A 114,854-nucleotide genomic window follows, 5' to 3' on the forward strand; every position below is an offset into this window, starting at 1 on the left:
GACCTCCAAGGAGCTCTGTTTTCTGTCTTCACTGTATGTGACCTTCTTGTTCTATTTTTGCTTGGCATCTGGGACACCCCCACAGCCGAAGTCCTTGGACCTTGTCTCTGTCTACACATACTCCCAGCTTTTTGGACAATAGAGTTCCAGAAAGGACCAGAAGCTGTACAGTGTGGTTCAGAATCCAGGTTCTACCTGAACCCCAGTTTCAGGTATTAGGGTGACCACGGACAAGTTCCTTAACCTGACTCAGCTTCCTCATCTGTAACACAGAGGCCATACAGCACCTGGCTTACAGGCTGTTGCAAGAAGTCTGTGATCCACCTGGCACATCAGAGCATTAGTGATAGTTGTTACCACTCATGCCAGGTTGCCATGGGCAGCGGTGGCCAGAGGCATCTGAGCTGGCCCAGGAAGAATGACAGGGTTTGGTGGTGATGTGCAGGGGAGGGACAGAGGAGGGGCCAAGCTTTTCTCCCTTCCTGCTAAAACCTGCCACAGGTGAAAAGAACAGGTGTATTGTAAGGTACTTTGCTGTGCTTTATGGTAGATGCCTGCACATAGGGTCAGGTGGTTTGACAATCAGCCTGCAGACCACTTGCCCTTTAAACCATATGTATGTATGGGCCTGGGCAGCGTGGGGGGAGGTCTCTGTAAAGACTGAGAGCAGCTAACTGCCCTGGTGGATGATCTGTGTTAGAAATGCAGACTATCATCTGTGGAACTGACACACAGCTGGCCCATCTGCAGCTCAGTTCTGGCTGCAGACCCTGGGCAGACACTGCTCTGGAAAGCTGGTGTGGGGAGGAGGCCAGCTTGACCTGGGGAAAAGAGCTGTGACTGCAGTGTGGCCTCAGAACATGGGCCCTCCTTCCTCTACATTGTCAAATAGGAGCCCACCCAGCTCCCTTCTTCCCCATTGCTGCCCTTCCTCCAGTCCCATCTCCAAATTCCAGGTAGGAAGAGTGAATGAGAGTTATCAACAGGCTTTACGGATAAATGAATACCAAAAAATGTGGTCTATGCATCCAATAGGTATTACTCAGCCATAAAAAGGAACAGAGTACTGGGGCCCCTGGGTGGCTCAATCATTTAAGCCTCTGACTCTTGGTTTCAGTTCACGTCGTGCTCTCAAGGTTGTGGCACCAAGCCCCGTGTTGGGCTCTGCACTGGGAGTGGAGCCTGCTTAAGATTCTCTCTCTCCCTCTCCCTCTGCCCTTCCTCCCACCTCTCTCTCCCTCTCTCTCTTTTTCTTTTTTAAAGATTCTATTTTATTTGATAGAGAACACAAGAAGGGAGGAGGGGCAGAGGGTGAGGGAGAAGCAGACCCCCCCCCCCCCACTGAGCAGGGAGCCTGATGTGGGGCTCGATCCCAGGACCCTGGGATCATGACCTGAGCTGAAGGCAGACACTTACCTGACTGAGCCACCCAGGCACCCCACCCTCTCCCTCTCTTAAAAAAAAAATTTTTTTAAAGGAACTAAGTACCAATACATGCCACCACATGGATGAACCTTGATAACCTGATGCTCAGTGAGAGAAGGCAGTCACAGAAGGACACAGAGTGTAGGATTCCATTAAGTGAAATATCCAGAATAGGCAAATCCATAGAGACAGGCAGTAAATGAGTGGTTGCTAGGGGCTGGGAGCAGGAGGGAATGGGGAGTGCCTGCTAATGGGTATGGGGTTTCTTTCTGGGAAGATGAAATTTTCTAAAATTGACTGTGATGATAGTTGCACAAATTGTGTGAATATACTAGAAACCATTGAACTGTACACTGATTTTTTTTTACTGAAATGTAGTTAACACACAACGTTACATTAATTTCATGAATACAACTGTAGTAAGCAGAGAACTCTATATGTTACATTGTGCTCACCACTGAATTGAACACTTTAAATGGGTGAGTTGTATGGTATGTGAATTCTATCTCAATAAAGTTAACAAACAAAAGGAATGAGGTACAGATACATATAATAACATGGATGAATCTTGACAACATCACACTGAGTGAAAGAAGCCAGAAACAAAAGACCATAGTACAGAATAGGCAAATTCATAGAGACAGAAAAGGGATGAGGTTGCCAGGGAATAAGGGGGAGTCAGGGGGAAATGGGAAGGGGGGATTTCTTCTTGGGGTGATGAAAATATTCTAAAATTGATTGTGGTAATGATAGCACAACTCTGCGAATATACTAAAAACCACCCAATCATACACTTTTTCTTATTTTTTTTAAAGATTATTTATTTATTTATTTGTCAGAGAGAGAACACAAGCAGGGGGAGCATCAGGCAGAGGGAGAAGCAGGTTCCCTGCTGAGCAGGGGGCCCCATGCAGGGCTCGATCCCAGGACCCCGGGATCATGACCTGAGCGGAAGGCAGACGCTTAACCGACTGAGCCACCCAAGTGCCCCAATAAATAAATATTTTTTAAAAATCTAAAAAAAAAAAAAGAGCACCCATTTATCATTACTCAGTTCAGGAGGTCAGAAGGCCAGGTAAGGCATGACTGCGTTCTCAGCTTAGGGTGTCACCAGCTGAAATCCAGGTGTGGGCTGGTACTATGATCTCATCTGGGGCTCTGATCCTCTTCCAAGCTCACTGGTTGTGGGCAGAATTCAGTTCCTCTCAGCTATAGGATTGAGGTCCCTGTTGTGTTGCTGGCTGTTGGCCAGGGACAGGGCTCAGCTCCTAGAAGCCATTCTCAGGTCCTTGCCCTGTGGCCCCCTCATCTGAGCAACAGAGGATGGCCCTCACACCGACCCCTTTCTCGCTTTGAGTCTCTAACTTCCTCTTCTACCAGAGCCAGAGAAAACTCCCTGCTTTTAAAAGGTTCGTTGATTAATCTGTCTACCTCAGGGTCAACTGAGCCATCTCACGTAGGCTAATCACAGGAATTACACCATATGCACAGGTCCCACCCACGCTCAACAGGAGGGGAGGATTAGAGAACAAAAGTCACTGGGGGTCTAATGAGAATCCAGCTGCCACAGATGGGGGAACATGCAGGAGGTGCCAAGAAAGTTAAGGGATTTTCCTAAGGACATACAGAGAACTGGATAGGGAGCCTAAACAGGAATCTAGGGCCCCAACCCTAATTTAAGGCTTCTTCCTCCACACAAATATGCCAGGACCTGGGGGATGTACCAGATGGTCTTTTGAGCCCCAGCATGCTCTGGTGTGTATGAGGACGCCCGCCTGCTGGTTGCAGGGCGGAGAGGGAGTACCAGCTGTTGGAACTGGGATGAGGCCCCCTAGACGCAAAATGCTCCTGCCAGGGAGAGGATCCTGACTGCTCCCAGGAAGGCAGAATAAGAGTCAGACGGCCCTCCTGGGGTTTGGAGCAAAGGCCAATATCCCCAGTGCCCAGGTCCCCTTTACTAGTCTAGACACAGAGATCTCTGGACCAACGAGGCTAGGGTCCCCCAACCACTAGGGGGCGCCTGGCACACACAATGCTTTGTGTGCAAGGCTGGCGTGAACACATTTGGGGAACCCAAGGTAGGTACGGGGCCGGGGGGGGGGGGGGGGCGGTCTGACCAGCTGCCTCCTCAAACCCCCAAGGCTCTGCAGATCTGGGGGGTGTCTGGCTTGTTTAGGTGCCCTAAGGCCCTGGACTCCTGATGCCTGCTTCCTTCTTCCAGCTTAATCTGATTCACTTTGCTCATAAGCAAGCCCTTGAAAGGGGGGGCGGGGGGGGCGCGGAAGTCCACCTCTGGTATGCACCCCTGTCGCCATCTCCGGGCCCTGTTCCCGGTGTCTCCAGGCCTGACACTTCAGCCCCCTGGGGCGGGCTCCTGCCCTCACCCCGGCTCACCCTCCACCATTGTGCCCTGTCCTGGACCTGGTCAGCACCCAGCTCCTTCCATCACACTCCATGGGAAACCTTCACGTCCTTCTGCTAGGGGCTTTTCCCCCAGGGAAATGTGGGACCTGACACCCAGCCCAGGCCCTTCCCACCAGGGAGTTCCGGGGGAAGTGGGGACAGATTCTCGGGGCATCTGGTCAACATTAAAATGAGAGCAAGTCAGGGGGTACCTGGGTGGCTCAGTCAGTTGTGTCTGACTCTTGGTTTCAGCTCAGGTCCTGATCTCGGGTTGTGGGATCAAGCTTGGGTTGCGGGATCGAGCTTCGCATTGAGCCTACGTCAAGCCCTGTTGGGCTGGGCTCTGCACTTGGTGGGGAGTCTGCTTGGGATTCTCTCTGTCCCTCTCCCTCTGCCACCACCCGCCCTCCCCCCGACCTGTACTCTCTCTCTCTCTCAAATAAGTAAATCCAAAAAAAAAGAGAGAGAGCAAGTCAGCCCAGAAACCAAGGGGGTGTGGACAGAGAGGGCAAAGTTTGAGGAGAGGCACACAAAAATCCAGGAGGGAGTATTTGGGGTTCAGGGGGAAGGTACAAAACATAGGGCCACTGGAAGAGGACAACTAGGGATACTGTTGAGCTCGGGGAGGGTGTCCAGTGTTTGTCTGCGACGTGGGCTCTCCTCTGAAGGAGTGGCCAGAGATGGGGGAGGGAAGGCAGGACCTCAAGTCCCATTTGAGGATAGAAAAGGCTGGGCCAGGAGTGGCCAAGTCGGGGAAGGGACAGAGGCCTGCTCTGATGGAGGAGGCTGCGGGAGTGGATCTGCCTAGGGAGGGGTGGGCTCGGAGCCCCAGAGTACCCAGATGTCTGTGTGCCTCCGTGGCCTGCGCCCCCACAGGCGAGCTGCTGCTCTGGCGGCTTTACCGCCGTTCTGTTTGGTCCTCATTATGGCACCTCAAGTCCTGGGATGCCCTAGGGACTTGCCCAAGATCATGCCCGCCAGTCAGCGCCTGGCTCCCTTCAGGCCCCTCCCAGCCGCCTGTGCTCCTGCCCCCGGAGTGGCTCCCATGCTGGCCTCAGGACTCCAGAGCTCACCTGCTACCAGATGAGGCCAGGTGCAAGAGAGGAGCCGGCCTGGGTCGGGGCGCGGAGAGGAAAAAAAACATGGTCTGCGTGAAATGACAAGGTCAAGTACGCAGTGAGATAGAACCCACACATTCTGTGGTCACTGCCCAGACAGCCAAAGGAAGAAACAACTCCTGGGGGTCAGGAAAGGCTGTGGATTCGAGTTTGAGCAGACAGGGAGGAAGAAGAGAGAAGCACCCCAGAGGGGATCCAGGCTGGAGCAAAGGGGCTGGTTTCAGGTGGGCTTTCTCCTCCCTCAGCAGCTCCGGACCTTGAGCCCCTGCTGTTCATTTCCGGCCACGCTGCTGCCAGCACCAGCACACGAGGGGTTAACTTCTGTCTGGTGCAGTGGCCTCAGCAGCAGCACGGGGTGGTGCCAGTAACTCAGAAGCTGCAACGTGAGAAGCAGGAGGAGAGGGGCAGGGCTGGGAAAGGCTGAGTCTCCGCAGCAGTGAGAAGAGGGTTTCCCTGGCAGGACCCTGAGGCTCCACTCCTGCAGCCAGACCACATCCCCTCAGGATGGTGGCCCTTCCCGCCTCGTGCCGGGGGCTGCGGCACCACGCAGGGTGGTCCACAGTCACGGCCAGTATCCAGGCCCGTGGGCCAGGGGGCAGCAGGTCTGTGCTGCAGATCTGGGGAAGGGGCCGAGGGCCGTACCCAGGCAACCAGCAGAGAATGCACTGGGCCCCGCCCAGCTTTGCCAGAGCGCCAGGTGGGGAGCTGGGCAGAGGGCAGACCCAGGAGAATGGGAAGGTTCCTTGGGGTCCCGACCTCAGAGGCCTGGCCTTGACATCCCCCTCCTTGAACAGAACTGAGTCACAGAAGCCTCCCACGGCTCCAGGGCAAGGAGACACACAAAGCTCCCTGCCCTATCCCTGGGCTGGCTGCCTGCCTGCCCCTGCAGTGAGGTCCAACCAGAGGCGGGTCACTTCCCAAGTGTGTGTGAGGTGCTGGGTACTGAGTACTTCATCTCCCTTCTCTTGGTCAGTCCTCATCCCCCGTATCACCGGATTCACGGGAAGTAGTGTTATGACCACCACTGCCATTGAGCAGAGGCTCAGAGAAGTTAAGAAACTTGCTTGAAGCCACACAGCCAGAGCCCCAGAGCAGACTTGACCCTGGGCTTGTCTGACAGGCACACTCAGCCACATGCCATGTGGGAAGGTGGAAAAAGCGAAGTTCACCAGCAGGTGAACGTGGGTCTACGTGTTGAATCCAAGAAGGGCAGCCCCGGGACTCCCAGAAAAGCAAGGTAATATAGGCTGACATCAGCACCCAGAGGAGGCAGGGGAAATGCCTGGTCCCAGATGTGTGGATGAATCTGTGGCAGGAGGGACATCCCATAAGCCCCAGGTGCGTCCCCAGAGCAGGTGTACAGCTGCTGGACACATTACAGAGCACCTCTGGGGCTTGAGGTTTGCATGGCCCTTGTCTGGAGAGTCAGCAGCATTTACTGTGGGGCAGTACTCAGCAAGGTTCTGCTAAACCGGAATGGAAACACCTCAGTTGGCATCATGGGAGCCTGCTTGGTGACCAGGAGCCGGAGAATCCCAGGGCTTCCAGCAGCATGACCTTGACTCCTCTCTCTGAGCCTCGGTTTCCTGATCAGCCCAAGTTGGAGCATACCAGCACCAACATTCAGGGTTTCTGTGAGGATCACATGAGGTGTTTGTCAAAAAGCACTTAGATTGAAAACCTTTTTTTCTTTTAAGATTTTATTTATTTATTTAGAGAGAGCAAGCATGAGCTAGGGGAGGGGCACAGGGAGAGAGAATCCCAAGCAGACACCGCACTGAGCATGGAGCCCGATGCACAGCTCAATCTCACAACCCTGAGATCACAACCTGAACTGAAACCAAAAGGCAGACACTTAATCGACTGAGCCACCCAGGCACCCCTGAAAACCTTCTTCTTTACAAAAACTTGCACATGCACGTTCATAGCAGCATTATTCACAAAAGGTAGAAACAACCCAAATGTCCATGGATGGATGAACAGATAAATTCTGATCTAGCCAAAGAAACAATGGAATATTATTCAGCCAGAGAAAGGAATGAAGCATTGATACCTGCCATAGCACAGAGGAACCTCGAAGACACGATGCTCAGTGAGAGAAGCCAGACACAGAAGGCCACGATGTGTGTGATTCCATTGATATGAAACATCCAGAACAGGCAAATCCATAGAGACAGAAAGCAGGTTGATGGTTGCCAGGGGCTGGGGGAGGGAGGAATGGGTAGGGACTGCTATGGACTCAGGGTTTCTTTTTGGCTTTTTGTTTTTGTTTTTAATCAATTCCATTTTTTTAGAGCAGTTGTTAAGTTCATAGCCATATTGAGCAGAAGGTACAGAGCCACACACCGGCCGCCCCCACACACGCACAGCCTCCCCGACTCTCAGCACCCTCCACGTGAGCCGTGCATTTGTTGCAACTGGTGAACCTGCAGGGGGTTCCTTCTGGAATTAGAAGGTGGCGATGGATGCACCACTCTGTGAAAGTACTAAAACCCATTGGGTTGTACGCTTTAAAAGGGTGAATTTTATGGCATGTGAATTATATCTCAATTTTTATTTATTTTATTTATTTAAGTAGGCTCCACACCCAGCGTGGAGGCCAATGCAGGGCCTAAACTCACAACCCTGAGATTGAGACCCGAGCTGAGATCAAGAGTGGGACACTTAACCCACTGAGCCACCCAGGTACCCCTATATCTCAATTTTTAAAAAGCACTTGGAAAGAGCTCAGAAAATGCAGCTCTCATTACTGTGTCCTTCAACTTCAGAGAGTCTGTCACCCGATGAAAGAGATGAACATATTTTTAAATGCTCGACATCCAGAAGAGAACCGGGCAGAGTGGTCCTGGAAGCCTGGGACAAGTGACAGAGTCTGGCTAATGGCACATAGGATACACATGAGTGACCTACAGCAGGAACCCCCGACTACCATGTCAGCTCTGCACAGAACTACTGAACACAAGGCCGTGGGGAGAATAATCCAGGGGCAGGAGACTGGAAGGAAAGGCTTCTCTAAGGTGCAGCGAATGGGCCAGAGTTGGAGGACTTGAGCGGTTTAGTGGGGACGAGGGCACACGTGGACCTATGGAGGCTCAGACGTGTGCCACTGAGCAGGGCTGGTAGGGGTGGAGGGTGCTGAGCCCAAGGGGTGGCACTGCCATCCTAGCACTCTGCGTGCCCCAAGCAGGTTATGGGAGGTGCTTTGCTTCGGTTCACAAATCGGTACAAAAAGCTTGCAGTAGGCCTGCCCTGTGCCCTCTCAGAGGCTCCAGAATTCCAGGTTCCAGGTGAGAGAGAATATATGAGATCAGCAAGTCTGGTCCAGGGCAGGGCTTCCCCATACCCACTGTCGAATGACCAGACACACTGATAATGTGGCACTGGAGGGAAAGAGGCAGCTACTCCTCAGAGCCTGGGCCCTTCCTCCAGCCCCAGGTGGAGCTGAGGGCCCACGGAGGGACTCCAGAGGCAGGCCTGAGCCTGCAGACCCACCGGTGAGGCCCAGGAGCTTCTCCTTCCACCCATCTCCTGTCTCTCCTGCCTTCCCCCTCTGTCCTGTGTAGTCCGCAACCCTGTCCAAGAGAAGCCAAATAGTACAAATATCTTGGAGAAGGGAATGGGGCCAGGCCTGCTGTGAGCACACACACGATGCACACACGCACACGTGCACATGCACGATGTGCACACACATGCACACGCACACACATGCACGCACGCACAAATGCACGGCCCTTTCAGACCACACAGATCAGAGAGAATCACCTAGAACCTACATATAGGGAAGAGAAAGAGAACTAGTTAGCATCTTGTCTCCTCTGGGCCAGGAAAGTGCCAAGGGATTTGCAGGCACTGTCTCCTTCAATCCTTAAAAGAATCCTCTGAGATTTCAAAGATGAAGAAAATGAGCTTCTGAGAGCTTAAGGAACTTAGCCAGTGGGACACCCAGTAGGTAAAAGCCATAAAGCTGAGCATAGTGCCCCAGAAGCCGGTCCTGTGGAGGCAGCTGAGCAGAGTGGGGGTGTGTGCCGTTTCTGCCCACGACCAGGCATTGGCTCCTTTGGGGGACTCCTCACTCCCACTTTCTCCATGTGGTTCTAGGGGTGTTAGCCCTGTACTGGGGCAAGCTCCTGAGCCAGGCTTGTCCAATCAGCATCTGAGATGAGCTGGGATCTGAGAAGCCAAGGGGCTTGCTGGAGCCCCAGGGGGAGGCAAGCTGGGAGTTCTCAGGCTTCTGGAAGCACTGATGGGGAAAGTAGAGCAACACAGCAGACACTGGGCCAGGAGAGGGAAGCCAGTGTCCCGGTGCCATTGCTGAGCACGGAACCAGCTAGGCCCTTGGCCCATGAGTTACAGAAACTGTTGAGTAAGTGGTCTTTGAACCCAGGTCTGACTGCAAAGCTCTGCTTCCCTGCCCCTGGCTGTTCCCATAGAGGATCTGCTCCTTTCAGGGCTGCGTCTCACCTCTCCCAGAATCCTGGGGTGGGGCAGTGTTGGACCTCCTGCTCTGGGCCTCCTGCTAAAGCAGCTCCATCGCTCAGTCTGACCTTCAAAGTTGGCATCTGCTTGCAGGAATCCGTCTCTCTCCTCCTGGAATTCAGCCTCCAGATGTCAGATCCAAGGCGGCAGCAGTGGCTGCAGAGGGCTCCCCGGAGTGAATCAGCTGCATTCCAAAGGTGCAAACACAGACGCCACAGCCTCAGCAGCCTGGGGCTGCAGACTTCCTCCCCAGGCCCGCCCGGCCCCCACTCCCGCTCCCCTCCCCTTTTTTGCCTCTTCCCAGCCAGACCGGGCGTTGGGCTTCCTTTCCAGAGACATTCTCCTGGAACTACAACAGAAAAAGAAAGCCACTGGGGCTGGGAGACACCCTGATCTGCTGTGCTGACTCTCTCTACCCCACCGCAGCGAGCACGGACCCCAGCCCAGACCTCACCCCTCCACTGTTAGCAGCATATCCCGGTTCATCTGTTCAGCAGGTATCTGAGCACCTACTATGGGACCACAAACAAGATGCGAACGAGCCCCTGCCGTCATGGAACTCAGCCCAGCGAGAGTCGACAAAATTGGGTCTGAGGACAAAAAAACAATCCCGAGGGTGGGAAGAGCCATAAAGGAAAGAAAGGGCTGAGACAGTCGACCAGTGACAGAGCGGGACCAGTGACAGAGCGGGACGGGTATTGGGGTGGGGGCCTCTCTCAGGGAGGACTCCTAAGCTGAGCCTGAAATCTCCTCTACAGAGCACGTCTCCACCATCATTTCCCTAGAGCCGGGGCAGTGCCCAGAGAACCCCAACCACGCAGCAAGTCACCATTTCAAAGCACACAATTCAGCACTTTCCCGTATCTTCACCATGTTGCGTCCAATCAATTTAGAACATTTTCAACACCCCAAAAAGACACCCAGCACCCATTAGCATTTACTGTTCATCACCAGCCCCCTCAGCCCCCCACCCCCAGTCCCTGGCAGCTACTTGGGTGCTTTCTGCCTCTATGGATTTGCCTATTCTGGGTGCTTCGAATCAGTGGCATCATACAGTATGTGGCCTTTCGTGTCTGGCTTCTTGCACTCAGCACGTTTTCAAGGTTCATCTGTGTGGGAACTGGTAACATGGATGGACCACATTTTATTTACCTCCTCATCCGCTGATGGATGTCTGGGTTGCTTCCCCCTTTTGGCTATTGTAATGAGGCTGTGAGCATCCCTGTACAAGTTTTTGCGTGGACCTGTTTTCATTTCTCTTGGGTAGATACTTAGGAGTGGAATTGCTGGGTCAAATGGTATCTCTATGTTGAGGTGCTGCCAGACCATTTCAAAGTGGCTGCACCATCTGACATCGCCACCAGCACTGGGCGAGGGCTCCAATTCCTCCCTGTCCTCCCCAATACTTATTTTCTTTTTTTAAAAGATTTTATTTATTTATTTGGCAGAGAGAGACACAGCGAGAGAGGGAACACAAGCAGGGGGAGTGGGAGAGGGAGAAGCAGGCTTCTCCCGATGCGGGGCTCAATCCCAAGACCCTGGGATCATGACCTGAGCCAAAGGCAGACGCTTAACGACTGAGTCACCCAGGTGCCCCACCGCCCCAATACTTATTATTGTCCTTCTTTTTGTTTGGTTATAGCCATCCTGGTGGGTGGAAAGTGGTATCTCACCGTGGGTTTGACTTGCAGTTCCCGAATCAAGTCTGCCCTGTGGCTCGTGGTGCCCACCCCCAAGGACCCCAGTCCCTTCAAACCCTGTATCAGGTCCTGCTGTGACCCACTTCCTCTTTCACAAGGGTCAAACCTATATCCAGTCCAATTTAGCCAATGTCTACCACTCAGGGCCTTCAGGTACAAGGAAAAGCGGGGAGGTGGGATGGGGGGGTCCTGGTTTGTGCCCCCAGGGTAAACAGGGAAGAAAAGGGGCCTCAGGGAAGTTCCCACAGGAGTTCCTATACATCTCTTTCTAACTGTGCCCCCACTAAAATGTAAGCTCTGTGAAGGCAGAGCTTCACCTGTTCATTCACTGCCAAATCTGTAAGTAGTAGGTATGCCATAAATACGTGCTGAGTGAATGAATGAATGAATGGACAGAAGATGAAGAACGAGAACTGAGGTGAGGGATTAGTGGTTAGAAGATCCAGCTTGAAAATGAAACGGTTCGCACCAGAAACCCACTTCTGCTCTTTTATAGCTGTGTGCCCTCGGGTGAATCACTGGGCTTCCCTGGGCCTTCCTTTCCTTACTACAAAATGGACCTAACAGTGACCATATACCTGACCATATACCTGGTTTTGAGGATTAAATGTGATAATATAGATCAGGCAATATTATGTGCCAAGGACTCTTACAAGAGCCTTATGAGACAGGATGATTATTACCAGCTTTAGGCTCAAGGAATCTGTCGGGTCATAAGGGTGGTTAGGGCAAAACCAGGATCTGAACTAAGAACCCAACTCTGGTCAGGGGCACTGACCCAATGCTGCCCGGCCCCTAATAAGAATACTGGGCCATCCCTGAGCAGGTGACAGATGAACAGGCCCAGAGGGGGCTTGCCCATTCAGTGGAGGCTCCTGGGTACAGTGCTGGGCTCTCAGCAAAGGAGGCAGGCTACTGGGGAGTCCAGAGACCCTTAATGCAGGACAGGCATGAGAGACGCTGCCAAAGCAGACGTTAAACATGCAGGAGAGGGGCGCGTGGCTGGCTCAGTCAACAGAGCACGCAACTCTTGATCTCAGGGTGGTGAATTCAAGGACAACACTGGGCGTGGAGCCTCCTTAAAAAAAAAACATTTTTTTTTTTTAAATAGTTAAACATGCAGGAGAGAGGTACAGAGATCCTGAGGCTGCATGCCCGGGGCTCCAGAGCCAACACCAACTGATAACTCGGGTCAGTGGTCATGAAAACGGGAGGGTACTAACCATTTTATCAAGGAGAGCATAAAGAAGTCAGAAGTTCCCAGGGAAGCTCGGCTCCTGACATGACTCCCTTAAAAATGGCAGGTGCTCTGTTCCTCTGTCAGGGTGTGCAGCTTTGGGAAGGAGCCATGCAGAACCCACACCAGCTGGACCACCTTAGGGTGACAGGTGTGAACGGATTCCCCTCAAGTCAGAGTCTATTTGAAAGAGCTCCAATGGATTAGCCTAGGGGAGACATCAAGTTGGGCCTAGAAAAATCAGCCTGGCACAGCCCGGAGGCTGAGTAGAAATACTGGGGATTCTCCCGAATAGAGATGGGCGTCCCCCTCACTTTTGCTTCTTCATCTGAGGAAACGGATGGTCTAAGGATGGAAACTTAAGGAACACCTGTTTTCTGGGGTCACAGGCAGACAGGAAGATGGTATAGACCGTAGACGGCTTAGGAGGTGAGCAGGACCACCGGCTGTTGGAAAAGCAGGTCTCGGTGCAAAGAGCTGCTTGGGGGGCAGCTCAGGACAGAACAAGGAGCTCAGAAGTAAGTGGGTGATGTAGGGCGGACTGCTCTTCTGGGAAATTTGGCAGGGGAGGGCTGGAGACAGGGCTATCACTGGAGACTCCATCATTTATTTTAAACAGGGGAGAAGCTCAGCTGATGACAGCGCTCCAAAGGAGACTGGAATGCATTTAAATTCAGTCATGGAAAACAATTACACACACCAGGCTCTGGGCTGCTAGAAAGCTCCAGAAGGGGTTTCTCCTGGCTGCCTGGCTGGGAGGTCCAGGACAGTGGTTTTCCAGGTCGAGTTAGAGGACCACATGCATCCAGGTTGAGTTAGAGGACCACCTGTTAAACATGCAGACCCCTGGGCTCTGCCCCAGACTTGCTGGGTCAGCACGTCCAGTGTGAGAGCCCGCTGGGGCTCTAAGACTCAGAATATTGTCAGAGAGGCAAGGAGTCTGCCGGGAGGGAGGGACCAACTCAATATGAAACAATGCACAGAGAGTGACTGTTCACCAGCCCTGGCCAACAGGGTTACTTGAGGGGACCAACTCTCATCTCCTTCTGGCATGCTATCCACATAAGTCCCACGACCTGTCTCCCTCTACCTGGGCACCCCCACACTCACAGTCCACCTGGCCAGTGGCCACAGCTCCAGCTGCCCCCTTAGTTCAAGGCCAGGACGTGCAGATGGGCCCCAGGTACTCAGGTGAACTCATTCACCCTATGGGCCCAGCTCCAAGACCAAAGCCCCAGATCCTGCAGGGTCCTGGGCACACCTACAGCAGTCCTGCCCTGAGGAAGAACTGACTGATTTGGCCTAGACCCAAAGGCCTGGGGACAAGGCCCAAGGACTGTGTAACAGAGAAGAAAGAATAGCAGAAACAGCAGAAAGTGTCTCTGTCCTCTTTGGTCATCATCCCCACAGAATATGTGTGTGTGGGGGGGGGTGTCTCCAAGCCAAATAAAAGTATAACCCCTCTGCTGGGGTGAATCAGCTCCCTGAGGCACAGGGCTTGTGAGCCAGAACCGTTTGCACCTGGATCCCATCTCCTGCAACTTTACAGCTGGGCACTCTCAAGCAAATTACTTAACCTCTCTGAGCCTCTTTCTCATCTATGAAATGCACCTGACAGTAAGTGCCCCTGTAGTCCCGTACCATCAGGACCTCCGACTGACTGCTGACCTGAGGCTCGAACACAGAGGGCTGGGTCCCACTCCTAACCTCAGAGCTCCATTTCCTGCCACAGCCCAAAGGCCAAGACTGGGAGTTGTGTCAGGCAGAAGGGGCAGACTGCATTAAGATTCGCCACGCCTGCCCCCCTGAGAAGCCCACAGGCCTTCTTGGGACCAGAGGCACAGTCTTCACAAACATCTCCCCGGTTCCCACAGCAGAGAAGCAGTCAGCACAGCCAGCAGAACCCCGAGTGGCAACCTGAGCCCCTTTCCAACCCATCTGGGCAGCGGTCAGAGAACCCGCTTGCCGGGGCAGACCTGGGTGGATTTCATGTGTATGTTTTAATTGCTCCAGGCTCACAGGGATGTTGAGTGATTCTGCTAGTCCTGCTGTCGCTGGCGGGTGCACACAGCCTGCCTGCCTGGCACCGCCTTTGTTACTGCTTGGGAGCACTTAGCCATTCTGGGCTCCCCCCTCCCCCCACTCCCAGGAGCAGCAGGCTCTGGGCCTTCCGCCCGCCCTCCCTCCCTCCCTGAAGCCACTTGTACCTGCTCCAGAGCCTGGAGGGGTGACAAGTGCTTCCCAGACAATAAGAGACTCCCGGGAGAACAGACATCCTGAGGCTCCTGCTACACCCTTGTTTTGTGCACTGAATTCAGGCTGGGTTTCAGGGCCCCAATTGCTGGGTATGCATTACGCTGGATTTTGGGCCGATTATTGGCAAAAACGGCCCTGCCTGCCCATCCTTCATTTCAGGTCAGTCACCCCCCCCCCCACACACACACTTTCCCTTTAGTACTGTGGGAGGAAACTGAAGCCCAGGGTAGAGGACCCATCTTGGGCAAGGTCACCCCACGCTGGGTCTCCTGGGTGTGTTTCAGGCAATGACATCAATCTCCTTGGGCTCCAATGCTGTGTGGCCTTGGGCAAGTTATTTAACCTTTCAGACAATGGTACTGTCCAGGTCTGGGTAGTCCAGAGGATGGATGGAAATTATATGCATAGAGCACCTAGCACTTTCGTACCTGCTCAACACCTGACCCATTATTATTATTCCATCCTTTTCATTCTCCTCTCTCTCCACTCCAGCCCCCCCCCCACCCCCGCCAACCCTGTTTCAGGGCCCTGGGGCTTGTCAAACCCCTGGCACAGGCTTGTTCCCTGGCTTCTCCTCAGGGACCCTCCCTAGCCGCCTAGTTGACGCTCTTCCCCTGCTTCTGTCCTCATCTTCACACTCTCTGACACCCTGGGCGGTCTACTGATTCACCCCGTGGGCCTCTCTTGCCCTGGAACTTTAAGCCCTCTGAGGGCAGGGCTCTTGCGGCACCGCCCCCCTCCCCCGCCGCGTGCGAGCGCTCGAGGGTATGAAGGAGTCCTATCCAGGAGCCTGGCCTCGGGCCGACCCTGTCCTGGGGGCAGCCAGCCCGACCCGGGGCTGGAGGAGCAGCGCGCGCGGGTGGAAGGGTGCCGGCCGCGACTGGCGGCGGGACGCGGGCTCCAGGGGGCGGCGCCGGGGACAAACGGTGGCCCTACCTGTGCGGGGGCCGCGGGCACCTCCCCCAAGGTGGCTCCGGCGCGCGCCCGCGAGGTTACGCCCGGGCGCGCCGGCCGGAAGGAGACCCCGCGCGGGGCGGGGGAGGCGGGGCGTCAGCCGGCAGACCACGCCCCCAGGACGCGGGGCCGCTGCGGGGGGCGGGGCCACTGGGCCGCGGCCGCCTCGCACTTCCGCTCGCCGGGGCCGGCTCATTCATATTCATAAGGCGGGTGAGGGGCGGGCCCCGGGTCCCGGCGGCGCCCCGCCCCCGGGCCGCGGATCCCTCCCCGGCGGAGGCTCCGGCCCCAGTGGGGCGCCCCCGGCTTCCGCCTCCGGGAGGGAGTTTCCACTTGGTCACAACTCAAAAATGTGTCGCTCCCGCTCCTCCGCCCCCTCGTCTCTGCCCTGGGCGGGGGGTCTCCTCCCTCGGAAGGCAAGGGGGCGGGGCCAGGGGAGGGTGGCTCCTCCTTCCTGGGGCAGGTCCATTGGGATGTGGCTGACCCTTCCCTTTCTCCCTTCCTCCAATTTAGCGCTTATAATAATACTCATTTTAAAACAAAATAATAGTTCTACTTTATTGAGCGCTTATTTTGTGCCAGGCACTGTGCCTTTTATATGAACTACCTCTTTCAATCCTCTCAACAGTCCAGCTGAAGTTAAGTACAACATTTATCACGCCCAGAAGCTCGGAAAAGTTGAGTGACTTACCCACTATCACACTGCTGGCCTTGAGCTTTTTCGGCAAGGTTGGTACCGATGGGTTGGGGGAGGGGGCAGGAGCTGGCCCCCCACCGCCTTTTAGGAAATGGGCTTACCTAAGGCCCTCCTGGCTGGCTGGGGGTGGCTGAGGGGTGTATCTGAATGCCCCCATTCGAGGGAGAAGCTACTACTGGGGGAAACCAAAGCATGAAGGCAGGACAGGCTACACAATTTGTTCGACCCAGTGCAAAATGAAAATGTGAGGCCCTGTGTTCCAAAATGACTAAGAATTTCAGGAAAGTGATGGCAGAATATTCAGCCAAGCATAGGCCCTACTTAAGTACCAGTCTTGTGCAACTGCATGGGTGAATGCCCATGAAGCCTCCTGATGAAGAGGCTCAGGAGCTCTTCTAAGGCCTGAGAAGCCAGCAGGGACATCCCCACCTCCAATGTCACCTCACCCCCTCCCCCCACACCCCCCACCTCCAGCCCAGGAATCTTAGCTCCATGCTGGCATCCAGGGCTCATCCTCCAGAGCTCCAAAAGCTGAGCATTTCAGGTTCTCTGGAACTGGACTTCTGGGGGTCGGGTGAGTCCTGTGGGGAGAGTGTGTCCCGAACCTGAATGACCCAGCTGGCCCTTGGGTCTGTGCCTCCTGGATATTCTCAGCCCCGGCCACGTGGACAGGTAGGCTGGCTCATACTTGCCAGGCCCAGCACAGGACTCAGTTCTGACTCGAAGCCCTCCTTTCTTGCTGGAGCAGGGTGTGAGGAGCAGCCAGGGCTGCCTCCCAGAATAAACACCCCACCCATAGCCAGCCCCAGCCCTGCAGGCACAGCAAGCCAGCGCCAGTGGGAGAGAGCTCACCAGGCCCCAGCTCAAGGTTAATAAGTCACCCTGATCTCACTCCCTCCATCACTCCATCCTTGTTCCTGGGCCCCCAGTCACAGTGGGTTGCAGCCTTCATTAATAACAATAGCTATTCTTTGTTGCACTCTTTCTCCCCACCAGGCATCGGAAGCCCTCTTATGCCCTCTGCACTGAGGCTCCCACAAACCCATAATAGGCATGAGGATCACCATTTCACAGATAGGGATACTAAGGCATAGAGAGAACCCATGGCTTGGCTAAGGTCAAGAGCTGGAGCTTGGGGTTTGCTGCCATTCATCCATCCTGGTTCCAGTTGTCTCTCCTACATCTACAATGTAGGTCACAAGGCTCACTTCTTTATGCTGTCTTGTATTATTTACTTTCAGCTCCTTGAATAGATTAAGGCTCTGGAAAAACAGGAACTGTGCTTTTACTGCTGAGTTTCTCTGGACCCAGCATTGTGCACTAATTGACGAGTCATTTACTAAGCATCACCAGATACTTTTTTTTTTAAAGATTTATTTATTTATTTGAGAGAGTGAGAATGAGAGAGAGAGAGAGAGTACATGAGAGGGGGGAGGGTCAGAGGGAGAAGCAGGCTCCTCGCCAAGCAGGGAGCCCAAAGCGGGACTCGATCCAGGGACTCCAGGATCATGACCTGAGCCGAAGGCAGTCGCTCAACCAACTGAGCCACCCAGGCGCCCTTTTTTTTTTTTTAAGTAAGCTCCAGGGGCACCTGGGTGGCTCAGTCTTTAAGCATCTGCCTTCAGTTCAGGTCATGATCCCAGGGTCCTGGGATCAAGCCCCGCATTGGGCTCCCTGCTCCGCAGGAAGCGTGCTTCTCCCTCTCCCACTGCTTGTGTTCCCTCTCTCGCTGTGTCTCTCTCTGTCAAAAAAATAAAATGAAATCTAAAAAAAAAAAAAGTTTATTGTTGAAAGTTTAGGAGACCAGATTCAGCCCCCCAAATATATCTATCAGCAATTATCTTAGCTCAGGCTGCTATTACTAAATACCACAGACTGGGTAGCTTAAACAACACACATTAATTCTCACAGTTCTGGAGGCTGAAGTCCAAGTTCAAAGTGCTGGCAGATTCAGTACCTGGTGAGGACTCTCTTCCTTGCTTGCAGATGGCTACCTTCTTGCTGTGTCCTCATATGGCCAGGGGGCAGGGGAAGCTCTGATCTCTCTTCCTCTTCTTATAAGGCCACTGATCCCATCACGGAGACCCCACCCTCATGACCTCATTTAGACCTAATTACCTACCAAAGGCCCAATATACAAATAGTATCACATTGAGGAGGTGGTTAGGGCTTCAACATATGAAGTTGGGGGGGACACAAACATTCGTAACAGAAATATTTATGCAGCAATATTTATGAAGCATTTGCTATGGGACAGGCCCTGGGCAGGACCCTGCAGGGGGTGTGACAAAGCAGATAATGCTCTTGTGTCCTACTCTTTGGGGAACTTGGGAACTTACAGTCTAGTAGGGGAGATAGTCCATAACACAAGGGAGGGGAGCAAGTACCAAAGTTTGGGTGCTCAGAGTAAGGATTCTTAGAGGGAGGAAACCCAGGGTAATGGGAGGAGCACATCCCTCCTTACCCACCTTTCACTAAGAAAGAGGAAGCCAAGCCTGACCTGACTGCTATAGCAGATGCTGCCTCCCAGAAAAGCACAACCCAAAAAAACCCCTTCAGAGCCTGGCGCTCTCGGATATCCTGCACCCGATGCCATAAGTTATCTGATGCTCCAAGGAGATAGTGGGTTATAACACAAGATTTAGAATCAGATCAACTGAGACTGCAATCTGGATTATGCCTCCCACTAGCTTCTAAGACCTTGGCCAAGTTACTTCTCTGTGCCTCAGTTTCCTTCTCTGTAAAATGGGAATAATAATAGGACTCACGCTCAGGGTTATTGTGAATATAATAAAAGTAAAGCATTTGGGGGTGCCTGACTGGTGGTGAGTTCAAGCCCTAGGTTGGGCATGGAGCTTACTTTATTTTTTTAAAAGATTTTATTTATATATTTGACAGAGAGAAACACAGAGAGAGAGGGAACACAAGCAGGGGGAATGGGAGAGGGAGAAGCAGGCTTCCTGACGAGCAGGGATCCCAATGTGGGGCTCAATCCCAGGACCCTGGGATCATGACCTGAGCCGAAGGCGGACGCTTAACGACTGAGCCACCCAGGCGCCCCTGGAGCTTACTCAAAAAAAAAAAAAAAAAAAAGTATCTGGTATAGAGAAAGAACTGCTCTGCCTGAGAATTGGGGGTTTCTGGTTGGGTCAGCTCCACCAAGATTATACAGTCTTCACTCTTACTGGATTTGCAAAAGCCAAATTTAGGGGTTTATCTGCAGCTAAGGGGACTCCATCTGGGTCCTAGAATGTGGACACCAGGTAGTGATGGCTAGTATGTGTTAAGAATGTACCTCATTTGGGGCGCCTGGGTAGCTCAGTCGGTTAAGCGTCTAACTTCAGCTCAGGTCATGATCTCCAGGTCCTGGGATCAAGCACCTCCCCGCCCCCCTGCCTGGAGCCCCACTCCCAGGTAGGGTTCCCTGCTCAGCGGGGAGTCTGCTTATCCCTCTCTCTGCCCCTCCCCCTGCTTGTGCTCCCTGTATCTCGAATAAATAAATAACATCTTAAAAAAAAAAGGAGATATTAGTCATCATCCCAAGGTGGGAATCCCAACTCAGAGTTCTCACTGGGAGCAACCTGCTTGTCCGTGAAAACAAGTGTGTGTAGAAAAACGATGAGAAAGGACCTCCAGGTGTAAAGGTTTCTTATGGTCAAGTGCCCCACATGGCGCGGAGGTCGTTGGATTTCCCTGGTCACTGGATTCAGGTCCGACCAGACTGATTGTGAGACCCATGAGGGCAAGGACAGCTGAGGTTGTTCGCTCTTGTCTCCACTGCTGCACACTGCCTGGCATCCTGCAAGCACGCCGTAAGCATTATTAACAGATAAAAAAGTAGCCCCTTGTGCACCGTTTTTTCAATATACCTCGATTCCCCCAGGGCTGGAGCCGGACCTGGCGAGGTTGAACGACTCTATGCCTCTGGCTACCGGGCCGCGCTGCGGCCTGGATCGCCGAGATCCCAGGCGCCGGGAGGGGGCGCTCTGCGGCCCTCAGCCTCTGCCCCTCCCCACGCACCCAGCGGACCGGGAGAGTCGGCCCTTAACAGCCCCCTCCTGGAAGGTGCTAGGTCCCAAAGCTAGCCTGCCCCCAGGCCCATCTGCCGGCTAATGTTTAACCCGGTCTCACTCCACATTATCCACAGGAGGGAAATCGGGGTGGGGTGGGGGCAGGGGAGGTCACCTCCAAATCGCTACTTTCCAGGCCTACAGGTCTTTCACGTATCACCCAACAATTCATGAGCACCTACTCTGTGTCTATTTATGTAAGTCATGAGTACCTATTATGTGTCCATTCATGCAACCATCATAAGCACCAACTATGTATCCATTTGCCCAAAATACAATAAGCATCTACTGTGTGTTCATGTAACAATTTAAGAGCAGGAACTCTGTGTCCATTTATGCAAAAGTCATGAGCACCAACTATATGTACATCAGCTTAACATGTAATGAGCACCTATCCTGTGTCCATCGTGCAACATGTCTGGAGCACCTACTATGTGCCAAGAGCTGTGCCAGGAGCTGAGGATGCTGTGTGATCGAGACCCACCGGTCTCCGGCTCTGGCGGCGGACAGCGGCATCAAATACACACACGAAGGCGAAATTACACCGGGAGTCAGGTGCCTCATCTACAAGAGGAGGCTTTTCCTCTCCTGGACTCCTCAAAGCTGCGAGGCGGCGGGGCTGGCCAATAGCAGGAGGGCTGTTTTTGAACCAAGATTTGCCACCCGACAGCACAGCAGCGAGATAACCGGGCAGGGGCTCCAGATTGGCCCAAACAAAACACACTCAAGAACTCGAGTCTGGGTTCAACATTAGGAGGGAAAAGACAGCTTAGGCGGGTGCGGGGCTTTAGCACTCGCCGGCATCCACTCCTTCCACCTCCTAACCGCGGGGTTCCGGCGAGGCCAAGGACCCCCGCGGCGCTCAGGTTGGGGACGCAGGTTGTCCCAACTGCTGGGACCAAGACTGGGGCCGAGCGGAAGCCCGGACTGCTCCCGGCCAGACCTCGTCCTAATTCCACTGTGTGGGAAACTGAGGCCGAGGGCAAGGCGGGGACCAGCCCGGCGTGGGACAGGAGGGAGGGTCTGATCCCGGCCTCGAACCCTGGCTTGCGCCTCCCCGAATCCGGAGCCGGGGCCTCTGCCTGGCGGGCGCTGCCCGCGCGTTCCTGGAACTGGGCTGGGCGGAGAAACCAGGGCCTGCGGAGAGGCATTCCTGCCGCCCTCCCCGCCGCCCCGGGCCGTGGGGGGCCTGGCCAAGGTGACCCCGCGGGAGGGAGGCGAGAGGCCCCCGCCCCCTCGGCCGCAGCGACCTCCTCCATCTTCCCGGTCCTCGGGGCTTTTCCTCTGGGCCCGCACGCCCTCCCTCCGGTCACCCGCGCGCCTGCCCCCTCCCCGGGCTTCCCCAAGGGCGGGACATCCCTCCCCCCCCGCCCCCGACATCCCCAGGCCACCTCCGGGCCGTGTCCCAGCGCTGCCCTCGGGCCGGGGGCGGGGCGCGGCGGGGGGGGGTACCCGATGATGGGGCCGAGGAGGACGCGCGCCGCCCGGCCGCGGCCCGGCGCCCCCTCACTCCCGGTGCCCGCTCCCCGCGGCCCTGCCGCCCCACCGCCCTCTCTCCCTCCCCTCCCCCGGCCCAGGGCCGGCTCCCGGCCGCCCCCTCCCCCCGACGCGCACGCCCCGCCTGGCAGCTGGCGCCCCGGGCCTGGGGCCGCCGCGGCGAGAGGGGTTTGCTGGGAGGGCGGGCGCGAGGGAACCAGCGGGGGAGGGAGGAGGGAGCAAGGCCGCCCCCCGCGCCCCTCCTCCTCCCCCTCCTCCGAGGCTTGCCCGGCCCTCCTCCCGCCACCTCCCTCCTCCCTCCTCCCTCCCTCTCTAAGACATCCCCGCACGGCCCGGCCGCCGCGGCCACCTTCCCTGCCGGAGCTGCAGATGTGGCGGAGCGGCCGGGCGCCGGGCGGCCGTGCCAGGGGAGCCCGCGCCGCGTGAGCCTCGCGCCCCGGCCCCCGCCCGCCCCGGCCCCTCCCCGCTCGCTCCCCCGCCGCCCCCCGACCGCCGGAGCCCGCAGCCGGGAGCCCGACCGCCCCCGCCGCCGAGGTAGGAAGCCCCGGGGCGTCGCGCCGTGGGGACGGGCATGGGCGGGCGGCGGGGAGGGGGGGTGCTGGGCTGTCGCGCGGGGGCTGCGGGGGGCTGCGGGACCCGAGGGTCGCCTCCTCCTCCCGCGTCCGCGCCTCGCCCCGGGCCATTGTGAGCCCTCGCCGGGGCCCCTGCGCTCGCTCCCTCGCTCCCTCGCTCGCTTGGCTCGCGCGCTCCCTCCCTCGCCGGCTGCCCGGCCCCGTCCCTCCGTCTCTCCGTCTTTCTCCTCCCTCCTTCCCTCCCTCCGTCCGGAGGCCGGGCCGAGCCACGGCCGGGCCCAGGGCGGGAGCAAACTTCGGCGGGGAAGTTGGGCGGCCGCGGTGGGGGCGCGCTGCGGGGTGAGAGGGGGGCCCCCCGGAGCCTGGGCACCAAGTTGTCTGGGGCAGCGGGGCAGCCGCCCCTTCCCACGGCTGCGCCGGGGCTGTTTCTAGGACGGGGTTTGAAAGGTGTCTCCTCCCTTGTCCCGGAAAGTCTCCCCACTGCTGCCACTGGCTAGCCTGGGCCCTTCCTGGGCCGGGGGAGGGAGGCGTCCCTGGGGGTCAGGACAGGGGGTGCCCGCGCGTCAGGACTGGGAGCCGGAGTCCTGTCTGGCACTTGTTCGCCCTCCTCTGCTGTCTGGGTGGAAGCAGAAGAACCTGGCAAAGTGAAGAGGGCAGGGGTATCCAACGGCCTGAAGGAGGGTCTGGAGGGAGTGGGGGAGGGGGGGAGGCAGGTGCATCCCCACGGAAGGAGAGGCCGAGGAAGGGAGATGCTGGCACCCTGCTTCCCTGCAGGCCCCCTGGAATGGGGCTGGAATCCAGGCTGGCACCTGGAGGCCTTGGCACACTGCCCTGGCCAGTCGGGTACTCAGGCCACAGCAGGGCAGCATGCTGCCTCTCCCTCTGTCAGGGAGGGCCCGCCTGGCCTGGCCACCCTGGGGCAGTGATGGTTGCAGGAATCCTGGCCCTGCCCTGGGGCCTGGGAAGCGGGAAGGGATCCTGGGAGGAGCCCTGGGCCCCCAGCCATCACAGCCCGGGATCTTGGCTCTGAAGGGAACGCTTGACACTGAGGGGGCAGCCAGGCCAGCCGGGGACCTGGCCAAGGCCTGGGCTCTTGTGGCTCTTGGTCTAGGCCAGGGCCAGGGCCTGAGCTGTGGTCTTTAGAGGCAGCCTTCCTGAGGGGCTTACATCCTGGAGGGAAGGTGGTGCTTAGCTGAAGCTAGAGAACAGCGAGAGCCACCCTGCTCCCCCAGGGCCTTCCTTAGCTCCCAAGCTCAGGGAAGGGGAAGCTGGCCCCTTCGGCCTGCCCACCCACCCAATCCTCTCCAAGCCCCACTCCTGGTGCCACAGTACCACAGCTGTTCCAGCCCGGCCCACACACCTCTCCCCGTGACCTCGGAGCCTCCCCCTCTGCTCCTCCTTCTCCCCTCTGGGCCTGGGCTGGGCCTCCCAGCTGGCCCTGGCCCACTCTGGGGGAGGGGCTGCACCTGGGGAGCCCTTCCCAGGACACCCCTTTCCAGGCTCCAGCCCAGCCCATTTTACAACCCACCCCCAGCTCTGCTGGGCCCTGTCTGCAACCATCCAGGCAGGAGGCAGTGCCAGGGGGTTGGGGCACAGTTTATGGGGGTTGAGGACCCCTTGGAAGCCGCCCTGTTTTCCTTAGCTCCTTACCCTCCCCCTCCTTTCCGGAGCTGCCATTAGCGCTGACCCTGTGACCCCCAGAGCCTGCCCGCCCTTCCCTGTCTGTGACCTTTGACCTTTGGTGTTAAATCCCTCCAGCTGGGGCTCTTCGGCCCCTGAGTGACCCTGGCCCAGGTCCCCTGGGGGGGCCTCTCCCTACTCCTGGCTCTCTACACAGGGACACCTGCCAGTCCCTCCCTCACTGATGGGGAGGGGGCGCCCCAGGAAGCCAGACAGTGAGTCACCCCACTTCCAGGCACCACTGCTTTTAGAGTCAGTGGCTTTGGGGGATTCGCGAGAGCCAGGCCACAGCCTTGAGGGTGAGTGGGAAAAGCCCCTGGCCTGGGAATCTGATATCCTGGATTTGAGCTTGGGCCAGGCCACCAACTCCCAGGGGCCCTTGGGCCAACAACACCCCCCCCCCCACTTTCTAGGTCTCAGTTTCCTCATCCGTAAAACCAAGAGGTCAGACAAGGTGAGCTTCCCGAGCTGGAGTCCATGAGAAGACTTGTTGGTTGGGGGGTACTGAGACGTGGGGTCAGGCCAACAAAAGCCAACTCTCAATCATCCGTGGGTGGAGCCAGTATGAATAACTGGATGCCACAGACATCCAAAAACCTCATTTCAAACAATCGTGTGAACCGCGTCCCCCCAAAGCTTTTGTTGTTTCTAAAAAGCCAGCTGCAGATGGGTATGGCCACAGCAATGTCTTCTGCCCAGGCTCCCCTCGCTGGGAGTGCCCGCGGAGGGCCAGCTGCCCTGCAGGAAGACAAAGCTCTGTCAGGACCCCTCCTTGGGGCCTGTGAGGGGCCCCTGTACCCCTCCCGGCCCCACCTTGCAGCCCCGCACTCCCCTCTCCCCTCCTTCCCTGGCCTGGCCTTGGCCCCAGGCGGTGGGAGTGTCCTCTGCCACCTAATCCTCCCGGGGTCTGAACTGCGGTATAGAAGGAAGAATGTGTTTTCCTGACGACATTTTCCCATGTGCGTTTTCATCTACCCTGACTTGCCTGGAATCCGAATTTCCCACTTGGGCGAGGGGGTGGGGACGGGTGCTGGGCAGAGTTTGGGGCAATCCCAGGATGAGGGAGGGTGGCGACAGCTGTGGCTGGGGGACCAGATGTTGGGGCTGGCGTTTGGGGTGGGGCCCTGGTGCTGGGAGGCACACTGGGGTTTGGTGGGGGAGATGGCCGCTCTGGCTGTCCCCTCCGGCACCGGATGTCTCCCCAGGTTGTGTACCAGGGGAGGCTGTGGAGGCCCCTCACCCAAGCGGGGAGTTCAGCTCGCAGTGGAGAGGCCCTGAGCTGGGCAGAAGAGGGGGAAGAGCCTTTTCTGAGGCTGCAGAGAAGCCTCCCTCTATTCCGGGTTCTTACTGTAAATTTATATTTCACACAGATGATGGAGGCCAGAGGGTGACTGGTGGAAGGTGCTGGGTGGTCCCCCCTTCACCCAGAGGTGGGGAGCGCCCCTGGCTGGTGAGGGGGCAGCTTAGGGCCAGCCAGAAAGAGGCGGCTCTCACTTGCCTGAGTTGGTTCCCTTGTAAAAGGGCCGTAGAGGTGGGTGGCCCAGCCATGTGTCGGGGTGTCACCTCTCTGAGATGGGACACCCGGCCTTTCCCCAGCCTGCCACCCAGCCCGGGTGTGGAGGACCACAGCTTTTGCAAAGCCCATGGTACACATCTGCCCCAGTGAATCAGCGACCCCTGGTGAATCCCCATTCAGATTCAGGTGCGGCCAGGGGTGGGGACTCAGCATTTTCCACCTCCACGTGCTTTGCTGAACAGCCAGGGTTGAAGCTTTGATGCTGGACAGGAAAGGATGTGCTGCTGGGGGTTCCTGTGTAGGGGCGCAGCTCCAAGTAGGCAGGCCCTGGTTTCTCTCCGGGGGCCCCAACTCAGCCCTGCAAACCCCTGCTGCACTCCAGCTAATAACAATACCAGCTGAGGTCCCTAGGGAGGCAGGGATGGGCATGCCCACGGGGTCAAGGGATGGAGCAGCATGGGGGGAAGAACTCCCTGAAAAAAATCAGTGCCTTCCAATGGCCCCGGGAAGTTGGCAGGTGTGGACATCTGTCACCTGAAATTGCCCCATCAACCCTGTGAGGAAGATCCATTGATCACTGACAAATGAAGAAACTAAAGCTTAGGATGGAACAGGGCCAGTGGGCATCTGGGCCCAAGCTCCTCGGTCTGCTCTGGCTGGTCTGGGCGATGGTATCTGGTGGTCAGTTTCCCAGCCTGGGATAGGAAGGGATCCTGCTCTTGAGGGGAACCCAAGTGGGCCCCCAAACCCCACCCTTTTCCTGACACGGATCCTGCTGGCCTGAGTTGCAGACTGCTCCATGGAGGTGAGAGGGTCCCTGGCCCTTCTTCCCATTCCAGCTCTGGTGCTGTGGGACCCTCCCCGGGGAGCTCTGGGGGCCTCTACACAGCTGGTCCCCAGGGAGCCCCAGAGCCTGACCTGCCATCCTGGCTAGGATGCTTCTCTCCAAGCGCCCTCAGGCTGGGCAGGGTAGAGGCCTTGGCTCTGGGCATCTTGAGGGGCGGGAGCTCTGGCCTTCCTCTCCTCCTTCCCCTCCCAGATGGGATGGAGGTTTCTGGTTAACTGGTGGTCAGACTGGGAGGAGCCTGGGGGGCACGGAGATGTGAAGTGATTCCAGCATTGGGGTGTGTGTGGGGGGGGGCACTTTCCATCTGCTCCAGCTGCCCCCAGCGGGGGATGGGCAGAGGGACTAGAATCTTCCAGTGCTGTGACTGGGGGTCTGGGGAGAGGCTGGGGCTTCCTCAGGCCCTTTGTCTTCAATGCCTGAGAAGCCAGGTAGTACCCGCCACAGGGGGAGCCCCGCGATGCAGCGTGCGACATGTGTGTGCACACGTACTCCTGCCTTGGCAGATGGCTGCCTGGGGAGGGGACTGACCCAGCCCCCGGCCCCCTCCTCCAGTCATGGCCAAGGGCGGGTGGGAGGCTCCAGAGGCCCCAGGAGACTGCTGAGCTGCCTGAGTCAGCCCTGGGAAAACAATCCTGCCCATCTGACAGAGGGTCTTGTCTCCTTTGCACAAATGCACTCACAGGCTAGTGCCCCACTGGGACCCTGGGAGTCAGAGGGCTGTCGGTGGGGGCTTCTTGGCGGGGGTGGGGACTGAAGCTCAGAGATTTGAGGGCTTGGCCTGGGGTCACTTGGGGTCAGGGAGGGACCGAGGGGGACCGGAGCCCAAGGCTGTCTGGCCCTTGCCCCTGAAATGTCAGTTCAACCTGGGATTCCCCTCAGCTCTACTCCTGCCCGCCCCCCTCCCTGCTCCGCCCCCCCATCCACTGCACAGGCATGAGGGCATGACGTGGGGGCAGCTGCGTCCAGAGGAAGCCTCTCTCCCTCCCTTCTCCCCGTCGTCCATCTGGGTCTGGCTGGCAAGTCCCAGCCCGCCTGAGCCATTTCTCGCCTGGGCCACTCCCTCCTGCATCCAGAGCCCCCCAACCCCCATCCCCACACTTTCAGGCTGACTGCCCCTGAGCTGCGATGTCCCCCTCCCCCCTAGGCTGTGGGCCCTCCATTGTCCTGCCTGTTCTACAAAGCTCCCCCCACCCCAGTACTGCTGGCTGTCTGCCTGCCAGCCCCACCCTCTTTCAGGCCAGGCCCGCAGCACCACCTCAGGACACCTAGTGCTCACCCTGCTGGGTCCTAGGGACCCCGGGCCCCAAGGACCTGGAGCAGGCCAGGCCTGGCAGGGCGCTACCCAGTGGGTGTTTCCTTTTGGGTTTGGAGACTGCCCCCAGGTTCTAGACTTGCTTTGCTGCCAGATGGGACAAGCAGGGGACAGGCGGGGGTGGCAGGGAAGAGGGGCTGTGGGCAGGGGGTGGGAAGGGTAGGGGTGTGGGGCTGGAGTGCAGAGTTCATTGCAGAGCCCCTGCTGGGCCTGGTCGCAGGCTGTTCTTGGGTGGGCTCTGTGCCAGTGCTGGGTGGGAGTGGCAGGAGAGAAGCTGGGGGAACTGGGCCCTACCAGTCATCCCAACTGAACCAGGGCAATGCTGGCCACCCCATCCTTGTCCAGGTCTGCTCCCGGGTCCTTTGCCCTGGACAGGGAGGAAGAGGCCTCTGTGTCCAGGCCCAGTCCCTGCCTTTCACCTTGACCTTGGGCAAGCCACTTCCTTCTTTGGGCCTCAGCCCCTCCATCCCTACCCCCCTCACCCTGCTGGTGGGCACCACAGATGGGTCCATTCATTCAACAGACATTCACTGAGTGCCAGGTGTTTGGGAAAAGCAGAGGGCAGGTGTGATGGTGCTGTTCAGGGACTGGTTAGGGTGCTCAAGCTCCAGCTTACTTTAGGCCAGCCCTCTCCTTTCCTGGATGGGGAAACTGAGGCCCAGAGCTTTGCCCACATCAGATTGGGGCAGGCCGGTTTTCTGGCTCTGAGCCCCCAGCTCTTTGCATCGCTGCCCAGTTCACGATGGTGGAAGGAGTTAGCTCAGCGTGGGGGCCGTGGGAAATAGTGCAGTGGTCCGCTGCAGGAGGCCTTCACCGGCTCTAGGACTCCCTTCTTGGAATGAGGCTCTGCATGCCAGGTGCCGGAGTAAGTGCTGGGGCCAAAGGTCAGGGGGCAGTGCATAAGACACTCTGTGTGCAGGGCCAGGCATCCAGGGTATGTTCAAGAGCTGGTGACATGGGGCGCCTGCGTGGCTCAGTCGTTGAGCGTCTGCCTTCGGCTCAGGTCATATCCCAGGGTCCTGGGATCGAGCCCCGTGTCTGGCTCCCTGCTCTGCGGGAAGCCTGCTTCTCCCTCTCCCATTCCCCCTGCTTGTGTTCCCTCTCTCGCTGTGTCTCTCTCTGTCAAATGAATAGATAAAATCTAAAAAAAAAAAAAAAAAGAGCTGGTGACATTATGGCATTAGTGAGGACTTGGACCCTGGGTGATCGTGGCAGGCAGACAGGCTGTCGCAGGGCTAGGAACACTTCCCTCAGCAGCATGGGGACAGAAGCAGGTCCTCTGCTCAGCTGTCAGGCACCTGCTGCAAGAGTCTGAGGCTGGAGAGGGTGAATCAGGGAAGACTTGGTGCAGGAAGGGGTAGGAGGGGAGTGGCAGCTGGAGGAGAATATGGGAATGTGGAAGGTTGTGCAGCAGGGCCGGGCACCCAAGAGGTGAGCATCGAACTCATGGGAGAAAGGGAATCCTGAGAAAGGAGGTGTGCAGGGGAGAGCTTGAGGACAGGAGCCTCTGGGCTGGAAAGGAAGAGGGTCCTTTCTGTGTAGAGCACTCCATGACTCCCCGGTGCCCTCCAGGTCCTGGCCCAGCCTCCCTCTTGGGCCTCCTCCTCTCCTGAGTGACAGGCAGGTTTGCTGAAGGTCAGCCGAGCCACCCCAGGCCTCTACAGCATTGGGCCCAGAAGGAGTGTGGGCTTTGGAACCTGGCAGTGAACCCCAGATGTGCTACTTACAAGCTCTTGTGACCTTGGCAGGTGACTGAACCCTTCTAAGCTTCGATCTCCCTCTCTGGAAAATGGAGAGACTAGCACCTAATTTGCCAGGGGTTGGGGGGTCATGAGGATGAATGGAGATGGTGAGCGGGAGGCAGACTGGCCTGTCTGGCCTGCAGAACAAGTTAGGACCTGATGCCCCAACACTTCACCCCATGTCCCCACTGCTCGGGAGCAGCCCTCTGCCCCCCCCCCCCCCCCCCCCCCCCCCCAGCTGCTCTTGTTCCCCCACTGAGGTCCAGGTGCCTTTCATCCTCATTCATCTGTGGGCCCCCAGGACTGATGGGGTGGAGGGCCTGGTGTTGGAATGCATAACTGAGCGATGGGGTAAACGAGGCAGAGGGAGGGAAGGGCCAAAGTCCAGAGCCCGCCTTGGCCGCCTCTGCTCAGAGTTGGCAGGTGCTGTTCCGTGGGCCTGGTGCTCGTCCTGGGCTGGTGGGAGGGGAGGGCCATGGGCAAGAGCCCCCAGGACTCAGGAGGTGTTCATCGGGTTGTCTTACAGCCTGATTTGGCTGGGCAAGGGCAGCGTTTCCTTCCCTTTGGGGCCTGGGCCTCATCCCTCGTACTCCTCATAACTCCTGGGTCCCAGGCCTGCTGCTGGTCACGTGCTGTGCCCTGTGTGTATGGTGTCTGAGCACAGGTGGGACACAGATTCATTGCCTCTACGTCGCGGTGCCGTGGGGGCCCGCCCATGTCCTGTGGGACACAGGCCGTAGCCTTTGCTCGCCCCAGGGAGTTCTGGCGGAGTGCCCAGCCCTGCCTGTCCGCCCTGAGGGGCAGTGCTGCCTGGCAGGGCCTGGACTGCTCCCGCCGAGGCCTCAGTGGGTGTGTGGCCCTGTCTGGCTCCCCCGAACCCCATGCCAGATCCTCCCAGGGATTTGGGCCGCCTGGGCCTGGCCCTTCCCTTCCCAGTCCGAGGGCGGGTGTGGGGGCTGCTTGGCGGGCTCGCCTCTGGCTGAGGCCCAGGTGCAGGCAGTGCTTAAAGCCCCACGCACCACCTCCCCCCCACCCCCGCCAGCAAGCTGGGCAGACAGGAAAATACCAGACATAGTTGTGCAAAGGTGGCTGCAGGCAGGCAGGCAGTAGGGGGTGGAGGCCGTTGAGATGGGGGCCTAGAAGCCACCAGGCCTAAGGGAGTCCTCTGTGCCAGGCTGGCCCCTGCATCTGGACAGGCACGCGCGTCTGTGTGAGTGTGTGTGTTCGTGTGTGGGCTGGGCCCGTGTGTGAGTCGCTCCTCCCTACCTGGTGTCACTGGGGAAGCCAGGACCGGTGAGGGGTGTGGGCGTGGGGGTGGGGGAGCCAGCTGTGGGCCTTCCAGCTTCAGCACTGCTCAAGTATCTGGGTGACCTTGGCAGGCTAAGTTATTGCATGGGGCACCCCCAGCCCAGGGCCAGGAACAAGAATTCTCGGAGCTACGTCTCCTGCGTGCCAGGCGCTGGGCCAAGCTCTCCCTGTGGGATGTCCCCAATCCCTACCTTGCCCTATGAGCTGGCACCTTACTGTGCTACCTATGTTTCTGACCAAGGCTCCTAGTGGGCAGCAGGGCCCCATCTGAGGCCCCACAGCCAGGGGCGAGAGCACAGGGGCCTCGGACCAACTAGCCTGGCTCTGGGTAGTGCTATCTAAACATGCCCGAGTGGAGGTTCCTGGCACACACCCTTCTTCAGGTGCTGCCCAGCTGAGGGCTTTCCTGAGGACCCCATGGCTGAGGGCAGAGAGCTCAGCCCTGGTTGGGTCACCTGGGGCACTTGCACTCCACCTGGGTGGGGTCTGCTCCGCCCCCCCCCCCCCGGGGGACCTGGGGAGGCTCGGGAGGCTGGCTGAGGGCCCATCTTGAGATGGGGGCAGGGCCTGCCTGCAGAGTGAGAGGTTCCCAGGGAAGAACCCCTTGGTCTTACAGGAAGTACGCTGGCCCTGGCCCCTCTCCTGGGACCTGCTGGGCGAGGCCTCAGGATAAGCCCCTCCTCTGGGTCCCGGGAGGAGCCCTGCTCCTTCCAGAGTTGCTCAGAGACTCCAGGGCCTCCCTCCTTTTCTTTGAGCAGTTGAGCTCTAGAAGGTGGCTAGGCTCAGCTGTGGCCACTGCCCAGGACAGCTGATGCCTGAGGCTCTCTGAGGGGCACCAGCTTGTTTAGTTGCACCTTACAATGAAGGCCAGTTGCGCTCAGGTGAGGGGGAGACAGTGGTGTGTGTGGATGCCGTGGGGAGGGTCAGTCCCCCCACCCAGCTGTCCTCACAGCTCCAGACTAGCCAAAGGCTGGACGTGTCAGTGATGGTGACAGTTAATTCAACAAGTTTGACCAAGTACCTACTATGGGCCCAGCATTGTTTCAGTTGCTGAATATTACATAATAATGGGAGACATTAAGAAATCACTGGATGGGGGCACCTGGGCGGCTCAGTCGTTGGGTGTCTGCCTTCGGCTCAGGTCATGATCCCAGGGCCCTGGGGTCAAGCCCCACGTCTGGCTCCCTGCTCAGCGGGAAGCTTCTCCCTCTCCCACACCCCCTGCTTATGTTCCCTCTCTCGCTGTCTCTCTGTCAAATAAATAAATAAAATCTTTAAAAAAAAATCACTGGATGTGTGCATCACCACCCAAAGCCCAGTGAGGAGTTCTTATTACTATTAGGATCATCCCATTTTAGAGGTGAGGACAATGAGACAGGGAGGTGACCTGCCCTAAGTCACATGGGCAGGAAGTGACAGAGCCAAGCTGGAGACCCAGGTGGTCTGACCGTACTTGGACCCCTGCTCTGCTGCCTGCTCAGGAAGGGGCGCGCTGAGAGGATGGGGTCTGCCCCTGCCCGCACCCCTGCCTCTGGCCGCCAGGAGGGTGGAGCTCTTGGCCAGAGCAGGGAGGGAGCCGGAGCAGTTCCCAGGAATGTGGGGCCGTTTGCTTTGGCAGCATATCTGCCCTCGGCTCTCCAAGCCTCCCTGTGGGCCCCCCCCCCTCAGGCTGGCCCCTCCAGCGCCCACCCACTGCCTGCTGCCCCTCCTAGGCTCTGTACCTAGATCCCACAAACCCCTGGGCAGGGAGGGGGTGCCAAGCTGGAGCCCTTTTGCCTGCCCCTCCCCACATCCTTGGGCAAAGGAGGGGCTGATAGTGAACTTGGCTTCTGGACTCACCTGGGCTTGAAATCCAGTTCTGCCACAGACAAGCTGTGTGACCTTGGACAGGTCACTTAATCTCCCTGAGCTTCAGTTGTGACATCTGTAAAATGGGGGTGGCCAGCACCTGCCTTAACAGGTGGTTGTTGGTCCTGTTGTCATGTAATATTCACCTGAGGCTTCCAGCTGGCTTGCTCCCCACCCCAGCGCTCAGTTTCCCCATCTATGAGAACTGCATGTTGATAGCCATGATCCCAGTCACCAAACACCCCTGCACCCACAGAGCACGGGGGAGGCTGGGGACTTACTTCCTCTTTCCATGCGATACCAAGAAAGCCACTGGGCTTTTGAGAGGTGCATCTTGGACCCTTGTCCCCAGGTTCTAGGCTAGGTGAGCCATGGCTGACCAAAGGGCAGTTTCAGGACCACGGGGGCAATAAGGGGTGTCCCTTACATGGCCCCATGCTGCTGTGGGGTGGGCAGGGAGAGCCCCCATCTTACAGAGAGCCCTGTCCTCTCTGCTTCTGGCCAGGAGCCCCTGAGTGCTTCTCAGGGTGGGTATGCCTAGCTGCCCCCCTCCACCTACGCAGGCTGCCCTCCAAGCTCCGGGCCAGCCAGCTGACCTCCCTCAAGCAGGGAAGGAGCGGCTTTATCCAGAGCGGAGTCCAGCCCACTCCCGTGGGTCTGGTGAGCTCGAGCCTCAGTTTCCCCATGTGTACGACAGGGGCAACGACGGCCTCTACTCCCAGTAGGGGTTTTAGAGGGTTCGGAGAATTCCTGGACAGCCGGTGCCTGGCACAGGGTAGGTGTTGGACGCATGCTGAACCCCACCCCACGCCACAGGGCCCCCGCGGAGTCCGTGCGCGGTCCGGACCTCGGTTTCCCCCGCCCCCCGCGCTCGCCCCGCCCGCCGCGGGTGGGCTCGGCCGCCAGGTAGGCCGGGCCAGGCGGGGGCGCTCGCCGGGCGCTGCAGCTGGGGGCCGTCTGCGCGCGGCGGGGCGGGCGCACAATAGCGGCCATTGTCTGGGCCCGGCCGGCGGGGCGGGCGCGGCGGTCGGGGGCCGGGCCCCGGGGTGGGGGGATGGGGGAGCCAGCGCGGCCCACCCTCGGGGTGACCCCCGCCCCCCGGGGACGCCGGCCGGGGTCCCGCGCCCGCCCCGCCGCCCCGGTGGTCCCCGCGCCGCCCCGCTTCCTCCGGCTCCCTGGGCTCTAATTAGTTCCTTTCGCAGCTGGAGCAGCAGCGCGGCGCCCGGCAGCGCGACCCCCTCGGCGCCGCCTCCCCGCCCGCCTGCGGCGAGGGGGTCGCGCCCGACCGCTGCCCCGCCGCAGGTTCGGTTCCGAAGCTCGCCCGCGCCCTCGGAGCCGTGCGCGTCACCCTTCGGAGCGGCCCTGGCCTCCTGGGAAACGCGACGCCCGAGTGTCCCCCTCCCGCCCGCCCCAGCCCGCCTGGGTGTCGGGAGCGTCGAATCGGGTGACGGCGTGGCTGGCCTCCGCAGGTTCCAGGCCCTGCCGCTTTCCCCTCTGGGCCTCCGAGGCCCAGGCGAGTGCCACCCTGGCTGTCGCCTTCCCCCCTTCCCCCAGCCCCGGAACAAGGGGAACAAAGAGCAGAGCCCCGCTTCAGAAATGGCCTCTGCAAGCTGGGGGGTGGGGAGTAGAAGGAGACACCTTGAGGTTGGCCAATCAGGACAGGAGAGAGGTCATGGGGTCTTTCCCCTGGTGTGGGGCCACCTTTCGGAGGACAATTCTGGGTGGGGCTGGCCTGGGGTTGGGGGATGCTGAGAGCTTTTGGGGTGGCTGCTTCTCCCTTTGGGGGAGGCCTGGGCCTCAGGACTGTGTTCTGGGTTCTTCCATCGGAATGAATCCCTGCCTCCCTGGGCAGAAGCCAGTGACAGGAAGTGTGTGTGGGGGGGTTCTCTGCTGGGGACTGGGCCTGCTGATTAAGGGGGGTGCTGGAGTCCCCACTCCCACCTGGGTACTATGCCTACCCTGTCCCAGGAAACAGGCTCCTCTTGTGGGGCCTTCCTAGTTGCATGTTGAGGCATGTTTCCTGCAGGTCTTCAGCACAAGGTGACCCAGGGTCTAGGGCTCCTCCCTGGACCCCGTCTGGCCAGGGGTGGAGGAGAGTAGGGCAGATGCCAAAGGAAGTTACCTGGACAGGGTTGCCAATCAAAGTGTCAGTTTGAATTCCCAGTTCCCAGACCATCCTGCCCGCATGGTCCCCTTGTCTGGAAGGTCCAGTTGGGAGTGGGGGATGGAGGCTGTGGGGAGGCCTGTGGCCCTAGGCCAGCTGAAGGACCAGGCCACCAGCCCTTCCTGGCTCCTGAATTCTTAATCAGCATAAATATTTACTTCCTTCCTCCCCTTCTAGGCTCCCAGCACAGAGGAGCTTCAGGGAGGTTGGACTGGGCCTGTGTCTAAAAATAAACAGGTGGAGGGACAGGCAGACAGACAGACATTACTGGGAGAGGGGGGTCAGGCAGAGGGCAGCTCCCTGCCCAGCCAGAGGGAGAGTGGAAGGGGCCCAGGTCCATCCATCACTGTCACCCACCCACCTGCCCGCCTTGGGTCTGGAACTCCTGAAGGGCAGGGTGGCAGCCTGATCCCACTTGCATCGCCGGGAGCGCCTGGTCCATGCGTGGCCTGGGGGGCAAATCCAAACAGATCTGACTGCTTCCACCTGATGCAGTTTAACTGGGACAAGTCAGGTCACAGACAGGGTCCCACGACCAAGTGTAGCTGCCCCTCCTTGGGCTCCAATATTTTAGCCATGTGCTGGTAGGGTCTTGGGATGTCCTCGAAGCAGAGGATCCTAACTGAGGTAGGGGACTGCCTCGTTCCCTGTGTGCTTGGAGGGTCTTGGCAGAAGGAGAGCTTGTCAGGGGAGATGGATGGGCCAGGACTTGGGACCAGAGAAAATTGTTTATAATGTTGCTGAGGTGCATGGCCTGGAAAAAAGATGAGTGGGGACATAAGGGCTGTCTTCCTCCTTCCGGCTCCATGAAGCAGCTCTGCATACATGGGAGGCACGTGCGCGTGTACGCGTGTGCGTGCACACACGCACACACAGCTGAGATGTATGATCATTTACCATGTGGTGGTTACAGGGGTGTTCTGTTTTAAATTATGAAAACGTGGATTTGGTGAATGACATGGACTATCTCATGGTGTTGGCTTGTTTATCGGGTAGATTTTCAGGGTGTAATCATCTCAATTAGCAAATGCAAGGATACACTTTGACCACATGTGGAAAGGTTGCCCCTGGAAAAAGTTTGAGTTTGGAATAGTTGACCTTGCTCTTGGGTCATTTGAATGTGAAGAAACTCACACCATTGAGAAGTGTTAAGGAACCATGAAAATACCAGCATGAGAACTTATAATAAAAGAATATCATCACCACTGAAAAAAAAATGATGTATACATATATTTCATTAACCACCCGAGCTGGTCCACTTCCCTCCAACCCTGTCCCTGGCCGGCCTGGCTGGGCCACAGTCCCCAGCTGCCCCCTGGTGGCAGCCCAGACCCTCTGACTCCCTGGGCCTATGGGCACCTCTCTTCTGGGCCTCACCTGGGAGGCAAGGCCCCCTGCCTGCACCCCCATCCCTTGGGCCAGGCTCTGCACAGCTCGCCTGAGGCAAGGTCGCAGCCTCCTTCCCTTGCAGGTGACCACAGCTGCCTGGGAAGCCCGACACAGCGAGCCCTTGGTGATCAGGAGCTGAGAACCACTAATGGCTACCTTGGAAGACACTCGTTGCTCTTTTGGTCTGGTTTTGGGTCCTCAGGCTCAAACCAGGCATGTGATCCCGAGCACGACTTTCCACTTGGTCAGAAATGACCTTTGGGACTTGGCTGACCAGTTCCAGGGAGATCTGGCTTTGAAGCTGGTAGCTCTGCCACTTCTTAGCTCTGTGACCTGAGGCAGTGTCTCTAAAACTCAGTTTCACGGCAAAATGGACTCTCTGAGCTTTGCCTCCAGAAAAGACTTGAGGGCAGTGGATGTAGAAGCTCTTAGTAGGTGTTTGGTGCTCCTCATGTGACCCGGGGCCAGAGCCAGAGGGTCCCCCTTCCCAAGGAGACAGCGCTCATGCTGCCGCACATCCTCTCCTGACGGCTTCCGTGGGTGCAGCCTGAGAAGCCTGAGGTCACAGTGTCACAGCACAGCTCCTGTCCTCCCCCAGGTTCCTGCCTGAATACCAGCTTGGGAGCTCCCCACTGCCTGCAGCCACCTCCGACCAGCCCCCCATCACCATGCACTCCTTGGACGAACCGCTCGACCTGAAGCTGAGCATCACCAAGCTCCGTGCGGCGAGAGAAAAGCGGGAGAGGACGCTGAGTGTGGTCCGGCACCGGGCTCTGCACAGGGACCTCGGCCTGGTGGATGACAGCCCCACCCCGGGCTCTCCGGGCTCCCCGCCCTCAGGTACAGCAGCACCCTGGGCAGGGGGTGGGTGGGGGGGGTCTCAGGCCCTGATGGAGCCGTGGCAATGGGAAGAACGTCCAAGGTGTGTCCCCGAGGATGTAAGCAAGCCCCTTGCAGCTTTCAGCTTAGAGCTAGAGCTCTGTCCATTTATCCTCCCAGCAGTTTGTCTCTGGAGGTGACCTTGTCCCTGGGGGGAGGCAACTGACCTGCCCCGTTCATGAAGCTGGCCCAGCAGAGCCAGGATTCAAACTAGGCCTCAGGGAGGACATGGAGGCGCTGGTAAGGGGGAGCAGGGGATTCACAAGCGGTGACCGAGGCCCTGTGACCCAACTCCTGGGCTTTGAGGCAGCGTGGCTGGTCAGTCAGGTCCGTGCAGACTGGGGACTGAGCCCAGCAAGTGCCTCTCAGCAGGTGCTTGGGGCTCAGGACTTCCACTCTGCCTCCTCTGGACCCTGAAAACCAGACCCACCATGTCTGAGCTAGAAGGCTCTGGAAGCAGCCTGGCCCAAACCCCTCCTGTTACAGAAGGGCGCAGCGAGGCAGGAAGGGCCCAGGACAAGTCAGAAAGTCAGAAAGGTCCCTACCTGCCAGGGTGACAGCAAGCCAGGAGCCTGGCTTCAAGTTCCTGTTCAGTGGGTACTTTCCACTCCCTGTCTTACCCAATGGCTGAGCTCTCATGGTGGCAAAGATTCCATTTGTCACTTGTACAGGCTGCTGCTCAGATGCTTGGGGTTCCAGAGTGGTCTGGGGGTGTGGCTGGTATCTGTTTTCAGGATTCGGAGGACTCCCAGCTCCAGCACCCCTGAATAGTGCTTCTCCCTTAGGCTTCCTGCTGAACCCCAAGTTCCCTGAGAAGGTAGAGGGACGCTTTTCAGCGGCCCCCCTGGTGGACCTCAGCTTGTCACCGCCGTCTGGGCTGGATTCCCCCAATGGCAGCAGCTCGCTGTCCCCTGAGCGCCAGGGCAACGGGGACCTGCCTGCAGTGCCCACTGCCCCGGTAAGGAGGGAGTGCGGGTTCTGGAAAAGAGGTGTATTGGTTTCCTGGAAAAGACCATAAACTGGGTGGCTTAGAACAACAGAAATGTATTATTCTGTCATAGTTCTGGAAGCGAAAGTCTGAAGTCAAGGTATTGACAGGGCTGTGCTCCCTCCGAAGGCTCTGGGCAAGAATCTTTCCTCACTTCTTTCCAGCTTCTGGTGGCTCCCAGCGTCCCCTGTCTCATAGCAGTGTCATTCCAATCTCTACCCCCGGTGCCACCTTGCCTTCCTGCCTCCATATATCTCTGAGTTCAAATCTCCCTTTCTTTTATGAAGACATCCATCACTGGATTTAGTTCTCCCCAACCCCATATGACTTTTTTTTTTTTAAGGGAGAGAGAGAGCAGGGGTGGGGGCAGAGGGAGAGGGAGAGAATCTTAAAAGCCGGCTCTATGCCCAGCGTGGAGCCGAAGCCGGGTTTGATCTCACGACCCTGAGATCATATCCTGAGCTGAAATCAAGAGTCAGACACTTAGCAGACTGAGCCACCCAGGCACTCCCAGTAAGGCTTCTTAACTTGATTGCATGTGCAGAGACCGTATTTCCAACTAGGGTTACACCCAGAGGTACAGGGAGTTGGGACTGGGATAACTCAACCTGCCACAGGAGGAGACAGAGGGGGTGTGGGCCTCCTGGCCCAGCGGGGAGCACTGACCCACTCTGCCCCCGTCCCCCAGGACTTCCAGCCACTGCGCTATCTAGATGGCGTCCCTAGTTCCTTCCAGTTCTTCCTGCCTCTAGGCTCCGGGGGGGCCCTGCACCTGCCTGCTTCCTCCTTCCTCACCGCCCCCAAGGACAAGTGCCTCTCACCAGAGCTCCCCCTGCCCAAACAGCTGGTGTGTCGCTGGGCCAAGGTGAGTGGGGGGCCAGGAACGGGGGGCCAGGGCCGGGGTGGGCGGCCCCACGAAGACTCAGAACCCTCCCCGGCCCCACAGTGTAACCAGCTCTTCGAGCTCCTGCAAGACCTGGTGGATCACGTCAATGACTACCATGTCAAGCCTGAGAAGGACGCAGGGTACTGCTGTCACTGGGAGGGCTGTGCCCGCCATGGCCGAGGCTTCAATGCCAGGTGAGGGAGGGCGGGGGGGGGGCTCGAGGAGGGCGGGGGGGGGCTCGGGTGTCCGGCGAGCTGCGTCGAGCTCCCCTGTGCCCTCCCTGGAGCAGGTACAAGATGCTCATCCACATCCGCACACACACCAACGAGAAGCCGCACCGCTGCCCCACCTGCAGCAAGAGCTTCTCTCGCCTGGAGAATCTGAAGATCCACAACCGCTCGCACACAGGTGAGCAGCTGGGTGGCGGAGAGGTGAGGGACGCGTCCCTTCTCGAGTGCCACTTCTGGGGGGCACCCCTCACTATCCACTCCTGGAGCATGGACACATCTCCCTGCGTGGCATCAGCACCGCTGTCGTGTGATCGACCGACGGATGCCGCCTGTAAGGCGCGTGCTTGTGCCTCGCTGTGCTCAGCACACGGTGGGGCCAGCTCTGGTGACAGAGCCACACACCTAATTTTAAATTTCCTAATTGCAAAAAAAAAAAAAAAAATCCAAATTGCCGCATTAAAGAAAGGACAAAGGAATAGGTGAAATGAATTGTAATACACATTTTCTTGAATCCAATATATTAAAAAGCGATCAGTGAGACGCTGGAATTAATCTTGTGCAAAGTCTGGAATCACAGTCTGGGGAGTATGTTTCCCCTCACTCGCAGCACATGTCAGTGTGGGCCAGCCACACTTCAAAGGTGCACCGAGAGTGGCTACCAGACATTTAGTCAGTCTGGAGGCATTTTGCTGCACCAGGACCAGATACAGCGGAGCGGGCATTCCTGCAGTGCTTACTGTGGGCCCCCTCCCAGCAGGGGCTTCCCGGAAGTATGTAAGCAGATTTGTGGTCCTGCCTGTTGAAGTGGTCGCTGTCATCCCCAATCGAGCACAGGACTGAGGCCAGAGGCACACAGTCAGGCCAGAGCAGAGCAGGGGGTGACCGGGTGGGCTTCTCAGTGGCTGTGCCCCGCTGTCCCCACCTGGGATCAGATCTCGTGCCGGGTGCTGGGAAGACCATCCCCCACATCGGACAGTCCGTGATCGCAGGGGGATCTTGGTCCAGGGTGAGGGGCCTGGGGCGGCCCGGGGTGGGGCTGGGGCTAGGAGCCCGGGCTGCAGAGAGGCCCCTCATGCCCCGCTCCACCCCGCAGGTGAGAAGCCCTATGTCTGCCCCTACGAGGGCTGCAGCAAGCGCTACTCCAACTCAAGCGACCGCTTCAAGCACACACGCACACACTACGTAGACAAGCCCTACTACTGCAAGATGCCCGGCTGCCACAAGCGCTACACAGACCCCAGCTCGCTGCGCAAGCACATCAAGGCCCATGGCCACTTCGTGTCTCACGAGCAGCAAGAGCTCCTGCAACTGCGCCCACCCCCCAAACCACCGCTGCCCACCCCCGACGGCGGCCCCTATGTCAGCGGAGCCCAGATCATCATCCCCAACCCTGCTGCCCTTTTTGGAGGCCCCGGCCTGCCTGGCCTGCCCCTGCCCCTGGCCCCTGGCCCCCTTGACCTCAGTGCCCTGGCCTGCGGCAATGGCGGGGGCGGTGGGGGAGCGGGGGGCATGGGCCCCGGGCTGCCGGGCCCCGTCTTGCCCCTCAATCTGGCCAAGAACCCGCTGCTGCCCTCACCCTTTGGGGCTGGTGGACTGGGCCTGCCTGTGGTCTCCCTCCTCGCTGGCTCCGCTGGCGGCAAGGCCGAGGGGGAGAAGGGGCGTGGGGCAGTGCCAGCCAGGTCTCTGGGCATGGAGGGCCGCAAGACGCCCCTGGAGAGGACTGAGAGCAGCCGCTCCCGGCCAAGCCCTGACGGACTCCCCCTGCTGCCAGGCACCGTGCTGGACCTGTCCACGGGTGTCAACTCAGCAGCCAGCAGCCCAGAGGCACTCGCTCCTGGTTGGGTGGTCATCCCGCCGGGCTCCGTGCTGCTCAAGCCAGCCGTGGTGAACTGAACCCGCCTGCAGGATGGCTACCCGCAGCCCAGCTAGCAGCTCCCGGCCCTGCCCCGACGAACGGAAACTCTTCTGCGAAATAGCAATAATGTCCTCCTGCCCCCGGGGCCCGCCCTGTGTCCCCCAGGCGGACCCAGCCCCAGACAAGCTGGGCAGCAAGGATGGTGCTAGAAGGTCATTGGTGGTGTCCCAGGCTCTGGAGGGGAGCTGGTCCTGCCAGCCAGGGAGAGCCGTGCTCCTGGGTGCTGAGGCCTCACTCACCTCTGGCCCTCCCCCTGCCCTGTCCTCCACCTAGCCCTCAGTAGCCCCCCACCCGCCCTGTGACTCCCTCAACCAGTTGCCAGCCTGGGTAGGGCACCCTCCCTCCCTGCCTTGCCCACCTGCCAGCCATGTCCCCATCCTGCCTAGCCTCTCTGGGCCCCTGCTCTGGGGGCTTCTTGGACCCCTTTCCCTCTGGCCCACCCTCCAGAGGGAGAGCAAGACAGACGCAGGCAAAGCCACAGGAAGAAGCCACCTTATCCCTATGACAAGGCGCCTCCAAACTCAGAGAGGGAGGCCCGCTCTGCCAGCTGCCCCCCCCCCCCCCACTAGCCCGTCCAAAAACAGCCAGCACTACCTGAGGGTTGGCCCCTCTCTGGGCCGGATGCTCTCCCAAGTGAGGGGACTGTGACCGCTCACCTGCCCCTTTGCTGCTGGGCCTTCTCCCTCTATTTTCAGGGAGCCCCGGGAGTGTGGGTAGTGGAGCCCTGAGCGAGGAGGGGAGATGCCAGGACCCTGGGCCCTCGCTTGGCTCAGGGAACAGGTGGGGCAGGACCTGGCCTGGGGTGGTGCCACTCTGCACAAGGGACTACGGTGGCTTGCAGGGTGTCAGGAGGTGGGAGGCTGGCTGGGGACAACCCCAGGCTGGGACACAGCTCCCATTCTGGGGGTGCCAAGTCACAGCCAGCACACAGGGGAGGGAGGGCTCCAGGCCAGGGCTGGGCATGGGAGCTTTGCAGAGGCCATGGACTGAAAGCCCTGGGCTTGGGGGGTGAAGCAAACAAGGATGGCCGTGGGAGGGCCCAAGCCCTCTGCCTGGGAAGGGGAAGCTGGAGGAAGGAGCCTGGGTTTACGACATGGCTGTTTGCTTTGGCTTTCCCCTGTTGAGCCTGTCCTAGAGGTGTCCCCAACCCCTGCCCACCACCTCCCCCGTGGCACAGGCCGGAATAAGCTAAGAATGCCAGTGTCCACGTGCCCCACCACCCACTGCCCAGTTCCACCAGGCTCTGGGGCTGCAGCATTATGCTTCCCCTCACCCTGAGCCCTCGCTGTTCCCTCCCTGGAGGTGGCCTGGTGCCATTTGGGAGGTGCTGGCCCCCGCAGTCAGGACTCCTGGCGCCTTGGCCACACGACCAAGCACTCCATTTCCCCTGCTGTAAGACAGGGAGCTGCAGGCCAGCAGTGGGGTCGTCAGCAGCCCTGCGGCCTTCACCGTTGCCTGGACTGCCCCTCTCTCCTAGAGGGGTCACCCTGCCTGGGCCTGCCCTGACAGAGCCTGGCGGTGCTGGCTCTGCCCCTTGAAGGGGCTGTGAGCAGAGCAGGAGGGAGCTGGTCTCCTTTCTTCGGGCCCCACCCAGGACCCAGGCCTTAAGTCCCCAGTTGGGGGTGAGGGCTCTGAGACTCAAGCCCAGGGAGCAGAGGAACAGGGCACTGGAAGGCGACATTAGCTCAGCATGTGACTCGGTGATAGACCAAGCTCGGAAGGGCTGGTATATGTGTTGTTGTTGTGGGTTTGTTGTTGCACATTCCAGGATATCAGTATTTTAACAGGTTCTAAGTGCCTTTCTATCGTAGCTTATGTTTTTCCTCCTCTTGGCTCCATTGCTGTTAGCATAGAGTTTAAAAAAGAAAAAAAAGAGATAAGCTAATGACTATAACAATATATTCCTCCATGTGAGAGGAAGTTTATAAAGAAACAATAAAAGTCAGTTGCAAAGATGGTTTCTGTCTTGGCTGTGCCGTGAGCGGAGCCACCCTGCTCGAGAACCCCAACCGTCCTGTGCCTGGTATGGGTTGCCCACCCCCAGAATGCGGCACTCAGAGGCCCTGTTCCAGGGCTTCCTTCCAACCCGGGGGCTGCCACAACTGCCAGGTCTGCTGCTAGGAGGGGGTGGGTGCCGAGGGGGCGGAGATGGAAGATTCTGGACAAAGCATCATGGGTTCAGGTCCTCACCCTGCTACTACCTGCTGTGACTTTCGTGAGTGCCTTTGCTCTGGGGGAGACACAACTCCCTGGCCTCAGTCCAACGAGAGTCTGGCGAAGGCTTCTCTTTCCCGGCCGCACTGGAGCATTCCACCCAGATTCCAGAGATGCTAGAGCGAAACCCAGCTCGGGGAAAGGCAGCCTGTGGCAGAGCTGGGGGCGCAGGGCTCTGTATCCGGTGGGAAGGGTAAGGGAGACCTGAGGACGGTGAGGCTGCAGGAGGGGCCTGGTGTGGGGGCCGTGAGGGCAGGAGTGGCTGCAGCCGGTCCGGGGCAGCTCAGCAGGCAGGGATGGACTGGCTGGCTCCTGGCCAACCTCACCCACCCCAGCCCTGCGGGGTGTCAAGGGCGTGTTAACAGGGATGCAGTGCCGCTGCCGCCCCCTCCCTGCTGGCAGAAGAGAGGCCCACCTGCTGGAATCTGGATGTGTGCACTGAGAAATGCGGAGAAGACATTTATTACCAAACTATAAATTAGAGGAGGTGGGCAGGGTGCAGTAGGACGAGCTGAGTGGTCACGTTTTGGGCATCTGTTCCTTCTCTCTGTTCTCCTGGGCCTGGATCCTGAGCTCCTCCTGCAGGCGCTCCCAGGCTCGGACCACCTGGGGAGGGAGTTAGAACCAGGCAGGGCAGTGAGTAGGATGGGCCTCTGCCCTTCCCAGACTCCGAAGAGCAGTGGGCAGGTCTGAGCTAACAGCCTGGGAAACACAAGTGCCCCCTTTACCAGTGCCCAGCATTCCCAGGGGGACAAGGCCCAGGCACACACCACTGTCCACCAGCTAGTGGTCCTGTTCCCTCAAAGCCATGGCTGCGGGGAGGGCCACTGTCCAGGGTGACACAGGGCCCAGGCCAATTCAGCCCAACCAGCCAGGCCCTGTGAAGCTGAAGGAATGGCAGTTTAGGGGGGCCTCCCTGAGGCTGGGGCACCAAGGACGGGCCCGGCACACCTTCCTGCCTGCCAAGTTCTGAACTGCCTAGGAATGAAGGATCCCCAGTGAGAAGAGGCGCCTTGGCTTGCCCCACTCCCAGCATCAAAGAGCACTCACCTTGGACTGCAGGTAGAAGGAGCCACCCACGGATTTATCGTTCACCTTGAATAGGTGTTCGTAGTTCTGCAGGGGAGGGGAGACGGTGAGAGGGTGTGCGGTCTCGGGGTTACAGAGGCAGGGGAAGCTAGGAAATGACAAAGAAGGAAAGCCAACGGGTTCAACCCTGATGCCCCGTGTGTCCCACTATGCAACCCCGGAAGTCACTGTCACTGCTCGAGGACAGAGAAGTGGACAGGTGCCCACGGGGGGAAGGGGCTCTGTCTCTGCCACCGCTGGCCTCAGGCCTAGAAACGAAGGAGTGACAAGCAGCTCCCACAACTTGGGAGTCCAAGCTGGGTGCAGCCACAGCCTCCACACCTGCCTCTTTCCGCCAGGCCACCCTCACTCCTCCTGATCCTGGTGGCCTGACCCCTCAGCCTGCCATTCTGGTCTGCCCAGGCAAGACCGGTCTTAGAGCCAGCCTGGTAGTCTCACCTTCTGGATCTCCTCGGGGCTCAGCTTGGAGACATTGAGAATCTGCTGGGCCTCCTGGAGGCTGAGGCCAGACAGGTTGGAGGCAGCTGCAGACTGGTGTCCAGCACGTCCTCGAGCATCAGCTGCTGCCCGGCTGGCTGTGTGGATACCGGGGTGAGTGCTCAGCCCTCAGCGGCCCAAAGGTTCCCCTGGGCCTTCCACGTGGGCAGCTCAGCCCACCAGGTGGCATGGGAGAAGACACACGCAGGGACCAGGGGCATCCCTTCTCCAGGAGTGGGTTTTTTGGGGGGACTGGATGGGGAACATATGAAGTGAGGACTGACCCCACTGGAGGACAGGGGCAGGTTCTGGTCCCCAAGACCATGAGATATCCCTCTTCTCTCCCCTACCCCCTCATCCCAAGTGACAGCAAGTTGGGGAGCTTGAGGCTACAATAGGAAGTAGGATGAAGCTATAGGTAGGAAGAGGCAGTAACAGCTCAGTTGAGACCTGGCTGCCCACCAGCTACCTAGGCCACAAAGCAGGTGGTTCAGGTGACCTCTTCCCTTTCAATGGCCCTAGAATCAGGAGCCATTAAGCTTTTTCTTTTTTTAAAGATTTTATTCATTTATTTAATTGACACAGAGAGAGAGACAGCGAGAGAGGGAACACAAGCAGGGTGAGGGGCAGAGGGAGAAGCAGGCTTCCTGCAGAGCAGGGAGCCCAATGCGGGGCTCGATCCCAGGACCCTGAGATCATGACCTGAGCCGAAGGCAGACGCTTAACCGACTGAGCCACCCAGGCGCCCCATTAAGCTTTTTCTTAAAGGGTCAAAGAGTAAATATTTTAGGCTTTGCAGAACAATTAAAGTCTGTGTTGTAATTACTTGACTCTGCCTTGTAAGCAACCAGAGGGTATGGCTGTGTTCCACTAAAACTTTATTTACAAAAACAGGTGGCCAGGTGAACCAGCTTGCCAACTCCTGCCTCCATGTTCATGTCAACCGGCTTCCCTTTCATGAGAATGTCCCGAAGTCCAATGATGTCCCCCACCCCCGGGAAATGCCCCAGGCTGCCAGAGGGTCCCTGCATTCACTATGGGCCCAAGGTGAACGGCCATAGATAGGAAAGGAATCCCCAGCCCAGGGGGAGCCAGGGGCTCAGGCTTACCTGCAAACTCCTGCCGCAGGGCCCGGGCAAAGGCCCTGCCCACCACCTGCACCCCCATCACAATGATCTGGGCCAGGTATTTGGCCTGTGGACAAAGCAGGTACCTGGTTAGCAGGCTGCATTCTCCACAGATGGGACCCTGGAAAAGGCTGCCAAGTGGCCAGGTCTCTGAGGTAATGAAGCACAAGCAGCAGGCACAGGCAGCTCCTTCCAAAGTGCCCTGATAAAGAGCCTCTGCTCCAGGTGGCTTCAGAAGCAATACTATGGCCTAGATCCAGGACTAGGGGCTGGTCCCAGACCATTAACTCACCCTGCCATCCCAGGCCTTCTGTGCTTCTGAGACTGGCAGCTCCCACCTTTGTTCAACCAGCAGGGAAACTCAGGGAGCCTGGAGCCACCTCAATTCTCCCAAGATTATTCACCACCATTCCAATCAACACAACAAAAGTGAACAAGACTCTCCACCTTCAGGCAGCAAAAAGCCCAGTAGGGCGTCATTCAGACAAAGATACCAAGGGCCAACTGCTGAGGGAGAGCAGGACTGGCCACCAGTTCCTCCACTGGTTCAAACACATGCAGAGTCAGCTAAGCTCTGCTCAGCACCCAGCCTACAAGGATACACAGAAGCCAGCCATGCCCTCAGAGCTCCTCACACTGACCTGGCCCGGCAGGGAAAGGGTCTACAGTGGCGCAGCACGGTTTTCTATCCTGAGACGACGTAGTTCAATGCACCACGGAGTGACAGAGTCTCATGAAGCATGCCCAGGAGTGAAGAAAGGCAATGGAGGGAAGCCTCAGTATGAGATGGAAACTCTGGGAAAAGATATTTCTACTGGGCTGGATTTTGAGGGCAGGCAGAATCACAATGGGAGTACTGGGGCTTTCTAGGCACAGGGACCACAGCGAGTCCAAGAGGAGAAAGTGTAAAGGTTGTCCTGGGAGCAGCCAAAAGCACAGGGGACTTGTAAAGTCATTAGAGATAAGACTGAGAAGGTGGCTGAGATAGGAAACTGTACAGACCCGACTGGGAACAGAGATTACATACTGACAGCACATATGGAAATGGCCTGGTGCGTGCAATGGTACAAATGAGGGTGTGCAGAGGACCTGGAGAGCACTCACTGCAGGTCGACACTGCTCACAGGCACAACCCAGTGGTTTCCCTTTCTCTTCTTTGCTCGTTTGTTGTTAGATGTTCCATCAGTCAATAAGTATCAACTGAGCCTGGGTGCCAGTCACTGTGCCAATCACATTCTAGTTACTGTGCCATTTAACCCAAAAACTCAAGACACCAAGGCACAGGGAGGTTTAATGATCAGCCTGAGGACAGGGCTAGTACTCAAGGGGAAGGTGGGCAGGAAACCCCAAATCGGTGCTATTAGCCATGGCATCTCCAGGCTGCCCACCCCACACAGGATCCTGCAGGGAGGGCAACTGAGCAACCTGACAAGAATCAAGGACCCAACCCAGAGGCCAAAGAAGGGCTCGTCAGATTCCAGCGGAATCCGGACTCCAGAACTGGCCTGGTTTGGCTTCCAATGAACCTGCCCTTATGGGCAGGGTGGGATGTTTGTTCTGGGACATTAGCAGTAATTAATAAATGGAAGTGGGTTTGGATTTCACAAGTAAGTAGAAATTTCATTAAGTCCTGGATTTCACACCAGAAAGCAAAGCTCAGTGAAGACTAGCCCCAGTGATCAAAGGGATGGGGCGGGGCTGCAGCCAGCTGTGCTGTGGGTGTCAAGACAAATAATGGATGTACTGCAGGTCAGGAAGTTGCCCAACTTCCCCCTCCGTGCCCAAAGCCCCTCCCAAGTGGGACAGGAGGTTTCCAAATGGGGTGCTGGTCTTGTGTGAGGTACGGAGAGGCTTACAGGCCAGTAGGTGATTTCAGAGGGTTCCGCGGGCCTGCACACCCTTCGGGCCTCAGACCATCTGTGCATCTGCTGCCACACACCCGAGGGCGGCCCCACTGCTCTGCCCTTCCTGCCCATGGACTTCTCAGCAGCGCTGGCTGCTGCTCAGTAATGAACATTAAGAATGGAGAGTGTAACTGCGCAGCGCCCCCAGCCACCGCTGCAGGCTTCAAACCACCGTGGCCTGGTGGCCCGTCATTCCCACCGCCAGAGCTCCATGGCTGCCCCACAGGCTGGAGTAGCCTGCGGTTTCAAAGGCCACCCCGGATGGCCAAGGGAGCTGCCTGGCTGGTCCACAAAGGTTCCTGTCGGAGGCCTCTCCAGGGGAGGAAGTATGGCGTGTGGTCATACAGGCGAGCTTTGGGATCACCTGTGTGCGAATCCCAGCTGCGCGCCTGGCTCAAGCTCTCAGGTTCCCTCAGCCTGTTCCCTCACCTGTGAAATGTGGCCAACAATAGGACTGTCAGGGATTCGATGAGATAATGCTTGCAAAATGCTCGACACAAAACCTGATGATACAGTCGGTGCTCAATAAATGTTGCTTTTCATTTATTACACGTCTTTGTTTCACAAAGCTTGACAACGGTCAGACACTATGGAGTAACAGAGCTTTTCCCAAAAAGGCAACTCATCTGACATATCCGCTGATTCCTCAGGGGAGAAGCCTGCAAAAAGCCAGGTGACATGCCAAGGGCAGTGAGAAGCAGTGTGGAAGAGGAGGGAGAGGACTGCTTTGGAGCTATAATCTGGACTCCTGGCTTGTCTTCTTGTTAGCTGGGTGGCTCTGAGCAAATAATTCAACCTCTCTGAACCTCACTTTTCTTATCTGCAAAACAGGGAAAACAGTATCTTCCTCTTGGGGGGCTGCAAAGTCCTCAGGAGGCAATCCACATAAAACCAACCGGGCAGTCAGCAGCAGGTTCAAAGTGGCCCAACAGTTGCCTTTGCTTCTGGACCAGATCCTGCTTGTCTAGAGATCATCCACCTATTCAGTACCCAGTGCCACGTGTGGATCAGCTATGCTCAGAGTTCTGCCAGTGACAAGAAGTGATGAAGACAGCCACTGGCTGAGGCCTCTCCTAGAAAGTCCCAAAACATTCCATAGTCCACTGACTGACACTTGGGCCTGAAGACCCTAGACAAGAACAACGGCATCCAACTCAGGCCAAGCTGCCAGTCAAGGAGCAGAGGTCAGAGCCACAGACCGCCAAGCCTGGGACCCATTGTGGATGACACACAGGCTTTCTCATCTGAGGACCAAAGCTCTGCAGCTGGGGCAGAAGAGCACAGGCAAGCATTAGGGGACACTCAGGAACGTGGCTTATCTCATGTTAAGCGCATCAAGAAAGGAACCTGCTTTCAGACAGACCCATGTGTAATGTTCCCTTCAAAGCCCAGTTCCAGGCTCTTGGGTCGGTGGGCAGAGACTGCCACTGAGACTAACCCCCTTCTCAAGGAGGCGCTGAGATAGGAGGGGGGCTTTGTTCACCCAGAGCCCCTGCAAACAGCCGCTGGCATCACAACGAGGCAGGAGGGCAGTCAGGATCATGGTATGCCTGGGGGCCCCGCCTATGGCTGGCATGGGAGCCCGACTGGTATTTGAATGAATGTGACAACCAGGTCACCATCTGCAAAAACTCTATGCTCCCAGACAGGGTTTCCAAATTCCTGTTGCTACCGCTCCCTCTGCTGGAGGGCTTCGGCCATCCCCCAACACACACAACTCTCCACTGCCTGCAAAATCAGTCCACTTCTCGGCCTGACATTCTCAGCTCTGTCTGGCTACAAACGACTTCTCTGGTTTTCTCTCCCCTCACCTCTCTCCGCCCTGCAGCCCTATCATCTACTTCTAAATCAGCTAACTCTCTTACTTGTTTTACCCCAATGTCTCCCAATTCACACACCATACAGGTCACTCTTCTCAAGTATTCAGTGATTTTAGCGTATTCACAAACTCTGTAAATACACTAAAAAGTACAGAATATTACTAGTTCCAGAACGTTTTCATCACCCCCCCAAAACGATACCCATTAACCTTGAATGTCCTCCCTACTACTCTGATGCTCTGTCAAAACCCAACATCCTTCAAAACGGTACCGCTCCCCACCCCAGTGAAACTTTTCTAGAACACTATCTTTTCCTATTAATATGCTGTCCTATTTTACAGACTTGCCCGATTCTTCCTTTAGGATACAAACTCCTCCAGAGCAGCATTTTACTTGGCTCTTGAGGGTGGCTCAGAGTTACACACAGGAATGCATGAGAGGGACCTGGTTCAAGGGTTCATTGTAGGTCCTCAAAAAAACGGCAGCGACCGGACTCAACTTGTCTCTGAAACCACTGAAGTGACCCTGAAGGAATCAAACTCCCCGAAATTCAGGGTCCTTCTCAGTGAAATGGGGACAAGGACAGTACGAATTTCTTAAGCATTAAGTGAAAAAATCCACTAAGCCCTCAGCTCAGGGCCTGGCACTTGCAAGCTGTTACGTTATCCTTATCACTGGTTAAGAAGTGGCTCCCCAAACCGACTGCCTCAATCACTTGGGGGAACTTCTAGAATCTCCGGGGATAGAGCTCAGGACACTGCATTTTTTAAAGGGTCCCCAAGTGACTTGTTGCAGCCAGTGTGGCCCAGGTCTGTGGACCGGCTCCAGGTGCCAATGGTACCGCAGAAACGCTCAGCTTTCGGTGTCGCGGGGCCTGGTCAAGCCCCAGGTGTGCTACTTCCTTGGCAAAGTCTCGCAGCCCGTTTCGTCAGCTTTCAAAACGGAGAATAACAGGCGACACCATCAACTAGCTGCGGGCCCGCGCAGGGGCTCCCGGGCCGGCCCTCGCCTCCCGCGGGGGCTGTGCGCACATGGCGACCGCCTCTGCCGCGTATTTTCCGGCCGGCTACGCCCGCCCTGCCTTCCGGTCAAGCGGTTCTCCGTGGCCCCGGGGCCGACAGCGCCCGCCGCAGTCCTCCCGGCGCGACGCCCCGGGACCCCGCTTCCCGCCGGGCACGCAGGCGGTGCGCGGCGCCCGCAGCCCGGCCGGAGCTCGCCGCCCCGGCCCCGAAACGGCCTCCCTTCCTCCCAGCAGCGCCCTACCCGGGGCTCACCATGGTGGCCGCTCCGCCCCGGGGTCGCGGGCTCCGGCTTCCTGGCCCCGCCGCTCCAACTAAAGGGCGGCCGGCGGGTCAGAGGTCAAGGAAGAGAGCGCGTGCGTGACGCCGCGCTAGGCATGCGCACTGTTCCCTCCAGGGGGCGGGGTGTCGTGATGTAATCAGTGGGCGGAGTCAGAGGCGGAGTCGGCCTCTGGTCGACAGGACCCAAGGTGTCCCTCACGTTTGTCCTGCTGCGCTAGATGCAACAGAATAAATGCATCTGTCAAATGCGGGGCAATTTCTTCCCTTCATTTTGCCAAAATATTTGGTACTAAAAGATATGTAATAAACCTACAACACCCCACGAACATGAGTAGGATGCCAAAGTCTCAAAAATATGTAAGAAAACAGGAAACCTCAAAACGGGTTTCCTTCTAGGTTCCTTCTGCCTGGGAAGATCTCACTCTCTCCTCCAAGTTCTTGCTCAAGTATCACCTTCTCAATGAGGCCCACCCTGCTCTCCTACCAATGCTGCAACTTGCCCTGTATTCTTTTGTTTTAGTAACAGCTTTATTGAGATAAAGTTCACTATTTTAAAGTGCACAATTCAGTGTTTAGTGTATTTACAGAGTTGTGCAACCATCACCACTAGAACACCAGAACATTTTCATCAACCCCCCCAAAACCTCCCTACCCATTAACAATCACTGCCCCTCCCCCAGCTCCTGGTGACCACTAAGCTTTTGTCTGTTCCTTTTTTTTTTTTTTTTTAGATTTTATTTATTTATTTGACAGAGAGCCAGAGAGCACAAGTGAGGGGAAGGAATGGCAGAGGGAGAGGGAGAAGCAGGCTCCCCAATGAGCAAAAAGCCTGATGCAGGACTTGATCCCAGGACCCTGGGATCATGACCTGAGTCGAAGGCAGCCGCTTAACCGACGGAGCCATCCAGGCGCCCCTGGATTAGTCTGTTCTGAACAGCTCATGAAAGTGGAATTGTACTGTATGTGGCTTTTTTGTATGTCTGGCTCTCAGTCCCTTCTATTTCTTCCCCCCAGAGTTCTTACTTATCACCTTCTGCCATATTATTTTAATTCATTTATTTTATGTTCATTGTTTATAACCTGTTCCTTTCCACTAGAATGTGGATTCCTGGTGGACAGGACTTTTCTTTTTTCTCCACTCTTGGACAGGTGGCTGGCACAGGGAAGATACTCGACATGTGATTGCTGAGTGAATGTTAAGTCAGGCTGCCTTGGACTATGTTTTGGACCACTGCCCTTTCCTCCAACACTCCAAATTCTTTCTTCCCTCAGTGCAGTGGCCGCCCTTCCTTTTGTCTGAAATGTTCTTCTTGCGGCTCTGTGGCCTTCAGGTCTCAGCTCTCATCTTAAAGGTCGCCCCTCAGACTAAACACCCTGCTCTCCCTGCATCTCAGCTGCTCCCTTTTCACATAATTTGTCATCTTTTTTTAATTAAGTAATCTCATCGCTTCTCGGCCTTTTGGCTAAGATCAAGTGTAATTAAGTAATCTCTATGCCCAACATGGGGCATGCTGAACTTACTACCCTGAGATCAAGAGTTGCATGCGCTACCAGCTGAACAAGACAGGTGCCCCTATTTTGTCTTCTTTACAGCTTTCTTCACGGTTTGCTTACTTGCACACGGTCTGGCTCCCCGGCACAGGAAGACTATAACAAGTGCCTCAAGAGGCCTTGTCTCTCCTGTTCATTACTGTGTCTACCATCCAGAGCACTGTCTCTGTGCTGGATGAATGAATGAACTCATAGCAGCTGAAGAGGACTCAGGAGTGAAGTGAGACCTGGGACAAGGGGGAACCAGAGCCAAAATGCCCTCATCCATCCTCCTGTCCCCTTCCCCTTCCAGTCAGCCAAAAGACCATAGCAGCACAAGAGGTGGCCAGCTTAGAAAAGTTTAATTGCTGAAAACATCAGGGTATATGCAGGCCAGTCCCTGAGGGGTTCACACCCCCCTTGATTGGGCCATCAGCTCTGTACCGCCCCCTTCTACTGGTTTCAGACCTGAGGAGGAGGGCAGCTGGTCCCTGGCCCCTGAGGCTGACGCTGCTCCAGATGGCCTGGCAGGGGGCCAGCCCCCAAGGCTCTTGACTGGAAGTGGGCCAGCAGGCAAGATGGGATGGCGTGTAACAACTGAAGGTGCTGGGCGAAGCCAGCCCAGGCTGGGACTAGCCCAGGGGCGTGCTACTGACCCCACTCCCACCCCACCCCACCCCACTGCCACGCCCCTGGTTCCACATGCTAGCAGGCAGCGGAGAAGCAGCCAGTCCCACAGAAAGCAGAGGTGCAGACAATCCACAGGAGTTGCAGCGGGGCCCAGAGGCCACAGAAGTGCCCAAGGCCCAGAGGAAGCCAGGGCTTTTGGGACAAGGTGTGCCAGGACCAGGAGGCATCTTCCAGTTTGAGGGTGAGAAGTGAGGTGTGCAGGGGGCACCACACCAGGTGGTTCTAGGAGGTGGCAGCGGCCGGTGAGGCTAGAGGTAGTGGTGGGCAGGCTAGTCCTGGGGAGATAAACCGAGGGGGATGAGAGGTCTGGGGAAGCAGGGTGACGTGGGCTACAGGGTGAGGGAGGGAGGGAGGGAGGGGATGCCAGGGCCCTCTTATCTACTCACCCACTCGTCCTCGTCCACACCTTCAAAGGAGTCCTGGGGGAGCGGGTCCTCCCGGTTCCCCAGCTTGGCCACCATGGCATTTAGCAGCTAGGAGAGTGGACAGGAGAAGAGGTGGGAAGGCAATAGGATAGGACTTCTAAGCCCAGGACCACAGGACCTCACAGTTTGAACCCCGTCATGCTTGTGAAGAGCCACGTTCATCAGAGCCCTGACAAAGTGGATGGTTTTCACAGGAAGAGCCACTCAGCAGAGATCAGGGCTCCCGAGGCAGATGGACACGCAGCACTGGAGTCACAGGGCAGCTGTCTCCGCACATTGCCTCAGACGCTCAAATGTGCGCCAGGGTCAAAACGCACTTGGGTCCCAAACCCTTGGCTCTGTTTGCATTGGGCCAGGCGGGAGGGAGGCCTCTTTCTGCCCTTCCCTGGCTTCCTGAGTCCTGTGCCCCATTGGTCAGCTTCAGGGCTCTGGAAGGTCTCCCCAACAAGCTGCCCAACCGAGAGAGGGGAGGGGAGACCCTGGCTCCTACCCCAGCCTGGCTTGGACTAGAGAACTGGAGGGCAATCACCATGTGCCGCCAGGACCCTGTGCATGCCACAGTGACCAACCGCCTCCCGGGCCTACCTCCTCCTTCTTTTGCTGGTCTGACTTCTCTTCCAGGTAGAGTGCTGAGGGTGGGACCCGTCGGGCAGGGGCTTCACGGGGGGCCTGGCTTACTGGGGTGGGGGAGCGACAGCATCGGACATCAGCGAATCCCCCCAGTGTGGACTCCTTGCCCAACCCTTTGGCACCATTCCCGAGGGAATCTTGTGGCAGAGACCCCAGAGGGGGTGACAACAGCTACTCCACCCTCTGTTCACAAGGCCTGTCATGGGCACCCGGCAGTGTGCGCGCACACATGCGTGCATGTCAGGGGTGGGAAATGTGGTGGAAACACAGACCCTGGGCCCTGCCCTCAAAAGGCTCAGAATCTGAGCCTGGAAATGCAAATCCTCGGGAGTGCCGGAGGTTTCTGTGTGCCAGCAGGAACGGGGGATCTTGCCCCTTTCTCCAATCCCTACCCACTCCCGGGCTTCCTACTCACCACCCCCCAGTTCCTCATCCTACCTGGGGTCATGCCGGCAGGCTGCAGGCTGATAAGCCGGGGCTGCCCATTAGCACCTCCCAGCCAGGCGCTGGCACTGAGCACCGGCTCCCAGCTCAAGGCTGTGTCTGGGAAAACATCATCCTGGAAGAACTCTTTCTGTAGGGAAGGAGAAAGGAGCTACCCTGAGGCACCTACCAGAGGCCCAGGGCACACCAGCATCCCTTGGGAAGGGGGTAAGGTAAGACCCAGGACCCAGGGCTGGGGTTTCTGCCAGTTTCAGAATCTCAGCAGAGTAAGGGGTACAGGTGCCCCAAAGAGCACTGAAATGGGACCGTTTGGTGACAGGGTCAGCCAGGCCCCAAAGCCCCTGATGGGGGCTGGGAAGGGAGACTAGGTGTTTGGGGTGCTGGGCCCCCAACCTCACCCTGACTCGGGGTAGCCGGAAGGCGACAGGCTCCAGGGAGGTCTGGCGAAGCCGTAGGCATCGGGCAAACTCTACTTCCCGCACGTCACACTCTGTCTTGGGCAAGAGGATGAAGCCCTGGGGAGAACAGGGGATTCTGAGCTGACACCTGGGCCCTCACGGAGCGCCAGAACTACGGCGTGTCCCTGAACCGTGGAGGTCTCTGGAGGAAAGATGCCCTGATCGGTAGCCCTGATTATAGCCTCTTTCTATGGAGATTTCATGCTACCAACATAACTTGTTCAATGCAGAGCTGGGGAGATGCGTGTGGCAGCACCATAGAACATTTCCACTGATGGATCCCATGGATATAAGAGGTAAGCTCGACAGCACAAATAACAGTATTATCAGCTAAAATAATTAAGAAGTGATACCCTGGATGTTTACTGCCCTGGCTCTTAATATAATTTATTTGTAGGCTCATATAACTTAAGACTTTACGGTTTAATTTTTAATAATGGAGTTTAACACGGGCACACCCTGGCCCAGTGACCTGCTGACCCCACAGGCCCCTGCACTTCCCCATCTGGCCAGGAGAGGGCGTGGGAGCCCTGTTCCCACAAATCAAGGAGGACCAGGGAGCAACCCCGGGCTCACCTTGTGGGGATCCGGGGACGTGAAGCTATTGCACTCTAGGAAGAAAGGAGCCTCGGGGAGCAGCTCGTACAGGAACACGCGGGTGTCACCCTGAGACGGGAGTGGTGAGAGTGAGGCGGCCAGCTAAAGCTGCCTTCCTCCCCACCTCCCCACATGCACATCCCAGCCCACCTTGCCCGTGAGTAGCACCAGGCTGGTGTCTGGGTCATAGCTGGGAAGCAGGGTCGAGGGAGCCACGTCCAGCCCCAGCACTGCCAAAGGACCACCGGCCAGGGCCTCGGTGGGGTATAGGAGTAGCTGACGCTCACTTCGGCTGCAAGGGAGATCCAGGGAGAAGCAGGTTCTTAGAACTGCAGGGGCCTGGGTTAGGGCAAGGACTCCAGCAAGCATCCTGGCCTTGTCAGGCTGGGGGCCCTGAGGGCTTCGGAGCTGAAGAGTGCCTCTATCCATTCTGATCCAGCTCTCAGAACTACCGGCCCTGTATCATGCAACATCCTCATCCCCGACTACTACTCAGTCTGCTGCCCCTGACCCTCCTCAGCACAGTCCTAACACCAGCACTGGTCTCGTGGCCAGGACTGTGACCTGTAGTCTGGACTTATCTCCCCACACTCTGCTTCTCATCCTCTGCTCCAGCCAGGCTGGTCAGCTTCCGGGCCTTTCCATCCAGACTTGAATGCCCTCTCCTCTGCGTTTCTAGTTACTAGTTCCTTTGTGACTCAGTTCAGATGACATCTCCCTTAGGAGGCCCTTCCTGATCCTTCCTCCAAAGTGCCAAATACCCAACCCTTGGACCTCTCCAGTAGGCTTGGTTGTTTCATGCTCTTTACCTGGTCCCCAGCAGGCATGGGCTCCAGGCAGCAGGGCGTGGCTCTCATCCCTCTGGTTCCCAGTTGACTCATTCTTCCTCCTCACCTCCCTCCCTCCCATCCATCTACCAACCTACCCACCAACCCACCACCCATGCACCCACCCACCCATGCATGCATGCATGCATCCAGCCATCCATCCAATTAGTGAGTAGCCGGGACAGCTTCTGATGCCTAACAGGTGTATGTGTGTCTGGGGAAGGAGGACACAACTAGCTGCTTAAGTATGGAGATGGGGATGGTGGTCACCGAGTCCTTACCTGTCAAAACCAGACACCAGCAGACAGTGACCATCACAGACCCAGACAACACGGGCTCCACGGGCCCCCTCAGGCCCTGGGCCTTCCTGTTGGGATACAGCACGTGAGGCCCAACAGCCATCCCTCAGGTGGGTCTGGAGGCCGCCCCCAGTGCATCCTGCTCACCTGCAGGGGCTCAGGGCCACCCCGGGGCTCATAGACCCGCAAGTACCCATCCCTGCAGACAGTGGCCAGATGCCGTCCATCAGGACTCCAAGCCAGGCTGAAGATCTGGAGGCGGGTGCAGATAGATATGAGAGGCAGCCTCTGGGCCTGCGGCTGGGTCCCTGCCCCCACACATGTACTACCTGGTCCCGGTGGCCCTGCAGCCTCAGCCGCTCGGCTCTGGCCTGAAGGTCCCAGATCCGAATGGTAAGGTCATAGGAAGAGGAGGCCAGCACGTCGGCTGCCAGTGGGTGGAAGCGCAGAGAGTAGATCTTCTCTGTGTGGCCTTGGGGTGAGGCATGGGGTAGTGCTGAGCCCCTCAGGAGTCACCGCCCGTCTCCCAGCTCCCACCCTGGGCCCAACTGACCTGTGAGCACAGCCTCAGGTGTTGTGAGCACCTCCTGCAGGCCCTCTGGGGGCACCCGCCACAGTCGGATCCTGGCATCCTCCCCACCTGCAGAGTGCAGGCTCATCACTACTGTGCCCGAGACCTCCGGGCTCCCCCTACCTGTATTAAGACCCCTGGGCCCTCCCGTGAACCTAGCGCCCAGCCTCCTTACCAACAGCAAGGCGGTAGGGGTCAAAGGGGTCCCAAGCCAGATCCGTCACAGCTGCCCCATTTTGCAGCGTGGGCAGTGCTGTGTCGGGCAGGCGGCCAGGCTTCTGTAGCTGTGGGAGGCATCATCCGGCAGAGGCCCATCAGTAACAGGCAGGACAGCTCAGTCCCCAGGGTCTGCATGGCAAGCAGCGTGCCTGGGCTCCCACCCTCTGCAGCTGATGCCCCACTGCTGGGAGGCCCAAGCTCTCTGTCTGCCTCAGCCATCTTGTGCTCTAAGCCCCAAGTGCCAACTGTGAAGTCCCAGAAAGGGGGGGGGGGGGGAGGCAGCATGGAGTGGTGGAAAGAGCTCAGGCTTGAGGCCCAGGCAGCCTGGGTTCGAACCCCAGCTCTACCACTTACACGGCTGTGTGACCCGACAGGTCACTAAACCTCTCTGTGCCTCACTGCTCTCTTCCATCTGTAAAACGGGGATAAGAGTGGTGTCCCTGTGGGACAGTGGAGGAGATTAAAGGGGATGCCAGGTGGGTGCCTGGAACATGGTCTGTGCTCAGAGAGTGTGAGCTGGTGTGGGTACCCAATGCCCTTAGCTTCCTGCAGGGCCCTGGGGGCACTGTGGTGGGTAGGGTCCCTCACCTCAAGCACAGCCACCTGCCCACCATTGCTGAGCAAGGGCACGGCCACGCGTAGCTGGTTGGCACAGAATCCGTCACTCTCGCCAGGCGTGGTGAGGTTGAGTCCCTTGAGGTTGGTGATGTGGTTGTCTCGGTGCAGGACGGCGCCCTGAGCATGGCGGAACTTGGAACTGGGGCCTGGCGGGCAGCAGGGACAGAGCCACATGCGGATGCCCTGCCTGCCCGCCCGCCCTAAGTCCAGGCTGCCTGCTCCCCTCACTGCAGGGTGCACGGCCCGTGCCCCGGCCTCTGCCAATACAACTCACCCAGAACTACGCCCACAACTACGCCTGGGAAGGGGACTTGCAAGGCCAGGGCTCCAGGGAACATCCAGGCTGCCCTCTTACTTGAGACTCACCTCATCCCACAAGGACAGGTGACCCCACTGGGAGGGGCAGTGGACAGAGACAGGGTTAGTGTGACGCACTTACCCAGCAGGCTCTGTAGGGACCTCTGGCTGGGGCTGGTGCTGATGCCACTGGTGCTAGAGAGGGAGGGCCCCAGGCTGGAGGGCGTGGAGGGCGAGGTCAGCGAGCTGAGAGGGGAGGAGAAGCCCTCCTGGGGGAGAAGCACCCTGGGTCAGACAGCAGGCCCCTGGGCGTGTTGGCCAAAGAGAGAGGGGGCACTGGGGTCATCACTCTGGGCCCCTCCTCCCGCGCTGTGGGACACCGTGGGGGCAGGAAGCCCCGCTGTGGGGCGTTGGGTGAAAACACGAACACCGAAGCGGACAAGGGCTGGAGGTAGCACAGGGCGAGCTCAGCTTAAGACTGTGGGGACAGAGGGTGGCAGCTACCAGCTCCTAGCTTTGTAGGAGGACAGGCCCAGTTCGGTTAAGATCTGCCAGGATTTTAAGAGAAGCCAGAAATCTGGATTTTTCTGTGAAAGTCTTGCTTTTCGTGTGTTTGCTCAATTTAGAGAACAGTGCGAAGTTATTTATGCTTCACGTGTTTCTCTCTGTTGCGCTTGACAGCTAAAAAAGGCTCAAAGACCAACAGGCGGGCAAACGCACTTGCCCGATTTGACTCAGGGCACCCACTGCGGCAGCATGATGGGGAGGACGGGTGGTCGGCCCGGGCACTTACGCTGGGGTCCGCATCACCCACAGGCGTCTCTGCAGGCGGGGCTGCTGCTGGCGGGGCTGCATCGGGGGAGGGCTCCGCGGGGGGCACCAGGCAGGAAGTGAAGCTGGGGTAGGGCCGGTGAGCTGGGTGGAGGCTAACCTTCTGCACCTGTGGGAAGAGGCTGGTGTTTGAGGCAGGGCAGATAGGTGTTTGAGGCTGCGTTAGCATACAGCTGGACTGCAGGGCGGTGCGGGGGGGGGGGGGGGGCGCGCTGGGGGGGGCCAGCCAGGCCGTGGCCCTACCTGCTGGTTGCTCCCAGCCCACCAGGCATGGGGGTCGGAGACAGGCACGCAGCCTGCCGTGTCTGGGAACAGGTCCTCGTGGAACTCCACAGCCTGGTGGCAGACAGGTACGTGGCCAGGGAGGTCCAGGACCCCCAAGGCCCTCCTAGCCCCTCACCCAGGGCCCCCCTCACCTTGCGAGGCACATGGTAGCTGACAGGCACGATGGCCGCATCGCTCAACTGCAGGACGCGGAGCACCTCGCAGCCCATGACGGCCAGCGCCCGCCGGGGCACGCGAGCCACCCCGCGCAGCACGCTCTCCAGGAGGCACTGGGTCACTGTGGGGGGGACACCACGTGAAGACGGTCAGGGAGGGTGGGAGAGAGGAGGGGGAGGACGGAGGAGAACAGGGCTTACCTGGGCTCAGTGCGAGCTGCTGGGGGGCCACCTCGTAGCAGTACAACTGACTCTCCCCCTGAAACAAGCCCAGCCTGAGCGCCACTCACGGTCACTCCCCCCGCACCCACCCCAGCTCTGTCCCCTGTACTCTGGGCTGTATCCGCGGTGGGCTTCACTGTGCACGATGTAAGAACAGGGCATGATCAGGATTTACAGAGTGCCTGCCATGGGCTAACCCTGCTTGATTGTTGGCCTTGTCCACAAAGCTGACATTCCTGGGAGTTACAGTCATGCCGACCCGAAGGCCACTCAGCCTGGCAGGGGTGCAGCCCGAGTCGCACTGCTTAGGCTTCTTTCTGGGGTGGACGGCACCCTGCTGTCCTCAGTCTCCCAGCTGGCTGGCTAGGTCAAAGGATGGGACAGAGCTGGCACGTGAGGGCACTACCCTGGGGGGACGGGGTGCTGACATGGACAGGCACTCCAGCGTCTTGCTCACCTTTCCTGCCAGGATCAGGAGCCCGGAGTCTGGGTCCAGCAGGGGCAGCAGAGACCTGAGGGAGAGAGGGCTAGCTGGCGGGATGAGGCCAGCCTCTGTGCCTGAGGGCAGCTGGAGAGCTCTCAGCCTCGTGACTCCAGACGGGGGCTCAGGCCAAGCACCACGCTAGCCAGGAGGGATGCAGCCCCTCTACCTGCATCCAGCCTGTCCCCTGGGACCCTCCACCTTCTCTCTCCCTGTGCTACCAACACGCCGACAGCGAGCACATTCCCATGTCCCAGCCTTTCTTGCCCTGGGTCCTCCATCTGCCCACCTGCTTCACTTAGGATTCGTATGGACCCTGGGCATAGGGGAGCAGGCCCCTCTTTCTACACCTCAGTACCAAGCTCCATCCCAGGCTCACCAGCTCCAGAAAGACTCCACATATACTCTGTCCCTGGTCCCACCTTGGCCAGCCTAGGCATCAGGCCAGAGTTACCAGGGAAGATGAGTGAGCGTGCAGGAACCAGGGACTCCCTCCATCCCTGCCCAGTGCAGTTGGCCTGGGTGCTCCAGGTCTGCACTAAGGTTCGGGGACCCCCTCCTCGGTTACCCCAGGCTCCTGGTGACATCTTAGAGACTCAGAACCCCTCTCAGCATGACTTTAAAACTAAGGCAGGGGCTGGGACCAGGGCCTCCTTCACCACAGTGCTTCCCTGCCCTCCCCATTCTCCATCCCCCCCCTGCTCCCAAGGTGGGGCTTTGGGTGGGGGGCAGTGGCTGGGAACATAGAGGGCAGGCTGGAAGCCCCCAGCACCCCTGCTGCTCTATGCCAGGCTCCCCTGGGCTGATGGCCTGTCACTGTCCAGGAGAACTCTGACAGGTGCCTTCATCCGTTTGTTTCTTCTCCTGGTCTTGGTTTCACGTCCCTAGGAACCCAAGGGCCTGGACCCTCACCCCAATGCTGACACTCGCCCTCAAACAGAGTCCCTTCCTCACTGTGGTCCCAGTGGTTGCCCAGCTGCAGCAGCTGCATCTATCCCTCACCCAGGCAACAGAGGGCCCGGCCCTCCCCTTTGCCTGCCTGTCCATTCCCTCCTGGCTAGCTGCCCAAAGCCCGCTTGCTGCCCACCTCCACTCCCTACCCTACTGGGAGCCACAGAGTGGGCTGGGGAGCTGGGTGGGGCCCTGGGTGTCTCCACAGTTTCCTGGAGTACTCTGGGCCGGTCACCTGTGAGTAACAAGGGCTCTAATTACCTTGGGCTGGCAGGGTGAGCTGGGCTCAGAACTGCCCTTCTTGACCTGATCTGACTAGTGCCTTCTGTGGGGGAGCAGACGGGCAGGGGGACAAGGTGGGCGTGGGACCTGGGGCACCCCCCACACTGATGCTGGCTCCACTGGGGCTAGAACCAGGTCCCTTCAGCGGCTCTAACAGGACTTTCATTCACTCACTCATTCACTCCCAACCATTCATTCCTCGGCCGAGCTGATCTATGCCCAGCCCTTGGCTCAGCCTGCAGTTGTGATTGGAGGTGAGTGCAACAGACCCCACCTCTGTCCTCAGGTTGCTCATGGCTTGCCTGAGAGGCAGACACACTCCACCGCCCCAAACATGGGAAGGAAAGATTCCCTGCGGATGCATGGCAGGGGGCAGGGGGACTTGACTCTGGCTGGCCGCAGGGGAGGAGTGTGTTCCCTACGCCCCAAGGGTTGAGGAGGAATCAGCCAGGTGGGGAGCGTACTCTCCAGACAGGAAGAACAGCCTGTGCAAAGGCTCTACGGTGTGGCGGGCAGGTACCTGGTCTGTCTGGGGAACAGGGTGAAGGATGATGTGGCTGGTGGCCTGGGCAGTGAGGGTGAGGGGCTGAGCCTGGGGATGGGGTGGGTAGAGGCCAGACAGAATGGGGCCTGGTACATAAGAAGGGGAATTCTGCCTCCCTCCATTGGACGAGCAACAAGAAGCTTATGACATGTTTTAAGTGAAGGGGGACAGGATAAGACATGTGCTGAGTGGAGATTGCTATGTGGAGATGGACAGGAGAGGGTGGAAATGAGAGGTGATGGGTTCAGGGCAGCGTCTGAGAGCGAGTGGAGTGACTCCTGAGGCCCCACTGTCACCTTGGCAAGAACTGGGGAACAGGTCTGTGGGTGGCATTGATAGCTCATCCGTGCTCTAAACCAACCTCCTCAAGACGCTCCACCCAGCCTCCCTGTACTCTCACCGCATCAGCCCCACCTGACCAGCCCACTGACTCAGGCGCTGGGGGGCACGGGGGCAGGAAGTCACGGAGGGCAGGGCTGGCTCCTCCAACAGGTCAGGCCAGTCTTCCTTGCCTCGGGCAGAGCCATCCACGACACAGGCCAGGAAATGGGGTCAGGGTACCCAGCCCCCAGGGTTGACCAACAGCTGGCACGGGCCTGACCCCGGGCTTGGAAAGAGAGCGAAGCCAGGTGTGGGTCTGGAATGCAGAACACAATTCCAGCCTGGCAGAGGACCAGAGGTGGTAGGGGTGGCAAAGGCACCTCTCCCGCTGCCACGGTATGTGGCGGGGCGGGCATCTGGGCCTGCCACTGGAAGGGACTCTGACCCAGGTCCAGGGGTCTGCTCCAGACCCAAAGTCATAGAAGGTCTAGAGCCCAGGTTGTGCCCCTACCTCCAGGCCCACGTCCCAGAAGATGCAGGATGATGGGATGGTGGTACCAGGTCACGTGAGGGAGGAGTTAGCGCCTGATAATCCCATCAGCTTTCCCAATATTCCTGCATTTAGCATAGGAAGTACTGCTGGTCAGGAAGAGCAGCTTTAGGAGTTCTCTGGTTCTCCTTGCCAGCCCATCTCTCCCCTTCAGACTCACCAACCTAGATATCCTGGCATTGCCACTGGTCCAAAGCAGTCCAGATCCTTTGGATCTGTCCCTGCCACCCAGGCTGGGCAGTTGGGACCCCCCCCCTCGGACCAAGCCTTGCCCCACACCCCCTAGCTGCCTTAGGATCAGGTTCTAAGGAGGGGGTAGTACCTTTATTCCCTATGAGAAGAGAATGGAAAAACTGGGGAGGGGGTCCCCTGGAAGCTACTCTTACACCTCTGGGGGGAGTAGGAGCATAGCATGTGTGAGTCCAGGCTCAGGATTGGGGTGCGGGAGAGACCCTTTAGGCGGGTGGGATATCCCTATCAGCAAGAACTGGACACAGAAGAGAGAAGCTTTGGGGCCTGTCAAGAAGTCCTGTTCCTTGGGGAAAGTCAAGCTAGAGGCCCTTGGAGCACCCCCCCGGGGAGGGCATGTGTGGACTCTCCTGAGAGCTTTAGGGGACACAGGGCCATCTGACCAAAGCCACACAGTACTGACTGCAGACTCAAATGTCTCAGGAATGTGAGTGAGTGAAGCAGCCTGGTGGGAGACACTTGGGAGTGGTGGGGACTGGGGCAGCCAGTGAGCCTGGGCCTCTATCAGAGGGGGCAGCTATTACTCAGCCCTTGCCCGTTGTTCCTATTTAAGGCAAGCTGGGAAGTCCCGTTTTAATGTGAAACCACCGGATTTTTCAATGTTGGCAATGGCTTCAAAGTTTTAAAAAGTACCAGACAGGCCAAATGAAACACAGCCAAGAGCCAGCACCGGCCCAGGAGCAGAGGTTCACAAGCCATGCCCCACATCTACATATACCAAGAAAAGCATGTAGTGCAAGCTGGGCTGGAGGGGATGACAGGTATGCCAAGGCCCTCTGGAAGTTGGGAGCTGAGCTGGTCCCCAAAGGCTCTGAGGCATGACCCTGACCACAAACATGGAGCAGGAGGGCAGGGCATTTTCCTGGAATATTCCAAGGCAGGGGATTTTTCTGGACTAGTCTAGCCCCTGGCACCACCCTCCCCCCTACCAAGGGCCACCATCAGCTACACCCAGGCCCCACCCACTGATGGTGAGGCCCAACCTCCCACCCCATCTCACCCCTCCAGCACTGTGGGGCCTTGGGCAGACTCACTTCCCCTTCCTGTGTCTCAGTCCCTTCTAAAATGTGGAGAAGGTGGCCCAGGGATACTCACCTCCCTGAAAGCCCTCATGGTTAAAAGGACCCCAGAACTCAGATTCGGCATTAGAGATTGTACTTAGGAGGCTCTCAGAGGGCTCTGTGTGGCCTGCCCAAGAGTTTTTGAAACTGGGATTAGCTACCAACAATAACACATTGAGAGATTTCACCTAAAAGCCCCAGATTTCCAGTTTCTCTTGAAAAACCTGAAACTCTGGCAGACTGGGGCAGGTCGTTAAGGCAGAGCCCTTACACCAACCCCCACTTTCCCTACCCACCCACCGCCACCTCCCCGGGTCTCCACAAGCTGTGGGGTCTGCTCCTTGAGTTTAAATAGTGCCCTTATATCGCCTGCCTGATGTGTCATAGGTATCCGGGTTTGGGACTCTTGGTCTCAATATTCTCTTGCTTTTATGAAAAACAGGGACCCGCCCAGAGTCATATGGCAAACTAGCGGCAGAGCAGGCGGGAGCGCGGGACTCCTGCCTCCTCAGTCCGGAGGTGGATGAGTGAGTTTATCGGGCAGCCGGCGAAATGACCCCTTTAGCGAAGAGAGGAGGCGGGTCTCTGTCGGCCCCGCCCCTCCCCGTGGGGGAGCGGCCCCGCCCCCAGCCCTTAAAGCGCGACCCGCCTCCCGCGAGCTGACTCCGCAGCCCAAGCCCGGGGCGGGGAGACACGGACGCTGCTGCCTCGGGACCCCGGAACCCAGGACCCCACCGGGCCGGCCGGCCCGCCCCGCCCGGCTCCTGCCGCCGCCGCCGCCGCCCCCCGGTGAGTGTCTGCCGGGCCGGGGCGCTGCGGGCGGAGACCGGGGGCGCCATGGGGTGGGCTGTGCAACGCGCCGATCACGCGCGCGAACCCCCCCCCCCCCGTCGCGCGCACACGCACTCAGGACGGAAACGCGACCCCCAGCCCCGCACGATCACCCGGGCCGACCTGGTCCCAGGGCAGGCGGGTCCCATGCACCCCCTGCCCGCGCCCGACTCGCCCCCTCCTACGGCAGTCCCGGACAGCCCCACGGCCGCGCGCGCGTCCAAGGCTCACCGGCCAGTAGCCGGCAGGGCTGTGAGCAGACAAAATAAACACCCCCTCCCTCGCTTCCTCCTCCCACGGCTGGGCCCTCCGGCATGACCAGTTTTATGAATCAAACCCCTCTGAGGGGACAGCCAAGCCATAGACTTGGTTACTTTTAGCTCCTGGAGTGGGACAGTCTAGTTCTGGGCCTGGAGCCCTCCGTGCGCCTGTACAGATCTGTGTAGATTGGCCGCCTGGTGGTACTGAGGGCCCTTGTCACTTAGGACAGAGCCAGGGGGCCAACAGGTATGCAGCCTTGGGGAGGCGTGGGGGTGGCTAGGAGGTATCTGATGCCCCATGGGGGGCAGGGGACAGACCTTGGCAGGCTGCGGCCCTTCATTTTCCAGATATTAGGGTGCCCCATCTCTGCCTCTGCCAGGGACAAGGCTTTGCTTGGGCTATGAACCCAGTGGCCTGGAGCCAGCTTAGTCCTTTGTGTCCCTGGGCTGGCAGCTCTGGGGCCTGAGGGCTGCTGAGGTCCCCTGTGGTCACTGGCAGGCCAGGCGATTGGTGCCAACCATTCTGCATTGCCCCCATTCGTTAAAGATTACCACAGCAGGGTCACCGACTGCCTCTCCTGCTGGGGCCCAGGGGTGGAGTCTGCAAGGTGGGAAGGAGGAAAAGGCCCCTAGGGTCCCACTGTCCCCCTGCTTGCCTTCTGCACCAAGGGCAGGTGAGGTTCTGGAAGAGACACCAGGACCCAGAGCCCTCCTCTGCAGGGCAAGAGCTTATGGGGCTGGGACACTGTACTAAATTTCAAAGATTCCTTCCCGCTAGGCTGGACTTTGGGTGTTGGGGGCACAGAAGGGTAGCTGGGCGAGTGCCCTCCAAGTGGGGTCCACTTGAGCTGGTCCAGAGGGCAGTGAAGGCCAGTATGGGCCCAGCTGTTGGCAAGGCCCAACAGGGTAAGGGAGGCGTGTGGGGGGATGGGAGAGCAGTCCCCTGAGTTGGCTGTCTTCTCCCAGGGGAATCAGCCCCCGGAGCTTCTGTAAACAGAGTGTCAGAGGCAGGAAGAGGGCTCTGGTAATGAGCAGCCCAGCTGGATTCCCTCCAGACCATTATCTGGCCTAGGGAGGGAGGATGAGCACACACGTGCCAGACGGGGGGCCCCCGGGCACTGGCTGTCCCCACCTCCCCCAGCTGCAGACTGAAACAGCTACTCTGGGACCTGTGGGTCCAGAGGGCCAGATGTGGCTGGTGGGGGACTGGTGTCCCAGGGCACTTTCTCCAGACTCTGGAAAGGGGGTGGGGGGGCTGAACACGAGAAGCCCCTCAGACATTGACCAGACATGTGCTCTCCCTAGGAAGCCTCCTATGGCAGGCAGGGAAATGCCCTGGGCAGGAGATGGGTCCAGAGTTTCTGGCTCCCATTCCTGACACCCCTACTACTGCCCTGAGGGAGCTGGAGCAAGACCCATGGGGTTTTATAAGTGGACCCCACCCCTGAGCTGGGCAGCTCCTGGGAAAAGGAAAGTGGGGTCTCAGCTGGTTCCAGGAGGCAGCTCCCACCTCAGAAAGCCAGCCAGCCAGCCGGTCCCCCTTGGTGACCAGAGAGAAGACTGGGTGAGCTTGTCCCACAGAAGCATCCCTGACCATCTACAGGCCCTGAGCTCTTGGGAAGGGCAGCAATGCTACCTCATGGGGTTAGTGGCCCCTCCTGTAGCCCCCCTCAGCTCCCCTTAGAGTCCCTCCCTGAGCCAGGGAGCCCAAGGCTCGGCGCTGCCAAGAAAACCAGCTCCCCTCACTGCTGTGGAATTTGCAAGAGTTCTTGGAGAAGGGGGAGGGAGTGAGTGAGTGTGTGTGTGTGTGTGTGTCAGAGCGCGGCCCAGTGGGCGTGTGTCTGGCGTGGGCATGTGTCTGTGCGCGCGTGACTGGAACAGGGTTGTGTTTGGGGGCGGGCAGGGGTGCTGCAAGAGTCTGAGTGCACCGCAGGCGGACAGAGGCTCAGCCTTCTTCCTTTTATCGGTTTCCACATTCCAGAGGCAGCCGGATTGCTTTCCCTCAGCTGGCTGGGCCGCCTGGCTGGCCTGGCCCTCGGGCCTCCCCCACTTTTCCTCATTCCAGCCTCCCTGGGTATGAGGAGGCTGAAGCAGGCTCCCTTGAGCCACCTTGGTTTTGGGGGGTAGAGGCAGGCAAGGGGCCAGTTCTCCAGGTTGGGGACACTCCCCCCAACCAGTCTCCTCCAGGGGAATGCAATAAGGCTCTGACATTCCTCTGCGGCTGCCTGAGAGATTTAATTAAAGAGGGGGGAGAGAGCTGGCTTGCACTGAGAAGGGGCTGGGGCTGGGGCTGAGGCGGTACTGGGGCCCCTACTGGCCCTGGGCCTCGATGGGCAGCAGTAAGAACTGAGAGACCTGGGCGGGGGAGCTGGGTTGTGGCTCCCCTGATCAGTTCGCAGACCCCAGGCAGGGCCAATTCTGCCACAGCGGAACCCAGAACTCCAGGCATGGCAAGAGTGAGAAGGGCAAAGACCCCTTTGGGGTCATTTCCTTCTCAGTCCCTGCCCAGGACCCAGACAACCTAGGCCCAGCTGGCTTGGGCTGGTGGCCTCCCTTGGTGACTAAGGTCTTCCTCTGGCAAATCCAGGGTTAATGGCAGGGTTAGGGCCTTACTTGATAGATGCTTGGCCCTGGGTGGGGACAGGACAGCCAGGAGGCCCTGCGTCTGACTGAGCCCAGCCCCTGTGGCATCACACCCGCGCGTGCCGATGGTGGCATCTGGACTGGCCCATTTCTAGTTGGGCCACAGCCACCAAATAGCTCCCGGGGCAGCAGGTGTCCTCTCCCAACAGAGTGGCACCTCTCCTGACTGAGATGACATATCCCGCCGCCCTGAGGGCCCACTTGAGCAGAATGGCTTTAGTCACTGGTCTCCCAGGCCTGGGCTGACAGGTCTGGTGGCTGCCAAGTCACCCACGGTGTCACAGAAGACACCCATTTGGGGCTAGACAGCTCCTGCCTGGGAGGAGGGGGGCCCAGCTCCTGCTGTTTTGGCGCTGCCAGCCAGCCATACCTGCTGGTGATCTAGCCCCCTCCCTGGACAGGGAGACAAGGCTGGCATCCAGACTGTCCCCCTTTGCAGTCTTCTGCCCCAGGGCTGAGCCCTGTAAGGGAGACTCACTGAAGGAGCTTCTCCAAAATACAGCTCTGCTTGGGCCTTATCCCAGAAATTCTTATTTCATTGGCCAGGAGTGGAGAGGGCATCAGGAACTTCCCAAAGCTTCCCAGGAGATTCTGATGTACAGCTGGGGTTGAGAAACCCCTGGGGTTGTAGGTGGGAGACACAAACGCAGAAAGGGAACTGGATGAGGTCATAAAGCTGTGTCCCGGGCCTCATGTGTAGAATGCGGAGAGCAGGCTGGAGCAGTAAAGAGAGTAAGGCAGACGAGCCGAGACCAAAGTAGGGACTCCAGGCTTCATCACAGGGTCAGACTGCGGTCCCCACCCTCACCTTGTCCCCTTCCCCTGAGGACCTAGAACAGAGACCCCGACCTCTCTGCTCTGCTGTGCCCCAGGGATGGTGAGATGGGTGGACCCAGCCTCGGCTCTGAGCCTCCTCAGACACGTCAGCGAAAACGGAGCCAGCCATCCTGGCCGCCGGCATGGTCCCCGCCTGCCTGGGGGGGTTGGCAGACTCCTGGGCTGGGCCACTGCCAGGCCTGGCCGGCAGTGTTTAGCCGGGGTGGGGGTGGGGGGGCCAGCACTGGGAGCCAGAGGCCCAGAGCCTCAGGGTCAGACCTGCAGCACCTGACCCCTGTACCCACTCCGCAGTGTCTGGCACAGGAAGGGACTGTGCTGGCCTCATCTGTCTGTCTGTCTGTCTGACCCTATGCCCCCACCAGCCAGGCGTGTGGCCTTCCCCAGCAGCAGTGAGATGTGCAGCCTGAGCTCTGATGCGGTCCCCCAAATGCCTGGGTCCCACCCACTCACTAGTACCTGCCTGACCCAGGGCCTGTGTGTGAGTAGGTGCCTCCAGATGTCCCCCACACTCAGAGGTGTGTGGGGGCATCAGGGTCCCCGTCAGAGCTGAATAGGATGTCCTTACTCATAGAGCCCCTCCCTCTGCTCCCTTCCCCCACTCCCAGGTCATATGCTGAGGGGGGCTGGCCAAAGGACAGCTCACTCCCCCACCCCCTTCCAGAACTAAATACACCCCTCATCAGGCTGCTCTCTCCAGCTCCTCTCCCACACTGAAGGGTGGAGGATGGAGGGCAGCCTCCCCATGGAGGCCTCACTCTGGGCGTAGGGGGGCCTCCTGTCTGTGCTGAAAGTGGCATGAAGCCCCTCCCACACCATGGCATCCTCACCCCATATGTGCGGAAGGCAGGGCTCAGGTTTTATGGGTAACACCTTCAGTAGCTAATGTTTACTGACCACTTAGCATGTGCTCCAAGTACAAACTAAACAGCCCTGACGATCAGGCACTATAACTAGGAACGCCCCCTCTCCCCTGCCCTTCATAGACGGGAACCAAGGTGAAGGACCATGGCTAGACTGTCATGCAACCACACAGGCAGTGGGACCTTAAAAAGCCCCATCCCAGCAACTGTCCCCTGGAAGGCAGCACAGCCAGCAGCAAGAGCCTAAGCCTCAGTTTCCTGCCTCTTCCCACCACACCATGGTGGGCCAGGCCAAGGTGAGGAGGCTGCAGAGTCCAGGGGGAAGAGCGCCGACCTGGACCCTTTGCCCTCCTACTTCCACTACCCCCCAAGCCCCAGGGCTGCCTCCAGGAGGTTCTCCACACCCTTTGCAGAGGGAAAGGTCCCACCTCCCTGCCTCGGGTCAGCAGATCAGATATCAAAGCCCAGGCCCCTGGTCCTTCAGGGCTGCTGGAATTGCAATGGCCAGGACAGCCATGATCTCCCCCTGAGACACCCCACTCCCAGTGCGCACGCGCACACACACCTCCCAGAACGAGCCCAGACAAGCGGAATCACTCCCAGAACTTGTTAAAACAACTCCCCCACTTAAAAACAAACAGAACGCCACAACACTACAACCCCGGGTGCTCAGAACAACTCCAGAGAGTGAGGCAGGGCTGGTGAGAAACTGAGGCCCAGAATTGGAAAGGGACTTGGGAAGCTATTTAGGGGCTGAACTTGGGCCTGAACTCAGGCCTCTGTCTCCTGTTGCCCTGCTGCCCACCCCCTCCACAGCCGGCCTTCACCTTCTGGGTCCCTTCTGGGGGCTATGTGATCTGCTCTTGGTGCCAGGAGAGCCCATGGCAGAGCCCCAGTGCCGACCCCCTGCTCGGGCCCAGGTGCTCACCCCAGCATCCTAGCAGGTGGGCAGCAGGTTAGCTGCTGCCTGCTGGGGTCTCCCCAGCCCAGGATGCCAGTTGCCCTTGTTCTGACCCAGCCCCTGCTCCCCACCTACTCAGCCAGATTGCCATCCTGTGGCTGGACAGACCTACGGCTCCCTCATGATGACTTTATGGATTAAAGGGCCAACAGACTCTGGGCAAAGCCCAGAGCCCACCCTGATGCCCCTCCTTGGCGCAGAGTGGGGAACACCCCCCAGCACGCAACCTAGGCCCCCAGGGGCCACGCCCGGGCTGTTCAGTTCTAAATGCTCCCAGTCCTAGGCTGTGTCAACTCTGAAATGCTTGGGGAGACACTGAAGAAAGCAAGGCCTCAGAACTGGGATGCCCCTGGCCCAGGCTGCCTGACTGGAGCATGAGCTCTTAACCATGACCTTATACATAGCCCAGGGGGAGCTGAAGCCGTAGGGGTGGCCACGTGTAGGGTCCCCTCCCACCCTGGAGCCTGGCTGCTCCCTTCCTGACCCTGCCTGCCCCGCTGGGAGAGCTGATTCAGGGGGAGGCGGCTCACCCCACACATGGACGTGGGGGGCGGGGGGTGCTCACAGCCCACATCTGGAGGCCAGGCCACACCCGCTGCCTTCTGAGTCAGTGAGGGTGGAGCGGGTCCACTTCGGGGAGGAGGCTGGGTGTGGTGCACGCAGCCCCCTTGGGATGGTGCCGGCAGGGCCAGAGGGGCACAAGGCCTTCCAGGTCCTGGTCCTAGCATCTTCTGAGGTTTGGTACAAGGCCCTACCCCACCGTTTACTCAGCAAAGGTGAGCTAAGCATGCTCTGGGACACAAGGAAGCGGACAGGAGAGAGAGCAGGGGAAGGGGCACCAGCTGGGGGTCAGGGAAGGCCTCCCTGGTTGGCCTCTGGAAGGTGGTCATCAGTGCAAACAAGCAAGGGGCAGAGGCTGACAGTCCCACTTCCGGGGCAGAGGGGACCCTGCAGGCGGGTAGGACCTGTGCAGGCCCAACCTGGTAACAGGCCTTTACCCAGAACTGGTCTCCAGTGACTTGTCTTGTCTATCCTGGGACCACCTGCCCCTCCTCTTCCTCACATTGCGGGAGCCTGTGTTCCTGGAGGAGGAGCCCAATGGATGGCAGCGGGGCAGAACACGGGCTCGGCTGAGGGGGCCATATTACCTGCCATAGCCTGATGGTTGGCAGGCGTGGGGGAAGGGGAGGCTGAGCCCCAGGACAAAAGGCCCTTGTGTGAGCAGAAGGCGCCTGGAGGGGAGGGGTGCCGGCCTCTTGGGGACTCTCGGGGCCCAGAGAGTGAGGACTGCTGCTAGGGTGGCCCCTGGGCTCCCCCAGGAGCCTGAAAGGGGGCCTCATACTGTGGCCCCATTCAGTCTAGAGCAGTTCCAGCTACAAGCTGGAGCCCAGAGCAGCTGAGGGAGCCACCCCCTCATCAGCAGGGCAGGACCATCCCAAGCTGCAGGCCCAGCTGCACCTGGACATGGTTAAGGACCTAGGCTCCGGCTCAGATTTCCTGGCAGTGGGACGGCAGCAAGTCACTACACCTCCTGGAGCCCCCCGCTTCTGTCATCTGGGAGCAATGAGGATAGTTTCCACCTGCCATGGCTGCTAGGGGCACCACATGAGGGGACTGTAAATGCTTGGTGAGCTAGCATGGGGTGAAGAGCTGCTGCCCCTTATCCTCAGTGCTCAGGCCAGAGTGGACCCCAAGAAATGGCAAATGAACCAGTCTGCAGAATGTTTCTAGGGCCAGCACTGCTTTTGGGACCACCCCGCAGCCAGTGTCCCCCCGTGCCCCCTGGATGAGCCCAGGGAGGCCAGGACCCCCCACCTCTGGATCTGTCATCACACCTCAGAGATGGGGGATCTGAAGCCCAGGGTTCCCTGCCTCCCTGTCTGACCCCCCACACAGGGGAACACCTGCCAACAGCTCAAGCCCCCCTCTGCCCCCTCCCCTAGGAACATTCCCCCTGGCCACATCCTGGAGGGCCCTCAGCTCCCATACTGGGCAGGTCTGACTTCACAAGTGGAAAAACACCGATCCCATAGTTTCCATGTGAAGTCTTCCCGCTGCGGTCTCCTCCTCACTTGGAGGACACAGAGCGTGGCGGCAGGGGCCAGCGGCACGGGGCAGCCAGCTTCTCTGCTTACGCGCTGGCTGCCCGCCCCTTCTCTCCCAGACGCTGTGGGGAGGGGCTGCTGCTCTTGGACCCACGGGCTCCCCCCCTTGTCTGTCCACCTCAGCAGAGATTTGTGGGGGGGAGGGGACTTGAAGGGAGAGCATGGAGCCTGATGCTTTTTGACCATGTGTTCTCTCTGAGCCGCAGAGGTGAGAGGGCTGGGGTTAAGGAGAGGCGAGTTTTTGTGGCCACTGTCTGGGGGCCAGCCTCTCTGCACGCATCAGCCCACCGAGCCCTGGTGACAGCGCAGGAAGTAGCAAGTGATGGCGTAACGAAGTCACGGGAGGGCTCAAAGTCACTCAGTGAGGGAGCTGATGGGGCTGGGACAGGAATGGGGCCGGGGCACTGGGGACCTGACCATAACTGCTGTGCACTGTTGGATTTGGGGGCAGGGAATGCCCTTCCTGGTCCCTCCCTGGCGTGGCTGTCACCCAGGCCCCTGGCTCACGGTCTCCTGTCTCTCTCTCTCTCCCCTGCTCCCAGGAACCAGAAGATGTGCTCCAGAGTCCCCCCCCGCCTGCTGCTGCCGCTGCTGCTGCCGCTGCTGGCCCCGGAGCCCGGGGTGCGGGGCTGCCCATCCGGCTGCCAGTGCCACCAGCCACAGACGGTCTTCTGCACCGCCCGCCAGGGAGCCACCGTGCCCCGCGACGTGCCACCCGACACAGCAGGCCTCTACATCTTCGAGAACGGCATCACCACACTCGACGCAGCCAGCTTTGCCAGCCTGCCGGGGCTGCAGCTCCTGGACCTGTCGCAGAACCAGATCGCCAGCCTGCCCGCTGGGGTCTTCCTGCCACTCGCCAACCTCAGCAACCTGGACCTGACGGCCAACAGGCTTCGCGAGATCACCAACGAGACCTTCCGCGGCCTGCGGCGCCTGGAGCGCCTCTACCTGGGCAAGAACCGCATCCGCTACATCCAGCCCGGAGCCTTTGACACGCTCGATGGCCTCCTAGAGCTCAAGCTGCAGGACAATGAACTGCGGGCACTGCCCCCGCTGCGCCTGCCGCGCCTACTGCTGCTTGACCTCAGCCACAACAGCCTCCCGGCCCTGGAGCCTGGCACCCTGGACACTGCCAACGTGGAGGCACTGCGGCTGGCTGGCCTGGGGCTGCGGCGCCTGGACGAGGGGCTCTTCAGCCGCCTGCGCAACCTCCACGACCTGGATGTGTCTGACAACCAGCTGGAGCGCGTGCCGCCTGCCATCCAGGGCCTGCGGGGCCTGACGCGCCTGCGGCTGGCGGGCAACACCCGCATGGCCCAGCTGCAGCCCGAGGGCCTGGCCGGCCTAGTGGCCCTGCAGGAGCTGGACCTGAGCAACCTGAGCCTGCAGGCACTCCCGCACGAGTTGTCGGGCCTCTTCCCCCGCCTGCGGCTCCTGGCGGCTGCCCGCAACCCCTTCAACTGCGTCTGCCCCCTAAGCTGGTTTGGGCCTTGGGTACGGGAGAGCCATGTGGCGCTGGCCAGCCCGGAAGAGACACGCTGCCACTTCCCGCCCAAGAATGCTGGCCGACTGCTCCTAGACCTCGAATATGCTGACTTTGGCTGCCCTGCCACCACCACCACGGCCACGGTGCCCACCACGAAGCCTGTGGTGTGGGGGCCCACGTTCTCCCCTTCCAGTCCGGCTCCCACCTGGCTCAACCCCACAGAGCCGGCCACCGAGGCCCCCAGCCTGCCCCCTGCGGCCCTGCCCACGGTGGGGCCTCCCCCCCGGCCCCAGGACTGCCCAGCGTCCGTTTGCCTCAATGGGGGCACCTGCCACCTGGGGGTGCAGGGCCACCTGGAGTGCCTGTGCCCTGAGCTCTTCACGGGCCTGTACTGCGAGAGCCGGGTGAGGCAGGGGCCCCCACCCAGCCCCGCCCCGGCCACGCTGCAGCCGCCCCAGCCCCTGCCCCTGGGCATCGAGCCGGCCAGCCCCACCTCCCTGCGCGTGGGGCTACAGCGCTACCTGCAGGGCAGTGCCGTGCAGCTCAGAAGCCTCCGCCTCACTTACCGCAACCTGTCAGGCCCCGACAAGCGGCCCGTGACGCTGCGCCTGCCCGCTTCACTTGCCGAGTACACAGTCACCCAGCTGCGACCCAACGCCACCTACTCCATCTGCGTCAGGCCTCTGGGGGTCGGGCGGCTGCCTGAGGGCGAAGAGGCCTGTGGGGAGGCCCGCACGCCACCAGCCAGCCGCTCCAACCATGCCCCCGTCACCCAGGCCCGAGAGGGCAACCTGCCACTCCTCATTGCGCCGGCCCTGGCGGCCGTGCTCCTGGCGGCCCTGGCTGCTGTGGGGGCGGCCTACTGCGTGCGGCGGGGGCGGGTGGCGGCGGCTGTAGCGCACGGCAAAGGACAGGTGGGGCCCGGGCCTGGGCCCCTGGAGCTGGAGGGGGTGAAGGCCCCCTTGGAGCCAGGCCCCAAGGCGACTGAGGGCGGTGGGGAGGCCCTACCCAGCGGGCCGGAGTGTGAGGTGCCACTCATGGGCTACTCGGGGCCCAGCCCCCAGGGGCCCCTCCCCACCAAGCCCTACATCTAAGCCCGGGAGCGACAAGGCTGCTAGGCCGGGCTCTCAGCCCTGCTGGGATCCGCCAGCGCCCTCCTGCGCCAGACCAAGGAAGTTCTCAGATTCCTACCGGGAGGACACATCAAGGTCGCGGCTGTGTAACCACAGCAAGACCCCGTCCCTCCGTCTCCTCATCCATGAGATCCTGGGACCCAGGTGACCACCTCTAAGGTGCCCCAAGCCTGAGTGCCTATGCGGGTGGCATCTGCCCTGTCCTCTGCAACGTACAATCCCTGGGGAAGGGTGGGGCGGGCCCTGCCGTGTGCTGGTAACACAGGCCCAGGGCTGCCAGGCCCCCCTCCCAAGGAGACTCCGGGGGCCAGTGAAGGAAGCCCCCAGAAAGACAGCAGAGGAAGAGTGGGGCTGGGGATGGGGCATGTGGGTCAGCCTCGGCCCCAAGGAGCAAAGGAACAAAAGAAACTGGAAAGACAGACGCTTTAGGAACACGTTTTGCTTTGGTTTTTTAAAAATATATTTATAAGAGATTCTTTCCCAGTTATTCTGGGAAAATGTTTTCCAAACTCAGAGACAAGACTTTGGTTTTTGTAAGACAAACAATGATATGAAGGCCTTTTGTAAGAAAAATAAAAGATAAAATGAGTGTGTTTCTCTGGCGTGGCCCAGGGTACCTGGGCTGGGTGAAGGAGGGTGGGGGTGCAGGGTGGGTGTAAATGGATAGCTCTCTTTGTTGGGAAGCTGGGGGCCAGGAACCCTCTCCCCAATGGGCACCAGGCCCTGGTCAGCAACCCCCTGGGCTGGGGAGGGCTGCTGCTGAGGACCATGCCAGGAAGGGTGGCCCTTCCAGGTACCCCACCCTAGGCTATGTCTGCCCAGCCTCAACTGGGGTGCCTGGTGCAGCCTCTCAGTTGAGACTGGGGTGCAGGTGGGAGCAGGGATGGGGGCTGGGCAGCTTCTAACCTCGAACAAGAGGGACATGAAGGCAGCCTCACCCCACCCAAGCCCAGTGGTCTGCCAGCTGGAACTGTAGTGCTCCTGTGAGGCTGAGCAAGGCTCATGGCAGATAAAGGCCAAGAGTGTCCCCAGGGATCCCTCCTTGGAAAGGGCCTGACAGGCACTTCACTGCTTCCCTTCCTCTGTGAAAGGGGCCCCTAGAGCTGCGTCCTGCAGGCCCCCACAGATGGTGCTGGGCCAGAGCACACAGCCCTCCCTAAAGTCCTGATACCCTTCTGCGTAGGCTCAGGCTGGGGCACCTTGCTCCCGGCCTTGTGGTCCAACAGCAAAGAGGGGTCTTGGTGGAGGGGAAGCACAGATCCTGAATGACAGGAACCGTCTGGTGAGTGGGGAGGAAGGGCCAAGCCAGGGCTGTTAGGGGCAGGTGGCCCAGGAACACGACCAAAGGTCTGAGCCTGGCTTGCAAAGGCCTGATGGCCTTGTGATGCCCCTTTACTCTGCACTGGGGATGTGCCCAGGCTTTCCAGAAACCCCGGAAGTGGGAGTGTTTTCCAGGAAGGCCACGGGCCGTGTGGGGGCAGGGCCAGGGATGCAGACTGCAGCTCTGGCCTGGACTGGGTGCTGGGAGCTTGGGAACAAGGATGGTAGCACAGCACCTTCTCCCATGACCCTGAGACAGGAGGCAAAGTGGGCCCAGGGGCCACAGAGAGGCTGCGAACCCTGAGCAAGCCTCCCCGAGGCCCCATGCCTGCATCCCCTCTGCGGGTCACGGCCACTGGGCCCTACCAGCCTCACCCTGGATGGAAGGAGGCAGCTCAGCCAGGCCTGGGGAGCAGGCCCTGGGGCTCAGGGCGTTGATGTCAGCGCCAAGTCAGGCCCAGCCACGCGAGGCTCTGGATTCAATTAGCGGCTGCTGTGGGTTCTGGCATGGGAAGGGAGGAGGTGGGCGGTGGGTCATGGCAGGCAGAGGATGGTGGCAGTGAGCCTGGGTGGGGCCCCTTCTTCCTGAAGCAGTGGCGGCCCAGGTGGATTTCCTGTGAGCCTGGGTCCCATTAGGGGAGCGGCTATGGTGAGGCCTGCCCTCCCCCTCGGCAGCCCTGTCAAAGGGGCCATTGTGGGCCTGTGGGCTGCTGCTGAACACAGCGTGGCTGTTGAATAAATGTTTTCACTGCAAAGCCAAACCTGGCCTAGTGGGATGGCAGGGGGTGGGGTGGGGAGGCGGGACCCAAAGACAGAGGCTAAACACTCACTCCAGCGCCTCCCAGAAAAGGTATTTGGGGTGTCCCATCAGATCAGGGCTGGGGGGTGTAGGGAGGCCCAGGGGCAGAGTGGAGACCAAGCCAAGAGGCAACCCTTACACAGGGCAATCCCAGTGGCTCCAGGGCAGGGTCCAGGGATGGACGTGGGGAGATGCCAGTGTGACTACCGGGTCCTTGCTGCTGCAGGCCCTGTGCCACATGGGCTACACATGCTCCCGTTAATGCCCAGCAAATGCCCTGCAGGAGAGAAGCACCACCGGCTGGGGAGGGGAGTCAGCAGCTTGCTCACAGCAGGCAGGGATAGGATCCCAACACAGCCTCCCTGGCCCAGCATGGGGCTGCCAGCCATGCGGGCCTCCAGGAGACGGGTGGGGCCACCGCGAAGGACAGAAGCTCCCTGGTGTGAAGCAGCAGAAACTGAACCCCAGCCTCCACCCTGCCTGGAATGGCTGCTGTGGTGACCTCAACAATCAACTTCTCTGGCCTCAGATGCCTCTTGAGGAACACGAGGAGATAAGTCCCCATCTGCCTGTGGCCGATGGGTACAGCTGACCGTTCACCCACCCAGAAGCATCGCCCCAAGACAGTGTTTCTGAACCTCCCAGTCTAGAACATGAGCTGCTCCTTCAGTGTCAAGCCTGCCCTGCCACTTACCCTCCCACCTCCACCCTGCACGGACCACAGCGCCTGGGACACCCGCTGGGCCTGCTGCCTGAGCCCGGCTTCACGGACAGGTCCCTGATGCCCTGCTCTTCCAACCATGGCATATCTCCTCTGAGTGAGCGGCACTCCATGGACAATGGGGATGAGCAGGGAGGAGGACACAGGTGGGAGCTGTGACAGAAGCCTCTGGGAGGGTGGGGTCCTGGGCACTCCCTAGGAGATGACAGGGAGAGGTGTTTGCCTGATCCCTGGCCCCCTCTAGCTTTGAAAAGAAACACTCACTGTTCTGCTCAAATTAAGATGGAAAATCTGTAAAACAGAGAAGAAATTGAGGGTACAGTGGAAATCCATGGCTGTCCCCGCATCTGACACCCTGCATACTTCCCATCTTCAGTCCAGATCACTCAGCAGGGCTGACACCCCAGGGAGGCTGAGGGGACAGGCGATCCGCCACCACTACACCTTGGTCCACCCGCTTTACCGAGGGCCAGAGAGTCCCCACTCCCCTGCCAAGGGTGTGGCCTGGCAGGGCAGGGACCAGGACTGGGGGATGGTGGGGGTGGGACACTGGTCTGGCCACCCATCTGGGAGTGATTTGAGAAATTCCAGGCCTTGCTGGCCCTGCGAAGCTATTCTTAACTGCTCTAATTACAGGGTCAGCCTTGGCCAGTGGCACCGTGGGGTCTGGGCATCGTTAACTCCTCCAGAGGCCACGCTGGGGATGGGCGGGGGCTGCTCTGCGGGGGAGGGGGACCCATCAGGGGCCAGGGGTGGAGTCTGGAAGGCAGGAAGTGGTGGGTGGAGGAGCACTTGATGGCTAGCTCTGGGTCCCCTTTCCAGGCTGGGCCAGCTCTCTCCTTCTGCTGGGGAGCCCTGTAGGGAAGAGGTTGTCTGGCCTGGGAAGGTGTGGAGGAAAAGATACGAATGCAGCATCAGGCCCAGGAGCTCTTATTCTTCCAATGCAGGGGGTCCCAGTGACTGCTCCCTCCTAATCCCCGGGACCCAGAGTAAGCAGAGGACTTGCACTGTGTGGTTCTAAGGCACTGGATCTCACTCAGCTTTGCCTTCCTCATCTCCAAATTGGGCCTCACCAGCTCCCCAACCTCTCCCTGGGTTGCAAGAAGGGGTGGGAGCGGAGGGTCACTGCCACTGTTATCCCTTCTCTGGGAGATGCCCTGGCAAGAGGTCTTAGGGCAGTCAGGCTTTCCCGCCCCCAAACACGGTCCATGCTACTCCTGGAGCTTGGACAGATCACTGCGCCTTCGGTGACTCAGTTTTCCAGCCGTGAAACGGAAGAGGAAGGGGATGGACGGACAGCCAAGAACCAAGACCCTCTCCTGGCTCTGACCTTCACAGATCCCTGCCTGGGGAGCACGTGGGGATCCCAGCAAGCCCCTCCAAGACTCCCAGCTGAGCAGGGCTGAGGCTTCTGAAAGGGAACCAGGCCCCCACCTCCTCCTACCCCAGCCAGGCTGGTCCCCCACTCTCCTGCACCTGTTTCCTCAGCTGTTACATGGGGAGTCACCGCTGAGAGCCTCCTGCGCCTAAAGCCACAGCGAGCCCAAGCCCCCTGCATAGAGCTGGCTTGGCCAGTCCCCACGGCACCACCACAAACCCTCCTGCATGCACTTCCAGGAGGATGGAAAGATGAGGTGCACTTGTAGTCCCAAGCTGCCTGGGTGCACCCACCCCTACCCCACCCAAAACCACCAGAGATAGGCATGTGGCCAGGGCTGAGGAGGGTTCAGAAAGCCTGTGAGTCCAAGGCCTGCCTCCCTCTGTCACTTGTGCCTCCAAACCTGCCAGCCCGTCTGTCTCCACATCATCCCACCTCACATCACCCCATGTCCGCCCTGCCATCTAGCGAAGCTTCAGTCTTCTTGACCCTCAGTACCACCAAAATGGCCACAGCCAAACCAAGTACATTCCCACGTTTCCCATCCATGTGTCTGCTGGGTCACAGTCAGGGCCCCAAATGCCAACACACGCCAGTGTGAGCCCGTGGGCTAAAAGCCTGCATGACCAAGGGCCCCCTCTGTTGCTAGGGACCATGTGGGATGGGGTCAGTAGGCTCATCCGCTCATGCAGAGCTGCCTCGCCACCCCCTGCTGGTGAAGCTCCAGGGGTCTCTTGCAGGGCCAGGACCGGGTTTCTTCTGCAAGACCTTGCAGACCAGCTCGAGCACCCTGACCACTTCGGTGATCAGCCCCTCACTGACAAAATCTGAGCCAGGTGAGGCTGCTCCACACGGACTGGGCCCCTCCACTCCACAGGTGGCCTTGCCACGGCATGGCAGAGGCCCTCACCCTGAGCGTCCACTACAGACCTGGATTCGAGACACCATCCAGGCCCTTGACCCTCCCCCCAGCCCATCCCAGCATGCCAGCCGCTCCTACCCGGGTGAGGTGTCCAGGCTGAGGGAGGTGAGGGCGCTGGAGAAGTGCCGGGTGTCCCACAGCTTCACTTCCCGCTCACGCATCTGCATGGAAGAGGCAAAGAGGAGCTCAGAGGGGCCCATCCCTCAGCCCCCTGGGCTCCCTGGGAATCTGGCGCCTGAGGACACAGCCTGGCACAAGGGTACTTGCCCCAGAGCAGAGCATGGAGGGTGTGGGGGGGTGAGTCATGCCAGGGAGGGAGAGTCTGGGTTTTCATGTCCTGCCCCTTTAAGAACCCCTAGGTGACAAGGGACAAGGGGCGGTTCTGTCCACGGACTCTCGGGGGGGGGGGGGGGGGCTGCCATGATTCCCAGGGTCAGGCTTAGCTATTGCAAATGGAATCTGCCAGTTTTCAGCAGCTGGAGGTCCCCTGGGGCTCTGAGACCCGGCTGCACACAGGGCCGTATATGGACAGGCCTAGAGCTGGCTGGCCATCCCCCAGCTCCCAGTGGGACTCATCTTTACCCTCTTGGTGTGGGTGCCCTGCCCATCTGGGAGTAGCCCTACCTGGTTGAATCCAGTGGACACAAGGTGCTCCTGGGTGCCCGTCCACACCAGCCGACCATCCTTGCTGTTCTTGTGGGCCTCTGTGCTCTGGAGACAAAAGATGGCGCTGAGCTAGGCCCCTAGGTGGCTCAATTGGTTAAGCGACTGCCTTCGGCTCAGGTCATGATCCTGGAGTCCCAGGATCGAGTCCCGCATTGGGCTCCCTGCTCAGCGGGGAGTCTGCTTCTCCCTCTGACCCTCCCCCTTTCTCGTGCTCTCTCTCTCTCTCAAATAAATAAATCTTAAAAAAAAAAAAAAAGATGGCACTGAGCTGGGGCCTCCTGGGTGGGTCACCTGCCTGGAAGGCCCACAGAGGGCAGGAGGGGCTGGGATGGTAACCCCCAGAGGCTAGCTGGGGACGGGGGAGGCCTCATATCACTATAGGATGGACCCCAGCCTCACCTTGGCTGAGGACAGCTCTGCACCCAGAGGGCTGACCTGGCCACCAAGCTTGAGCTCAGTCTCCCTCCACCAAAGGGGACTGTCAGGGCTGCCCTGCCACAGGGACAGGGCTCAGGGCAGCAGCACATCCTTGTCCTTGCAGGTATCCTAGAGGAGACGCTCAGCAGCCAGTCGTCATCCCCCGGCTCTGCTCTCGGAGACCCTCATTTTTCTCACTTGTGAGTGGGGCTCACATTTGCAGGGCTGTCCAAGGACCAACTGACACCACATGCGAGAGGGACCGGCCTACTGCAGATCAAGGGAGTATGAGCATCACGGTCGCCTCCTGATTGCCAGGGCCTGGGGAGAGGGCCTGGTGCCAAGCTCTAGGGAATGGTCCCCGGAGAGGGCAGATAAGTGCCAAGTGTCCAAGCTCCTCGCTTTCCCGCAGTGCTGGAGCTGTCAGAAGGAAGGCTTCCTGGGCCCAGGGAGGAGAAGGTTCATACCACAGGCGGCCTTGTCCCCAGGGCCCAGGCGGTGGGGGGGAGCAGAGGGGGCCAGAGGAAATGCAAACAGCTCCCTCCCAGTCACCTCGGCCCCTGGAGCCTGAGACCAAAGACCCTGTTACCAAAAATAGCTCACCCCAAACTGTGGCCAGCTTCCTCCAAGCTTCCCACGATCTCCTTGGGAATGAATGAGGGAGGGAGGTAGCCTGGGAGGAGCTGGCCCAGTGTCCCCTCCCCAGCCTGCGGAGGCGGACCCCAGCGTGGGAGACCCTGGAACAGCCCATGTTGTTCAAGGGGCTTTTCTCATTGCTCCCTTCCCCACTCGGCAGCCGGCACAGGAAATCAGGGCTGGAGGCTGAGAACCAGCGCCCCACACTCCTCTCCACATATAAGGGGCTGTGGGACCAGGGCAAGGTCAGCCATGCCCTGACACCCTAGAGTCAGTGGTAAGTGTCACACGGGCCCTCCCTTTCACTGGTGTGTAAATATCCCATGTATGCAGCAAACCAGACGGCTGGCAAAGCATCGTGCATCACTCATTCATTCAACAGACACATGAGGCCTCCCCAGGCCAAGCACCATGCTAGGAGCTATGGGGGAGCCGGATGGTTCTTAGATGGATTGTCCCATCATTGCGTGAAGCGGGGCTGCTCATTCATTTGCTCTTTCATAATATGAATGTTTGAGCAGCATACTCCGCTAGGCACTGGGGACATGTGAAAGTAGAAAGGGTCCCCCACCTCACTGAATATACAAGTTGGGAGACGGAGCTGAACCAAACAGAAATCACTGTGTCCCTATACATTATTATAAGTGCCAGGAAGGAACAAAGTGGAGGTTAAGGGTACCAGCTGTCCAGTCTGGGTGAAAACCTGCCCCGTGACTAACTGCCTCATCCCAGCACGAATAGCTCTATACCTCTGTGCCTATTCCCTCATCTGTAGAAAGAGCACTGTAATGGGACAGACTTTGGAGGGTTGTTGTGGGAAGCGTTAACACTGGTGAATGTTCAGGGCGGCTTGTCTGGCACATATCCAATATGCATTTTCTTAAAAAGCATGATAACAGAGTACAATAAAAGTATAATAGAGAGAAATAGATCTAAGGTAACATTTGAGTGAAGGCGGGAAGGAACAGCAGGCATGAGCCAGGCAGGGGGCCAGCACCTGTGAAGAGTGGGGACCTGGGAGAGCAAAGGGGCCAGCGCAGCTGCAGGGGGCAGGGAGCAAGGGGGAGGAGGCGCCCCCAAGCCCCCAGGGCATGTGAACTGTGATGGAGCATTTTTCATACGGAGGCACAGGTCGGGGACGGAATCTACCTTGGCCCGTCTTCCACCTTTCTATTTCACACATGGAGAAACCAGAGGCTCAGGGAGAAGAAGCCACCTGCCTTAAGTCACCCAGCAAGACAGCTGTCAGCTGTCCGAGCCTCCTGCCCCCTGTGGGCTGGGTGATTGCTTTATGTCTGTGTGAGAGGAACCTGAGGTGAGAACAGATGAGGAGACAGAGCAGCAGCTAGAAGGCAACAGAGCTGGGATCAGGAGGGGCCCCGGGTCCCAGCTGCCCCCCCAGCACACATCCCTGGATGAGCTCGCACTAGGGGACCCAGGCTGCCCACAGGGTGGTGATGGGCAGGGCACTGGTCTCTGAGTACACTGAAGGCACCAAGGAAGCTGAGATGAGGCAGGAGCTTAGCCTGGGCCCAGCATGCCCACTGTGGGCACACCTGCCGCAGTGTGCCCAGGGGCCACAGGAAGCCCCACCATTTGGGGTGGGATGGCCACTGACCCCCTCCCCCCTCCAGTGTCCCCAGATCATTAAAATGATTTTCATTTTCAAAACTGGCAAGTCCTTCTTCCCTGACCTCAGCGGGACTCAGGGAGGAGGAGCCCTCTCTCCAGATCCCCAAATTCTCATTCTCCTGGGCAGAGGGGAGGTTTAGCTGGAACTCAGGCAGTCTGCCGTCCCAAAGTCCCAGCTCTGTCACAGGAGGCTTTAGGGGAAACCGCTGGTGGTAATCCCCAGCCTGCAGGTCAGGCCTCGGGCTTTCCCCCTCACAGGGGTGGCCTTTGTCCCAACAGGCAGCAGGGCATTCTGCTCATGGAGAAGCCCCTCGGTCCCCTTGTGTCTCCCCCACACCTGGCCCCAAGGAGAGAACAGGAGGGGCTGACAGCCCAGCACAGGGGTGCCAGGAGCAGGCACATACCCAGCATTCCAGCCGCAGGACAGCCAAATCCCTGCTCTGTCGCCACAGCAGCGCTTCCTGAATGGGGCATGGCAGCTGGAGGAGTAGCCCTGGGCTGCTGGACTCCCTCCTCAGTCTCTGGTGTAAGACCCCCACCACCCACCTATGGCCCCTCCTCGGCCAGGCTTAGTCCTGGGCTCCAGATGCTGGCCCCCCAAGGCCTGCCTGACATACACCAAAGGCACAGGTCTACCAGCCTACGCCAGAGGTCAGAGGGCTCATCCCAGGCCCCTCCTGCCCCTGACGCCAGTGCTGAAGCCTCACCACTCCCTGGACACCCCTTCAGCTGCAGGCTGCTACATCCCTGCACACCCATGGCTCCAGGGCCTTGGCCGCCCCCACCCAGGCTCCAGCACATCGAAGGGGCTTCAGCATCAAACAGATAGAGCCTGCCCAGGCTGCCCTGCTGTGACCCTGGGACAGAAATGACCAAAGGGCCAACTTTATAGGACAATCATGAGGGTGGAAAAAGATTGTGTGTGCCAAGGGCTCGGGGTATAATAAATAGTCATAAATGCAATCTAGAAACAAAGTCGGGGATCTGGGAACAGGAGGGAGCTGCCCAAGCATCCCCCAACCCAAGCTCAGATCACACAGGGCCCAGAAAACACAGCAGAGGACTCCCCAGGCTCTGGCTATAGTGACAGCCCCTAGCGCACCCTCCCCTGATGCCCCTCAACAATGCCCCCCCCTCTAGTGGGGAAGGAGGATCTCAAAAGAAGGCACTCCCAGAAGGCCTCTCCCCTGAGCTGGCCCCTCAGCTCACACCGACCCTGGCCGCCAGCAGTGGTTTTCCTAATAGAAGCCAGGTGTGGGCCAGATGCCCTGGGCGGAAGTGGGGGGCAGGGCCACGAGAAGGGCAGCATTCCAGGCCCTGCTGCCCCCGCACCAGCGCAGAGCACAGGCACCATCCCAGCAGCTGGGAGGGGGTAGGAGCCACCCACGCTCTTCCCAGGTCTCCTTGGCCCAGAAGCCCCGTTCAGGGGGGCTCCCTCCAGAACCAGATCCTCTCCTCCTTCTTCTAGGAACTTGGGATTGGGAGCCCTTTGGACGGCAGCCACTCTCTCTCCACCTCAGCACCATCATGGTTCCTGCCCGCACCCCTCCCCCCCCCCCGCCCACTGCTTGCTGGAGGAAGAGGCAAGGAAGAAAGGAAGACAATGTTGGGCCAGGGGAGCTGGCCCCATACAATGCCCAGTTGGGGCAAGAATGGGGGTACCATGCAAAGTGCCCTGGGACCCTGTGAAAGCTGGAGATGGAGGGCCTCAGCCTCCCTCCTTCAACCTGGGAACCCCTTTCCAGGCAGAGGCTTGGAGGTCAAGCACAGAAAGCTCCAGAGGGGGGCACCGCTCATACCCACACTGTCCTGAGACAGCCACCACCGCCAGCCACAGGGCCAACCTCCCTGGGAAGCATGGCCACGGTGGGCTGGAATGGTGGGTGGGCTAAAACCACCTCTGCCTGGCTTGGTTCACCTGACAATACAGGACCTCCTTTTGGTCTTCAGCCAGTCAGAAACAGAACTGGCTGGGCTGTCTTGGCAACAAGTCGCTGTGGCCTACATGACGGGGACCCCGTGTGTGCATGTGTGCATGTGCGTGTGCGTGCTACAGGTATGGGGGGGAAGGCCCCCCACTCCTGGCTACTGCTGATCAGGTTTAGGCTGGTGAATTACCCTTGACCCCAGGTAGGGAACAAGTCCTAGAGATGGACACAGGGTATCTATGATGGGCCTGGGTTTCACTGAGGAGCTCTTTCCCTGCGCTGGCAGCAGGATCCTGATCTTTACCTTCCTCAGGAAAGAAGCCTCCTCACCTTCTAGAAAAATTTTTTAAAACTGTAAACCTACTCATCCCACTTTCTGCTTAAAACGGCTCTAACGGCTTCCCCCAACCCAGGTGACAGGCCCCTCACCACGTGCCTGGCACCGAGCTGACGTCAAATGAATGAATGATTCCCTAGTAGCTCAGTGGCTATAGCATGAGCCCAGATCCCAACACCCACTCAGGACTCAAAAGGCCCCAAGCACCCCAAGCACCATCACAGACACAAACCAAACACGCTCAGTGCCTGGGTCCCAGAGACCCCAAGTACAGAATGAGGGTCCACTGGTTATGAGACTGGAAGGGTATGGGGTGGGCAGCTGTGTCTTTCTGGCTCCTCCAAGGCTGGCCTCTGCCAACTGTGCCAGGAAGGGTAGGGGGGATGAGGGTCACAAAGAAGGAGAGGAAGCTGGAATCTCAAATTAGCTTCCTAAAGCCACAGGATGCCTCCACTGAAGGCCTGTAGACAGCCAGGCTGCACCCCACACTGTGATCAAAGTCAGGTTCTCCCAGGACCCAAAATATGTTTCCCAGTAGCAGGAGCCCACTCCCAGGTGACCCCTACACACCCACCGGGCCTTGGCCAGGGGCACGGGGTGTGGCAAAATCTCTGCCAAGAGCCTGCCCCCACCTGTACCTGCTGGAGCCACTAGAGCCTCAAGCCAGCCCCCTGCCCACAAAACTCACCTGGGAGGCCCCTGGCTTTGCTCTGGGGTCGAAGATCCGCAGCTGCTTGTCCTGAAAAAGGAGAGGAGTAAACAGAGTGCACTAGGACAGGCAGGGTCCTTAGAGGCCAGCCTGTCTCCTCCACCCACAGGCTGTGATGGCCCCACCTCCTAGTACACAGGGCTGGCACCACGCACCAGGGGACCCCTCCCCAGCCTGGTTCCTTCTCATTGTAGGGGGCAGGCCCCCGTTCCTGCCCCAGTCACCCACAATAGAGAACTCAGAGACAGGAGTTCACAATCCCTGAGCACCTACTGTGTGCCAGGCCTACTACCCGCACGATCTCTCCCCATCTTTCCAACCACCTTATGAAGTGGTGCTATCACCATGACCCCTTCACAGATAAACTGTGGCCCAGAACCAAACTCTAGGCTACCAGCTGGTAATTTCCTGGCCCTGTGTTCAGCCCAGCCCAGAGGAACACAAAAGATGATACCATTTCTACATCTAAAGAACCTGGTGTCTAAGCAGGATGGCGAGCTTACACATCCTAACCATCACTCAGCATACGGTTACTGATGCAGATTACCTAAGGGTGAAGATAAGAGTAGATCAAAAGATAAATATATATATTATATATGTATATATATGTCAAAATAAAATGCCCATACTTTGCATAAGGACTTTATTCCTGTGGAATAATCAGTGTGTGCATGCGCAAATGTACATGCATAAAGAAGTGGGGGAGAGAGGGGGCAGAATTTGTATCCACTGACTACTTACAGGCTTGGCCGTGATAAATTGTTAAGGGCTACAAGGAAGGTGCAGAGTAACATGGATGGTGTGATTCTGCTGCAGCAAAAATAAACATAGATCTCTATTTGACCACATTCCTGTAGCTTTTGCAAGTTTGCTGAGCAAGAAGAAAGGTCTCGAATAGCATGCGCTGTGCATTAGTGCTGGGTACCGGGGAGGGGGAAGGTGAGGGGTGATTAGCCTTTCCTGTTTTCTTTCTTTCTTTTTTTTTTTTAAAGATTTTATTTATTTATTTGACAGAGACAGCGAGAGCAGGAACACAAGCAGGGGGAGTGGGAGAGGGAGAAGCAGGCCTCCCGCCGAGCAGGGAGCCCGATGTGGGACTCGATCCCAGGACCCTGGGATCATGACCTGAGCCGAAGGCAGTCGCTTAACCAACTGAGCCACCCAGGCGCCCAGCCTTTCCTGTTTTCATCTTAGCACAGTTCTACCTTGTTTCAATCAGCATGGATTCATATTTTGAAAAACAATGAACCAAAAATGAACAATTGGAATTTGAAATGAAAAGCACAATACCATTTCCATTAGCACCAAAAAATCTGAAACACTTGGCTATAAATCTAACAAAATACGTACAAGATCTATGGGAAGGATACTACAAACCTCTGATGAAAAGAATCAAAGAACTAAATAAACGGAGAAATATTCCATGTTCATGGATAGGAATACTCAATACCGTCAAGACGTCAGTTCTTCCCAAGTTGATCTACAGATTCAACAAAATCCCAATGAAAATTCTAGCAAATTATTTTGTGGTTATCAACAAACTGATTCTAAAGTTTATATAAACAGGCTTAAGATTCAAAACGGTCAACACAATACTGAAGGAGAAGACTAAGTCGAAGGACAGATAATGCCCGACTTTATTCTAAAGCTCTGTTAACCAATCCAGTGTGGTATGGGCATAAGGACAAATAGACCGAAGGAAGAGAACAGACGGCCCAGAAACAGAACCCCAAAAATACAGTCAACTGATCTTTGACAAAGGAGTGAAGGCAATACAATTGGGAAAAGACAGTCTTTTCAACAAATGGTACTGGAACAACTGTACATCCACAAGCAAAAAGATCAATCTACACACAGACTTTACATCTTTTACAAAAATCAACTCGAAAGGGATCAGACTTAAATGTGAAATACAAACCTACAAAAGCTCTAGGAGATAATACAGGAGGAAATCTCAGTGACCCTGGATTTGGCAATGACTATTTATCTATTTTTAATTCACTTTCTCTTCTTGTTTAAAAAAAATTTTTCTTTCTTTATTGGAGAGAGAGAAAGAGAGAGTGTGCACAAGCTGGGGGAGGAACAGAAGGGGATGGAGAGTGAGGTGGAAAGAATCTCAAGCAGACTCCACACTGAGCATGGAACCCGACATGGGGCTCAATCTTACAACCCTGAGGTCATGACCTGAACCAAAATCAAGAGTTGGACGCTTAACCAACTGAGCCACGCAGGCGTCCCTGGCAATGACTTTTTAGATACATCGAAAGTATGATCTATGAAGGATTAAACTAGATTTCATTAAAATCATAAACTTCTGGTCTACAGAGACACTGTTAAGAAAATGAAAAGACAAGCCAGAGACTGGGAGAAAATATTTGCACAGCATGTAGAGGAGAAAAGATTTGTATCCCAAATATACAAAGAACACTTAAAACTCAAAAATAAGAAAACAACCCAATTTAAAAGGTGGGCAAAAGACCTGAATGAACACCCCACCAAAAAAGATACACAAGATGAAAAGTGAACACATGAAAGATGTTTAATATCACATCTCATTAGGGAATTATAAACTAAAACAACAGTGAATTACCACTGCACACCTATTAGAATGGCTAAAATTTTAAAAAATGATAACACTGAATGCTGGCAAGATTATAGAGCAACAGAAACTCTTATTTGCCGATGGGAATGCAAATGGAACAGCAACTTTAGAAGACAGCCTGGCAGCTTCTTACAAAGCCAAAAATACTCTTGGGGCACCTGGGTGGCTCAGTTGGTTAAGTGTCTGCCTTCAGCTCAGGTCATGACCCCAGGGTCCTGGAATCAAGGCCCACGTTGGGCTCTCTGCTCAGTAGAAGCCTGCTTCTCCCTCTCCCTGCCACTCCCCCTGCTTGTGCTCTCTCTCTCTACCAAAAAAATAAATAGAATAAAATAAAAATCTTTACAAAGCCAAAAATACTCTTAAAATATGATCCAGCGGGGCATCTGGGTGGCTCAGTCGTTAAGCGTCTGCCTTCAGCTCAGGTCATGATCTCAGGGTCCTGGGATCAAGCCCCATCCTGCTCAGCAGGAAGCCTGCTTCTCCCTCTCCCACTCCCCCTGCTTGTGTTCCCTCTCTCGCTGTGCCTCTCTCTGTCAAATAAATAAATAAAATCTTAAAAAAAAAAAAAAAGATCCAGCAGTTATGCTCCTAAGTATTTACCCAAATGAGATATCCAGGGGCACCTGGGTGGCTCAGTTGGTTAGGCATCTGCCTTTGGCTCAGCTCATGATCTCAGGGTCCTGGGATCAAGCCCTGCATGGAGTCCCACATGGAGCCCCATGTCAAGCCCTGCCTCAGGCTCCATGCTCAGTGGGGAGTCTGGTTGTCCCTTTCCTTCTGCTCTTCCCCTTGCTCATGCGAGCACGCACATGCTCTCTCTCTCTCTCTCAAATAAATAAAATCTTTAAAAAAGAACCTATACCTCTATAAATGTTTATAACACCTTTAAAGTTGCAAAGAACTGGAAGCAATCAACGTGCTCCTCAACAGCTAAACAGATAAACTGTGGTACATTCACACAATGGAATATTATTCAGTGATATAGAGAAAGAGTAAGAAGCCAAACCATAAAACTCCTAGAAGAAACATAGGGGAAAAACTTCATGATGGATTTGGTAATGATTTCTTGGATAGGACACTAAAAGCACAGGGAACAAAAGCAAAAACAGACAAATGGGACTATATCGAACCTAACTTTTGTTCCTCAGAAGATGCAATCAACAGAGTAAAGAGTCATCCTAAGGGATGGGAGAAGACTTTTGCAAATCACATACCTGATAAAGGATTAATATCTAGAATATATGAAGAATTCACACAACACAACAAAATTGAATAACTCTACTTAAAAAATGGGCAAAGGACTTGAACAGGTATTTCTCCAAAGATAGACAAATGGTCAAAAAGGTAAGAAAAGATGTTCATCATCACTAATCATCAGAGGAATGCAAATTAAAACCACGATGAGATATTGCCTCACATCCATTAGGACGGCCACTATCAAAAACTCAGGAAACGGGCGCCTGGGTGGCTCAGTTGGTTAAGCGACTGCCTTCGGCTCAGGTCATGATCCTGGAGTCTCAGGATGGAGTCCTGCATCGGGCTTCCTGCTCAGCAGGGAGTCTGCTTCTCCTTCTGACCCTCCCCCCTCTCATGTGCTCTCTCTTTCTCATTCTCTCTCTCAAATAAATAAAACCTTTAAAAAAAACAAAAACAAAAAAACTCAGGAAACAACATGCCTTGGCGAGGATGTAGAGAAGTTGGAGCCCTCGTGAGCTGTTGGTGGGCAAGTAAGATGGTGCAGCCACTGTGGAAAACAGTGTGACGGTTCCTCAAAAAAGTAAAAATAGAATTACCTTATGATCCAGCAATTCCACTACTGAGTACATCCCCAAAAGAAGAGAGAAGAGGTCACACAGAGCACATTATTATTCCCAGCACTCACAGCACTGTTCTGCACAACGGCCAAGAGGTGGGGGTCACCCAAGTGTCCACGGACAGAGGAGTGGGTAAACACAGTGTAGTATACATGCACAATGGAATATTATTCGGCACGAAAAAAGGAATCCTGTCACATGCTACAACACAGAGGAACCTGGAGGACATTATGGTAAATGAAATAAGCCAGTCACAAAAGGACGAACAGTACATGATTCCACCTACATGAGGTATCTAAGCTGGTCAAAATCACAGATATGGAGGGTAGAATGGTGCTTACCAAGGGCGGCGGGGGGGGGGGGGGGCAAAGGGAAGCTGTTGTTTAATGGGTATGGGGTTTCAGTTCGGGGGACCTGTTTCACAACAATGTAAGTAACCTTCACTTTACTGTCTACTTAAAAATGGTTAAGATGGTAAATTTTATGACGTGCTTTTTACCACTATAAAGAAATAGCTGTCAATGCACAAAAAGACACGGAAGGCCCATAAATGCACATTACTAAGTGAAAGACGCCAATCTGGAAAGGCTACATGTTGTATGATTCCAACTATATAACACTAGGGAAAAGGCAAATCTCATGGAGACAGCAAAAAAGTCAGTGGTTGCCAGTGGTTTGGGAGAGGGAGGGAGGGACAAAGGCGTGAAGCCCAGGGCACTTTTAGGGCAGAGAAGCTATTCTGAACAATGCTGTAATGTGGGTGTATGATGTCGTGTATTTGTCAAAACCCCGACAATGCAACAGCAAGAGTAAACCCTAGTGTAAGTTCTGGCCTTTAGTCAATGTAGCAATATTGGTTTAACTATAACAAATGCATCACACCAACCAACATGAGACCAGATGTGGGGAGGAGGGATACAGGAACTCTTGGTGCTATCTGCTCAGTTTCTGCCTGGTTCCCGCCCAGGTGCTTGGGATGCAGGGCTAGCAAACAGTCCCTGCCGAGTACTGGACTCTGCAACCCACAGGCGGTCACAGGGAACTTCGGGGAGAAACTCAGACCTGAGATGAATCTCCAAGGACAAGCAGAGCTTGCACTGGGAAGGGAAAGGTATTCACAGGAAGTGGAAATGCATGAACAAAGATGTGGAAACAGGAACTTGCTGACACGTGACATGAAGGGGAAGACAAGGCCATGCAAGGAGAGTAGACGGTGGGAATGGAGGGGGTGGTGGTTGAGTGCACAACTGGACAAGGGGGGGCCAGCCTGGGGGCCTCGAAAGCCTGGCCTCCCCCGGCAGGCCAGTCCCAGGTCTTCCTGACGCACCTGGCGGGGTCCCAGGGGTCTTGGGTCACTCCTGGCAAAGCCTTCCCAGCTGCCGTTTCCTGAGCACTTGCTGTGTCGATGGGAAGCAGGCACAGTCCAGGAACTGGCTAGCTGTGCAGCAGCACCAATCCACACCACTCCGCAGCTCTGGGCTCAGGAGGATGCGGTATCGAGACAGAAGAGGACAGAGACACACACAGGACCGAAACAGGCAGAAAGAACCGTGAAACACGGAGAGAGACGGAGACAGATGGAGAAGACAACTAGAGATGGAGAGCAGAGACAGGGCAGCAAAAGGCGGAGAATAGGGAGAGACAGCGAGACAGTGAGAGACAGAGGATCTTGAGAGATGATAGGCAAGAGAGAATGCCTCCTTGGGGCGCCTGGCTGGCTCAGTCCGTGGAGTGTGCGACTCTTGATCTCAGGGTCGTGAGTTCAAGCCCCACGTTGGGTGTGGAGAGTACTTGGAAATAAAATATAGAAAAAAAAAAAAAAGAGAGAGAGGATGTCTTCTGGCAGCAAGGGCCACTCTCAGCTAAGCGACAGAGCCAACTCCACCACTTAGGGGCTCCGTGACCCAGGCAAACCCCTGAGCCCTAGGAAGGAAGAGGACGACTGATGGCAGCACCTCTCAAGGGTCAAAGTCCCAATTCTTGCCACCCCGGGTCTCCCCAAAGGCAGCCAGGCCAGCAAATGCCAGAGTTCGACAATGGATCCACACCAGGGGTCATACTGGGCACCAGAGGCCGGGCTGTGGCAGAGGGGGTAGCACTGGGCTTTGGAGATGCACAGACAGCTGGGCTCACAGGCACAACCAGACCCCGTGGAGCCGGAGCACCGCTGGCCTGGCCATCCGTGGGGCCGGCGCGCCCCCTAGCGGCTGCTTTAGCTGGAGGCGCGGGGAGGGGAGCAGGAGGGGGAGGGAATCAGGGGTCCTGAGAGGTAGAACCAGCCAGCCAGGTGGGAGATGGTGTGGACAGCGGGAGGCTCTGGGAGGAAGCAGAGTGTTTCCCACACCCCACCCGACTCAGGCAGCCCTGTATGTAAACCAAGAGCCCAGCCTGCCACCAAAGGCTAAGCAGAGCTCAGGCTCCTTCCTGTTGAGGGCAGGCCCACTCACTGGCTCCCTCAACATGCTCAGGACAAACCCACAGGCACCTCATCCTGACCTTCAGTCATGGGGGTGACCTCCCCTTCTGCACATTCCCCAAAGGTTTTGGCATATGACATACCCACCCAGGATTCTGAGGACCCCCCCTTTATAGAAGAGGGTGGCAGTGAACGCGGGACTGTGGTGCCCCCCGAGACGGCACTGACAGGTCATGGGAGTGGAGGTCACACCCTGTTGGGACAGCGTCCCCTCCAGGACGCTGCACCCAGACAACAGCATTGTAAGGTGCTGTGTCCCCACAGGTGGAGCACCTAGGTCCATGAACAGCAGGGCAGGGGGGAGGGCTCCACTCCAGCAACCCACTCAGGAAATCTGCATTTTTCCTCCCTACAACTTTAGGTTCTCTGGGTCTAGAGGGGACAGGAAGTTCCACTGGCCTGAGCTGTGGCCTCATCACACTCATCCTTCCTCAGGGGACACCAGCAGGCCAGAAGCTGAGTCATCACACCAACAGGAGGGGGCAGGACACAATGGGGCACTCTGCAACTGGGTCGCTCTTCAGCCCCCACCCACCATCCAAACTAGGTGGTAAGTGGGGCTCAGATCCCTGGGGAGGAGGGGTTGGACAGCTCCTGCACACTTCCGCAGTAAACCCTGTGCATGAAATCTCCAAACCTGACACCTCTTCCCCATGCTCTAGGTCCTCCTCCTGGTCACCAAGGCTTGGAGCCCGACCACCCCCTCTCCTGGGGGCTGCAACACTCCTCACAGTCTCCTCATGTCCCCTCCTGTCTCACCCCCACAGTGCCACCCCCCATGCTGTGCCCCCCACACCACGCCCACTGCTCTCACTTGGCCTTGTACGTGCCCTCAGCCCATCCCACCTTCCTTTACCTGCAGCTGCCTGCAACTCCTCACCAGGCTGCAGAAACCCTGGGAGACATCCCTGCATCCTAATCCATCGCTTTGTAGCCTCGGCAAAAACAGAATCAACCATGCTGAGCTGTGAGCTCTATGGAAAGAAGGTGCCTCTCTGACTGCTCCACAGGCAGTGATCCACGTCAAGCCTCTAGACACCTGACCCTCAGACATCCTGCCTGGGGCTGGGGTGGGGGGCCTGGGACAGAGAATGTAAGACCCAGAGGAGCCACCTCTCCTGGCCACAGCCTACACTGGTCTCGGGGGCTGCAGCTACTAAGTGAAGGGCCATCCAGGTCATATCCACAGGCGCGAGGTGCGCAACTGGTGGGACCCCCCTCACAGGCAGCAGTCTGGCCTAGTGGCCAGGGAGCTCTAACAGAGGTGTCCCCCGCTTGCCCTGAGCCCCGCAGCTGGCTTCCTCCCTCCCTCTCCAGGGCCATGGTCCAGGCAGGCTGGTCTGTACAAGGGCTGCTATGGCCAGTCCCTGCTCAAAACATTCATACAGGAGACCACAGCTACCCCTCCTGTGAGGATGCTGCCCTCCTCCGCCCAGGGCGGCTCTGCCACTGGGGAAACCACAGCGCCTTCCTGCCACCCCCCATCACAGCTGCCCAGCTATCATGTGGCTGCAGATCTGATCCCTGCCAGGTCCCACTGGGGCTGTCAGGCCAGAGAAGGGCAGGCAGCCCAGAGCCCGGGCCCTGCCCCAGTGGCCGGGCTTTCACCTGCGGAACCAGTACTCCTGCTGCCCCCATTCTTCAAGTGAGGAGCGCAGGCTCAGAGAGCAGGTCTGCTCACCTACAGACACACAAGTCTCCTCCCAAAGTCCAGCCTGCAAAGCACAGCCTCCATGAGAGCTGGCTTTACTCCTCTGGAAGACAGCTGGCTAAAATCTATCAACCACCTTACCAATCTTCATGGCCTAGAAGCTAGCAATATCCCTGGTAAAAATCTAGATCAGGGGTGGGCAAGCTAAGGCCCACAGGCCAAATCAGCCAAATCCAACCCCAGGCCTGATTCAGCAAATACAGTTTTACTGCAACGTGCACACGCCTACCCACTGACATTTTGTCTGTGGCTGCTTCCTTGTTACAAGGTGGTGGTGCCGACAGATACAGTGTGGCCGGCAAAACCCAAAGTACTTACTGTCTGGTCCTGCAGGGAAGTTTACCAGCCCCTGCTCTAAGCTAAGTCATGTTGAAAACAAAACCCAAAAAACAAAAGGCAAAACAAAACAAAACAAAAAAACAAAAACAATTTATTTTTTAAAAGATTTTATTTATTTGGGGCACCTGGGTGGCTCAGTCGGTTAAGCGTCTGCCTTTGGCTCAGGTCATGATCTCAGGGTCCTGGGATCGAGCCCCACATTGGGCTCCCTGCTCAGCAGGGGGTCTGCTTCTCCCTCTCTCCCTCCCCACTGCTCGTGCTTGCTCTCTCTCTAGCTCTCAAATAAATAAATATTTTTTAAAAGATTTTATTTATTTGACAGAGAAAGGAAGAGCAGGGGAGTGGCACAGAGAGAGGGAGAAGCAGGCTCCTCACTGAGCAGGGAGCCCAATAAGGGGCTCGATCGCAGGACCCTGAGATCATGACCTGAGCCGAAGGCAGACGCTTAACCGACTGAGCCACACAGGTGCCCCAAGAAACAAAATCTATATACAAATATATTCAGATATTACAATTTATAAAAACAGTAAATTGGTAAACCTATACGATATTTTGTATGATCGTTGTTTAGTTACTGATGAACTGAAGAACATATTTATTATGCAGAACAGAATGCAGGGTAGAGTAACCTGGAGAGCATGATCTCCACACATACAGAAAGAGATGCCTCGGAAAAGATGAGACAGAAAGATGTCAAAATGGTGACTGGTGTTGTCCCTGGGTGGGAGGATCGCAGGTGATGTTTCTTCTTTAGTTTTCCCCTGCTCTCCCAAATTAGTAAAACAAGCACAAACGACTGTACTTTGGTCACCATAAAATAAGAATTTCCCGAGAGCATCTCTGTCCCTCCCTCTAGGTCTCCTTCAGTGCGCCTCTCACACACGAGTGAAGGGCGTGGAAATGCAGGGCACAGAGGGCTTCTCATTGGAGGGGGCGGTCACAGCCCAGAACCCTGTCCAGCTGCCTGGAACACCTGTCCCCTCCTCCTCAGTGAGGGCAGGCCCAACCTTACTGTCCCTGGGAAGCCGTGCTTGCCCGCATGGAACCTGAGCAAGCAAACCACACCATGCTGTGTGACCACCCCGCCTTCCAGCAGGGGCTCCTTGGGGGCTGGCAGCCCCATGGACCCCAGAGCACAGGCCAATGTCTAGAACCTACTGTCTGATGAACCAAATGGGGAAAAAGCTGATTTAAAAAACTGGGTGGGCGGGTGTCTGGGTGGCTCAGTCGGTTGAGTGTCTGACTGATTTCAGCTCAGATCATGATCTCAGGGTCCTGAGATTGAGCCCTGTATAGGGCTCCAAGCTCAGTGGGGAGCCTGCCTGACATTCTCCCTCTCCCTCTGCCCCTCCCCCTGCTCGTGCATGCTCTCGCTCTCTAAAATAAATTAATAAATCTTAGGAAAAACCCTGTGAAATGGCGCTTCTAAGAAGGCAGAGAAATTTGAAAAGAGGATTCCCCAAGTATGCAGACCCACATTTTCTCCCTCAGAGAAGCCCCTGACACCCCCCCAGCGAGCCCCCAGAGGAGCCCTTGCAGACTCCCATGTCCTTCCATACTGCATGTGTGGCTCTAGGACGCAGCACATCCCCAAAGGTCCCGAAGCTCACCCATCTCCCCAATCCAACAGATAAGCGCTATTCACCCCTCAGCCGACTCTTCCTGGTGTCCCCAGCCACCTCCCTCGGGGACCCTGTCACCCTGGCCCTCAGAGCATAGACCGCCAGCCCTGTCTTGGCTTCCTTCCTGCCACGGCGTGGCTCCTTCCGTCTCCCACACAGGTTCTGACCCTTCCTTCAGGGCCTCTACTACCCCCAGGAGGCGTCCTGTCCTCCCTTTTAGATACTGCCTGTCCCTGCAATGTTCTGTCCACACTGCAACTGGGGAGCTTTCAAAATACAAATCCGCTCACCTCATGCCACGGCCCCCTCTGGCTTTAAACGCCCCAGGGTCTCCTGCTGCTTCTACAGTAAGCATAACCCTGTACACACGACTCCAGCCTCACCCACTGCTCTCTGCACCCAGCCCCTTCTAGGCCTGCACCTGTCGCTACACTGCCCAGCTCTCCCCACCCAACCCCAGTAACTCTTCCTTTGGGGCCCCTGCCTGAGGCCAAGCCTCCTGGCCTCTCAACCAGCTCAGAGCTCCTCATGTCCCTCTCTCAGAGCCCGTGTCACGGCTCACACTGATCTTTTCATCTGTAAGAGGCCTTGGCCCATGTCTGCTACTCTCACCAGCAGGGGACCAGGTGGGCACAGGGCCTGGCGTCAGTGAGGACACCGAGGCCTGCGGACTGGGTGTGAGGGCCAGCACAAAGCCCTGTGTATGGACGCTGCTCCACACGACGCTCTGGAAAGGACAGTAGTGTGGACAAAGCACACAGCAGCCAGATGAGGCTGGCTGAGGATGGAGGGGAGTCCAGTACACAAAACAGGGCCGGGGGGGAGGTTGGCATGGGGCTTAACTTGAGCCCCTATCTGAGAGGGACCCCAGGCCCTGGTACTGAAGGGGTGTGGGGGTTTCCAGATGCAGGTGTGAAGCAGAAAGTGTGAGGGCAGCTGAGGTGAGGGGATTCACAAATGCCCCTGACCTGAGTGCTTTTCTGCCCCATAAATCTCACCAAGCCCGCCAGGTACAGCCCAGGACATGTGCTCCTCAACACAATATCCCGGCACAGAGCCGGGCATGCCTCAGTCCCCACCGTAGGCACTTCCCTAAGACTCACCGCCCAGCTGCTTACCTTGCACATCGTGCCCACCAGGGCTCCGTCCCGGCTCCAGACGGCACCCAGCACCAGGTCCCCGTGGGCCGCCAGCTCTGTAGAGAAGCAGCCAAGGTCAGGAGGGGGCCCAGGGTCTCCCCACCCTGTCCTGGGCAATGCGGGCACCAGTGAAGTGGGTGCAAGAGGGCCTAGCTTGGGGTCACGCCCAGGGCAGAGGCAGCAGCTTGCAAGGGTCTCTCTCCAGCAGGAGGAGAAAGGGCAGCACCTCCTTCCAAACCCACTGCACTGCGTCTGGACTTCTTCCTTCAGCCCTGCCTGCATCAGGCCACGCTTCTACTCAAAAACCTTCTGGGCCTCCCTGCTCCTTACTCAGCCTGGCTTTCACGTCCCACCCAGGCTTACTTCCAGTCACTCACCAACACACCCCGACTGACACACCAGCCCATAGCCAAGCCACATACATTCCCACCCTGGGCATCTGCTTGGGCCATCCCTGCTCCTCCCCCAGTGTGACAGTTTTAAAATATGTCCACAGGGGCGCCTGGGTGGCTCAGTTGGTTAAGCGACTGCCTTCGGCTCAGGTCATGATCCTGGAGTCCCGGGATCGAGTCCCGCATCGGGCTCCCTGCTCGGCAGGGAGTCTGCTTCTCCCTCTGATCCTCCCCCCTCTCATGTGCTCTCTCTCTCATTCTCTCTGTCTCAAATAAATAAATAAATAAAATCTTAAAAAAAAAAAATTTTTTTTAAATATGTCCACAAATTATGTGATGCTCATCCTATTATAGGTTGAATTGTTTACCCACAAAAAGATGCTAGGACGCCTGGCTGGCAATGTTGGAAGAGCATGCGACTTCTCGGTCTCAGGGTAGGGAGTTCGAGCCCCACACTGGGTAGAGAAATTACTTAAAAATAAACAAATAGGGGTGCCTGGGTGACTCAGTTGTTAACCATCTGCCTTCGGCTCAGGTCATGATCCCAGGGTCCTGGGATCGAGCCCCTTGTCGGGCTCCCTGCTCCTCGGGAAGCCTGCTTCTCCCTCTCCCACTCCCCCTGCTTGTGTTCCCTCTCTCGCTGAGCCTCTCTCTGTCAAATAAAGAAATAAAGTCTTAAAAAAGATAAAATAAACAAACTTAAAAAAAAAATGCTGACATCCTAACCCTCAGCACCTGTGCTGTACCTTTCTTTGGAAACAGGGTCTTTGTGGAAGATCAACTTAAGCTGATATCGTTAGGGTAGGTCCTAGTCCAGTAGGACTGGTCCTCGTGAAAAGGGAAATTTGGACACAGAGTCGGACGTGCACAGAGAAAAGACGATGCAAAGACACGGGGAAGACACCACGTACAAGCCGAGGGACACCTGGGGGGCCTGGGACAGACTTGCCCTCATTGCCCTCGGAAGGCACCAGCCCTGTCCCAACCAACCCCTGGGTTTCAGACTTCTGTTCTCCAGACTATGAGACAGGAAGTTTCCTGTTATTTGAAGTCATCCAGGTTGTTGTCCTTCATTACAGCAGCCCTAGGGATCTAACGCGCCCTCCCTTCAAAACATGAAGCCTAATTCCCTTCGTCTTGAGTGTGAGCAGGACTTAGTAACTCGGTTCTAACGAAGAGAGTCTGGTATAAGTGGAGGCATGTGACTTCCGAAGCTGGGCCATGCAAGGCACTGCCGCTTCCTCCCTGCTCCGCCCCCCGTGGATGGTCCACCAGACGCAGCCAGCCGCCATGCTGCAGGGAGCTCACGCAGCCCAGGGAGAGGCCCCGTAGCGGGGACTGAGGTGTCCTGCTCACAGCCAGCACTGTATCTGTGAACCCTCTGAGAAGCTGAGCCTCCTGCCCCAATCTAGTCTTCTGATGAGGGAGCCAACATCTCAACTGCAACTTCATAAAAGACCCTGAGCATGAAGCACCCAGCTGAACAGCTTCCAAATCTCTGACCCTCAGAAACTGAGAGATAATAAATGTTCATAAGTATTTTAAGCCTCTACGTTCTGTGATAATCTGTTCTGCAGCAGCAGATAACCACTTTGCCCAGGCTTCCTGCCCCGGGATTAACCCCAGCCCTGCTGCCCACCTGCTCTGTGGCCTTGGGCCTGTTGTTTAACCTCATCTGTGACATGGGAATGGCAGCGCTGCCCAGTGGCACCACTGTGCCGAGTCGGCAGGAAGCCCTCAGCACAGCGCCGGGCCTGCGAGGGCTTGAGACACAGCAGTTACAGCTGGGTGACCCCCCTGATGACAGACTACCTGGTCCCCTCTGCTTCAAAGGTCAGGCTGGTCTCCTGGATAGTACCAGGAGCTGGGTGGTTCACACTACCGACGGCCCTCAGTTGGCCTCTTTGTCCCAGCCCCAGAGGTGGGGACCTCACCTTGGTGAGCCTGGCCCAGCCTGGACACTCCGCACAGCCCTAGAAGGCAAGGCCGTCTTTTAACTCTCGGAGCCTGTGTCTTTGCCCTAAAAAGGGGATGAGAGTGTCAGGGCCTCAGCAGAAATGATGCCGTGGTGTCAGCACAGAATACCAGGCGTCCACATGGATCACAGGGTCATAACCATTCACTGAGGAATCTGACCCAAAGCTGTCATCATCTATGCTGGTCTGAATGTTTGTGTCCCCCCACATGTTGAAGCCTGACTCTCGCTGTGATGGTGTCTGGAGGCAGGGCCTCTGAGAGGTGACTGGGTCACGAGGGTGGAGCCTCCTGAACCAGATCAGTGACCTGATAAGAAGCCCTGAGCGCCCCTTCGTCCCTTCAGCTGTGAGAATACACAGTAGGACGGCCATCGGTGACCCAGGAAGCAGGTTCTCACCAAACACTGAGTCGGCACCCTGATCTTGGATGTCCAGGCTCCAGAACCACGAGCGATGAATTCCCGTTGTTTGTAAGGCCCCCCGGCTGTGGGGGTGGCTTAGAGCAGCCAGACTTGGAACACACGAAGACAGGCTCAGCCGTGAAAGCGAGAGCAGAAGCCTAGGGGAAGGGGCTCAAGGCGGCAGAATCCCTGCCTGGCAGAAAAGCAGCCAGAAGTTTGTTTTCAAAACCAAAGCGACACACCACTTAAGCAATAACAGTAGAAGGAAGGTACTTAGGCATACGGAGGAAAAACAAGATCACAAGATGAAAACAGATGCCTACAGGAAGTGGGATGCAGCATTTGTGATACATCTGCTAGAATCTCACAACCCTTCCTCCCACAGACACACATACTCTAAAATTCACGGTACCGAACACCTAGAGCGACAGAGTGCCGTCCAGACAGGGGCTGCCGGGCACGGGTACCTGTGAGGGCCTGCTGCTTGGCTACATCCCAGACCTTCACGGCCATGCCCGCTGCGCTCGCCAGGACACCGTCCGTGGTGGGATGGAACTGCAGCACCTCTACCTGGACAGGCTCTGGGCCCAGCACCAGCCCGGGCACCGAGGGTAACACCTGGCCAGGGGCGGGCAGGCGCCACAGCTTCACCTATGGGAAAGAGCAAATCCGTGAGCCCAGGGCCGCCCCCAACCCTGGGACTGTGCTTGGGCATGGGGGCTGTGTATCCTATGTGAGGAAAGACAGGGCAATCCAGCCCGGGATCACGGGGTGTCATTAGAAGCAGGGGTGTGGGGGGGGCGGGGAGACATGGGGCGGGGGCTCTGCTCCATGTCCTCCAGTGTCCCCCACTACCCCAGCCCTGTACTCCTCAGGCAGCCCAGCAGCAGAACAGCAAGCGAGGTCCACGGCTCCCGGCAAGGGCACGAGAGCACAAGGGAGCTGGTGTGGGCCGAGGAACCGAGACTCCGGGCTAGCCCGGCTCTGGAGGCCTGTGCAGGGGCCGAGGGCCCTGGAGGGGACTGGGAGGGACATCGAGCAGCTTGTCCAGCAGCTCCACTCACCATCCTGTCAGCTGAGCCCGTGGCCAGGAGGAAGTCATCAAAGGGAGAGAAGTCCAAGTCCGTGACCAGGTCTGCGGGAGAGCAATGGCTGACACAGGCCTGGCGAGAACTTACCAGAACTTTGTTTCCAGCCCCATATGATATCTCCCCAAGGTGGGGAACCACAGCCCAGGGTTTCAGAGATGGGACAACTCTGCCCACATGGTGGCAGGCTGAAAGTCCACGAGGAAAGGCACCTCTGGAAATCCCCGCCTGTGGTACAAACGCCCCAGGATGGGCTAAGGCCCTGGCATCAGGAGGTTAGCACGATGACAGGTGGGAAGCTCCTCAAAATACCAAGCACCTGCATGTGCCCCAAATCCAGAGCCCAATGCAGGGCCTGGCCTGCAAACGTGTGAATGAATGCGAGTGCCAGCCCTGCTCTGGGTCCACGAGGGATTCACAAACTGGACAGACACCACCCAGCCCCGACAGACCCTCAGCACCTCCACAGCAAGACACACACACACACACACACACATCTCTGCAGATGTAGCAAAAGGTAGGCTGAGTACGGGGACTCAAAGGTCAGGGCTCAGGGCAGCTTCATGGAGGAAACATGGTGAGCCCTGAAAAATATGAAGGACTAGAACAGGTCAGACATCAGGGAAGTGGGGGCCTGGGTGACACACCCAAGCTAGGAGTTCTCTGCCCCTCAAGTCCTCACCGGGGGGGGGGTGGTCAGAGTGTATCTGACCCGAGGCTGAGCAGCCGGATTCTCTCTTAAGGGAATTATACCAGGAATTAGAAGGTCTAGTGACAGGGCGCCTCAGGGACTGGCCTGGGTGGAGGGCAGCCAGCTGGGAGGGAGCCGTCAGCTCCCATGCCAGGACCCTCCTAAGGCCTGCATGTCCAGCTGCTCCTTCGGTTTTGGAAACTCCCCAGGCCTTCAGCTCTGGAAGCTCTCTTCTAAATCCCTTTTTGGCTAAAGCAAGCTGGAGCTGGTCTCAGTTCTTTGCAACCCAAAAACCTGAGCTGCTCAGCTCCAGAAGGCCAGGAGAGGGAGACAGGGGCACACCGAGTGAGCCACAGCCCTGAGAGGAAACCCACATTTCCTGAACCTCACCAGGGGGGTGAGGAGGCCAGGGATCAGTGTGGGGTGTGGCAGGGAATTGTGAGCATGATGGCCAGGCTTGCATCACCAGGGTAAGGAGCGCAGTGACTATTTCTGCTGCCTGCCTCCGCAGGGGGTCAAGCAGGTATGTTTTCCTCTCAGGCCAGAGCCAGACTCTGAAGAGAAAAGAGAAGGGCAGGGACACCTGGGTGACTCAGTCGGCTAAGCGGCTGCCTTCGGCTCAGGTCATGATCTCAGGGTCCTGGGATTGAGCCCCCCATCAGGCTCCCTGCTCTGCAGGAAGCCTGCTTCTCCCTCTCCCTCTGCTGCTTCCCCTGCTTGTGCTCTCTCTTTCTCTCCGACAAATAAATAAAATATTTTAAAAAGAGAGAGAGAGAGAGAGAAGGGGCAGATGAAGACAGGCACCCCTTGGGACAGCCCTGATCTGGACTCCTGGAACTCCTGCCACCCTGCCTGTGGGCTCCGCACTGGACAGGGCAGGGCCCAGGCCGGATGCAGCAGCCAGTGTGAACAACCTGGCATTCCCGAGGGAATGAGAAGTGGTGATGTGGCCAACCTGAGTGCCCAGCTGAGCTGGCAGGCCTGTGTCCTTTATGTGCATTTACCTCACCAAATCCTCACAACAACCCCTCAGGATGGCACTATGGCATGATCCCCAAATGGGGGACAAGGACATGAGGATAGAAAGGTTAAGTAATTTGCTTAGAGCCACACAGCTGGGAAGGGGCAAGGCTGACCGATGTCAGGCAGTCAGTTTGGTTTCAGAACCTACATCCTCAGACAGCACCACACTGCCTTTCCCAGCTCGAAGCAGGTCCCCAGCCACCCCACAGCCCAGACTGCAGGAACACTCTTCAAACGCTTCCCAGCTCTCTGCTCCCCTGGGTGGCTGGGCTGAAGGGCACTTGGTCCTGACCAGGAGGCAGAAGGCACCCCCGGAGGCAGGGGAGAAGCTAAAGGCCAGCCCACTGCACTCTCCCCCACCAGTGGCACCTCAGAGGGCAGACTGGTGCCTGCTGCCTTGAAGGCAGGTTCTGAGGCCTAGAGGTGCCCCCAGAGCAGCATTCTGGCAAGGCTGTGAAGAGTTGAGGCCACAGTGAGCTACACCATATCAAAAGAGGCCTGGTCCAGCTTCTCCTCAAAGGTCCCCCAGTAATGAGGCTCACTACCTGACAGACATCAGCAACCTGGGGCAGCTCCCCCATGGGTAACATGCATCAAGAATTACAGGGGCCAGGAGTGCCCGAGGCACTCAGTCAATCGAGCGGCCCGCTCTTGGTTTTGGCTCAGATCATGATCTTGGGGTCCTGGGATTGAGCCCTGAGTCTGACTCCACACTCAGTGGGGAGTCCTCTCCAGGATTCTCCCTCCCTTTGCCCCTCTCCCAATGCATGTGCGCACACACATTCTCTCTCTCTCTCAAATAAATGAATCTAAAAAAAACCAAAAGAAACAAAAAAACAATACAGGAGTCAGACAGACCCTGGTTCCAAGTCCAGTGTTGGTAGGCTCCTAATCTCTTTGAGCCTTAGTTTTGTTAGCTAAAAAATGGGTCATTTAAAAATTTTCTTCAAAAAGGTGTAAAGAGGGCGCCTGGGTGGCTCAGTTGGTTAAGCAACTGCCTTCGGCTCAGGTCATGATCCTGGAGTCCCGGGATCGAGCCCTGCATCAGGCTCCCTGCTCGGTGGGAAGTCTGCTTCTCCCTCTGACCCTCCCCCCTCTCGTGTTCTCTCTCCTTTTATCTCTGTCTCAAATAAATAAATAAAATCTTTAAAAAAAAAAAAAGGAGTAAGAGTGGATAAAAAAAGCAGACTTCTTCCACCTGTTACAACACAAATTAATCTCAAATTTTACGCTAAGTGAAAGAAGCCAGATTTGAATGACTATGTGTGGTATCATTCCATTTATGCGAAACATCCAGAAAAGGCCGGGCTGTAGCTGGCAAACGTTTGCTGCAAAAGGGTAAGACGGTAAATACTTGAGGCCTTGGGGACCTTATGGTCTCTGTCACACCTCCTCAACTCTGTGGTTGCTGGGAGAAAGCAGTCACAGGCCGAATGTCAATGAAGAGGCGTGGCTGTGTCCCAAAAAATGCTATTTACCAAGACAGGCAGCCGGCCAGATGTGGCTGGGACAGTAGCTTGCAGACCCTGGCAGCAGAGGCAGAAAGCAGATCAACCAGTGCCTGAGGCTTCAGTGCCGGAGGTGGAAATGGATTAACCACAAAGGCGCATGAGGATCCTCTGGGGAAATGTTCTAAAATTGGGTTTTGGATACCCAACTCTGTCACTTCCATAAGAGTCATCAAATCCCTCACTCAAAACAAGTCATATTAATGGTATATAAATGATGCCTCAATAAAGTTGTAAAAGACTTTAAGAAGGAGTAAGATGAGAAAGTGTAGACAACGTTCTCAGCACATAAAGAGCTCTTGACCGGTCTTCACCACTGTTACTCTATTGGCTTCTGTTCTCATCACCTGGACCCCTACACTGAGCTGCACACTCAGACCGGGGACCAAGGGTCAGACCCCTTCCCTCCCCCAAGGCCACCCAACAGGCGGCCAGGAAGGCAAGCCTGACGGGCTGGCCCGCAGCTGCAGCAGCTGGCCAGGGAGAGCGAACTGTTCCCTGGGAGCGGGCGGGCTGCCAGGCGGGCTGCCGGGAGCGCCCAGAAGCAGCTGCAGCACACAAAAGCTCCCTTTGTGAGGGCCCGTCTCCAGCCCTGAAGCCCAGCCAGCCCCCTCCTTGAAGGGCGTTGAGCAGCCTGGCTGCGGAGGAGGCCTGGTGGTGAAGGGTGGTCTGCTGGGCTCCAGAAGAGGTTGCGGGGCTAAGAACCCCATAGGACTGAGTCCTCCACAGTGGACTCCACGGCACCAGCCTGGAGCCTGGTGCTGGCCAGGGCACATCCCCCCCTCTCAGTTGGACGATCTGGAGCACTCAGCTTCCCCTCTCTCTGCCCAAGTGCAATTCTCAACCAGGACCCAGCTTTCCAATATAGCTTTCACTGTACAAAGGTATAGCGAGGACAACAGGAGGAACCTGGCAAGCCATGGGACCGTGGAACCAGGTGAGTATGAATCCCTATACCCAGGGAGGGAGGAGTGAGTTCTAGACTTCCTGGGTCCAGTCTCCACTCACCTGAATGGCAGCCAAGGTAGGTCACCTGTCTCTTGTCCTCTCCTTGGCCTTCCAGAGGCACGATGCCCAGCACACCTGTCAAACACACGGGGGCTCTGACTTCAGTCCTAATGGGAACCATTTGCTGCCCAGGGCTCCCAGAGGACACGAGACCCAAAAGCTCAGCCTTGGACCTTCCCAGAGCCTCCACCAATCATAAAATAATACCTCTCTGGACACAGTGATTGGTCCAAGATTATTTTCTTACCCTACAAAAGAACCTGCTGTGACATCAGATGTACAGAAGATACTGGAGAAAGAGGTTGTCTCTTTCTGGCATTGTGGGTCGTATGAGATCAGCTTTGGGCCACCAGTGGCCACTTTTCCCAGCTTTCCCTGAGAAAGAAGCCATCACCCAAGGGGAGCTGAGCTGAAGGACAGGACACAGGTCAGGGCCAATGGCATGTGTGAGCCTCTGGATACAGCTCTGCCTAAAGCCTCTGGACGTCTTACTTATACCAGTCAAGGAAGTAAACAAGTTTTGTTTAAGTCAGTTTGAGGTCCGAGTTATCACTAGCAACCAAAAAAGTCCCCACTAACACGGGAACTTTTTTTTTTTTTTAAAGGTTTTATTTATTTATTTGACAGAGACACAGCGAGAGAGGGAACACAAGCAGGGGGAGTGGGAGAGGGAGAAGCAGGCTTCCCGCTGAGCAGGGAGCCCGATGCGGGGCTCAATTCCAGGATCCTGGGATCATGACCTGAGCCGAAGGCAGACGCTTAACGACTGAGCCACCCAGGCGCCCCAACACGGGAACTTTTCAAATCTTGGTGTTCCTATTGACTCCAGCCAATCCCAGACCTCCAGATGAGGAGTGGGTAGCACATGGGGACAGCTAAAAACAAACGGGACAGTCCTCTCCTTGTTTTCCTGGCCAATCTCTTAAAAACCATAGCCAGGGGCGCCTGGGTGGCCCAGTCAGTCAAGCATTTGACTCTTGGTTTCGGCTCAGGTCATGATCTCAGGGTCCTGGGATCGAGCCCCACATCAGACTCCACGCTCAGTGTGGTCTGCTTGACATTCTCTCTCTCTCTTCCTCCGCCCCTCCCACTTGCACTGTCTCTCTCTCTCAAATAAATAAATAAAATCTTAAAAAAAAAAAACAAAAAACCCACAGCCAGTGTGGTTTATTCAAAGTATACCCCACTTTGTGTATACTTGGTTGATCAGAACCAATCTGATCATCGCACATTAACCAGTTTATAGGGGTGTAAGGCCCTACATGGTGCTGACCTCTGAGCCCCACGAGGAGCCCCCAAGCCTCCAGCCTGAAATGAGTCTGTCCTTCCGCCCCATCCTAATTAGGGTGACAATGTCTGAATCTCCATCCACATCCATGTCCACCTCCCTACCTGGACGGTCAGAGTTAAATGCAATCAAGTGGCAGCTGGATTTGATATGGTTCCCACATGAGGGTGTGGTTCCTGCTCGAATGTCACTGATCCAGGCCTGAAAATAAAGAATAAGAATTGTGACGGCCAGGTCTCTGCTCATAACTAAAGCAGGGGCTGCTCCATTAGAAACGCATTCCTTTGGATCTAACCCTGTCCCCACTCACGTACTCCCTTAAGATATTCAAAATATTATTGAAATGATAACCTAAGTCATAAGGGGGGTAATTTGGTCTATTAAATCGGTTCTCTAATAAGAGGGAGAAGATTGTCAGAAGGGAAGCTCAGGATAAATGAAGTCAAAAGGCCAGGGGGTTGTTTCTTTTAAAAGGGAGAGAGAGAAGCAGAGAAAGCAGAAGTGAGCACCTAAAACAAAAGACAGACTCAACTTCCTCCAAGGCACCGCTGAAGGCCTCTACCAAGTATAGGGGTCTCCTTGCAAGCCCCTGGAGAGAAACACTCAAGCTCAGAAAGGGGAAGAATCAAGGCCTCTCCTCCACAAAGTCTCAGAGAAAGATGAACAATGCACCCCTGAGAAAAGGCAATAATGTTAACACCCCCACATACGGAGGGGCAAAGGAGCATTCTTTCTGAAACTAAGATCATCAAGGTCCAAACGTTTTCTCTGTTGGTATCAAAGCACTGTGTCACACTCATCCCTGCCGCCTGAAAATTGAACACCCTTGTTTCCCAACCTACCCACCCACAGTGCACTGGAAACTGCCTCCTCCATGCAAGTTTCTATTTCAATTTTCACCTGTGTTATCATCTTGCATTATTTCATTTCATTATTTCATCTTCGCGGCTGGCGCAAGAGCAATTTACTCTGGCGCAAGAGCAATTTACACTCACAAATAGAGTGAGAGGAAATATCTTTGTAAAGGAGAACAGATCACCTGTCCTCCCATCTCCCTAATCTAAACTGTTTTTAAAGCTCTCTCTGTAATCCCTGGTCCCGTGCCTGTCTGTTTACCTTGCTGGACTAAAGCCCACCTGGGACAAGCCCCAAGGCCCATCAAGTATACTCCAGATCCATTCAAGGAGTGCTTACTGCACTCAGAAAGACAGTACTAATGCAAATCTGAGCACCTCTCCACCCTTTGCTTTGCTTTCAACCTTTTAGTGCAATGGCTCCCCACTGCACTCAAAAAAAACCCAACTTCTTCCTGTGGCCCTTGGGCTCTGCAGGACCTCTCTGGACTCACCTGACACCCTGCTTCCCCATCACTGCCCTCCATCCACTCTGGCCCACTTTTCATTCCTCCACCAGGCTCTTTCCCACCCCACTCTTCTTGTAGCTGGCTGCTTCTCACCTTCCTGAACTCAGCTTAAATGTCACCTCCTCCCTGCAGCCTTCCCTGACCACTCTATGGAGATTAACCTGCATGTGGCCATTCCCCTCCATCTCCATTCCAGCCTTTCCTGTGTGTTCTTCAGGGCACTTACTAAAACTTGCAGTGCCCTTGCAGGCCTGTCTGCTTGCTGTATGTCTCCCTCACAAGACTGTAAGCAGTACAGAGGAAGGAAAGTGCTGTGGTGTTCACAGTTGTGGTTCCAGGAGCACACCGAAGTAGAGAGGAAATATTGTCCAAAGGATGAAAATTGGGCTGCTGCCCCAGGCTACCCTGCTATGCGTCTGCTCCTGATCGGGCTACTAGAAGTCAGTTCCTAAGCCTGCCTTCCAAATAACATTGGGAGCAGCAGACCAGGACTGGCATCATCTCTGAAGCACACCCCTCATCAAGCCGGCTGCCCTTTCGGGGGTCCGAGGCGCCCCCCAACACCTGGTTCAGCTCTTCCTCTGGGCTCCACCTCCTCGGGCCTCCCCAGACCCCACCCATCCCCTGGCAGCATCACCCCAGTAAGAGCTGCTCTTGCGCCAGCCGCGAGAGAAGGAAGCGCCGGCGGAAACCCGAGGGAGGGGCGCGCCTCTGTCTGAGGGGCTCCCGCTCTTCAGCTGACACACCCGGACTCACCAAGGCCAGCGGAGAGGGAGGCATCTCTCCCACACCCCAGCCCCGGGCAGGGCCGATCGTGGCGGCAGGGAGGAGATGGTGCCAGCAGAGCCCGAGCCGCGGTCTCCGGCGAGGCCGACCGGAAGCCGAAAAGGCAGGAAGCCTTGCAGGCCTCAAGCCTCGGCCCGGCCGGGCGGGCTGCACCGCTTCGGGGGTCCCGGGGCGAGGCGGGCGAGCCCGCGGACCGCGGCGCTCAAGGGGCGGCCAGAGAGAGACCGGCCAGGGAGCGCCAGATTCTGTCCTCCGGGTGCGACAGAACAGCCGGGATACCGGGCCCGGGCCTGAAGGGGGCGCCCCGGGGCAGGCGGGCTCGGGGGGTTCCCGCGTGGGGTCCGGGGGAGGGGGAGGGGCGGAGGCGCGGGGACCCGCGGGCAGGGCTCACCTCGCGGCGGGACGGCCGGGCCTCCGTGTGTCGGAACTTGGACACCTTGAAGCGGCTCATGGCGACGGGGACTGCTGCGGGTGCAGCTTCGAAGACCTGGGCGTCGGCTCTCAGGTGCACGGACAGCAGCCGCGACTCCCGCCGCCTCCGGTCCCACCCGCTCGCGGCCGCTCGCGGCCACGCCCCGATACGCCCCCGGCCAATCGCAGCCCGCTCCGGCCCACTGGGCCCCGCCCCGGGCATCTCTCCCCCGGAGCGAGCGCCGCCGGCCCCGCCCCCCGACCAATCGCCGCGAGGCCGCCCGCGAGGCCACGCCCCGATGCCGGCGGGCTGGCCGCGCGGGCGGGGAGGTCACGTGCGGCGCGCTGTCCGCCCCCGACCCTGAGGGGCTCGCGCGGTGGCTGGGGGCACAGTCCCGGTTTTGCAGTCAGGCATTTTTCTCGGGGAGGCTCTCCAGCGTGCCGGGCGCGGCCTATCCGGGGCGGAGAGGGGGCGGAAGTGGACTAGCTCCATTTCGGAGACAGGGACCGCGCTCAGGACAGAGGAGCCGCTAACCGCGGTCAAACAGATAGCGGGTGGCAGCGGGGGAAGGAAGGGGCGCTCAGGTCTGACGCATATCCCTGTCGCGGGGCTTCATCTAGCGCCTCCGCGTCGCACCCCTCCTGCTTAAGCCAGGTGGGCTCGAGGTCAGGGATGCGGCCTTCAGCATCCCCGCATTAGGGCATGTCTTGGCTGCAGGCCTTGGGCGCCGTGGGGCAGGACCGACACCTGCAAGTATGATTTAGAGGTAAACGGAAAGGGAGAAAAGTGAGAGAAATGGAGAATACCTTTCAGAGCCCCACCAATGACTTGCTTAGTCCCCAAACAACTCAGGAAGAAAAGAGAACAGCTTCATTCCACAACCATTTCTCTTTGCTTTGGAGATGAACTCCAGAATAGGCTTTCTGCTTGAGAACAGGCAGGACGCCTGCTCAGGCGTGTCTGGAAGAGGGACTTTGATCTGAGGAATGCGAATGACTGCTGCAAAAATTTCCGGAGTCTGTGGCAGAGGACAGCCTGTCCTGAGGTACGTTGCCTGCAGGGCGATTCGGAAGGCTTGCAGTGGTGGAGGGCACCAAGGGCCGTCCAGATGCAAGTTCTTTTTTTCAGTTTTCACAAGTAAACTGTGAGGTCTAAAAGGCTACTTCCTACCTGTATCCTACCAGGTGAGTTAAGAGAGACTTTGATGTCCATAAATTAAAAGTAGGATGTCAGTGGAGTTGACTGAGGCCTGGGATTTGGAATTCTAAGCAGTCCAGCAGCCCCTGGATACAGCTTTTCCAGGAAGCCTACTCTTCAGACTCTGGAATTCCAGCAGAATCTGCAGTGTTGTCTCATGTTGGTTGTGGTGTTCGATTACTGCCAATATTGCTTCTTTTTCCCCAAAAATTGTGGTAAAAAAACATATAAGATTTACCATTTTTAAGTGTCCAGTCCAGTAGTGTTAGGGACTTTCACAGTGTTGGGCAACAGGTATCCAGAACCTTTTCATGCAATACTGAGACTCTATACCCATCAAACAACAGCTCTTCATTTCTCCTTCCCACCAGCCCCTGGTAACCACCATTCTACTTTCTATTAGTTTGACTACTTTATTTATTCACTTACTTTTTAAGATTTCATTTTTAAATACTCTCTACACTCAACATGGGGCTCAAACTCACAACCCCAAGATCAAGAGTCGAATGCTCCTCTGAGGCAGTCAGGAGCGCGTAGTCTGACTACTTTTGTTATCTCATGTAAGTGGAATTGTATGCAATTTGTCCTTTATTTTATTTAGCATAATGTCCTTAGGTTCTTCCATTTGTAGCATGTGACATTATTTCCTTCCCTTTTTTTTTTCCCCAAAGTAAGCTCTATGCCCAATGTGGGGCTTGAACTCACAACCAGGAGATCAAGAGTCACACGCTCTACTGACCGAGCCAGCCAGGTGGCCCCTTTTTATTATTATTTTTTTTTAGGATTCCCATCCTTGTTAAGTCTATTATACCACTATATGCACCACATAATATATACCATTGATATACCACATTTTGTTTGTCCATCGACAGCCACTGGGTTCTCTCACCTTTTGGTTATAGTGAATAATGCTGCTTTGAACGTGGATGTGCAAATCTCTAAGGTCCTGCTTTCAGTTCTTTTGGATATATACCCAGAAGTGGGATTACTGGATGATAGAGTACTTATATTTTTTTGAGGTTCCTCCATACCAGATATTGCTTTTAGAATTACAATTATTAATAGTTTAATACCACCTGTTACTATAGATTGTTTAACTCTATGGTATGCAGTAATCTCTTCTTGCATCAACAATATTTGACTTATAACCTCCCAGGAGGGGGACATTCAGACATTATGCATTGCAATTCACATGTAAATCAACTATAGATCTAAAGCTATAAAAATCTTAGAGGGAAAACATAGAGCAAAAGCTTCACAACACTGGATTTGGCAATGATTTTTTTTATATGACACCAAAAGATCCAGGCAAAAAAGAAATAAATAAACCGTGAAGAATTTTAAAAATCTGTTCCTCAAAAGACATCATCAACAGAATAAAAAGGCAGTCCACAGAATGGGAGAAAATATTTACAAATCATATGTGTGAGTTATAAGGGACTCATATGGAGAATATAATAGAGAATTCCTAAAAGTTAACAACAACAAAAACAAACCACTTACGGGGCGCCTGGGTGGCTCAGTCGTTAAGCGTCTGCCTTCGGCTCAGGTCATGATCCCAGGGTCCTAGGATCAAGCCCCGCATCGGGCTCCCTGCTCAGTGGGAAGCCTGCTTCTCCCTCTCCCACTCCCCCTGCTTATGTTCCCTCTCTCGCTGTCTCTCTCTGTCAAATAAATAAATAAAATCTTTAAAAAAAAAAAAACCACTTAAATTAAAAATTGGCAAATTTCTGGGGTGCCTCAGTGGCTCAGTTGGTTAGGCGTCTGACTTCAGCTTGGGTCATGATCTCAGGGTCCAGGAATCAAGCCCTGCATCAAGCCCCGTGTCTGGCTCCACACTCAGCAGGGAGTCTGCTTCTCCTTCTCCCTCTGCCCCTTGCCCTGCTCATGCCCCCCAATACATAAATATTTTTTTTTAATTGGCAAAAGTCTTGGATAGACATTGCGCCAAAGAAGATATACCAATGGCCATTAAGGGTATGAAAAGACGCTCAACATCACTAGCCATTAGAGAGATCGAAAGTATTATGATACCACTTCACACCCAACAGGATGGTTACTACCAACAAACACAACCCCCAGAAAATAACAGGTGTTGGTGAAGATGTAGAGTAACTGGAACCTTTGTGCACTGTTGATGAGAATGTAAAATGATACAGCCGCTGTGGAAAACAGTATGGTAGTTCCTCAAAAAATTAAAAATAGAATTATCATATGATCCAACAATTCCACTTCTGGGTATATACCCCAAATAATTGAAAGCAGGGTCAGGAAGACATACTTGTACAACTGTGTTCATAGCAGCCTTATTCACAAGCTAAAACATGGAAGCAACCCATTGTCCATCGACAGATGAATGGATAAGCAAAATGTGGTCTATACATACAATGGGATTTTACTCAGCTTCAAAAAGGAAGGAAGTTCTGACCCCTGCTACAACATGGATGAATCTTTTTTTTTTTTTAAGATTTTATTTATTTATTTGACAGAGAGAGAGAGAGAGCAGGAACACAAGCAGGGGGAGTGCGGGAGGGAGAAGCAGGCTTCCCGGCGAGCAGGGAGCCCGATGCGGGGCTCAATCCCAGGATCCTGAGATCATGACCTGAGCCGAAGGCAGATGCTTAACGACTGAGCCACCCAGGTGCCCCAACATGGATGAATCTTAAGGATGTTGTGCCAAGTGAAATAAGTCAGTTACAAAAGGACAAATAATGTATGATTCCACTTATATGAGGTAGTTAGACTAGGCAAAACCATAGAGACAGAAAGTAGAATTGCAGGGGCCAAGGGGTTGTGTTATGTGCATTTTCCCACAATAATTTTTTTTAAAAGATTTTATCCATTTATTTGCGAGAG

At 57.3% G+C, this 114,854-nt stretch overlaps 6 protein-coding genes across 10 annotated transcripts in view; 2 read left to right on the forward strand and 4 right to left on the reverse strand.

The window, feature by feature from the left end:
• The window catches only part of TFAP4 (transcription factor AP-4), a 26,086-nt gene extending 16,404 nt beyond the window's left edge, over nt 1–9,682 (reverse strand). Inside the window, exon 1 of the mRNA XM_035022141.1 lies at nt 9,408–9,682. Within this exon, the coding sequence (XP_034878032.1) occupies nt 9,408–9,505 (98 nt within the window). The 5' untranslated portion in view covers nt 9,506–9,682. The remainder of the gene's footprint in view (nt 1–9,407) is intronic.
• Nucleotides 9,683–22,323: 12,641 nt separating this feature from the next.
• Nucleotides 22,324–42,964, forward strand: GLIS2 (GLIS family zinc finger 2). The gene is made up of 7 exons (XM_035022151.1): nt 22,324–22,367; nt 36,810–37,051; nt 37,876–38,048; nt 38,767–38,943; nt 39,025–39,158; nt 39,254–39,372; nt 40,288–42,964. Exons 2-7 carry the CDS (start codon nt 36,880–36,882, stop codon nt 41,085–41,087), a joined length of 1,575 nt encoding a protein of 524 aa, XP_034878042.1. The 5' UTR covers nt 22,324–22,367; nt 36,810–36,879; the 3' UTR covers nt 41,088–42,964.
• LOC118021782 lies at nt 41,859–42,806 on the reverse strand. Its single transcript, XM_035022152.1, has one exon. The coding sequence runs from the start codon at nt 42,788–42,790 to the stop codon at nt 41,879–41,881; it is 912 nt and encodes a 303-aa protein (XP_034878043.1). The 5' UTR covers nt 42,791–42,806; the 3' UTR covers nt 41,859–41,878.
• Nucleotides 42,965–43,769: 805 nt separating the features above from the next.
• Nucleotides 43,770–51,116, reverse strand: PAM16 (presequence translocase associated motor 16). Of its 2 annotated transcripts, none has more exons than XM_035022153.1 (5): nt 51,015–51,116; nt 45,999–46,083; nt 44,851–44,987; nt 44,374–44,439; nt 43,770–43,929 (listed from the first exon to the last, which is right to left on the reverse strand). In XM_035022153.1, the coding sequence occupies exons 1-5, from the start codon at nt 51,015–51,017 to the stop codon at nt 43,843–43,845; spliced, it is 378 nt and encodes a 125-aa protein (XP_034878044.1). In that variant the 5' UTR covers nt 51,018–51,116; the 3' UTR covers nt 43,770–43,842. The 2 variants fall into 2 exon arrangements, with proteins under 2 accessions (XP_034878044.1, XP_034878045.1); XM_035022154.1 differs by lacking the exon at nt 51,015–51,116 and adding an exon at nt 46,658–46,745.
• Nucleotides 51,117–52,916: 1,800 nt separating this feature from the next.
• CORO7 (coronin 7) lies at nt 52,917–110,941 on the reverse strand. 3 transcript variants are annotated; one of them, XM_035022147.1, is made up of 28 exons: nt 110,781–110,941; nt 108,345–108,441; nt 106,953–107,027; nt 102,699–102,769; nt 102,102–102,285; nt 98,845–98,921; nt 87,142–87,192; nt 81,462–81,548; nt 80,916–80,998; nt 60,597–60,651; nt 60,119–60,176; nt 59,894–60,039; nt 59,721–59,813; nt 59,440–59,586; nt 58,789–58,915; nt 58,320–58,495; nt 57,688–57,796; nt 57,495–57,581; nt 57,271–57,413; nt 57,089–57,193; nt 56,924–57,009; nt 55,966–56,107; nt 55,795–55,884; nt 55,159–55,275; nt 54,755–54,890; nt 54,272–54,363; nt 53,648–53,734; nt 52,917–53,536 (listed from the first exon to the last, which is right to left on the reverse strand). In XM_035022147.1, the coding sequence occupies exons 1-28, from the start codon at nt 110,838–110,840 to the stop codon at nt 53,531–53,533; spliced, it is 2,787 nt and encodes a 928-aa protein (XP_034878038.1). In that variant the 5' UTR covers nt 110,841–110,941; the 3' UTR covers nt 52,917–53,530. The 3 variants fall into 3 exon arrangements, with proteins under 3 accessions (XP_034878038.1, XP_034878036.1, XP_034878037.1); XM_035022145.1 differs by having other exon boundaries at nt 52,917–53,567; XM_035022146.1 differs by lacking the exon at nt 110,781–110,941 and adding an exon at nt 110,360–110,391 and having other exon boundaries at nt 52,917–53,567.
• On the forward strand, nt 65,223–77,748 carry VASN (vasorin). 2 transcript variants are annotated; one of them, XM_035022148.1, is made up of 2 exons: nt 65,223–65,367; nt 73,618–77,748. In XM_035022148.1, exon 2 carries the CDS (start codon nt 73,628–73,630, stop codon nt 75,656–75,658), a length of 2,031 nt encoding a protein of 676 aa, XP_034878039.1. In that variant the 5' UTR covers nt 65,223–65,367; nt 73,618–73,627; the 3' UTR covers nt 75,659–77,748. The 2 variants fall into 2 exon arrangements, with proteins under 2 accessions (XP_034878039.1, XP_034878040.1); XM_035022149.1 differs by lacking the exon at nt 65,223–65,367 and adding an exon at nt 71,313–71,746.
• Nucleotides 110,942–114,854: the final 3,913 nt, after the last annotated feature.

The sequence above is a fragment of the Mirounga leonina genome, unplaced genomic scaffold, assembly GCF_011800145.1.
Source record: "Mirounga leonina isolate KUSES-001 unplaced genomic scaffold, KU_Mleo_1.0 Mir_175, whole genome shotgun sequence".
NCBI classification, from domain to species: domain Eukaryota; kingdom Metazoa; phylum Chordata; class Mammalia; order Carnivora; family Phocidae; genus Mirounga; species Mirounga leonina.

What these genes read in the sequence shown, in the direction of transcription:
- PAM16 (XM_035022153.1), bottom strand. An exon ending in GCCCCGAGGAGATCCAGAAG is followed by an intron (nt 44,440 to 44,850) that starts GTGAGACTACCA and finishes CCTCCCCTGCAG; the next exon opens with AACTACGAACACCTATTCAA. An exon ending in CCTTCTACCTGCAGTCCAAG is followed by an intron (nt 43,930 to 44,373) that starts GTGAGTGCTCTT and finishes CTCCCTCCCCAG; the next exon opens with GTGGTCCGAGCCTGGGAGCG.
- GLIS2 (XM_035022151.1), top strand. Translation starts at nt 36,880, where the DNA reads ATGCACTCCTTGGACGAACCGCTCGACCTGAAGCTGAGCATCACCAAG. An exon ending in TGGTGTGTCGCTGGGCCAAG is followed by an intron (nt 38,944 to 39,024) that starts GTGAGTGGGGGG and finishes CCGGCCCCACAG; the next exon opens with TGTAACCAGCTCTTCGAGCT. An exon ending in CCACAACCGCTCGCACACAG is followed by an intron (nt 39,373 to 40,287) that starts GTGAGCAGCTGG and finishes TCCACCCCGCAG; the next exon opens with GTGAGAAGCCCTATGTCTGC.
- CORO7 (XM_035022145.1), bottom strand. Translation starts at nt 110,840, where the DNA reads ATGAGCCGCTTCAAGGTGTCCAAGTTCCGACACACGGAGGCCCGGCCG. An exon ending in ACCTGAGGCTGTGCTCACAG is followed by an intron (nt 57,414 to 57,494) that starts GTCAGTTGGGCC and finishes CCTCACCCCAAG; the next exon opens with GCCACACAGAGAAGATCTAC. An exon ending in GTGGCCCTGAGCCCCTGCAG is followed by an intron (nt 57,010 to 57,088) that starts GTGAGCAGGATG and finishes GTATCCCAACAG; the next exon opens with GAAGGCCCAGGGCCTGAGGG.
- LOC118021782 (XM_035022152.1), bottom strand. Translation starts at nt 42,790, where the DNA reads ATGTCGCCTTCCAGTGCCCTGTTCCTCTGCTCCCTGGGCTTGAGTCTC.
- VASN (XM_035022148.1), top strand. Translation starts at nt 73,628, where the DNA reads ATGTGCTCCAGAGTCCCCCCCCGCCTGCTGCTGCCGCTGCTGCTGCCG.